This window comes from Vipera ursinii (assembly GCF_947247035.1).
Source record: "Vipera ursinii genome assembly, chromosome: 3".
Lineage (NCBI taxonomy): Eukaryota > Metazoa > Chordata > Lepidosauria > Squamata > Viperidae > Vipera > Vipera ursinii.
This window is the reverse complement of record NC_139516.1, coordinates 212497685-212608592: the sequence shown is the minus strand read 5'-3', so window position 1 is coordinate 212608592 and position 110908 is coordinate 212497685. Positions and strand designations below refer to the sequence as shown.

The following is a 110908-nucleotide window of genomic DNA, read 5'->3' as shown; positions in this document are numbered from 1 at the left end:
GTCTTGTGATTTACATTCAGATACTTGGCAACTGATTCATATTAATGACGGTCACAGTGTCCCAGGGTCATGTGAAGTGACCAAAACCTGCTGCAACCACCCAGCAGAGGGGGAAAAAATAAAAACCAAACACCCCCCACCCCACCCCTGCTGCCAATCCTCAACAGAAATGCTCACAACAATGAAAACCTCGGACAGGAGGAAGAGCACCGCCGAGCGGGCAGGCAGGCAGGCAGGTGTCTTGCTCGGCTGTGGCTTGGGGGGCACTTTTTTCAGTGCCATTGTAACTTCGAACAGTCACTAAGCGAACTGTTGTAAGTTGAGGACTACCTGTACTTCATCACTTTTTTCCTTTTTTTTTTTTGATCATCAAGTTTTTGACACCTTGCTAGGCGACTGGTGGTACTCGGATGTTGCCATATCCTAAAAGTGGTACTGTGCTGCCACCACGTGGCTGTTTTGGAGTAATTACAATGTGGGCAGTCAGACCCTCCTACCCTATGATGTATTTCCTCTTCCCTCCCCTTTCTGGGATGGACTTCCTCCTCATTTGTCTCTGGAGAGAATCCCATCCTCCATTATTATTCAGCTAACATGTGACAACAGCAGATGTGCAGTCGCTGGGAATATTACCATTTTCTGACCTTGGAGATACCTTGGAAATATCTTGGAAATGCTGTACAAACGTCATCTTAATCTACATGCAATAAAGGTATTTCTGTATGATAAAAGGTGTTTTCCATGAGTTCAACTATCTGAAGAGAGATGTTAATGTTAAGGAAATTTGCTTATCTAGACCATAGAGGTCTTATCAAGAGATTAATTAATACACAATGGCTTGGATTCAGAATAGTCAGAAAATGATATTAAATTCCTCTTGTCTGCATATTTCTGCAATCAAGCATACTTGATTGGTCGTAGGCAAAATACATAGGTTTTTTTGAATGACTCTAATGTAGATGATTCCTCAGCAGAAATAATCAAAATTGAGGATCTGAACCAGCAAAGAGATCTCCTAGTGCAAGATGCAAAGAATAAGGCAAAAATCCATATTGCAGACCTGCAAGAGACCAGATCTCATAGGTCCACATCAAGTAGACACACGGTATGTTCCGCCAGATCCCTTCGCTCCAGGACTTCAACAATAAGTAACAAGTTGGCAGAGGCACGTGCACACCTAGAAGCAAAGAAAGTACAAGCTTCCTTTGCCAAACAGGAAGCAGAGATGGAAGCACAGGAGAAAGCCCGTCAAGCAGAGTCAGAAGCCAAAATAAAGATTCTGCGACTTGAAGGGGAAGAAGCAGTTGCCCTAGCAAAGCTGAAGGCCTATGAACAAGTGATGCAGGAAGGGACCAATCCAGATTTTTCCATCTCAATAGATGTGGAAGATCCAATGGAACGCACCAGTAAATACGTGCTAGAGCATAATATTTGCAACGATGCAGAGCCATCTTCCACACTGCCTACAAACATCACAGAGGGCCTACACCTCTTCAACAACACAACACAGGTGCGTCAGCCGTGCTTCCTACGAACAACACACAGACCCCAAGCCTGCAAAAGCCTGCATCTCTTCAACGCCCAGAAGCAGGTGCGCCAACACTTCAAACTGCACCACCTCTTGCCAACGACGACGTAACTTCCAGCAATGATCAACGGTTGAATCGACAACCAGCACAAACCTTACAGAATACACCGCAGCTGAATGCTTTTACAACATCACTCTATTCTGGTGCACCTCATCCTTATTCACCAGAGAACCTCCACACCCAAGGGGCCCAACAAGTTTCTTTGGCATCAAGGAGTGAGGGGTCAGACCGTTCTGACCATGCCAGGTACATGATTCGACAAGAGCTTCTCAACTCTAGCCTCTCAAAGTTTAATGACCGTCCAGAGACCTACAGATCCTGGAAAGCAACCTTCAAAGCTGCTATTGCTGATCTCAACTTCAACATCAGAGAGGAACTCGTTCTACTCTTTTTCTTTCCCCCATTCTCATATTTTTGCAGGTTCATCAGTCACCATGCCTGGACGAACAATGACCCCAGCTTCAACTACCCTGAATCCAGTGTGCCTGCTCCATCACCATCACCAAGGTATGTTAACACAGCAGCTCAACACAAAGACTCACGTGGAGCTGTGTCTACAAGAAAGACGGACATCTCACCTCCTGTACCATCTCCTCCTAAATGGAGTGATTCAGGTGGTGGGGATGAAGATCCCAATCATCAGTGTCCTATTCACAAACTGCCTCACCCTCTTAGAAAATGTTGTCAGCTTAGAGCAATGACTATACAAGAGCAGAAAGTGGTTCCTCAAAACTTGGAATATACTACAGGTGCTATGCTTCATATGGTCATTTTGCTAAAAATTGTAAAGCCTTTTTCAAGTGCACAGAATGCGATAGTGACAAACACGATACAGCTACGCATCCTGATCCACTTCCAGGCAATCCACAGCAATCACCTGTATCCAACCCTGCTTCCAATTATGGCGGGGAGCAGCATGGTGGGGAGCAACAAAGTCACGCTCCAGTCACCAACGTTTCACCTTTACCCTATCTTCAAGTTAGAGACCTTGTTCTGTTTAAGGACTAACGACCTCAAGAATCGAAGGGCACCAAAAACTTTCATCAGACCATCGCAGAACTAGTCCTGCTTTTGCCTCTTGAAGACTGAACTCGTTGATTTCCTTGTTGAATCCTGACTTCAAGAAGAAAAGTGCCTTCAACTTGATTCAGACTATTGAGGCCTGAAAAGGCAATTGTTATTATTGCAATATATATGCATGTTCTTTTATATCTTTCAGGTCTTGAACACAACAAGCAAAACCTCAGCCTGAAATGGCAGTTTTTATTATTGCAATATGTATGCATGTTATTTCTTATATTTCTCAGGTTTTATACCTCATATATCTCATGCTGATTTTTATATCTTTCAGGTTTTATGCCTCATATGTATGCATGTTTATTTTATATTTCTCAAGTTTTATGTCTATCTCAGGTTTATTATCTATATCTTAGGTGTTTTATGGCAACTAGCAAACTACAAACGTGTATTTGTATAACTACCGTTATATGGTTTATATGGTGGTATTATGTAATACCAGACGGGGAGTGTGCTGCCACCACGTGGCTGTTTTGGAGTAATTACAATGTGGGCAGTCAGACCCTCCTACCCTATGATGTATTTCCTCTTCCCTCCCCTTTCTGGGATGGACTTCCTCCTCCTTTGTCTCTGGAGAGAATCCCATCCTCCATTATTATTCAGCTAACATGTGACAACAGCAGATGTGCAGTCGCTGGGAATATTACCATTTTCTGACCTTGGAGATACCTTGGAAATATCTTGGAAATGCTGTACAAACGTCATCTTAATCTACATGCAATAAAGGTATTTCTATATGATAAAAGGTGTTTTCCACGACTTCAACTATCTGAAGAGAGCTGTTAATGTTAAGGAAATCTGCTTATCTAGACCATAGAGGTCTTATCAAGAGATTAATGAATACACAATGGCTTGGATTCAGAACAGGTACAATGGGTGAAAAAGTTGAAAAGCCCTGCTTTAGAGCACGGGTGTCAAACTTGCCGTGTCACGTGACGTGTCGTGAGTTTTCATGACTTTTTTCACATTGCCGGAGCTGCGGTGGGCGCGGCATCTGCATGATGTAACCAGCCCGTGGGTCAGCAGTTTGACACCCCTGCTTTGGAGCTACCTGGCAGAGGTCCCAATGCAGGCCAGCCTCGCTTAATGACCCTAATTGGGCTGGTGACCCCAGTGCCAAGTGGAGCGGTGGTTAGGGGAAACATCACCCCATCAAGCTGACTTAACCAATGGCAGCTCCAGCAGTCCCGGTTGTGCTTATTAGCAAATCACCAGCAGTCCTTAGCCGAGGAATCGCAGGGACACCCCCACTCCCCAGCTTCCCCATTGACTTTGCTGTCAGAAGCTGCCTGGGAAGGTCGCAAATGGTGATCACCTGACTGCGGGGATGCTGCAACAGGTGTAAGTGTCAGGATGCGTGGAAAATCATTTTTTTCAGTGTTATCACTTCACTAAATAAGTGGTTGTTAAGTGAGAACTACCTGTAGCTCCTTGGCCTTCATCCAGGCCTGGGGACTCGAAGCTTAGCCAGAAGGTCCCTTCCCCCTTCCTGGGGTATTCAAATCAGCTTCCTCTGGATCCAAAGAGGGCTGGGTTATTATTTATTTATAACACATTTATTGTTTTCATAAATAAGGCACTTTCCTCCTCCTAATTTCCCCAGAAAACAACCCTGTGAGGTGGGTTGGGTTGAGAGAGTGTGAGTGGCCCACAGTCACCCAGCTGGCTTTCATGCCAAAGGTGGGACTAGAACTCGCCGCCTCCTGGTTTCTAGCCTGGTCGACCCACCGCCTGCTTTCCCTCTCTCTCTCCTGCTGCTGGCCTTTCTGGGAGCCCTCTTGGCCGGATTTTGGCCCTCTTGGGGCTTAGCTCACCTCCCCCTTTGCCCTCCTGACCTCCTTCCGACCCTTCCCAGACGGTCCAGAGCTCCTCCTCCCTGTCCCATAAGCCCCTCCTTCTGTTTCACCTGCTTCCTCCTGGAATTGGCGGGAGGCTGCACCCTCCTAATTCTCCTCCGCAGGGAGGCTGTGCTGCGGCTCCGCCATCCTTGCAGTGCGTGAAGGTTACATCCCCGGCTCTTCCCTGCTGTTCCTTGGGCTTGTTAAAAATGGCCCTGGTGGTTTCTGCTCGACTCTTTCCACTGTGCTTTTGTTCAAATCGAGATCTCCTTAAGAGTTGTGTGGCTGCTTCCACCCATTTTGGAGGGGACCAAATCCAAGTCATCAGATTCCTTTACTGCCCCACCTTCCTTTTTGGAAGCCAAAATGATCGTCATTACAAGAATTCCTCAGATTTCTCTTTAGTTCCGGTTTGGATCTCTCTTTAAGAAGTTTGCTCCGAGTGCTTCTTATCCTGCCCTCGGGTGCTTTGGAGAAGAACGGGTTACAGACAGGTGAATTCATTCCGGATAACCAGCACTTTCCTGCAGCTTCCTCTGGGGGAGGGGGATGCCCGAGAGCATCGTTCTGCCCCACCAGGAGCCTTCCTCTCACCAGGCCTGCCCTCTGCCGTGAGGGTAGCCTGGGCTGTCCCAGGGCCCCTCGGCTCCCTCGCCTGTTGCGCACACGAGATGCTTCATCTGTACTTTGCTTGCCCTTTTACTAGTCGTATTTCTGGTGGGGCAACATCCATTGGCAGCTATAAACGCAAGAGCAGCCCAACTGAATGGTGCGGGGAGGGGAGCAGGAAGTGGGGTGCAATGGGGGGAGGGGGGAGGGAAGCGTCGGACAGGTTGACCTTCCTCCCCCCCTTTCACAGCCATTATATGCCGGTGTTCGCCGATTGCCTGGGCGGCAAATGGGAGGGGACAGAAGCGGGATCCAGCCCCACCTCATCCGGCAGTAGCCTGTATCGGGGAGCGTCAGCATCGTGGCTCAGAAGGCGAGCCGCCCCCGCCGCGAAGCTCCGCATCCAGCGCGGGTGGCGGGACAGACGGGAGCGGTGGGGGCGGCGGCGCGCTGGGTTGCCCTTCCCGAGGGAGGAGAAGGCGCTGCTCCTTCTCGCGCCCCGTTCCAGCTCCGCGCAGCGTCCATTTCCTCCGCAGCCGGGAGATGAGCGGGTGTCCGGGGCGGCGGCTAGCCGGGGGACAGGGAGGACCGGGCGCATAATTGAGCGAAGCTCGCGGTCCGATTTAGTTTCCTTCCTCTCTCTCGGCGCCGCCCTTATTTGTCTCTTGGGTTCAAACAACCGGAGACGCCCGCGCGGAGCTTCCCCGTGGCGGCTCCAGTGCCCGCAGCCGGCGCTCGCTCCTGGCCGGCTCCGTCAAGCCCAAAGCGGCTGCCAGCCGGCCCCCAGCACGCGGCCGCGCGGATCGGACAACGCGGGGCCTCCCTGGGCCTCCGCGCTCGCCCCGGCATTCCCGGCTCGCGCTCTCTGCCAGCGCAGGAGGGAAGCGCTCGGGCATACAGCTGCGCAGGCCGACGCCGCCCGCTCCTCCGCGACTGCAAAGGAGGCAGGACTCGGAGGGGAGGAGCGGGGGCGGCTGAGCTATGCCCCCCACCGCCCGCGCCTTTCGGCGATCCCGCGCGGGGCGAGCTGCCTGCCAGATTGTTATGTATGGGGATTAAGCAGCAGCTCGGCAAATACCACCAGGTGGCGCTGTACCGTTACCATATTGGCTGGTTAGCTTTCGGCGGGAGATTCAGATGAACGGATTGGCCGAGAACGTACCTGGCAAGGTATATAAGGGGTACAGGTAACCCCCTTTGCTCAGTACGGTCCTACCCACAATAAAGAGCTGATGATGTACTCATCTGCCTGCTGTCCCGCGTGGGGCGAGCTGCCTGCCAGACGAAAGTCAGGGAGCCTTTGAGGCCGGCCGGCCAGAAAACCCGCAGGCAGAGCGCTACGGACGCTCGGGGGTCGCTTCTGCTACTCTACGGGAAGCTGGCCTGGGCGCGCTGACCCCGAATCCACCGGCCAGTCTTTTCCCCGATCGCATTATGGTTATTAGCATCCGCATTATTTTAATTTGGACCTGCCGCCACTGGACTCTTTAGGCCAGGGGTCTTCAAACTCGGCCCTTTTATGACTCATGGACTTCAACTCCCAGAATTCCTCAGCCAGGCACGCTGGCTAAGGAATTCTGGGAGTTGAAGTCCATGAGTCACAAAAGGGCAGAGTTTGAAGACCCCTGCTTTAGGCATTCTTCACAAATGATTTAAAACAGGACAATAAAAGCAACCATGAACAAAATCGGGCAGAGATGGCAGGACAAACGCTGGATGGGAAAAAAATGAAAACAACCCGGTTCAAAGCAGTAGCAGGTGGGGGCCTTCCAGATCCCGTGGGGGGGGCAGAGGAACCTCACTCCAGAGAAGAGGCGGTGGGTTCAAGGAGCGAGCGAGCCAGAGAAAAGAAGAGCTGACCTGGGCTGCAAAGAGCAAGCCCCCCAGGGATCAGAGAATCAGGGTGGAAATTAAGACAGTGGAAACCCAGTTCTCTGTCTTTCCTTCTCTGGGGAGGAATGCCTGGGAGGGTCAGCTGACCAGAGGAATCCCAGGAGAGGCTCCTCCTTTGAGGCTGACCAAGCTGGAGGATCGACCAAGAAGTATGAGGAGGCTGTCGGGATGCTGTGTGGTCGAGGGACAGTACGGCAGGTGTCCCATCTGGGCCCAGAGCCTGTGAAGATGACCTTTTTCTTGACCTTTCCATCCATTCTTCTATTCAGGAGCTTAAGAAGGCTGTTCTTTCACACAACAAGCACCCTGCGAGGTGGGCCATGTTTCTGTGGCTGAGGATAAAGTTGAACCCAGGTCTCCCTGAGCCCAGCCCTGCCGTCCAACATCTTTGTGGGTAACGGATTAATCTGTGGTGGCCAAAACCCCAGAGGAGTTTGGTAGCATCTTTTCTGAATCTCCCATTTTATTCAGACTCGGCAGAAGCTTTCGTGGACTTGCTCTCCTCCTGCAGTCATATCTGTGAATTAGAAGAGATTCCCCTAGACTCCTCCTGAGCGGAGGGTGAGGCCTCCTTCACTGCGGCACTGAAGACATTGCAAGGAGACAGGCAGCCCGTACAAATGGGGGCGGGAAGGTGGGGCTGACGGGCTCCCTGACCGTGCTCTCTCCCAAAGGGGCTTTTTTCCTGGAGGCAACTGGACTTCCTTGTGTTTCTTCTGGAGATGTGTGGCTTCTCACGGAAGAAGCGAAATGTCTTGGATGAGAAGCGAGACATCTTCAAAAGGAAGTCCAGTTGCCTCCAGGGAAAAAGCCCCTTTGGGACAGCCATGACCTGGATGACGGGGAATCTCCATAGACATTTGGCCGTGGTCGGGCACGTTGGCGCTGCTGCTGCACGGTGGGCAGGATCCGGGCTGGGGCTGGTGGCAGGCACCTCTCCAACCCCGTGCCAGACTGCTCCCTGGGGGGCTTGGTTGACCTTTAAACATCCTCCCCCCTTTGGATCAGCCCCCAAAGCAGGCTCCCTTCCTATTCTGCCCTTCCACGGACCCCCTCCCTCCTTCCCCCTTTGCTGCCACCCTTCCCTCGCCCACTCGGGCCCCCTCCTTCTGGGGCTGAGCTCACTCTCGTGGCAGGCGAAGAACAAGCCAGGCTGCACCTGCGGAAATGTTGCTCTCTGGGTGTGCTACTTTTCTGGAAATATCACCTCTGCCCTGCATGCTCTGGGGCCTTTGATGTGGGCCAGCCCCACCTGTTTCCTCATTTCCTTGTTTTGCTGCTCTAATTGCAGATGGGTGGGGGACCACCCAGGAATTCCTGGGCTGGGAAGCATCCAGGAAGCCGCAGTGGTCCCCAACCTTCAGTGAGGCCGCCCTCGAGAATCGCACCCCACCTGGGACGTTCCGGTCCTTCCTCTTCCTCGGGACTGGCCTCCTGCCTGGCCTAAGCATCATTTGGGGCCGCTAGTCAGTTTCTTGCAGTGCCCAATTCTTGCTGCTGCTGATATTCCCCCCCATAAAGAAACCACTCACGAACCCTAAGCTAACTTACATTTCTGGGATGGTTTCTCCCCCCCCCCCCGACTCCCAACTCCATCTCTTTCCTGAGGGTTGGGGATTTTCAGCAGAAACAGGCAGGAAGGTGGCTAAGATGCCTGGCTGGTCACCCCCTCCAACATGCCACAGATGAAGCCACCCCCTCAGTGCTGCCAGAGGCCCTGCCAGGAAGCCTCTGCTTGCATCAGAGGTGAGGGGGGGTTATCAGAAGGGAAGATGGGGAGTGGCTGCTGCCAGCCGGGGGTGACCAGCCAGGCAGGGCAAGGTCGGTCAAATTCTTGGAAAGAGGAAGTTGCCATTGGGTTATCCACTTTTTATTGACAGAGAGCAAAACTAAACAGATTGTTTCACAAGACAACAAGCACCTGACACCCCCCGCCCCTCCCAGTCCCTACACTCACACCACAGCACCACTGCAGCACCTGTGCTTCTCCTCCTTCACCGACTGCTGCGCTCTAGTCACAACTGCAGCTTCCGCACCAGCTCTTGGCAAAAGTCCAGAGTGAGCGCCTGGTCCCTGCATGGCTTGGTCCCTGGACAGGGGACCTGACCTGAGCACAGCCCACCCAACACAGGGGCTTGATGGGATGCTGGGGGAGGTGCCCACAGGCCGATTTCATTCTGGTTCCACAAGTGGAAATGCACAAAGCGCTTGCAAGTCCAGCCAATGCCCTAGCCTCGTTCCACCCCACCCAGGTGGCCAAGGGCTGTACTGCGCTTGCCAGGGCAAGTGACCACCAGCCACAGCTGGAAGGTGAGACCAGTGGCCTCCTCACAGAGGGTGCAGCAGACACCCAGACTGGCCCAGGGGGTGGAGGGTCCCAGAACCAGGCAGAGAAGCAGCAGATGATGAGAGAGAGAGAGCACAGGCAGTTCCTGGCCCTGGCAGGACCCTCCCCATGGCCTCAGGACAGCAGTGCCCCTAACAGGAGCAGGCTAGGGTCCCCCTCTCCCCTCACAGGCCCCTGGCCAGTTAGCAGGGGTCAGGCTGATCCTCCACCCGGGGACCTGGGAGTGGCCAGGAGGGATGGGGGTCCCAAGCACAGTGTGGTCTTTGAAAAAATCTTTGGGACCATCCCAGAGAGGGGAATGCTTGACCTGCAGGCACAGGACTGAGCTGAGGGCTGACCGATCCGAGAAACAGGCGTCCCTCCTTGCCAGCTCCAGCCAAGGTGAAGGGAAGGCTGCCAGGCCAGGGATTCCTGCCAAAGGGACTTGGGCAAAGATATAAGTCCCATCACCCCCACCCCCACCCCCCCGCAGCCAAGGTCAGGCTCTTTCATCCAGGGGCAGATACGTACCACATGAAAGCCTCAGCCCAGGTCACCAAAGCACCTACCTCGTTCCCATGTGTGGTGCCCAAACAAACACCACGATGGCTTAACGTGATGTGCAAAGATGATGTCCCGGTTCCCTACAGATGGATGGTCCAGCCCCTTTCAGCCTAGCCGAACCCCTGGCACAAACCAGCCTGTGACTCAGCCTCCCACTGGTTGCCTGGATCAACCGCCCCTCTCTAAGGCCCAAGAAGAACCTCCCTGCTCCTCCCCCCCGTAGACCCTCCCCACCCAAGCACTTTCCCTTCAGGGCTGCTCGTCAGTCTCCTGCCCCCACATCCCCTCCCCAGCATTGGGAGTAAAACTCCACGCTCCAGAATCTGCCCAAGGCCTATTCTGGCTTTTGCTCCGCCCCTTGAACCACGGTGGTAGTCATGGTGACCTCGCTGTAGGTCACCTTTCCATTGTTCTGGGCTTCTTGTTCCTGAGGACACAGGAGGTCTTGCATGGAGGCCCTGGGGGCCCCAAACATCATGTACGAAGCCTCCCGGGGCAGCAGGGGGAAGAGGGGTGGGATGCTGAGCATGTTCCTCTGGCTGTGGGCCTCCGTGATGAGGGCGGTGAGGGCAGCCAGCAGGTCCTGGTTGTTCAGCGCCCCCGTGGCGTACTTGGTCAGGAGCTCCTGCCGCTTGGCCTCCGAGACATAGTTAGAGAAGAGCAGGTCCCACACCGTCACTCTCCGGCCTTGGAACTCCCCAACGGGAAACTCAAAAGTTAGATTTTCCATGGTTCTCTCCCTGGGCCTCTTGACGGAGAGCTCAGCCGCCCCGGCTTCTTTCAGGCAGTGGCAAGGAGGGCCGCTTCCATGCCGGTCTTCTTTAGCCTTTTCTTCACAAAGTTTGGTTACGACTGCTGTGATGATGGTTTCCATTTGGTCAGCTGAGAGAATTCCAATCCTGTACAGCTTCAGGACTTCCTTCCTCTTCTTCTCTGGGAAGTACTTGGAGTGAAGCAAGTCCCAGAGAGAGACCTTCCGCCCAGCGAATTCCCCCACAGGAACCTCCACCATTCTCGATTTCAAGACCTTGTCCTTCTTCTTCTGGTCCTCGTCGCCACTGTCCTCATCATCTTCGTCCTCATCTTCCTCTTCTTCTTCCCCCTCAAACGATACGGTGGGGGGACCAAGCGAGCCCTGGGATGAAGCCTTTGCGCCAGTTCTGGGAGCTGTTTTCTCCAGAGTCGAGAAGAGGTCGTGCAGCGAAACCAGGATGGTGAGCATGGAGGCCATCTCCTGCACGCTGAAGGCCCCTTCCCTGTACTTCCTCAGGAGCTCCTCCCCTTTGTCTCTCGTGATGTACTGAGAGAAGAGAAGGTCCCACACAGACATCTGCTGCCCCCGGAACTCTCCCGCAGGGATGGTGACCACCTTGGCCTTCAGCAAGTCATCGGCCGGCTGGGAGGTGGAGGAGCTTGAAGCTGCCGTGACCTCCTTGCTCCCAGAGGCTTCCTGGCTCCGACCCTTAATCCTTATCATGAACTTCTTCCTACCGGCCTCTACTTTCTCCAGGGTGCTCCTCACAGCTTCCACCATCTGCTTAGGACTCAGTGCCCCTGACCCGTAGAGCTCCAGCAGCTCCTGCCTTTTCTCACGGGAAAAATACTTAGAGAAGAGAAGATCCAGCACAGACATGTTCTGTCCTTTGAATTGGCCAGAGGTTACTGGGATCTGGATCAGCTTTAAGGATTGCTGCGCTTGGGTCTCCTGGGACTCACACCCTCTCTCGTCCTCCTGGCCTGCACTCAACACTTTGGCCTTCTCTTCCTCCACTTTGGCCACTATGGCAGTAACCACCACTTCCATCTGGTCAACTGTGAGAACGCCAGTCGCAAACAGCTTTAGGAGTTCCTTCCTCTTCCCTTTAGGGATGTACTTGGAATGGAGGAGATCCCACACAGAGATCTTGTGTCCAGAGAACTCCCCAGCTGGCATCATGACCACCCTGGACTTCAGGATCTTTTCTACAATCTCCCTCTCGGAGCTGCACCGGCTTCGGTCTCTGTCGCGCAAAAGCATCATCTGGATGGGCTTTGACTTGCTTTTGGCCTCCGCCTCGTCAATGATGGAGGTGAGCACCTGCGTCAACTCTTGAAGGGTTATGGAGCCAGATTTGAACTGCTTTAGTAGCTCCTTCCGCTTATTCTCAAGGATGTATCTGGAGAAGAGGAGGTCCCACAAGGAGACTTCCTGGCCTTGGAAAATCCCAACCTGGACCTTCACGGTGGCAGACTTCAAGGACTTCCGCGCGTTCTCCTCCAGGTGGACGCACCCCTTATCCATCACCTGGAACATCAGCAGCCCAGTCTCCGGGTCCAGGATGCAGCGGGGTAGGAGCTGCAGGTAGGTGAGGTTCTCGCGGGCGTTGGGGTCGAAGCACCTCTTGGTGTGATTGGAGGGGTTGGAGATCAGGTGGAAAATCTCCGCATCCAGGTACCCCCACTTGTAGGCCACCTCCACGGGGAGGCGGTGGCTGTGCATGGGGTGGATGAGTCCCCCCGTGGCCACCTGGGCCTCCAGCAGGCGGATGCCATGGTCCTTGATCAGGAGGCCTTTCCTCATGGCCTGGAAGAGGGAGATTTTGTTTCCTGAGAAGGGATCCGTGTAACCGGTCACGGCTTTCTCGGCAATCAAGAGCGTGTTGAAGTGGTCCCGATCCAGCAGACCCGCGTTCCTGGCATCTCTCACCGAGAGCAGCCGATTCTTGGCACAGTCCACGATGTAGCCAGAGGCGGCCTGGTGCTCCAGCAGGGCCAGGCCCGTTCCATGCGTGAGGAGGCCTCTGTGCAGGGCCTGCCGGATGCTCAGCCTCTCCCGGCCAGGCTCCTTGAGGATGCCCGCGATGACCTGATCCTCCCTGGGATCCAACAGGTTAGGGAAGGGCCAATGAGCTTCTTCACGGACTTGCATAATGGGGGCACCCTCTGGACTCCCCGCGGTAGAGCGCTTGTCTCCTGGCATCACTTGGACCTGGATGGAGATATCACGCTGTCTCTGGCGATGGGCGCGGGCAGGAGGTGGCGGACAGTTCTGTAGGGAGAGAAAAGGCCAACGGGCTTGGTCAAGGGCAGGCCACAGGCAGCTCAGCCCACCCCCCCTGGGCAGCCTCACCAGGCCAACCTGGCCACCAGTCCTTTACCCAGAGGGTCAGCCGAAAGGCCATCACCCACCTGGCAGGGTTTCTGGCCACAGATTTTTCCCCCACCCTTTGTGCCAGGCACAAGGGCCATCCCCGGAGCAGGGCCAGAGCAAGGCCACTTTGGACATGGACAGCCACCTTGAGAAATGTGGACGTAATGCCCCATCTCCAGCCCCAGACCAATGGGACTTTTCCAACTGGCTCCCAGCCCCTCCCACCCCGTTTGGGGGCTCTGTGGGGAGAACCAGCCTGCCCCGCATACCTCAGCCATGTCAGTCGGAGAGTGGCTGCTCAGTGGCTCCTGGCTGTGGCAGGTTCTCCAGCAAAAGGTCAACTGGGCAAAGGGCCCCTTGGCAAGAGGGCTTGGTCCAGGCAGGCAGGAAGCTGAGTGGGAGGCCAGGCATCCACCCCACGCCCCCTTTTGCTCCCGGCTGGGAAGCCAGTCAAGCCCCAGATGCTGCCAGCTCACTTCTTGTCCCTGCTTTAATTGCTGCCTTGTGGGGCATGACTTGCCCCCTTGGGCCCCGGTGGTGCTCAGGCTGGCCAAGGGCTGCCTCTCCTCTGAGCTCCTTGCTCAAGGTGGATAATTGGTGCACCTGAGGAACAGCTGCCCTGAAAGCAGGCTACAGAGCGCGCCACAGAGGCCATTCCAAAACACTGAGGCCTGTGCTTGCCTGTGTACACACACACACACACACACACAGAAGCCAAGGCTGGCAGGAACACCAGCAAGCAGGAACAGCAACCCTGTCCTTTCTCTTTCTGGGGGGGGGGGGCTGAGGTCCATTTCCTCATCCCCCCATCAACTTTTGCAGGGCCACTGAGCCTCCCCATCAAGGAGTGAAGCACCACCGCAGAGGGGCCCCACTCTGTCTCTCTGGGAGGGGCACTGCCCATGGGGGGGGCGGCAGCACAAGAGCCACCCTTGGGCTTCAGCTGCACGGTGCTGATTGGGGGGGGGGGTCCTGGACCAACTCTCTTGGGAGGTGACCCTGGCTTGGCCCATCCGGGGCCCTGTTTTGGACGGTCCTTCATCCACGTTTGGGGGAGGTGCCAGCTCTCCGGCCCCGGGCTGGTTGCTCCACCCAGCAACCGGCCACACGAGGAAGGCTGAACCGCAGCCCTGGAATGACGCGGAGCGCTTCCCTGCTGGCGGCGACGGTTGTTGTGGCTGAACCCCGGACAATTATTTTTGGGAAGCAGGCGGAGGAGCGGGATACCCCAGAGGGCAGTGAGGCACCCGGATTCCAGGCTGCAGCCCTAATTGCCACTCGGGGAGGCCGGCCAGGCAGGCTGCCGAGTCCTGGGGCAGAGGCGGCCCGACCCATCAGAGGAAGTGACACACCGGAGTGCAGCGGGGCAGCTCAGGCGCTTCTTGACTCTGGGACAGCTGCCCTAATTGTGGGGTGGGGGCGGAGCAGGGCCCGGCTCTCCAGAGGCTTCTCCTGGCCGCAGGAGTCCGCTGCCTTCCCAGGAGACCGGGGCAGCCCCTGCAGAGCTGCCAGGAGGGGCCGGCCAGCCTGGCCGTGACCCCCCCTCAGAGTTACCCCCCTCCCATGGGAAGGGTCTGTAGGAACCCGGGGCTCTGCTTGGCGGAGGGACCTTCCCTCGGAGCGCCGCCTCCTCCTCCGCCAATTCGGAAAAACAGCGCGCCTCTCCCGGCGCGCGTTACACTCCGCGCCGAGCGGCTTGTGGTCCCAAGCCTGGCCGGGCGGCGCCCGGGACTGACCTCTGGCGGAAACGCAGCCGGGGACGTCCCCAACCCCTCCATCTCAAGCGGCCCCTCCGCTCTCGCCCCACCCGGCCTCTTCCTCTGTTCCCCGGGGCTGGGACCGGACAAGGGGAAGGCGGGGATCCCCGAGCGAGCGCCCCCCTCCGCGCCTTACTTGGAAGGCTGTTACGAGGCTCCGGACGGCGGTCTCGGCTCTGCTTCTGCTCCGACGGCGGCACGACGGCTCCCTGCTCGGGCGGCCCGGCCTGGCTTTAAAAGCGCGCCCCATCCCAACCCCGGGGCGATGCAGCGCCGGTCAGGCGGTCATGTGCCGAACCCTCTTCCCGCGGCCCTCCCTCCTCGCTGGGGAGAGCGGGGCGTCGGCCCGGCCGAGGTCCGCGGCTGCGGCGAAGATGGAAGCTTCTGGACCCGGGCTGGCAGCCCGCGATGTCCAGGCGACCCGGAGCTCGTCACCGCCGCGGCCTCCCTCCAGCTGGCAGCCCGCCTGCCTCCTTCTGCCGGGCGAGGGGGGAAGGCCGCGCGATCGGCCACCGAAAGGGGGCCGGGGGGCGGGCGGGGGTCAGCCGTCCCTTCGGCCTTTCTCTTCGCCTGGCTGCATCCCGGGGGGAGGCTGGGTGGGGAGGGAAAGTAGTCTGGGTTTTTATTTTTTGACAAATAAGCCAAACCAGACGATTCTTTGGACGCTCAGCCTGGGATATCCGGAGGGACACACAGGGACACAGACCCACCTGCCCGTTTGATTGAGGGGGGAGGTCCCACAGTCCACCCCCCTCCTTCCTCAAGCCACAGGAGACGTGCCCCGGTTTTGCCCTTTTGGGAAGGCAGTGGTCAGCTCCAGATGCCCAAGGCCGGAGAGCAAAGGGAGGGGGGAGCAGCCCGTCCTCCCTGCCAGCACAATCCCAGCCCCCTCCCCTTAGGCAGAGCCTAGAGGAAGGGGCTTTAACCCTCAAGAGGGGGGCCTGCCAGCTGGAAGCCAAAAGCAGAGAAAAGAGAAGCTGAGTTAGAGCAGGGGGGCTGATGTAGGCCTTCTCCCGCCACAAACGCCCGTCCCCTTCCTTGAGTTTTTTTCTTTTTTACTTGGCGTGCAGGATGCCGATTGCAGAATGCCTGGATTTGTTCTAGTTTTCATGTGATGTAAACATCAGGTTTATTGCCACTTTTTATTTCCGCTCTGCGGTTCTTGGCCCTTTTCCTTGTGGTGCCATTTTGTGTACCTGACATTGCCAGGCTCCCCTCCCCTTTCTCCTCTCTTCCTCGGATTGAAAAGGTCCTCCAGCCTGCCCTCCTTGGACCCCTCCTCATGTCCCCCCACCCTCTGGGCACCCTTCTCCCAAGTCTGAGCAGACCCTCGACCTCTCAGCGTCTTGTGGGGATGAGGGTGGAGAACCCCAGGGACCTTTCTGCCTTGTGGCCTTCAGAAATGGTGGCCCAGGGACCCCGTTTCTTTCGAGTAAGGAGAGATCAGGAGAAGGCCGCGGGGTCCCTGGGAGGGCTACCCAAAGCCTCTGACAAAGTCACTCGGATTGACTCCAGCTGTGCTGTCCTGCGGAGGTCCCTGGCTGGGTTTGATCCAGTTCCTCCTGAGGAAGCGAACAGGCTGCTTGAGTGACAGTTTTCTGCCTTTTCCTTATTAGACCTCTGTCCCTCCTGCTGGTCAAGGTCTCCAGGCAAGTGACACGTAGCTAGTCGGGTGTGTGTGCGTGTGTGTGCTTTTTGGTTGGGGAGGATGGTTCCGCCTGCCTTGAAGGAGATGGTGGTTCCTGCCCCCCCCCCGTGGTCATCACTGCTCCTGGCAGCACTGGATAATTTTGTCCAGGGCCCAAACTTCCCTTTCTGGGGAGGGTCCTTGGAAGGCGGGAGTTCTGCAATCTCGTGTGTCTCTGGAGAAAGGGCGTTGTCTTCCCCTGTCAGGGTCCCTCTCTGGGCCCTCAGTCCATTAGGGCCTGATATATCACGGGTCAATGGATGACCTCGCCCAGACACTTCATGTGCACGTTGAGGAGGAGGAGGAGGAGGAGCGAGAGGGCTTAACCTGGAGGCTCAGCCTCTTCCCCATCCGCCTGCCTGGAACCAGCTCCAGACACAGGAGGAGACCCATTATAAGACCAGGCTTTCCCCTCTTGGTCCGTCGGGAAGGATGCCGGTGATCTTTGGTATAAAAAACCATCAAAGACACCATTCCCATTCCAGATCCACCTGCAACCATCCGGAAGTACAATGAACATCCTCTCCGTGCTCTGCCTCAGCCTGACTGGAATCAGGATCAGAATAGAGCTGGAAGGGACCTTGGAGGTCTTCTAGTCCAGCCCCCTGCTCAAGCAGGAGACTCTATACCATTTCAGACAGATGGTTCTCCAGTCTCTTCTTAAAAACCTCCAGTGATGGAGCACCCACAACGTCTGAAGGCAAAGCTGTTCCACTGGTTAATTGTCCTCACTGTCAGGAAGTTTCTCCTTAGTTCCAGGCTGCTTCTCTCCTTGATGAGTTTCCATCCGTTGCTTCTTGTCCTGCCCTCGGGCGCTTTGGAGGACAGCTTGACCCCCATTGTGGCAGGCACTCAAATATTGGAAGGCTACTATCATGTCCCCCTAGTCCTTCTTTTCTCTGTACTGACCATTCCCAAATCCTGCAATTGTTCTTCATATCTTTTAGTCTCCAGGCCTTTAATTATCTTAGTCGCTCTTTTCTGCACTTTGTCCAAAGTCTCAACATCTTTTTTGTAATGTGGTGACCAAAACCGGATGCAGGTATTCCAGGTGTGACTGTACTAAGGCTTTATAAAGAGGTACTAATATTTCACGTGATTTTGATTCTATGCCTCTGTTTATACAATCAAGGATTTTATTAGCTTTTTTGGCTCCCTCATTTATGTCATTTATGGAGACACTGAAGAGTCCTGGGCGTAAGACAGAGATTTGTGGTACCCCATTGCTTCCTTCCCTCCAGGCCAGGCCCCCCACTTCTTTTGGCCCTCAAGGGCTGCAACCCAGCCATCTTCTCAACAACATTGAAAGGAAGGACTGGAGACCCACTGGGGAAATGGTCCAAAGCTGCTGGGCAGCTGGCAATGGACTCCTGAGAAGGGACATAACAGCACCTCCTCCATGGCAAGAAAACCACTATCTCCTTCAGAGAAGACATGATTGCCACACAGGTCCACCATGACTCACCTCCTAAGAAGGTCTGACCAACCAAGAGGGATCTGAGCTTCTGATGGCTGGTTCAATCGATTTAAGGAACCTGGTCAGTTCTGCAAGAGCTTCAAGTTCAAGCTCACCCCAGACAATTCCATGCTCCACTTGTTCCAAGAGGACCCTCCTACTCAACATTCAACTCCAAGCAGAGCCAGCTATTTTGCCTGTCACTTGGCCAAAAGGACCAGCTGGCATAATGGTTACGGTACTGACCTAGAAACCTCTGAAGATGGTGAATTCCTACTTAGGCACGAGAGCTAGCTGGGTGACCTGGGACCTGTCCCTGTCTCTCAGCCCAACCCACCTCAAGAACCTGTTTTGCTCTGGCAGACATTTCATGACCCAACCAGATAACATCATCAGTGGTAGAAGGGGGTGGGGTTTGCTCCCTTTTTACACACGAGTGGCCTGGCCCTGCCTTGGGCTTGTGTCTAGTGTTGCATAGGTATTCCTCGTGTTATGACCAATTGTTTGGTGACTGTTCAAAATTACGACGATGCGGAATGAGAGGGACGTATGACTAGTCCACAAAGGTGCAGCCGTTGCAGCATCCCTGCAGTCACAACTGCAATCCAGGGGCTCAACGGTTCGGCCTGCGATTGCAACATCGCAGCAAGTCACAGTTGTGTTTCCCTCCCCCATCTCAACCTTCCACGCCAGCTTCCCACAAGCAAAGTCATCGGGGTGTCAGCAGGGAAGTGGGCTGTCTGCCACCCCTGTGGCTTCCCTCCAGAGAGTCCCACTGTCCAGTGTGTGGTCCCAGGGCAGCACCCCCTGCCTGCCCACACTCCGGAGCACATGCCAGCCTGGCATACCCCCGCCTAGCCATGCTCCCCAGTACACACCAGAGGCCCTTGCCAGCCTGCCTACAACTCTTGTCAGGTCACGCTCCCTAGGGCCCACAGGGGTGCCTGCCAGCCCACCTGTGCTCCCTAGCATCAGCCCAGGGCACCCGTTCAGGGCACTCATGCACCTCCCTGTGCTCTGTACCACCTGCCTGCAGCAGCCCCCCCTCACATCACCAATGCACCCCCCCCCGTGCTTCTTGCCTGGGGCTCCCACCTCTTCCCCTTAATACCAATAGCACTTAGACCTATATACCACCTCACAGTGCTTTATAGCCCTCTCTAAGCAGTTTACAGAGTCAGCATATATGGCCCCCAACAATCTGGGTCCTCATTTTGCCAACCTCAGAAGGATGGAAGGCTGAGTCAGCCCTGAGTCGGTGGGAATCGAACTGCCTGCAGAATTAGCCTGCAGTACTGTCTTCTAAGGGACGCAGTGGCTCAGTGGGTTAGGATGCTGAGCTTGTCGATCAGAAGGTCGGCAGTTTGGCGGGTCAAATCCCGAGTGCTGCGTAACAGAGCGCCTGTTACCCATCCCAGCTTCTGCCAACCTAGCAGTTCGAAAGCACATAAAAATGCAAGTCGAAAAATAGGGACCACTACGGTGGGAAGGTAACAGCGTTCCGTGCACCTTTGGCGTCTAGTCATGCCGGCCACATGACCACGGAGACGTCCTCGGACAAGCGCTGGCTCTTCGGCTTTGAAACGGAGATGAGCACCGGCCCCTAGAGTCGGAAACGGCTAGCACGCATGTGCGGGGGAACCTTTACCTTTTACCTTTTTTACTGTCTTCTAACCACTGTGCCACCACGGCTTAATGACCCTACAGGCGAGCGCAATCAGCCAGTGGAACAGAAGTTGCCTCCAGAAGCTGTGGCTGCTCCATCACTGGAGGCTTTAAAAAAAGAGACCGGACAGCCGCTTGTCTGGAATGGTACAGGTCCTCCTGCTTGAGCAGAGGGTTGGTCTAGAAGACCTCTGAGGTCCCTTCCAGCTCTGTTATTCTATTACTCCATGTTCTAATTTACAGGACCCAGGTATTCTTGGATTCGGACAGCAACCAAGACTGCTGGAATTGCCATTGCTAAGCGGTGCTGTTGGAGGACATGGCACTTTACAACTGCATCGCTTAGCGAGGGAAATTCCAGGCTGCCTTCGTCACCCAAAGCTACCTGTGCAGTATTCCAGCCCCAGGTGAGCTCCCGGTTACCCATGCCAGGCCAGCCCCCCTCATCCACAATGAGAGCATGTCACAAAAAAAGAGGCCAAGGCCCCTGATCATCACCATTGTCGTGATTTGGAACAGTTGCCAAACAACTGGTCGCAACATGAGGACTACCTAGGTATACAGCAGTAGCCCAAGGCAGGGGCAGAGCCAACCCTTCTAGCACTGAGGGTGCTACCTGCTCAGGAGGAAGGCCAAATCCCTTCCAGAGGTCCACTCTGCTTTCCCCAGGAGGGTCCGACCCAGATTCCCACCCTCTCTCCCCATCGGCCCCTGGATGTTGCTGCTGCCCTCTCTCTCCACCCCCAGCCCCCCAAGCTAAGCCGCTCAGGAACCCCAGGCCTTGAGAAATCCCAGGGCTCTGGAAAGTGGCAGAGGCCGTCCCTGGTGACCTCCGTGGGTGAGGCCCCTGGCCAGGTTGGGCTAACTGCTGGCCACACAGGCTCTCAAGTTCATCCTTGCACACACACCCCTTTCTCCCGCCCTCCTTCGCTCCGGGACCGCCTTTATTGTGGCGCTGGCCGGCGGGGTCCCCGGCGACGGAGGGCGCCGAGCTCCAGGCTGGGAGGGGGGGGGGGGAAGCCGGGCACAGCCGCGGGCGAGCGGAGCGGAGGCGACCAGCCCCAGGCCCTCTCCCTCGGGCCGAGCGTGGCGTTTGGGGCGGCGGCAGGGCTCCCCAGCCGCGCCTCAGCCACAGCGCAACCCTCCTTCCCGACCGGGTCCCGCGGAGGCGGCGCTGAGCTTCGGCTGCCTCCTGCTGGTCGTCCCCGGCGCTCTCCGGCTTCCGTGACTCCCTGCTGGGTGCTGGTTGTGGATGATTGGGTTTAGTGTTCAGTTTCACAGGGAGAGCACGAGGCTTGGGGGGGGGGTTAGGGCTAGCTAACCTTAGGGCCGGACCTTCCCCATGTTGCCCACCGAAGCTCCTCGGATGTTTATCAGGTTCTGCTAGGTAGAGGAGGGCATTCCAGAGCATGTGCAAAGTGCTTGAACCCCAGAACCTCTTCTGAGAATCGGCTGTGGGGACCCTGCTCCTGCATTCTGGTCATCGCCAGAGGTCACCTCCTTCTCCCTGCTTCCAGCGAGGAGTACCCCTCCTCGTTTAAGAAGAGATTGGACAACCGTCTCTGGTTTCCTGCCTGAACAGGAGGTTGGACTAGAAGACCTCCAAGGGCCCTTCCAACTCTGTTATTCTGGTACTCCCCAGAGCAATGCCAAAGGTGGCATTTGGCTCAGAGGGGCTGACCGAGCCCCCACAGGGTCCGGCGGGCACCCCCCCTCCCTGGATGGCTGAGCTGAGCAGAGACCTCTGGGAAGGTTCCCCCAACTGAGCTAGGAGAGCAGCCTGGCGGGAGTTGCCATCTTTGATCCCAGGCCCAGGGGAGGCTTTGCCTCTGTAGCCCAGGGTGGTGAGGGTGGAGGTGGGGGTAGCAACGCCCCCCCCCCGGCCTCTGTTCTGAAATGTGTTTCCCTGGATGCAAGCAGGGCTTTCATTAGTGGCTTCCCTTCTGCTTCCTCCCAGCTTGGTTCAATTATTTTTACATGATTAATAGCCCTGCTGCTATAAGGGACTTTTAAAAGTATTTTTTAACACACTCAGTTGACTGTGTGGCATTTAAAGGGTAAGTATTGTATCTTCTGCAAATAAATTTAATAAACTGATTTACTTGGCCAAATGTATTGAACTTGACAAAATAAGTACAGCACCATCTGCAAATGAATTTAGCAACTGCTACGGAACTCTTAGAGTCTCCTCTGTGAAAGTGACTATTTGTCTATTACAATATAGGTAACGCTTCTATAAGTGAACGAAAGGAGAGCGTCAGACGAATCTCTGTTTAGGGCCTCAAAAAAGCAGGAATTCTGAAGAAACATAATTATATGTTTTTTGTGCTCTTGCAAGTTTATATTATCTGATCTGTTTTTCTGAGAATAATGGACATTTTTTTGCAGAAAACACTAAGTTGCTTATTACAAAAATAATACTATATTCGATTATTTTCTCAGCAAGCTACTTGTTTCTTTTTGGAATGAATCTGGACTTATCTAGAAATATACATTTATTGAGATTTAATTTGATATGGTTAGCTAATTGTTTGGTATTAAGCTGTGGTCCACAATACATGAAGTGATGAAATGGGCCCATTTGAAGCAGATTTTGGAGAATTCTTGTCTGGCTTGAGAATCTCAAGGTTGCCAGGTCTTCTCCCTGCTACAGTCACTACATATTAATAAAACCTCCCGAATAGCGCAATATTGGAAGAAGGAGGAACTGCCGACTATAGAAGAGTGGACTTTGAAAGTTGGTGGAAATGGCAAAGATTTCAGCATATTTGAAAAACCAATCGCAACAGAGATATATTGTGGAATGGAGAAGATGGATTGAATATATTCAGAATAAATATGGGACTAAACAGTTTCATTTAGCATTTGAATAAGTAGTGGATTTTTATGATGTATAATTAGTTATTTGTTATTTCATTAATATTATGACTATGGAGAGTTAAAGTGCGATAGAATTTAATGTTTTATTTTTGTTGTTAGCATATTTTAGCTTATGTTTGTATTTCTATACCCTGTATTCAGCTCTGGAAGTCGGGGAGGGGGGGAGGGGAGGGGAGGGTTGGGGAGAGGGGAGGGGGAGGAGGGAGTTTTTTGTATTTAAAAATGTATTGTAAAACTTTTCAATAAAAAAATAAAAAAATAAAACCTCCCGAAATTAAGATGTCTAAAAATCTTCATAAAAATCTCCAGAGAACACATCTGGACCATGTGATTTTCCATTTTTCAAATTTTCAGAAACGTCAGCTATTTCTGATTTCCTGAAAAGTGCAGCTTAAAACCGGGATCCCTGGGTGAAGCATTCAGACAACGGCACTTCTGCTAAGTAATTATTTACCTCCTACTGAGATGTGCGCTTCTTTGATGTATTTTTCAAATTAGTTTCGTCTTGTGTTGTTACTGACGCTTGCTTCATATAATTATCTTTAAAAAATGATTTAAAAGAGTGAGATAAAAGTAGCTCATTGGTTGAAAATTAATGTAGAGTTCAGCAGCTAGAGTGCTGTGGGCCCTGGAGAACAGGTTTATGGAACTGGCTCCTTGAGAAGTAACCATGAGGCACGGTCTGCTTGGATCAATGGCCGTGGGCTTAATTTGAGTTACTGGAGCGTTTGACCCCCATATGGAGTCTCTTCCCAAGCAGCACCAGTGTCATTTGAATGATGTGGGGGACCATTTGAACAGAGATAACATAATAAGAGTTTATATAACAAATACTTCTATCAATGTCCCTTCCCGATATCAGATTTGGCATGCCACATTTTAATAACCGTTTTATGAATTCATTGATTCTGACCTTGATTCAGAGAATAACCTCCCAGGCCTGCCCGTTGTTTGTTCAATTTTAAAAATATAAGTGAGCTTTAAATGGAATTGTGACCCCTTTCAGTTTATTTGTTCCTGCTGAAAAATGTTTAATTTAATGAACACTTATTCAGTGACCGTTCAAACTTATGACCTCTGAATGAGTAGTAGTTGCAACCGGTCCTTGGAGCTCTCCAGCCTTCCCTGTGGCTGGTCATGCGATGGCCACCTGGGCGCCTGGCACTTGACGCGGGGTTACAACATGACAGCAATTTGCAGCCAGAGGATTGTGATTTCTGACATTCTCAGCTGGCTTCCCACAAGCAAAGTCAGTGGAGCAGCCAGCAGGAAGTCGGAAGTCAGGGTCGTGTGAGGTCCTCACTTGATGACTTACAAGGTCCTAACGTAGGCAACCGGGGCTGCTGGAACTGCTGTTGTTAAGTGTTGCATTCCTGTGACGTTGGGCTTTACGACTATGTTTCATTTGCTGTCATAAACCAAGGTTTATCTATGTTATCAAAATATTTATCTTGTATCTCCTCTGTGTTGTATTTTTCCATAGCATTGCTACTGCCGGTGCAAACAATCTTACAGATCTATGTGGCAAAATATTTCAGCTGCATCACTTGAGCCGCCGGTATTCGGAAAGAGAACCTGGCTTATAAACCTCACCCCTCCGGAATCCCTTTGGTCCTAGATGGAACGGAAGGGAAAACGGCCCCTTGGAGTGCTTCCCCCTTCAGGCCCAGAGTGCCCCAAAGGGCCTTCATGTAATCCACATGCCCTCCACTCCCCCCAATCCATTTTGACAGAAGTGAACTTTGGTGAGTTCCCAGAGAATTCTGGGCGGGTTGTTAGCCAAGTGCTCCCCTGCTCTCCCCCCCCCCCCGCTCATCCAGGTCCTTTGTTAATGCTCAGCCTAGTCAGGCTTCTGTACCTGCCTTCCATTTGACTGTGTCAGCACATTGGCAAATGCCAAACTGTTTGTAACCAAGGAAATCAAAAATAGGAAAAGCAAAACAAATAGCAAAATCCAACCGTTCCCTCCATTTCTTCCTTCTCTTCTTTCTCAACAAACTCCCCAGTCGTTCTTTATTCCCTCTGGACCTTGCAGAATACAGATTAATTAGCACGTGAAAAACCCTCTCCTCATACCTTAATTCTGGTTTGGATAATTGTTTTGAGAGGGATTAAATGCATCCCTTCTTTGCAAAGTTCTTTGTGAGTTCTGATCCTGCCTTAAGCGTGAAAGTCGCCTGGGTGACTTTGGCCCAAACCCTTCCTCTCAGGCCCATCCACCTCACAGGGTTGTTGTTGCAGGGAAAATAGGAGGGGGAAGAAGGATTAGGTATATTCACCAGCTTGAGTTATTTATAAAAATAATAAAGGCAGGATATAAACAGACAAACATAAAATGGCTTGGCTAAAAAACGTGACCAAAACAATTTATCTCTTCCAGCTGACATGGTCTCTGAACAAATTGGCCTCTGGGAATGACATTCAGAAATTCCAGCTTGGCCAAAGCGTCTCCTGGTTTCCGCACTCTTCTGGGCCCAGGATTATTGTCGGAGCTCTGCCGAGGGCTGAAAATTCCTCCCGGAAGGACATCCGGTCGGAAAGGGAGGCCAGCCTCTCAGAGGGGGAACAAGCGTGGAAGAGAGATGCAGAACAGGACCTCTGAGGAGGATTGCTGCTCAGTGGCTGGCAAACCATTTAAGCTGGAGGTTTCAAAGGAGGAGGAGGATGGGGAGATGCCTATGGCTCCCACAAGAGCAAACTTGGCATGTATATCAGAACAATTTACTAAACAATTCAAGGAAGGGGCTGCTGCTGGCATGGGAAGACGTGGTCAAGCTGTTCCGTCCTTATTAAATGGGCTGTGGGTGTAGCTCTCATTTCTTTTAACCACTGGGGGTGGGGTGGGGGCTTCAGTTTTTAAGTAGGGTTTAAACTTTATGTTTTAGGAGACGGGGACTTCATTGGCCTCAGAGGCAACAATCCACTACTGAAATGTGTCAACCAGATAGAAAATACCCTGCATGCCTCTGCTCGCCCCGCTTTAGCCACTCTCAGGCACCAGCCCAGATCTGGACCAAATCCCAATGCAATCAAAGGAACTTTAACACAGCTTCTTTCTTTTTATTGCCAATGGAAACAGACAAGTCCACTAGCTGAGTTTCATGTGGCTAGCAAGTTGCACCAGAATCGGAGTCTTGCCAAGTTAGCCCCCCCACCTCCCCAGTCTGAACCTTCGCATCTCTGGGACTGTCCAAGTGGCCCCCCAGCCCCATAAGCAGTTCTGAGCAGGGACCCATCATTTTCCCTCCTGCAGGAACTGATTTTGTTCTCCTGTGCCTTCAAAGGTATCTCAGTTCTGGAAAACCAAAGTCAGAGTGGAAATAACGGGGGAGGGGAAAGGCAGTGAGAGGGCTGGAAAGCAAGCCTGGGGAAAAATCCCACTGCCCACCCCAGCCAGATGCAGGAGCAGAGGAGGGGGAGGCCAGTGGGGTGGCAAACGGAGAGGCTGCACTTGGTGGGGGTGGCCAGAGGCGCCTGGGCTGATTGGGGAGAAGAGAATCAGGGGGCTCCAGTGAGATGCCCCCATTGCTTATGGGTCACCCCCTTGGTCTTGCCTCTCTTTTCGATGCACATCCCTTTTCTTGGTCTCTCGCTTCTCCCCCTGGCTTTCCGCCTCTTCCAGCAGGACAGTGATTCTGCTTACCATGTCCTCAATGGGTAAAGCACCCTCCCTGTACAGTTCAAGGAGTTCCTGCCTATTATCCTGAGGGACGTATTTAGAGAAGAGGAGATCCAGGACACACACACGTTGCCCCTTGTATTCTCCCACTGTCACGGGGACCAGAGTGGTCCTCAAAGTCTTCTTCAATTGCAGCTGCCGAGCCCGGGACTCACCGTCTTCTGCCACCATGGAGTCAGGACTGCCGCTTGCTGAACAGCCTCCGCTTGGCTTCTCTCTCCCCTCCTTGTTACGGTGAATGATATCGGTCACCAGAGACTCCATCTGATCAAGGGTGAGATTGCCCAATTGATGGAGCCGCAACAGCTGCATCTGTTTCTCCTCGGAAACGTAATGAGAATGCAGTACATCCCACAATGAAGTTTCTTTTCCAGGGAACTCAGCAACAGGGAAATTTAACAATCGAGACTTTAAATCACTCTGTGAGTGAAATGGGCTTTTTGCCAAAGACTCCTCAGAGCTTTTGGGAGAGTAAATATATGGCTGTGTAGTTTCACAAAAGACAGAAGCCCCATCACTTGAGGTGCCCATTTGTGTAATCGCAGCAGACAAACCCTGGGCGGTTACTGGGACGGTACCTGTCGATCCTTGAGATTCAAGAAGACTTATTTCCTGACTGAAGTTAGAGACACACCTGGAAAAGAAAGGATCCCAGACAGAGGTTTTCTGGTCCTGGATATCACGGACAATGGCATTGATATTCTCCAACTCCAAAGTATACTGAAAAAGGTCATACTGTGAAGGATATTGATTTCCTGATTTCATTTCCTCTGTCTTATTGACAATGGCGGAGACCACAGTCTCCATCTGGTCAATGGTGAGGATGCCCGATTGGTACAGTTGTAGAAGCTCCTTCCTTTTCTCCTCAGGGATGTACTTGGAATGAAGCACCTCCCACACCGACACTTTACGCCCGTGAAACGCCGCAGCGGTGACCTCCACCATCCGGGACTTCAGAGCCTCCTCTTTGTCTCCCAGGTCGGCAGCATCATCTTCCCCCTCTTCTTTGGTCTCTTCGGCCTCGCCACTAGAGCTGGGTGTGTGGAAGTCCGTGGAAAGATGACGTTTGCTGCTTGTGGTCCTGGGAAGGCGGTCGATGAGAAGCTTTGTGAGCTCCTTAAGGGGGAGGCTGCCCCTCCTGTATCTGCTCAGAAGCTCTTCCCGTTCGTGCTCTGCGAAGCGCTCGGAGAACAGGATGTCCCAGGCGGAGAGCTTTTGTTCAGCGGAAGGTTCTGGGAGGAGTTCAGAGCGCAGGGCGCTTTCCCAGTTTGCCGGGTCTAAGGAGGAAGCCCTCAGAGCCTGGTGATCTGGCGCCGTCTCTTGAGCTGGACTCCTCACCTTCACATCGAGCTTCCTGCTGGTGGCTTCCTTTTTGACAACCAGTGTGTGGAGGATGGTGGTGAGCCGCTCCGTGGACAGCAGCCCACTTTTGTACAAGTCCAGTAACTCTGCCCTCTTTTCCTCAGAGATGTTGTTTGAGAAAAGCAGGTCCCACAGAGTGACCCTCTGCCCTTGGCAGTCGCCTGCAGGGATATCCACGGTTGTGGACTCAAGGGTCTTCATCCAGGGCTCTCCAAGGCTTGGTTGATCCGTGGCAGCATCTGCTGTTGTGGTTGGTTGGTTGGGAGCGTCTTTGTGACCGATGGGCCTGGCGCTCTTTTCCTCTGCCTCGGTGACGATGGCGATGAGGACTTGGGTGAGGCGCTCAAGTGTCACGGTGCCTGCTTTGTACTGCCGCAGCAAGTCCTGCCTCTTGGACGGAAGGATGTATCTGGAGAAGAGGAGGTCCCACGCAGAAACCTCTTGGTCCTGGAACAGCCCCATGCCGATCTTGGTCTTGGCCTCCTGCAAAGCCTTCCTGGTGTTCTCGTTGAGGAAAGAGGAGAAGCAGCCCTTGTCCATGATGTGGAGCAGCAGCAAACCAGTCTCCGGATCGGGCAGGCACCGCTGCAGAAGCTGCAGGTAAGTGAGGTTTTCGTGTGTGTTTGGGTCAAAGAAGCCCTTGGTGTCGTCTGTGGGATCAGAGAGGATCTGGTTCATTTCTTCATCAAAGTAGCCCCGCTTGTACGCTACTTCCACGGGGAGGCGGTGACTGTGCACAGGATCGATGATGCCACCCGTGGCAATCTGGGCTTCGAGCAGGCGGATCCCGTGCTCTTTGACTATGAGACCTTTCTTCATGGCCTGGAAGAGGGAGAGCTTGTTCCCCGTATAGGGGTCCTTATAGCCGGTCACAGCCCTCTCTGCAGAGAGAAGCTTCTCCCGCAGCTCGGCTCCCACCAGTTCAACGGAGACAGCGTCATCGACGGAGAGTTTTTTGTTCCCCAGGGGGTCGGTGACGAAGCCCGTGGCGGCCTGTGCCTCCAGCAACACCAGGGCTGTGCCTGGCCTCAGAATGCCTTTCCACATGGCCTGGTAGATGGTCATTTTCTCTGACTTGGAAGGGTCTTTCCTGGATGGCACCATCACGCCAGCGATGCAGCTGTTGCCTTCCAGATACCTCTTCACCGAATCCATTTCTGTGACCTCTTCCACCGTTTTGCTGCCTTGTGCGAGCTCAGAGAGCGTGTCTTGGTTGATGATGCGGGAGTCGAACAGTTCTGAGGCTGACACCTGCTTCCTGAGCCCCGAGAATTTCAGCTGGTTGCCCTTCTCTTCCATCTCTTCAATCAGGGTGATGAGTATTTGGACCAGCTCGCCTGGGGACACAGTCCTCTCTTGGTACTTCTGCAGCAGCTCCTGGCGCTTGGCCCCAGTCACGTACTTGGAGAAGAGGAGCTCCCACGTGGATCGCCTGGAGCCTTGAAACTCACCCACAGGCACGTCTATCGTCACCTGTCGCAAGGTGCGTTCCAGTTCGTTGTGCTGGGAGGAAAGAGTGGCTTCCTCTCCTGGGGAAGAATCCCTGTCCTTGGCGTGAAGCGAGGTCAGGATGGTGATCATTTCCTGAATGGTCAAGGATCCCAATCGATATTTCATCAGCAGCTCCTCTCTTTGGCTTTCTGGAATGCTTTGGGAGGAGAGGAGTTCCCAGAGGGAGACTCTCTGTCCTTGGAGCTCGCCAACTTGCAGGGTCACGTTCTGGTTACGCAAGGGATCCTCCCAGGAGCCAGAAGACAAAGGAGCGTGGGACGGTTCTGTCTTTTTCATTTCCTCTGTCTTATTGACAATGGCGGAGACCACAGTCTCCATCTGGTCAATGGTGAGGATGCCCGATTGGTACAGTTGTAGAAGCTCCTTCCTTTTCTCCTCAGGGATGTACTTGGAATGAAGCACCTCCCACACCGACACTTTACGCCCGTGAAACGCCGCAGCGGTGACCTCCACCATCCGGGACTTCAGAGCCTCCTCTTTGTCTCCCAGGTCGGCAGCATCATCTTCCCCCTCTTCTTTGGTCTCTTCGGCCTCGCCACTAGAGCTGGGTGTGTGGAAGTCCGTGGAAAGATGACGTTTGCTGCTTGTGGTCCTGGGAAGGCGGTCGATGAGAAGCTTTGTGAGCTCCTTAAGGGGGAGGCTGCCCCTCCTGTATCTGCTCAGAAGCTCTTCCCGTTCGTGCTCTGCGAAGCGCTCGGAGAACAGGATGTCCCAGGCGGAGAGCTTTTGTTCAGCGGAAGGTTCTGGGAGGAGTTCAGAGCGCAGGGCGTTTTCCCAGTTTGCCGGGTCTAAGGAGGAAGCCCTCAGAGCCTGGTGATCTGGCGCCGTCTCTTGAGCTGGACTCCTCACCTTCACATCGAGCTTCCTGCTGGTGGCTTCCTTTTTGACAACCAGTGTGTGGAGGATGGTGGTGAGCCGCTCCGTGGACAGCAGCCCACTTTTGTACAAGTCCAGTAACTCTGCCCTCTTTTCCTCAGAGATGTTGTTTGAGAAAAGCAGGTCCCACAGAGTGACCCTCTGCCCTTGGCAGTCGCCTGCAGGGATATCCACGGTTGTGGACTCAAGGGTCTTCATCCAGGGCTCTCCAAGGCTTGGTTGATCCGTGGCAGCATCTGCTGTTGTGGTTGGTTGGTTGGGAGCGTCTTTGTGACCGATGGGCCTGGCGCTCTTTTCCTCTGCCTCGGTGACGATGGCGATGAGGACTTGGGTGAGGCGCTCAAGTGTCACGGTGCCTGCTTTGTACTGCCGCAGCAAGTCCTGCCTCTTGGACGGAAGGATGTATCTGGAGAAGAGGAGGTCCCACGCAGAAACCTCTTGGTCCTGGAACAGCCCCATGCCGATCTTGGTCTTGGCCTCCTGCAAAGCCTTCCTGGTGTTCTCGTTGAGGAAAGAGGAGAAGCAGCCCTTGTCCATGATGTGGAGCAGCAGCAAACCAGTCTCCGGATCGGGCAGGCACCGCTGCAGAAGCTGCAGGTAAGTGAGGTTTTCGTGTGTGTTTGGGTCAAAGAAGCCCTTGGTGTCGTCTGTGGGATCAGAGAGGATCTGGTTCATTTCTTCATCAAAGTAGCCCCGCTTGTACGCTACTTCCACGGGGAGGCGGTGACTGTGCACAGGATCGATGATGCCACCCGTGGCAATCTGGGCTTCGAGCAGGCGGATCCCGTGCTCTTTGACTATGAGACCTTTCTTCATGGCCTGGAAGAGGGAGAGCTTGTTCCCCGTATAGGGGTCCTTATAGCCGGTCACAGCCCTCTCTGCAGAGAGAAGCTTCTCCCGCAGCTCGGCTCCCACCAGTTCAACGGAGACAGCGTCATCGACGGAGAGTTTTTTGTTCCCCAGGGGGTCGGTGACGAAGCCCGTGGCGGCCTGTGCCTCCAGCAACACCAGGGCTGTGCCTGGCCTCAGAATGCCTTTCCACATGGCCTGGTAGATGGTCATTTTCTCTGACTTGGAAGGGTCTTTCCTGGATGGCACCATCACGCCAGCGATGCAGCTGTTGCCTTCCAGATACCTCTTCACCGAATCCATTTCTGTGACCTCTTCCACCGTTTTGCTGCCTTGTGCGAGCTCAGAGAGCGTGTCTTGGTTGATGATGCGGGAGTCGAACAGTTCTGAGGCTGACACCTGCTTCCTGAGCCCCGAGAATTTCAGCTGGTTGCCCTTCTCTTCCATCTCTTCAATCAGGGTGATGAGTATTTGGACCAGCTCGCCTGGGGACACAGTCCTCTCTTGGTACTTCTGCAGCAGCTCCTGGCGCTTGGCCCCAGTCACGTACTTGGAGAAGAGGAGCTCCCACGCGGATCGCCTGGAGCCTTGAAACTCACCCACAGGCACGTCTATCGTCACCTGTCGCAAGGTGCGTTCCAGTTCGTTGTGCTGGGAGGAAAGAGTGGCTTCCTCTCCTGGGGAAGAATCCCTGTCCTTGGCGTGAAGCGAGGTCAGGATGGTGATCATTTCCTGAATGGTCAAGGATCCCAATCGATATTTCATCAGCAGCTCCTCTCTTTGGCTTTCTGGAATGCTTTGGGAGAAGAGGAGTTCCCAGAGGGAGACTCTCTGTCCTTGGAGCTCGCCAACTTGCAGGGTCACGTTCTGGTTACGCAAGGGATCCTCCCAGGAGCCAGAAGACAAAGGAGCGTGGGACGGTTCTGTCTTTTTCATTTCCTCTGTCTTATTGACAATGGCGGAGACCACAGTCTCCATCTGGTCAATGGTGAGGATGCCCGATTGGTACAGTTGTAGAAGCTCCTTCCTTTTCTCCTCAGGGATGTACTTGGAATGGAGCACCTCCCACACCGACACTTTACGCCCGTGAAACGCCGCAGCGGTGACCTCCACCATCCGGGACTTCAGAGCCTCCTCTTTGTCTCCCAGGTCGGCAGCATCATCTTCCCCCTCTTCTTTGGTCTCTTCGGCCTCGCCACTAGAGCTGGGTGTGTGGAAGTCCGTGGAAAGATGACGTTTGCTGCTTGTGGTCCTGGGAAGGCGGTCGATGAGAAGCTTTGTGAGCTCCTTAAGGGGGAGGCTGCCCCTCCTGTATCTGCTCAGAAGCTCTTCCCGTTCGTGCTCTGCGAAGCGCTCGGAGAACAGGATGTCCCAGGCGGAGAGCTTTTGTTCAGCGGAAGGTGCTGGGAGGAGTTCAGAGCGCAGGGCGCTTTCCCAGTTTGCCGGGTCTAAGGAGGAAGCCCTCAGAGCCTGGTGATCTGGCGCCGTCTCTTGAGCTGGACTCCTCACCTTCACATCGAGCTTCCTGCTGGTGGCTTCCTTTTTGACAACCAGTGTGTGGAGGATGGTGGTGAGCCGCTCCGTGGACAGCAGCCCACTTTTGTACAAGTCCAGTAACTCTGCCCTCTTTTCCTCAGAGATGTTGTTTGAGAAAAGCAGGTCCCACAGAGTGACCCTCTGCCCTTGGCAGTCGCCTGCAGGGATATCCACGGTTGTGGACTCAAGGGTCTTCATCCAGGGCTCTCCAAGGCTTGGTTGATCCGTGGCAGCATCTGCTGTTGTGGTTGGTTGGTTGGGAGCGTCTTTGTGACCGATGGGCCTGGCGCTCTTTTCCTCTGCCTCGGTGACGATGGCGATGAGGACTTGGGTGAGGCGCTCAAGTGTCACGGTGCCTGCTTTGTACTGCCGCAGCAAGTCCTGCCTCTTGGACGGAAGGATGTATCTGGAGAAGAGGAGGTCCCACGCAGAAACCTCTTGGTCCTGGAACAGCCCCATGCCGATCTTGGTCTTGGCCTCCTGCAAAGCCTTCCTGGTGTTCTCGTTGAGGAAAGAGGAGAAGCAGCCCTTGTCCATGATGTGGAGCAGCAGCAAACCAGTCTCCGGATCGGGCAGGCACCGCTGCAGAAGCTGCAGGTAAGTGAGGTTTTCGTGTGTGTTTGGGTCAAAGAAGCCCTTGGTGTCGTCTGTGGGATCAGAGAGGATCTGGTTCATTTCTTCATCAAAGTAGCCCCGCTTGTACGCTACTTCCACGGGGAGGCGGTGACTGTGCACAGGATCGATGATGCCACCCGTGGCAATCTGGGCTTCGAGCAGGCGGATCCCGTGCTCTTTGACTATGAGACCTTTCTTCATGGCCTGGAAGAGGGAGAGCTTGTTCCCCGTATAGGGGTCCTTATAGCCGGTCACAGCCCTCTCTGCAGAGAGAAGCTTCTCCCGCAGCTCGGCTCCCACCAGTTCAACGGAGACAGCGTCATCGACGGAGAGTTTTTTGTTCCCCAGGGGGTCGGTGACGAAGCCCGTGGCGGCCTGTGCCTCCAGCAACACCAGGGCTGTGCCTGGCCTCAGAATGCCTTTCCACATGGCCTGGTAGATGGTCATTTTCTCTGACTTGGAAGGGTCTTTCCTGGATGGCACCATCACGCCAGCGATGCAGCTGTTGCCTTCCAGATACCTCTTCACCGAATCCATTTCTGTGACCTCTTCCACCGTTTTGCTGCCTTGTGCGAGCTCAGAGAGCGTGTCTTGGTTGATGATGCGGGAGTCGAACAGTTCTGAGGCTGACACCTGCTTCCTGAGCCCCGAGAATTTCAGCTGGTTGCCCTTCTCTTCCATCTCTTCAATCAGGGTGATGAGTATTTGGACCAGCTCGCCTGGGGACACAGTCCTCTCTTGGTACTTCTGCAGCAGCTCCTGGCGCTTGGCCCCAGTCACGTACTTGGAGAAGAGGAGCTCCCACGTGGATCGCCTGGAGCCTTGAAACTCACCCACAGGCACGTCTATCGTCACCTGTCGCAAGGTGCGTTCCAGTTCGTTGTGCTGGGAGGAAAGAGTGGCTTCCTCTCCTGGGGAAGAATCCCTGTCCTTGGCGTGAAGCGAGGTCAGGATGGTGATCATTTCCTGAATGGTCAAGGATCCCAATCGATATTTCATCAGCAGCTCCTCTCTTTGGCTTTCTGGAATGCTTTGGGAGGAGAGGAGTTCCCAGAGGGAGACTCTCTGTCCTTGGAGCTCGCCAACTTGCAGGGTCACGTTCTGGTTACGCAAGGGATCCTCCCAGGAGCCAGAAGACAAAGGAGCGTGGGACGGTTCTGTCTTTTTCATTTCCTCTGTCTTATTGACAATGGCGGAGACCACAGTCTCCATCTGGTCAATGGTGAGGATGCCCGATTGGTACAGTTGTAGAAGCTCCTTCCTTTTCTCCTCAGGGATGTACTTGGAATGAAGCACCTCCCACACCGACACTTTACGCCCGTGAAACGCCGCAGCGGTGACCTCCACCATCCGGGACTTCAGAGCCTCCTCTTTGTCTCCCAGGTCGGCAGCATCATCTTCCCCCTCTTCTTTGGTCTCTTCGGCCTCGCCACTAGAGCTGGGTGTGTGGAAGTCCGTGGAAAGATGACGTTTGCTGCTTGTGGTCCTGGGAAGGCGGTCGATGAGAAGCTTTGTGAGCTCCTTAAGGGGGAGGCTGCCCCTCCTGTATCTGCTCAGAAGCTCTTCCCGTTCGTGCTCTGCGAAGCGCTCGGAGAACAGGATGTCCCAGGCGGAGAGCTTTTGTTCAGCGGAAGGTGCTGGGAGGAGTTCAGAGCGCAGGGCGTTTTCCCAGTTTGCCGGGTCTAAGGAGGAAGCCCTCCGAGCCTGGTGATCTGGCGCCGTCTCTTGAGCTGGACTCCTCACCTTCACATCGAGCTTCCTGCTGGTGGCTTCCTTTTTGACAACCAGTGTGTGGAGGATGGTGGTGAGCCGCTCCGTGGACAGCAGCCCACTTTTGTACAAGTCCAGTAACTCTGCCCTCTTTTCCTCAGAGATGTTGTTTGAGAAAAGCAGGTCCCACAGAGTGACCCTCTGCCCTTGGCAGTCGCCTGCAGGGATATCCACGGTTGTGGACTCAAGGGTCTTCATCCAGGGCTCTCCAAGGCTTGGTTGATCCGTGGCAGCATCTGCTGTTGTGGTTGGTTGGTTGGGAGCGTCTTTGTGACCGATGGGCCTGGCGCTCTTTTCCTCTGCCTCGGTGACGATGGCGATGAGGACTTGGGTGAGGCGCTCAAGTGTCACGGTGCCTGCTTTGTACTGCCGCAGCAAGTCCTGCCTCTTGGACGGAAGGATGTATCTGGAGAAGAGGAGGTCCCACGCAGAAACCTCTTGGTCCTGGAACAGCCCCATGCCGATCTTGGTCTTGGCCTCCTGCAAAGCCTTCCTGGTGTTCTCGTTGAGGAAAGAGGAGAAGCAGCCCTTGTCCATGATGTGGAGCAGCAGCAAACCAGTCTCCGGATCGGGCAGGCACCGCTGCAGAAGCTGCAGGTAAGTGAGGTTTTCGTGTGTGTTTGGGTCAAAGAAGCCCTTGGTGTCGTCTGTGGGATCAGAGAGGATCTGGTTCATTTCTTCATCAAAGTAGCCCCGCTTGTACGCTACTTCCACGGGGAGGCGGTGACTGTGCACAGGATCGATGATGCCACCCGTGGCAATCTGGGCTTCGAGCAGGCGGATCCCGTGCTCTTTGACTATGAGACCTTTCTTCATGGCCTGGAAGAGGGAGAGCTTGTTCCCCGTATAGGGGTCCTTATAGCCGGTCACAGCCCTCTCTGCAGAGAGAAGCTTCTCCCGCAGCTCGGCTCCCACCAGTTCAACGGAGACAGCGTCATCGACGGAGAGTTTTTTGTTCCCCAGGGGGTCGGTGACGAAGCCCGTGGCGGCCTGTGCCTCCAGCAACACCAGGGCTGTGCCTGGCCTCAGAATGCCTTTCCACATGGCCTGGTAGATGGTCATTTTCTCTGACTTGGAAGGGTCTTTCCTGGATGGCACCATCACGCCAGCGATGCAGCTGTTGCCTTCCAGATACCTCTTCACCGAATCCATTTCTGTGACCTCTTCCACCGTTTTGCTGCCTTGTGCGAGCTCAGAGAGCGTGTCTTGGTTGATGATGCGGGAGTCGAACAGTTCTGAGGCTGACACCTGCTTCCTGAGCCCCGAGAATTTCAGCTGGTTGCCCTTCTCTTCCATCTCTTCAATCAGGGTGATGAGTATTTGGACCAGCTCGCCTGGGGACACAGTCCTCTCTTGGTACTTCTGCAGCAGCTCCTGGCGCTTGGCCCCAGTCACGTACTTGGAGAAGAGGAGCTCCCACGCGGATCGCCTGGAGCCTTGAAACTCACCCACAGGCACGTCTATCGTCACCTGTCGCAAGGTGCGTTCCAGTTCGTTGTGCTGGGAGGAAAGAGTGGCTTCCTCTCCTGGGGAAGAATCCCTGTCCTTGGCGTGAAGCGAGGTCAGGATGGTGATCATTTCCTGAATGGTCAAGGATCCCAATCGATATTTCATCAGCAGCTCCTCTCTTTGGCTTTCTGGAATGCTTTGGGAGAAGAGGAGTTCCCAGAGGGAGACTCTCTGTCCTTGGAGCTCGCCAACTTGCAGGGTCACGTTCTGGTTACGCAAGGGATCCTCCCAGGAGCCAGAAGACAAAGGAGCGTGGGACGGTTCTGTCTTTTTCATTTCCTCTGTCTTATTGACAATGGCGGAGACCACAGTCTCCATCTGGTCAATGGTGAGGATGCCCGATTGGTACAGTTGTAGAAGCTCCTTCCTTTTCTCCTCAGGGATGTACTTGGAATGAAGCACCTCCCACACCGACACTTTACGCCCGTGAAACGCCGCAGCGGTGACCTCCACCATCCGGGACTTCAGAGCCTCCTCTTTGTCTCCCAGGTCGGCAGCATCATCTTCCCCCTCTTCTTTGGTCTCTTCGGCCTCGCCACTAGAGCTGGGTGTGTGGAAGTCCGTGGAAAGATGACGTTTGCTGCTTGTGGTCCTGGGAAGGCGGTCGATGAGAAGCTTTGTGAGCTCCTTAAGGGGGAGGCTGCCCCTCCTGTATCTGCTCAGAAGCTCTTCCCGTTCGTGCTCTGCGAAGCGCTCGGAGAACAGGATGTCCCAGGCGGAGAGCTTTTGTTCAGCGGAAGGTGCTGGGAGGAGTTCAGAGCGCAGGGCGCTTTCCCAGTTTGCCGGGTCTAAGGAGGAAGCCCTCAGAGCCTGGTGATCTGGCGCCGTCTCTTGAGCTGGACTCCTCACCTTCACATCGAGCTTCCTGCTGGTGGCTTCCTTTTTGACAACCAGTGTGTGGAGGATGGTGGTGAGCCGCTCCGTGGACAGCAGCCCACTTTTGTACAAGTCCAGTAACTCTGCCCTCTTTTCCTCAGAGATGTTGTTTGAGAAAAGCAGGTCCCACAGAGTGACCCTCTGCCCTTGGCAGTCGCCTGCAGGGATATCCACGGTTGTGGACTCAAGGGTCTTCATCCAGGGCTCTCCAAGGCTTGGTTGATCCGTGGCAGCATCTGCTGTTGTGGTTGGTTGGTTGGGAGCGTCTTTGTGACCGATGGGCCTGGCGCTCTTTTCCTCTGCCTCGGTGACGATGGCGATGAGGACTTGGGTGAGGCGCTCAAGTGTCACGGTGCCTGCTTTGTACTGCCGCAGCAAGTCCTGCCTCTTGGACGGAAGGATGTATCTGGAGAAGAGGAGGTCCCACGCAGAAACCTCTTGGTCCTGGAACAGCCCCATGCCGATCTTGGTCTTGGCCTCCTGCAAAGCCTTCCTGGTGTTCTCGTTGAGGAAAGAGGAGAAGCAGCCCTTGTCCATGATGTGGAGCAGCAGCAAACCAGTCTCCGGATCGGGCAGGCACCGCTGCAGAAGCTGCAGGTAAGTGAGGTTTTCGTGTGTGTTTGGGTCAAAGAAGCCCTTGGTGTCGTCTGTGGGATCAGAGAGGATCTGGTTCATTTCTTCATCAAAGTAGCCCCGCTTGTACGCTACTTCCACGGGGAGGCGGTGACTGTGCACAGGATCGATGATGCCACCCGTGGCAATCTGGGCTTCGAGCAGGCGGATCCCGTGCTCTTTGACTATGAGACCTTTCTTCATGGCCTGGAAGAGGGAGAGCTTGTTCCCCGTATAGGGGTCCTTATAGCCGGTCACAGCCCTCTCTGCAGAGAGAAGCTTCTCCCGCAGCTCGGCTCCCACCAGTTCAACGGAGACAGCGTCATCGACGGAGAGTTTTTTGTTCCCCAGGGGGTCGGTGACGAAGCCCGTGGCGGCCTGTGCCTCCAGCAACACCAGGGCTGTGCCTGGCCTCAGAATGCCTTTCCACATGGCCTGGTAGATGGTCATTTTCTCTGACTTGGAAGGGTCTTTCCTGGATGGCACCATCACGCCAGCGATGCAGCTGTTGCCTTCCAGATACCTCTTCACCGAATCCATTTCTGTGACCTCTTCCACCGTTTTGCTGCCTTGTGCGAGCTCAGAGAGCGTGTCTTGGTTGATGATGCGGGAGTCGAACAGTTCTGAGGCTGACACCTGCTTCCTGAGCCCCGAGAATTTCAGCTGGTTGCCCTTCTCTTCCATCTCTTCAATCAGGGTGATGAGTATTTGGACCAGCTCGCCTGGGGACACAGTCCTCTCTTGGTACTTCTGCAGCAGCTCCTGGCGCTTGGCCCCAGTCACGTACTTGGAGAAGAGGAGCTCCCACGCGGATCGCCTGGAGCCTTGAAACTCACCCACAGGCACGTCTATCGTCACCTGTCGCAAGGTGCGTTCCAGTTCGTTGTGCTGGGAGGAAAGAGTGGCTTCCTCTCCTGGGGAAGAATCCCTGTCCTTGGCGTGAAGCGAGGTCAGGATGGTGATCATTTCCTGAATGGTCAAGGATCCCAATCGATATTTCATCAGCAGCTCCTCTCTTTGGCTTTCTGGAATGCTTTGGGAGAAGAGGAGTTCCCAGAGGGAGACTCTCTGTCCTTGGAGCTCGCCAACTTGCAGGGTCACGTTCTGGTTACGCAAGGGATCCTCCCAGGAGCCAGAAGACAAAGGAGCGTGGGACGGTTCTGTCTTTTTCATTTCCTCTGTCTTATTGACAATGGCGGAGACCACAGTCTCCATCTGGTCAATGGTGAGGATGCCCGATTGGTACAGTTGTAGAAGCTCCTTCCTTTTCTCCTCAGGGATGTACTTGGAATGAAGCACCTCCCACACCGACACTTTACGCCCGTGAAACGCCGCAGCGGTGACCTCCACCATCCGGGACTTCAGAGCCTCCTCTTTGTCTCCCAGGTCGGCAGCATCATCTTCCCCCTCTTCTTTGGTCTCTTCGGCCTCGCCACTAGAGCTGGGTGTGTGGAAGTCCGTGGAAAGATGACGTTTGCTGCTTGTGGTCCTGGGAAGGCGGTCGATGAGAAGCTTTGTGAGCTCCTTAAGGGGGAGGCTGCCCCTCCTGTATCTGCTCAGAAGCTCTTCCCGTTCGTGCTCTGCGAAGCGCTCGGAGAACAGGATGTCCCAGGCGGAGAGCTTTTGTTCAGCGGAAGGTGCTGGGAGGAGTTCAGAGCGCAGGGCGCTTTCCCAGTTTGCCGGGTCTAAGGAGGAAGCCCTCAGAGCCTGGTGATCTGGCGCCGTCTCTTGAGCTGGACTCCTCACCTTCACATCGAGCTTCCTGCTGGTGGCTTCCTTTTTGACAACCAGTGTGTGGAGGATGGTGGTGAGCCGCTCCGTGGACAGCAGCCCACTTTTGTACAAGTCCAGTAACTCTGTCCTCTTTTCCTCAGAGATGTTGTTGGAGAAAAGCAGGTCCCACAGAGTGACCCTCTGCCCTTGGCAGTCGCCTGCAGGGATATCCACGGTTGTGGACTCAAGGGTCTTCATCCAGGGCTCTGCAAGGCTTGGTTGATCCGTGGCAGCATCTGCTGTTGTGGTTGGTTGGTTGGGAGCGTCTTTGTGACCGATGGGCCTGGCGCTCTTTTCCTCTGCCTCGGTGACGATGGCGATGAGGACTTGGGTGAGGCGCTCAAGTGTCACGGTGCCTGCTTTGTACTGCCGCAGCAAGTCCTGCCTCTTGGACGGAAGGATGTATCTGGAGAAGAGGAGGTCCCACGCAGAAACCTCTTGGTCCTGGAACAGCCCCATGCCGATCTTGGTCTTGGCCTCCTGCAAAGCCTTCCTGGTGTTCTCGTTGAGGAAAGAGGAGAAGCAGCCCTTGTCCATGATGTGGAGCAGCAGCAAACCAGTCTCCGGATCGGGCAGGCACCGCTGCAGAAGCTGCAGGTAAGTGAGGTTTTCGTGTGTGTTTGGGTCAAAGAAGCCCTTGGTGTCGTCTGTGGGATCAGAGAGGATCTGGTTCATTTCTTCATCAAAGTAGCCCCGCTTGTACGCTACTTCCACGGGGAGGCGGTGACTGTGCACAGGATCGATGATGCCACCCGTGGCAATCTGGGCTTCGAGCAGGCGGATCCCGTGCTCTTTGACTATGAGACCTTTCTTCATGGCCTGGAAGAGGGAGAGCTTGTTCCCCGTATAGGGGTCCTTATAGCCGGTCACAGCCCTCTCTGCAGAGAGAAGCTTCTCCCGCAGCTCGGCTCCCACCAGTTCAACGGAGACAGCGTCATCGACGGAGAGTTTTTTGTTCCCCAGGGGGTCAGTGACGAAGCCCGTGGCGGCCTGTGCCTCCAGCAACACCAGGGCTGTGCCTGGCCTCAGAATGCCTTTCCACATGGCCTGGTAGATGGTCATTTTCTCTGACTTGGAAGGGTCTTTCCTGGATGGCACCATCACGCCAGCGATGCAGCTGTTGCCTTCCAGATACCTCTTCACCGAATCCATTTCTGTGACCTCTTCCACCGTTTTGCTGCCTTGTGCGAGCTCAGAGAGCGTGTCTTGGTTGATGATGCGGGAGTCGAACAGTTCTGAGGCTGACACCTGCTTCCTGAGCCCCGAGAATTTCAGCTGGTTGCCCTTCTCTTCCATCTCTTCAATCAGGGTGATGAGTATTTGGACCAGCTCGCCTGGGGACACAGTCCTCTCTTGGTACTTCTGCAGCAGCTCCTGGCGCTTGGCCCCAGTCACGTACTTGGAGAAGAGGAGCTCCCACGCGGATCGCCTGGAGCCTTGAAACTCACCCACAGGCACGTCTATCGTCACCTGTCGCAAGGTGCGTTCCAGTTCGTTGTGCTGGGAGGAAAGAGTGGCTTCCTCTCCTGGGGAAGAATCCCTGTCCTTGGCGTGAAGCGAGGTCAGGATGGTGATCATTTCCTGAATGGTCAAGGATCCCAATCGATATTTCATCAGCAGCTCCTCTCTTTGGCTTTCTGGAATGCTTTGGGAGAAGAGGAGTTCCCAGAGGGAGACTCTCTGTCCTTGGAGCTCGCCAACTTGCAGGGTCACGTTCTGGTTACGCAAGGGATCCTCCCAGGAGCCAGAAGACAAAGGAGCGTGGGACGGTTCTGTCTTTTTCATTTCCTCTGTCTTATTGACAATGGCGGAGACCACAGTCTCCATCTGGTCAATGGTGAGGATGCCCGATTGGTACAGTTGTAGAAGCTCCTTCCTTTTCTCCTCAGGGATGTACTTGGAATGAAGCACCTCCCACACCGACACTTTACGCCCGTGAAACGCCGCAGCGGTGACCTCCACCATCCGGGACTTCAGAGCCTCCTCTTTGTCTCCCAGGTCGGCAGCATCATCTTCCCCCTCTTCTTTGGTCTCTTCGGCCTCGCCACTAGAGCTGGGTGTGTGGAAGTCCGTGGAAAGATGACGTTTGCTGCTTGTGGTCCTGGGAAGGCGGTCGATGAGAAGCTTTGTGAGCTCCTTAAGGGGGAGGCTGCCCCTCCTGTATCTGCTCAGAAGCTCTTCCCGTTCGTGCTCTGCGAAGCGCTCGGAGAACAGGATGTCCCAGGCGGACAGCTTTTGTTCAGCGGAAGGTGCTGGGAGGAGTTCAGAGCGCAGGGCGCTTTCCCAGTTTGCCGGGTGTAAGGAGGAAGCCCTCAGAGCCTGGTGATCTGGCGCCGTCTCTTGAGCTGGACTCCTCACCTTCACATCGAGCTTCCTGCTGGTGGCTTCCTTTTTGACAACCAGTGTGTGGAGGATGGTGGTGAGCCGCTCCGTGGACAGCAGCCCACTTTTGTACAAGTCCAGTAACTCTGTCCTCTTTTCCTCAGAGATGTTGTTGGAGAAAAGCAGGTCCCACAGAGTGACCCTCTGCCCTTGGCAGTCGCCTGCAGGGATATCCACGGTTGTGGACTCAAGGGTCTTCATCCAGGGCTCTGCAAGGCTTGGTTGATCCGTGGCAGCATCTGCTGTTGTGGTTGGTTGGTTGGGAGCGTCTTTGTGACCGATGGGCCTGGCGCTCTTTTCCTCTGCCTCGGTGACGATGGCGATGAGGACTTGGGTGAGGCGCTCAAGTGTCACGGTGCCTGCTTTGTACTGCCGCAGCAAGTCCTGCCTCTTGGACGGAAGGATGTATCTGGAGAAGAGGAGGTCCCACGCAGAAACCTCTTGGTCCTGGAACAGCCCCACGCCGATCTTGGTCTTGGCCTCCTGCAAAGCCTTCCTGGTGTTCTCGTTGAGGAAAGAGGAGAAGCAGCCCATGTCCATGATGTGGAGCAGCAGCAAACCAGTCTCCGGATCGGGCAGGCACCGCTGCAGAAGCTGCAGGTAAGTGAGGTTTTCGTGTGTGTTTGGGTCAAAGAAGCCCTTGGTGTCGTCTGTGGGATCGGAGAGGATCTGGTTCATTTCTTCATCAAAGTAGCCCCGCTTGTACGCTACTTCCACGGGGAGGCGGTGACTGTGCACAGGATCGATGATGCCACCCGTGGCAATCTGGGCTTCGAGCAGGCGGATCCCGTGCTCTTTGACTATGAGACCTTTCTTCATGGCCTGGAAGAGGGAGAGCTTGTTCTCCGTATAGGGGTCCTTATAGCCGGTCACAGCCCTCTCTGCAGAGAGAAGCTTCTCCCGCAGCTCGGCTCCCACCAGTTCAACGGAGACAGCGTCATCGACGGAGAGTTTTTTGTTCCCCAGGGGGTCGGTGACGAAGCCCGTGGCGGCCTGTGCCTCCAGCAACACCAGGGCTGTGCCTGGCCTCAGAATGCCTTTCCACATGGCCTGGTAGATGGTCATTTTCTCTGACTTGGAAGGGTCTTTCCTGGATGGCACCATCACGCCAGCGATGCAGCTGTTGCCTTCCAGATACCTCTTCACCGAATCCATTTCTGTGACCTCTTCCACCGTTTTGCTGCCTTGTGCGAGCTCAGAGAGCGTGTCTTGGTTGATGATGCGGGAGTCGAACAGTTCTGAGGCTGACACCTGCTTCCTGAGCCCCGAGAATTTCAGCTGGTTGCCCTTCTCTTCCATCTCTTCAATCAGGGTGATGAGTATTTGGACCAGCTCGCCTGGGGCCACAGTCCTCTCTTGGTACTTCTGCAGCAGCTCCTGGCGCTTGGCCCCAGTCACGTACTTGGAGAAGAGGAGCTCCCACGCGGATCGCCTGGAGCCTTGAAACTCACCCACAGGCACGTCTATCGTCACCTGTCGCAAGGTGCGTTCCAGTTCGTTGTGCTGGGAGGAAAGAGTGGCTTCCTCTCCTGGGGAAGAAGCCCTGTCCTTGGCGTGAAGCGAGGTCAGGGTGGTGATCATTTCCTGAATGGTCAAGGATCCCAATCGATATTTCATCAGCAGCTCCTCTCTTTGGCTTTCTGGAATGCTTTGGGAGAAGAGGAGTTCCCAGAGGGAGACTCTCTGTCCTTGGAGCTCGCCAACTTGCAGGGTCACGTTCTGGTTACGCAAGGGATCCTCCCAGGAGCCAGAAGACAAAGGAGCGTGGGACGGTTCTGTCTTTTTCATTTCCTCTGTCTTATTGACAATGGCGGAGACCACAGTCTCCATCTGGTCAATGGTGAGGATGCCCGATTGGTACAGTTGTAGAAGCTCCTTCCTTTTCTCCTCAGGGATGTACTTGGAATGGAGCACCTCCCACACCGACACTTTACGCCCGTGAAACGCCGCAGCGGTGACCTCCACCATCCGGGACTTCAGAGCCTCCTCTTTGTCTCCCAGGTCGGCAGCATCATCTTCCCCCTCTTCTTTGGTCTCTTCGGCCTCGCCACTAGAGCTGGGTGTGTGGAAGTCCGTGGAAAGATGACGTTTGCTGCTTGTGGTCCTGGGAAGGCGGTCGATGAGAAGCTTTGTGAGCTCCTTAAGGGGGAGGCTGCCCCTCCTGTATCTGCTCAGAAGCTCTTCCCGTTCGTGCTCTGCGAAGCGCTCGGAGAACAGGATGTCCCAGGCGGACAGCTTTTGTTCAGCGGAAGGTGCTGGGAGGAGTTCAGAGCGCAGGGTGCTTTCCCAGTTTGCCGGGTCTAAGGAGGAAGCCCTCAGAGCCTGGTGATCTGGCGCCGTCTCTTGAGCTGGACTCCTCACCTTCACATCGAGCTTCCTGCTGGTGGCTTCCTTTTTGACAACCAGTGTGTGGAGGATGGTGGTGAGCCGCTCCGTGGACAGCAGCCCACTTTTGTACAAGTCCAGTAACTCTGTCCTCTTTTCCTCAGAGATGTTGTTTGAGAAAAGCAGGTCCCACAGAGTGACCCTCTGCCCTTGGCAGTCGCCTGCAGGGATATCCACAGTTGTGGACTCAAGGGTCTTCGTCCAGGGCTCTGCAAGGCTTGGTTGATCCGTGGCAGCATCTGCTGTTGTGGTTGGTTGGTTGGGAGCGTCTTTGTGACCGATGGGCCTGGCGCTCTTTTCCTCTGCTTTGGTGACGATGGCGATGAGGACTTGGGTGAGGCGCTCAAGTGTCACGGTGCCTGCTTTGTACTGCCGCAGCAAGTCCTGCCTCTTGGATGGAAGGATGTATCTGGAGAAGAGGAGGTCCCACGCAGAAACCTCTTGGTCCTGGAACAGCCCCATGCCGATCTTGGTCTTGGCCTCCTGCAAAGCCTTCCTGGTGTTCTCGTTGAGGAAAGAGGAGAAGCAGCCCTTGTCCATGATGTGGAGCAGCAGCAAACCAGTCTCCGGATCGGGCAGGCACCGCTGCAGAAGCTGCAGGTAAGTGAGGTTTTCGTGTGTGTTTGGGTCAAAGAAGCCCTTGGTGTCATCTGTGGGATCGGAGAGGATCTGGTTCATTTCTTCATCAAAGTAGCCCCGCTTGTATGCTACTTCCACGGGGAGGCGGTGACTGTGCACAGGATCGATGATGCCACCCGTGGCAATCTGGGCTTCGAGCAGGCGGATCCCGTGCTCTTTGACTATGAGACCTTTCTTCATGGCCTGGAAGAGGGAGAGCTTGTTCCCCGTATGGGGGTCCTTATAGCCGGTCACAGCCCTCTCTGCAGAGAGAAGCTTCTCCCGCAGCTCGGCTCCCACCAGTTCAACGGAGACAGCGTCATCGACGGAGAGTTTTTTGTTCCCCAGGGGGTCGGTGACGAAGCCCGTGGTGGCCTGTGCCTCCAGCAACACCAGGGCTGTGCCTGGCCTCAGAATGCCTTTCCACATGGCCTGGTAGATGGTCATTTTCTCTGACTTGGAAGGGTCTTTCCTGGATGGCACCATCACGCCAGCGATGCAGCTGTTGCCTTCCAGATACCTCTTCACCGAATCCATTTCTGTGACCTCTTCCACCGTTTTGCTGCCTTGTGCGAGCTCAGAGAGCGTGTCTTGGTTGATGATGCGGGAGTCGAACAGTTCTGAGGCTGACACCTGCTTCCTGAGCCCCGAGAATTTCAGCTGGTTGCCCTTCTCTTCCATCTCTTCAATCAGGGTGATGAGTATTTGGACCAGCTCGCCTGGGGACACAGTCCTCTCTTGGTACTTCTGCAGCAGCTCCTGGCGCTTGGCCCCAGTCACGTACTTGGAGAAGAGGAGCTCCCACGCGGATCGCCTGGAGCCTTGAAACTCACCCACAGGCACGTCTATCGTCACCTGTCGCAAGGTGCGTTCCAGTTCGTTGTGCTGGGAGGAAAGAGTGGCTTCCTCTCCTGGGGAAGAAGCCCTGTCCTTGGCGTGAAGCGAGGTCAGGGTGGTGATCATTTCCTGAATGGTCAAGGATCCCAATCGATATTTCATCAGCAGCTCCTCTCTTTGGCTTTCTGGAATGCTTTGGGAGAAGAGGAGTTCCCAGAGGGAGACTCTCTGTCCTTGGAGCTCGCCAACTTGCAGGGTCACGTTCTGGTTACGCAAGGGATCCTCCCAGGAGCCAGAAGACAAAGGAGCGTGGGACGGTTCTGTCTTTTTCATTTCCTCTGTCTTATTGACAATGGCGGAGACCACAGTCTCCATCTGGTCAATGGTGAGGATGCCCGATTGGTACAGTTGTAGAAGCTCCTTCCTTTTCTCCTCAGGGATGTACTTGGAATGAAGCACCTCCCACACCGACACTTTACGCCCGTGAAACGCCGCAGCGGTGACCTCCACCATCCGGGACTTCAGAGCCTCCTCTTTGTCTCCCAGGTCGGCAGCATCATCTTCCCCCTCTTCTTTGGTCTCTTCGGCCTCACCACTAGAGCTGGGTGTGTGGAAGTCCGTGGAAAGATGACGTTTGCTGCTTGTGGTCCTGGGAAGGCGGTCGATGAGAAGCTTTGTGAGCTCCTTAAGGGGGAGGCTGCCCCTCCTGTATCTGCTCAGAAGCTCTTCCCGTTCGTGCTCTGCGAAGCGCTCGGAGAACAGGATGTCCCAGGCGGAGAGCTTTTGTTCAGCGGAAGGTGCTGGGAGGAGTTCAGAGCGCAGGGCGCTTTCCCAGTTTGCCGGGTCTAAGGAGGAAGCCCTCAGAGCCTGGTGATCTGGCGCCGTCTCTTGAGCTGGACTCCTCACCTTCACATCGAGCTTCCTGCTGGTGGCTTCCTTTTTGACAACCAGTGTGTGGAGGATGGTGGTGAGCCGCTCCGTGGACAGCAGCCCACTTTTGTACAAGTCCAGTAACTCTGCCCTCTTTTCCTCAGAGATGTTGTTTGAGAAAAGCAGGTCCCACAGAGTGACCCTCTGCCCTTGGCAGTCGCCTGCAGGGATATCCACAGTTGTGGACTCAAGGGTCTTCGTCCAGGGCTCTGCAAGGCTTGGTTGATCCGTGGCAGCATCTGCTGTTGTGGTTGGTTGGTTGGGAGCGTCTTTGTGACCGATGGGCCTGGCGCTCTTTTCCTCTGCCTCGGTGACGATGGCGATGAGGACTTGGGTGAGGCGCTCAAGTGTCACGGTGCCTGCTTTGTACTGCCGCAGCAAGTCCTGCCTCTTGGACGGAAGGATGTATCTGGAGAAGAGGAGGTCCCACGCAGAAACCTCTTGGTCCTGGAACAGCCCCACGCCGATCTTGGCCTTGGCCTCTTGCAAAGCCTTCCTGGTGTTCTCGTTGAGGAAAGAGGAGAAGCAGCCCATGTCCATGATGTGGAGCAGCAGCAAACCAGTCTCCGGATCGGGCAGGCACCGCTGCAGAAGCTGCAGGTAAGTGAGGTTTTCGTGTGTGTTTGGGTCAAAGAAGCCCTTGGTGTCGTCTGTGGGATCGGAGAGGATCTGGTTCATTTCTTCATCAAAGTAGCCCCGCTTGTACGCTACTTCCACGGGGAGGCGGTGACTGTGCACAGGATCGATGATGCCACCCGTGGCAATCTGGGCTTCGAGCAGGCGGATCCCGTGCTCTTTTAAGATTATTTCCTTTTTCATTGCTTGGAAGAGGGAAATGCTTTTTCCTGTGTTTGGATCTGTATAACCTGTCACGGCTCTCTCTGCACAAAGCAGCTTTTTCTGTATTTCTTCCCCTACGACAGCAGCTTCAACTGCCTGACTTACAGAGAGTCTCTCATTTTTCGATGGGTCGATGATGAAGCCCGTGGCGGCCTGTGCCTCCAGCAGTACCAGGGCCGTGCCTGGCCTCAGAATGCCTTTCCACATGGCCTGGTAGATGGTCATCTTCTCTGATCTGGAAGGATCTGTCCTGGATGGCACCATCACGCCAGCGATGCAGTTGGTGCCTTCCAGGTACCTCTTCACCGAATCCATTTTGGCTACAACCTGCGCTGTCTCTTTTCCTGCCTGCAAATCTTTCATAGTTTGTTCATTAATGATGTCCGCCTTTAGTAGTTCAGAAGCTGTGACTTGCCTCCGTAGTCCTTGGAACCATATGTCTTTTCTGTGGTCTTCTGTTTCCTCTATTATCTTCAGTATTTCAGCTGTGATGCTCTGCAAAACTGCAAAGCCTCCCTCTTTATATTTTTTAATCATCTCCTTCTGCATTTCTTTTGTAACGTAGTCTGAAGAAAGAAGTTCCCAAAGAGAAATGGGCTGTCCTTTGTATTTCCCTAGGCCTACTTTTATTTTGCAAGATGAGAGGACGCACTTAGTTTTTTCATCCGCAAACATGTACTCCCTCTTCTCCAATAAGGGCAGCAGGAATGCACCTGTCTTTGTATCTTTGATGCACCTGAGCAGGAGCTGAGTGTAGCTGATCCTTTCCTGAGTGTTGGGATCTACAAATCCTTTGGGAACAAGCCCCTCATCAGAAAGCAAGAGGAAAGTTTCTTCATCCAAGTAGCCCCGTCTGCAAGCCACCTCCACAGGCAGGCGGTGACTATGCATGGGGTCAATGATGCCGCCCGTGGCCATCTGTGCCTCCAGCAGCCGGAGGGCGTGGGCTTTCTCTACCAGGTTTCTTTTCATGGCTTGGAAAAGGGAGACTTTGTCTCCTGTGGAGGGGTCGGTGTATCCAATAACGGCTTTCTCAGCAAGGAGGAGCGCCTTGTGAAACTCCTCCCCAACCAGCCCAAGAGAGATGGCCTGGTCAACTGAGAAGGCCTTCTTCTCCACCAGGTCAGTAAGGAGCCCTGTGGCAGCCTGCGCCTCCAATAATAGCAGGGCATGTTCTGGGGAGAGAAAGCCTCTCTTCACGGCCTCATAGGTAAGCAGGCTCAGCCCCTGGCCAGCCACCAAGACACCCGCAATGCAGCCTGTCCCCTCCAGGTAGCGCTTCACGATGTCCCTCTGGGCAAGCTGTGGCAGAGGAAGGGTCTGCAGGTGTAGCCTGTCCAAGGTCACCTTGTCAATGATTTCTGCATTGAAGAGCTCTGCGGCAGACACCTCTTGCCCTCTCAGTCCCTTCAGCTTGAGCTTCTGGGTTGCCTGTTCTGTTTCCTCCACAATGGTGGTGATGGTTTTGCAGAGCTGTGGCAAACTGAGCTTCTCGCTCTTATACTGCCTGACTAGATCTTTCCGCTTCTGTTCCTGGATATATGGGGAGCAGAGGAGGCTCCACACAGAGACCACTTGGTCTTTGTACCGGCCTACTTGCACTTTCATGGTCTGCATTCTCAGAAACTCTTTTGTTGCCTCGTCAATGTAGAAGTAGGTGTCCCCTCTTCTGACAATCTGCAGCATGTACAGCCCACTTTCTGAATCTTGGATGCAGCGTTCCAGAAGCTGCAGGTAAGTGAGGTTCTCATGAGTATTGGGGTCAAAAAAGCCCTTGGTATCATCCGTGGGGTCCAGAAGGATGCAGTTCAGGTCTTCATCAAAGTAGCCTCGCTTATATGCAACCTCCACTGGGATGCGGTGGCTGTGTACGGGGTCGATGATGCCCCCTGTGGCAATCTGCGCCTCCAGCAGGCGGATACCATGGCTCCTCACGATCAGCTCCTGGTTCATGGCCTCGAAGAGGGAGATTTGTCCCTTGGTGTAGGGATCTGTGTATCCTGTGACGGCTTTTTCTGCACTCAGCAGCTTCTCATAGATTTCTCTTCCAATCAGCCCTGCTGACACTGCTTCGTCCACGGAGAGCTTCTTGTTTTTCACTGGGTCAATGAGGTACCCGGTGGCTGCCTGGGCCTCCAGCAAGACCAGAGCTGCCCCTGGCCTCAGCAGACCCTGCCTCATGGCTTGGTAGAGGCTCATTTTTTCACGATCTGGTTCTATGAGGACCCCCGCTATGAAGTTGCACCCCTCCAGAAAGCGCTTGACGGAATCCATCTTGCTGACTTCCTGGACCGTTGTCTTCCCCCGCCTGAGTTCGTCCAGGGTTGTCATGTCTATGAGCTGGGACTGGAAGAGGTCGCTAGCTGACACCTTCTTTCTTAGGCCTTCGAAAGTGAACCTCTTGCCTTGTTGCTCTGTCTCTTCAATGATCTTCTTGATGGATGATGCCATTTCTTGAAGGAGCTCCTCATGTGTTTCTTTGTATCTCAGCACCAGCTCTCTCCGCTTGGCGTCCGGGATGTACTCGGAGTGGAGCAAGTCCCAGAGAGAAACGTCTTGTCCTTTAAACCTCCCAGTGCTGATTGAGACGGAGAAAGATTTCAGCACTTCCATGGCTTGCTGGTCTCCATAAAAAGCTGCCTCTTTGGACAGTGGGAGAAGCCAGAGCCCCATCTCGGGATCCTGGATGCACCTGTCCTTCAGCTGCTGATAGGTGAGGCTCTCCTGGCCATTCGGGTCAAAGAAAACCTGGCTCTCCTTGCTGTCCTGAGACAGGGTCCTCTGCATTTCTTCATCAATCAAGCCATGCTTGAAGGCCACCCTGAGGGGCAGGTGGTGGCAATGAACAGGGTCGATGATTCCTCCAGCGGCCAGCTGAGCCTCAAGCATGGGGATGCCCACCCTGGCAGGGAGGAGCTCCTTCCTAATAGCCTGGCACACTGAGATTGGTTTCCCTGAGTAGGGGTCAGGGAAGCCACTCACCGCTTTCTCAGCTTGCAGCAGCTCTTCCATCAGCTCTTCTCCCACGATGCCACTTTTGATGGCATCCTCAACGCCAAACCTCCGATTAGATGCCGGGTGCATGATGGAGCCAGTGGCTGCCTGGGCACTGAGCAGCTGTGCCGCCACTCCTGGCAGGAGGAGCCTTTCCTGCATAGCTTGGTAAATGCCCATTTTTTCTTTGGAGGACTGAATGAAAACTCCAGCAATGCTCCCTGTGCCCTGCAGGTACGGCTTGACGCTTTCCATCTCAGAGACTTCTCTGGGAGATCTCTTGCCCTGGGCCAGCTCAGCAAACGTCTTCTCCGAAATGATGCCTGCATCCAGGAGCCAGACGGCTGGCACCGCACCTCTCAGGCCTTGGAAAGTGACCTGCGCCTTAGCTTTCATTTCTATGTCGTTAATAACCTCCTGGACAAGGCTGACCAGCTGGTGAAGGGAAACTGCTCCGGAGCTGTACTTCTCCAGAAAGTCTGACTTCTGCTCCTCAGTGAAGTAACTGGAACTCAGAAGGTCCCAGAGAGAGACCCCCTTGTCCTCAACAAAGGTCTCCTTAAAGCGCTGCTGGATCTGTTCTTCAGTGTAGCGAGCAGAAGCTGTTTCCGCCAGAGGCAAGAGGCGAATGTCCGAATGTGCCTCCTTCAGACACCTGTCCATCAACTGGCCATAGCTGACCCTCTCTTTCTTGTCCAGGGTGCTGAAAGCCTTGGAGTCACTGCTCGGGTCGGAAAAGGTTTTCCTGAACTCCTCATCGAGGTAGCCATTTTTCTGGGCAAATTCTATGGGGACATAGTGGCCGCTGTGTGGGTCCATGACCCCCCCAGTAGCCAGCTGGGCATCCATCAGCTGCCTGGCTTTCCTGTCGGCCAAAAGGCCTTTCTTCATTGCTTGGAAGAGGGAGATGATCTTGCCGGTGAAGGGGTCCCTGTAGCCCGTGACAGCTTCTTCAGCCTGCTGCAAGACCTCATAAAGCTCAGGGCCAACCAGGCCTTTCTTCACCGCATCATCCAGGGAGAGTCTCTGGCTGCTCACAGGATCCACAAGGAATCCAGTAGCTGCTTGGGCCTCCAGCAAGGGCAGGGCAACCCCGGGCATCACCATGTCCCTCTTCATGGCCTCATAGAGGCTCAGTCTCTCATTGGAGGGCTGCAGCAGAATTCCCCCGATGCTTCCCGTGCCGTAGAGGTACCTTCGGACCGAATCCAGACGCAGAACATCCTCTGGCCTCACCCCTCCATCTAGGATCTCCTCAAAGAGAGCCCGGTCAATGATGCCTCTCTCCAGCAGGTGGTAAGCGCTGACTTTCCCTCTGAGGGCCGGGAACTGGATGCAAGCCCATTTCTTCATTTCCTCTTCCAAAGCGAGGCAAATCTCCTCCAGGGTGACCTTCCGAAGCCTGTAGTGGTTGAAGACTTCCTTTCTCTTTCCCTCACTGAAATACTCCGAGTTCAGCAGATCCCACAGGGAGACTCTTTGTCCTTGGAAGCGCCCATGTTTGACAAAGAGCCAGGAGCTCCTGAAAGCCTGCTTGGTGGCATCATCCAGGGGTTGGTGCTTTTTGCTGTTGAGTGGCAGGAGGCAGAGGCCCGTGGTGGGCTCCACAATGCACTTCTCCTTTAACTGCAGGTAAGTTAGGTTCTCATGCGTGTTTGGGTCAAAGAAGCCTTTGGTGTCATCACTGGGATCTGACAGGATCAGGCTCATCTTCTTCTCAAAAAAGCCCCGCTTGTAGGCCACTTCCACCGGGAGGCGATGACTGTTGACAGGATCGATGATGCCTCCGGTGGCGATCTGGGCCTCCAGAAGGCGAATGGCATGTTCTTTGACGATGAGGTCTTTTTTCATGGCCTGGAAAAGGGAGATCTTGTTCCCAGTATAAGGGTCCTTATAGCCAGTCACTGCTTTCTCAGCAGCCAGCAACTTGCTATACATATCTGGACCAATGATGTTGCCACGCAAGGCCTCGTCCACGGAATATCTCTGATTGGCCATGGGGTCAATGATGTGCCCTGTGGCCGCCTGAGCTTCCAGAAGGATGAGCGCCGTTCCAGGGCGGAGGAGACCCTTCCTCTTGGCCTCGTAGATGCTCATTCTCTCCTGGGAGTCGGGCAGGAGCAGCCCCCCAATGCTACCAGTCCCTTCCAGGTATTTCTTCACCGTGCCCATGTTAATCACCTCTTTGACCAGGGTCTCTCCCTGCGTTAACTTCTCAAATAAGTCTCTGTTGATGATTTCAGAGCTCAGGAGCTGGGCAGGCGTCACCTTTTCTCTCAAGCCTTCAAAGGTGACTCGGGAGTCGGCAGTGGTCTGCTCCACCACGAGACGGATTTTGTCAGCCAGCTGCTGAGTGGAAAGGGACCCGGAGGAGAATTGCTGGGTAAGGGTTCTCCTCTGCTCTCCCGTCAGGTATTCCGAGAAGAGGAGCTTCCAGAGGGATACGGGCCTTCCTTTGAACCTACCAGAGGCCACAGACACCATAGTGTTTTTCAGGGCCAGCTTTGTATTGTGGTCAATGAAGGTGCAAATCCTCTCCTGATTCCCAGAAAGAGGCAAGAGGCAGAGCCCAGTATGTGGATCGGAGACGCACCGCAAGAGCAGCTCCCCATAGGACAACCTCTCCTTTGAGTTGGGCTCAAAGAACCCACGAACCTTCTCCGTAGGGTTGCAGAGGAGGCTGTATGTCTCTTCATCTAAGTGGCCCCTCTGCAGGGCCACCCTTGCAGGAAGTCGGTGATGGGCCTCTGGGTCAATGACGCCTCCAGTGGCGAGCTGAGCATCCAGCAGGCAAAGGCCCGGGTTCCTGGGCACCAGGTGTTTCTGCATGGCTTGAAACAAAGAGATGGTCTCCCCCGTGTAGGGGTCCTTGTATCCTGTGACGGCCCTCTCAGCTGAAGTCAGTTTCCCAAAGAGCTCCGGCCCAACGACTCCTGCCTGGACGGCCTCAGCCACGGTGAATTTGGCATTCTTGACGGGGTCAATTAAATAGCCCGAGGCCACCTGAGCCTGCAACAGAATTTCAGCTGCGCCAGGCGGGAGGAGATGCTCTACTAAAGCCTGGTAGAGACTCTTGCATTCATTTGTTGACAGGACGGCTACTCCAGCGATGCTGGTGATCTCCGAAGTGGATTGTTGCACGGAATCCATCTCTGCCACTTCCCGCACGGTCATCTCCCCCTTCTGGAGGGCTTCAAACACGGCGGCATCAATGACTCCAGAATCCAGCAGCTCCTGGCTGCACACAGCCCCTCTCAGTCCAGGGAAAGAGATCTTGAGAGGCAGCAAGAGCAGGCCTCTGGCTGGGTCTGCCACGCATCTTCTCATCAGTTCTGTGTAGGTGACCATCTGGTCAGTATTAGGATCGCTGAAGCCCTTGGCCTCCTCGTTCCCTGGATCAGAGAGGGAGTTGCTCAAGCCCTCGTCCAAGTAGCCCTGTGCGTAGGCCTCTTGCAGAGGGACGCGGTGGCCAGAAACAGGCTGAATGACCCCTCCAGTGGCTATCTGGGCTTCCAGGAGACAGAGGCCCAGCTTTCTTCCAATCAGCTCTTTTTGGATGGCTTGGTAGAGGGAGACCTTCTCCTCTGTGTAGGGGTCAGGGAAGCCCGTCACTGCCCGCTCTGCGTGCAGCAGCTTCTCCTTCATTTCGAGCCCTGCCAGTCCCACCGCCAGGGCCTCTGCCACAGGGAGAAGCCGCTCACCCACAGGGTCAACAATGCCACCTGTGGCTGCCTGGGCTTCCAGCAGGGCCAGGGCAACATCCGGCTGGATCAGGTGGTCCTGGAGAGCTTGTGCCAGAGTTGTGGTCTTGCCAGAAGCCTCCACAAAGACTCCCGAGATGCTTCTGATGTCAGGGGCCGGTGAGCTAGTTGGCCGTGGGGCTTCCATGGCTGCTGCTGCTGGTCAGTGGGGTCCTGCAGAGACAAAAAAGGGAAGGTGCCATGAGGAAACCACAAGTTTTTGGACCATTGGATGCAAGTGGAAACCTGGAAGGAAAGTACGATAATTGGGACAGTCTTAGTTTTCAGGGCGCTTTACCAAAATTGATATGTTTCTTCTTATTAAGACAATCTTTCTTGAGGATAGTGATAGTAGTAGACCGGGAAAGTAATTTGAGGTTTGCCAATTATGAATATTCATGCTTACATCAACTATTACCTATGCATATGTAGGACCAGTGCTTTTTTTGTTAGATGTTTTGTGCCAGCCATTGGCAGTTCCCCAAAAAGGTCATCAGATGGGAGCAAAGAGGCTTCTTTGCTTCCACTGATGAGCCAAGGGTCTCAGACCCGACAGCCCCATTGGTGAGAGAGTTTTATGGTCAGGGAGGGACCAAGACCCCCCATAAATACCCCTGCATGAGGGGCTGCTCTTTGTCCTAGTTCTAACTCTGCTTCTACCTCTACTCCTAGCTCCTAGTCCTTCTTCTGTTTTTAGTTATGTAATGCTATCTTGATTTTATTTCTCTCTCACATGCAGGCATGAATGCTTTCATGCCAAGTATTTCTTTCTCTTTGATCTATCATTGAATAAAGCTAATATGATTGCATCTCTGCGTGATGCCTTTACTTGGAAGCACCTTTAACGATTCATCGTGAGATCACATCACAAGTTGGTAGCCAGAGGATGGTTTAAAGGAATGCTTCCAAGCCAGCCAGGATCTATCCAACAAGATGTCTGGAAGACCCGGCTCAAATCCATTTATAACAGATGGCAGGACTTCTCCTATCGTGACCAGAAGTCATCGATCGCAGACGGCATCCCTGCCTACATCCAAGACTTCAGTTCCTGAAGCAACCCCCGCTGCAGATGAAAGCACAAATGGCCTTCATCCCGTCAGAGGATCCAGCAGAGCGTCTAGGACCCCTTCACATGTCTCTTTACAACTGAACACCACAGAGGAGAGCATAGAAGGCTTGCATACTGCCCAAGAGTGCTCAGATGCTGCAGAGACGGACCTGGCTGAAACTAAACGCCGCATGAGTAAGCTGACTGCACAGGAACGTGAAGAGCTGCTTAAAGAGATCTTTGCAATGCAGGGAAGGGGGAAGGCAGCCCAGGAAACCGCGCAGGAAGCCTCCGAACACGTGGTGAGTCTTTCCCTAGCGACCACGAGGCCTCCAAATATGGCGCCCGCCTCCCTTAGTGACCCCGGGACCCCAGGGCTTTTGGCGCGAACCCCCCTGCCCAGCTGTGAGCTACAGCTTCCTGGGGCAAGCGGAAACAAGATGGCTCTGCCCACATGGTCTGGCACAGGAAACAAGATGGCGGCCCCCACTAAGCCCACACGGTCTAACAAAGACAAACCTTTTTTAAGCCTGGAAAGCCAGCAGTCTCTGGCATCCAGCAGAAATGGCATGCAATCCCTGGCATCCGGCCACAGCAGCATGCAAATTCCTGAGTTCTCCCCTCCACAAAGCCTAAAGTCCAATGATGACAATGAGGTCTGTCCAGCCGAGACTCCTACAAATGCTGCAGCCATTCATGCCGCCATCCAGCTCCTAACTGATGCCCTGGGGCCCAAAAAGATGTTGGGGGTAGCCACCCCCCCTCCAAGGCCTCCCATCCTCTCCCCAGGGCCCACCTGCCGGGGGGAATCCAGCCTGAAGCCTCCCAACAATCAACCCCCATGGCCTCCCACCTTCTCTTCAGGTCTTCAGGACCAGCCAGGCAAACCAGGCAATGATGAAAATCCATGTGCCTGCAATTCTCAGGAGGATTCATTGCAGCAACTGCGAGCTGGCAAATCTGGGCTCCGCCCCCCCAATGCCTCATGGGAAGAAGGGAGAAATCCTGAACAATGCCCTCCCCCGGATCACATGGTTTCCGGGCACGCCCATCTAGAGTTACTAAATAATCAAGAAAAAATTCCCTCCTCGACCACTGGAGGGACCCCTTTCACTAGAGGAACCCCTTTCCCTTTTCCTTTTATGTCAATGGACATTTCAGAGATTTTTGAAAGTGGATCTGAGAAGGACTATCTTCCAGCAGCAAATCTTCCAAGCGACTTTAAAAAGCTGCAACTGGGAGGAGAAAATTATAACAGTTGGAGTAAAGATATACAGCTATATCTCTTAAAGAATGGGACTCTACAAATGGTTCAGAAACCACCCCCTCCCCCATGGGGACGTCAAGAAGAGTGGCGACATTTGCAAGCTTACTCTGCTCTGCTCAGTTCGCTGGATAATAACTTGTTCTCCAGCATTCCAGCAGGTCTCAGAGCTGCTCAAGTTTGGCAACTATTATACAATTTATTCAACAGCGATACCATTGGTTCCATCACCAGATATACAACTGAGCTTTATACAACCAAACTGAAGTTTGGTGCCAGCATGCCTGAGCATCTTGCAAAATTAAAGGCACTCAGGGCAGAATTGATATCCAGAGATTTTCCAGTATCTGATGTGGACATGCTCTCGATCATTTTTACTTCCCTAGACAGGAGTTGGAGCAATTTCATTGTTTCACTCGAAGCGGTCAAGAGGGAAGACATAAATCTGTCCTACCTCACAGGGAGACTCATCGAGGAAGATAGAAGGAGACGAGATGCAGGGGAATACGCCAGAGTCACCACTCAGCAAGCCAGAAGGGGGCGCCACAACTCAGAGCAAATTAATGCTCTACTTAAGTGTTTCATCTGTGGCTCTGAGGAGCACCTCAAGAAAGACTGCCCCCATCAACATCAAGCCCCTAAACGTGGTCCCAATCAAGTAAGGGGCAAGGGGCAAGGGAGGGGGCGTGGTAGGGGCAAAGGAAATTCTCTGCATACTTGTTCCCTCACCCCCACAACAAAGGCTGATAGCTCCACTGACTTATGGTTACTGGACTCTGGAGCTTCTTCTCACATTACTAATATGAGTCAAGGTTTTAAAAGGTTAAAGAAAATTAACTCATCTGTCAAAGTTGCAAATGGTGATACTGCTTTAGTTGTTGGGGAGGGTTTTGTTTCTGTACCTGGACTTGGGAATGTTGAAGGTGTTTTACACGCCCCTTCCATAGCCAACAACCTATTAAGCATTACCAAATTGTGTGACGATGACAAAGTGGAAGTCTTATTTCGCAAGGGGGGAGGTCATGTCACCCGGAACCAGAAGATCATTGGAAATATTACCATAATAAATGGCTTACCATATTTTTCTCCCAAGCCACCACAGCCTGCCCCAAGACTTTCCAAGGGCAGTGTGGGCAAGGAGCCTGAATCTCAGCAGGCACCTACAGCACCACTCAAAGCAACTAGAGCCAAGAGGGTGTCAGTGGGGAAGCGGCTTCACGATAAGTGTGCCCATCTCCTCCACAGAAGGCTAGGTCATGCAAGCTTCCCTGTAGTTAAAAAGATGGGAGAGTTTGCTGAGGGAGTCCAGCTCAAGGATTGTGACGTGTTTCTGGACTGTGCCATTTGCAAGAAAACAAAGAGGAAGGCTGATCCTACCCCAAAGGTGTCATCCCGTAAAGCTCAATACCCGTACCAACTAATACATGTTGACCTAGTTGGGCCTTTCACACCATCCTTAGGAAAGAAAAAGTATTTTCTCACTGCCGTTGATGATTTTTCACGATACGGCCACGTGTATACCCTCACAGAAAAATCTGAAGCCTTTGACGCCATAAAGTCACTGTACAACTTTGGTGAGACCCAGTACAAGACCAAGATTGCACAATTGCAGAGCGATCGCGGGGCTGAGTTCATGTCTCAAAAGTTCCAGGACTGGGTAAGGCGTAAGGGCATCCGCCATTTTCTTACTGCACCATTCACCCCTTCGCAAAATGGTGTAGCTGAGAAAAGAAATGGAATTCTGCAAACCATGATGCGTAGTCTGATTGCGGATGCAGGTGTTGCAGAATCATACTGGGGGGAGGCAATTCACTATGCCAATTACACCTTAAACCGCACCTGGAGCAGTGTTGTGAACCAGACCCCATATTTCCTGGTTCACGGTAGGAAACCAAACCTGGGACATTTGCATGTGTTTGGTTCCTATGCATGGGTGCACATCCCCAAGCAGCTGCGGAAGAAGGGGAGATCTGTTTCCCAGAGACTAAGGTTCTTGGGCTATGCTCCTGGCTCCAAGGCCTATCGTTTCCTGGGAGAAGGGGGCAGGCCTGTGACTTCCCAATATGCCTCTTTCGAAGAGGACTCCAATTGGACTCAGATCCACTCAAATGATCTGAGCCCATATGCCAACCGACCCAGCAAGGACACACCGACCGCGACATCACCTGAGACGACCACGTACCCTGCCACCGACGAAAGTGAGGAACAAGACGAAGATGCGTCCAGTCCCATGGAGGAAGACACACCGTCTTCACCCCCAGCGACGCCTCAGAGACCCACGGAAGAAGAGGGCGGTGAGTGGCAGAAGGTAAGGAGGTCAAAGCGGTCCAACAAAGGGGTCCCGCCAAAGAGAATTGACATTGGCCACATCGCGTCTGTCAACAGCGTTGTGGTCACCCCAAAATCCTTCTCTGACATCCAGGAGCTGCCCATCGAAGAGCAGGAGAAATGGCAGCTCACGATGGAGAAGGAGATGCAGAGTTTAAAGAAACTCAAAGTCTTCACCCCCCAGCAACCACCAAAGGAGAGGAAAGTCATTGGCACAAGGTGGGTTTACAAAGCCAAACCACTTGCCAATGGCCTCTACCTATATAAGGCCCGTTTGGTAGCCCAGGGCTTCGCTCAGCGTTACATGGAGGACTACTCGGAGACTTACTCTCCAACCGTCCAGGCAGAGAGCGTCAAGGCCACCCTCGTGACTGCAGCCGCTCTGGGAGAAGAAGTCTTCCAATTCGACATCCAGACGGCTTACCTCCACGCCAACTTGGACCGGCAGATCTACGTGAGGGCTCCTCCTGGCTACCAGCAAGAAGGGGGAAATACATGGTTGCTCCACAAAGGGTTATATGGACTCAAGCAGTCAGGGAAATTATGGTATGACTGTCTTAGAAAGAGTTTAGAACGAGTTGGTTTCTCAGCATCCCGTGCAGATGAATGTGTTTTCACACGCAATTCCAAGGGAACCACAGAACGGGTGTTAGTTTATGTGGACGATCTATTATATGTAGGGCCTAACAAGAAAGGGTGTGATGAATTTGCCAAGGCCCTGGAAGAAAAGTTTACTCTGAAGTCTTTGGGGCGGGTTGACAAGTACTTGGGTGTGCATATTTTGGCCACTAAGGGGGGGTTCGCTCTATCTCAAAAAGAAAAGATAGAGGAATTACTGGCCAAATGCAAAATGACAGAATCTAATCCTACGCATAGTCCAATGCAAAGCGACTTTTACAACCACACCCATAAGGACGGTCCTGAGTTCACAGATAACACGCTTTACAGATCTGTGATTGGCTCCTTGCTATACATCAGCAATTGGAGCAGACCTGACATAGCTTTAGCTGTGAATCTATTGTCCAGGCACGTGGAACACCCAAATGAATTCCACTGGACTGCTGTTAAAAGGGTGCTTAGATACCTTAAGGGCACAGCTGACGCCCTCCTTATGCTAGAACCAGAGAAGGGGAAGACGGCCCAGCTCTCCGCTTACTCAGACGCAGACTGGGCTGGCGACACCACAAGTAGACGGAGCACTTCTGGTTTCCTCATATTGCTAAATGGCTGCCCAATACATTGGCATGTTAGGCAGCAAAAATTTATTTCTTGCTCCACGGCCGAGGCTGAATATGCCAGCATGTCAGACACGGCCAATGATTTGACTTGGTTCAATGAGCTGATAACAAGCATCTGGGCATCTCCCCCTCTGCCCATCCAAATTCTAGAGGACAACACTGCCGCAATTGCAATCTCGGGTGCTTATGCAGTAGGATCTAGATCTCGCCATATAGACATACGCTATAAAAATGTCAGGCAGCTTACCAAAGAGGGTTTTATACATGTTGAGCACTGTAATACAGCTGACCAGATAGCTGATCTGTTTACTAAACCTGTTCCCATTGACCGGCACAACCTTCTGTGTAAGTGTTTGTGTTTGGCCTTCTGAATGTTTTTATGCATGTCTATGACACCTGCTCGCCCCTCACATACATTCACTGGTCCCTGTCATTGGCTGGCAAGAAGGGGAATTGTTAGATGTTTTGTGCCAGCCATTGGCAGTTCCCCAAAAAGGTCATCAGATGGGAGCAAAGAGGCTTCTTTGCTTCCACTGATGAGCCAAGGGTCTCAGACCCGACAGCCCCATTGGTGAGAGAGTTTTATGGTCAGGGAGGGACCAAGACCCCCCATAAATACCTCTGCACAAGGGGCTGCTCTTTGTCCTAGTTCTAACTCTGCTTCTACCTCTACTCCTAGCTCCTAGTCCTTCTTCTGTTTTTAGTTATGTAATGCTATCTTGATTTTATTTCTCTCTCACATGCAGGCATGAATGCTTTCATGACAAGTATTTCTTTCTCTTTGATCTATCATTGAATAAAGCTAATATGATTGCATCTCTGCGTGATGCCTTTACTTGGAAGCACCTTTAACGATTCATTGTGAGATCACATCACATTTTTTGTAAAAGAAAAAGGTGCCAGAACTCACACATGTCATACAACTCGCCTTGCCTACCCTACAAGGTTCCATCCAAAAAAGGTGCCGGAACTCCGTTCTGGGCGTTCTATGAGAAAAAAAGCCCTGTGTATGACTATGATTTTTCTCCTCTTTTCCTGAAATGTATGAATGCAAAAGCAATCCATCTGCCTGCAAGAGCCTCTGTCATTTTTTTCCTGAGGGAATTCCTTCAGTGCGCACTGTTAAATAGATAACATACTGCGGTGAGCCTTGATGATTAGCCTTTGGGGTCCTGTGTTTGATTCCAGAGAAACTGGTTTCAGAGGTGGGATTCAGAGTCTTTTAGCGGTGGCCGGGGACAACAGCTGGGGTGCCCCATAGGGTGAGTGTTGTGAGATTGATCCTGTGTCCCTTCCCAGAGCCACCCAAGGGCACTGCTCAGTTTCTGCAGGGCCACTATCTTCTTTGGCTAGGGAGGCTTGTTGAATGCCCGTGGCCCCTTCCCTGCTTGAGCAATGACCCGAGGTGTCCAGAAAGCAGGGGGGGGTTGGCTGGGGAGGGGCAAGTGTGGGCATTCTGTGCTGAAGAACGGAGCCTCCGTTCAAACTCCCTTTTCCCTATTGTCTCAATGAATGAAGTTGCCTAAACTGATTCTAGGCAGGGAGGGAAGAGGAAAATGGTGCTCAAGCAAACAATGTATGTTTCCCAAATCAATCAATCAATCAATCAATCTGCTGTGGCCCAAGGCTGTGAGTGGCTCTGGTGCCCTGCAAAGAAAGGGAGTGTGTGAGATTGAAGGGGAGTATAAAAAGATGTGAATCTGAGGACCACAATAATCAGTGCTCAGCTCCAGGTGGGAAGCAGGGAGCAGGAGCTTATTCAAGAATGGACAGACTTTCATTCTAACAGTTATTTTGACCACCAGGAGGCCCCACACAGCCAGCTTTGCCCTGTTGGGAGTCTGTGGGGTTCCCACCCTCCTGCTGGAGTCCACCTGATCAGCTGCTGCCCGTCCAGGAAGCGGTCCTCCCGGAAAGGGCAACCCCACCAGAGACCCCCGCCAGAGACGCCCACCAGAGACCGAGAAGGAGCGAGGGCAGCCCAGGTGGACACAGGGCTGTGCATTCGGATGGGGACCAAAGGGGACGGTGGGGGCTGCTTCCAGGAATTTCCCAGCCTGGTTGGGGGCTGAAGGCCAGGCGCCCCCCCCCCGCCCTTTTGCTGCCTCTCCCCACATGGCTCCCCCCCCAAGGGTCTGGTGCTTCTAGAAAGACAGGCGGCAGGCAACATTTTTGGGGCTTGCACAAGAGAAAGCCTAGCCAAGCAAACTGGTGGGGTTCTCTGGCAGCCCCAGGAGACTCAGCAGGGTTGCAATTCAGCCGTTTAGCTGGCAGTCTGCAGAGAGGCCTGAGCCAGCCCGGTTAAGTCCGCTCTGGGGCCCGAGCGCCACTTTTCAGCTCTCCGCACCGTGTCGCGGCTTTGATGAATCGAGCGCTTTCCACCTGACCATCTGTCCCGAAAAAGGGGGGTTTCAGCTCCGCTCGCCCTCCCCTGCCGCCCCCTCCCGTTACCGGGCCCCAGGCCGGCGGAGACCGCCTCCCCTTGGGGGGGGGGTCACCAAAGCGGCCAGCTGGCTGGTGGTGAGCGCCCGCGGGCAAGAGCCGAGCGCTCCGCCAGCCGCTGCGGTGGAGAGCCTGGACGTGGCCCCGCAAGCGGATCGGTCGCCTTCTTCCTACAGCCCGAAGCAGCGCAACCTGTCGGGAGACAAAGCGGCTCCGGGAAGCGCGAGGGCGGATCGGCTTCACCCGTCTGTCTACTTGGTCGTCCGCCCTCGCCCGGCGCGTCCGATGGAGGAGCCGCGAAGGCTCTTCAGGACCGCCTGGGCTCCCCGGCCGCTCACACTCCTCCGCGCCACCCACCGGCCAGCTGGTGCGCACACGAGCCCCGGAAGGCCGGTCCGGTCCTATGAGCCCTTCGCGGCTCCCCCTCCGGATGGAAAGAAGTATTGGCCGAAGTGGGGGGCGGGCTGGGCGCTCGTTCCTCTGTCCCATTTGGAGAAGCCCGCAGCGCCTTTTGGCTCCAGAGAAGAAGCACCGCCATTGGCAAGCAGCTGGGTGGGCCGGCAGGGGGCGCAGCCCGACTTCTGCTGGGGAGTGCTGGTGGGCCCAGGGGCCGGCCGGGCTTGGAGGAGGGTAAGCCCTAACCTTTGCGTGGGGGAGCAAGAGGATTCCACGGAGGCCACAGAGGGCTCTGGTTGGGGCCTGGAGCAAGGCACCAAATTACTCGCTGAAGCCCCCCCACCCCATGCCTGCCATTCCCCTCACCTGCTGCTCTCTGGCTTTCTCAGCCCGGGACAGGAGGCAGCACCCGCACCTCCGGGCGCTGCCCAGGGGACTCAGCAGGAGGCAAGGGGGAAATGCAATTGCAGCCAACAGAACTCCTGAGCTGGAGGCTCCCGAGAGAGCAGAGCTGGGCTCTGAGTCTCAGAGAGAGGGAGAGAAAGCTGGCTAGCTGGGAGGCTGAGGCAATGGGGGGGGGAACCCCTCCGAGGCAAAGACCTGCCTGGCCACCTGCTCAGCATGTTCCCTGATCCCGTAGGATAGCCGCGGAAGGTCCGCCTTTTAACAGGTAATTACTCTGTAATTATGTGATTTTTCCCTAATTCAAGTGCAATTAGAATGAAGATTGCTCATTATAACGAATGCCAAGGTGTCTGGGCAAAGGAAGCCAAATTGGTTTTGGCGGAGCAGAACAATAAGGCTTATGGGGGGGGGTAGTTGAGAGAGATGCAGAAGGCGGAAGTCTGGCCTTCCTGGGACCCTGGACAGGGAAAGTGGTCCTGAGTCGCCTTTGCGTTTCAGGCTGCGGCGGGGGAGAAAGAAGTAAAAGGGGAATGGTGGTGAAAGGCAGCAGGCACCCTCAGCTGGTAAGGATTGGGGTGGTCAGTGTCTCCTCCTTTCTGATCAGCCATGCCCCCTCCTGCGAACCCCAATCCACCAGGGAGCCTGTGATGCTGTTTTATGGCTGAGGTTGCACAAATGCTGCCCTGATAAAGGATTTGGGTGGCTAGTGGGTCATCGTGGCATGTTACATGAAACATTTGTTCTTCCCGGAGTGGCTTTTTTCTTGTAACGGGCGTCACGCATTGGTGTATGGCTAATCAGGTCTGAGTTTAGCTTGTCCTGTGAAATGGCAAATGCATCTGGCAGACTCCACAAAGATTATTTTGGATTCTGGTGATTTAATCAGTAAATCTATGGTGTTTTAACTTTTATAAAAATGAAAATGCTACTTTATCATTTTTAAATATTTATCATCGCCTGATTGGGGGCACCTGACCGAAGTCTAAAGACCTGGCTGCTTACAATCCAGAAAATCGCTTTGTGTCTGTGGATGGAGCGTGGTTGGAGGATGTGCTGAGCACAACACAGGCCCTGGGGGGGAGGGGCTTCCTGGACCCTGGACCGAGCAGGGGTGGGGTCAGTGTCGGAAACAGCAGGACAGAAGCAACACGTTGGGCTTGATTCAGCCTCAACATCGCAAGTACGCAAGGCGGCAACTCTCTGAACAAGACAGCGAGTCTGGCAGGCCTCTCGGCATCCCCGTGTGGCTCCGTCCAGCCAGCCAGACCAAGGCGTGGGCACCGCTGACAGGCCGGGTGACCAGAGGGTATAAAGCGGGGAGAGTGTCCACGGAGGAAACCCTCCTCCCTCTCAAGGGGGTCCGGGAAGATTCTAGCACCGGTCACAAAGCGACGGATACAGCAGCATCTGGAAAGCAAGGCAGGAAGTGCAGGCAGCCCTCGACTTATGGCCACAATTCAGGCCAAAATTTTTGTTGCTAAGTGAGACATTCATTAAGCAAGTTTTGCCCCATTTTGCGACCTTTCATGCCACAGTTGTTAAGTGAATCTCTGCAGTTGTTAACGACACGGTTGTTAAGTGAATCTGGCTTCCCTGTTGACTTTGCTTGTAAGAAAGTTGCCAGATGTGATCACGTGACCTTGAGACTGCGACTCTCATAAATATGGATTGCTTGCCGAGCACCTGAATTTTGATCACATGATCACAGGGATGCTGCAAACGGTCATAAGTCATTTTTTTCAGTGCTGTTGTAACTTTGAATGGTCACTAAATGAACTGTTGTAAGTCAAGGACTAGTAGCATGGTTTTTTTCAGCAACTTTTGCCAGACTAACCTTTTCTCCTTTTTTGACTGACTAACTTCCATAATGGATTGTTGGAAGGCTATAAACATAAGATGTCTTGAGGTTGTAAAAGAAAAAAAATACCCTGAAATAGGCATTCCTGGACAGAATGACCACCTCAGTGGATGGATATAGATGGATAGATAGATAGATAGATAGATAGATAGATAGATAGATAGATAGATAGATAACCTTCATTGTCACTTTTTACTGTGGGCATATATTCAAGCCACCTCAGCTGATTCAAACATCCTACTCAGAGAGCTCTCATTGATGCCCCCTCCTGAAATGGGGCAGCCTCAAGGCTCAGGACCGTGTCCTCTGGTCTTTGGTACTTTATTAGTGGCTGGGGAAACGTGTAAGGAGAACACTTCTCAAATCTGTAGATTACAGAATGAGAAGGAAAAAAATAAAATTTCTTGATAGGAATGGATCTGGCTGGGGAGAATTGGGCTGAACCTAGCAAAAATCAAATTTAATACAGATAAATGCCATGTTTTTCCATTGTAGGGAACAAAACTCAAAGGAAAGCACATTTGGGGGTGGCTGAGACGCCCGTTTTGATTAAGAAGAAAACCTTGGAACGGTGACTGAGTGCAAACTGAAGAGAAGGCGGCAAAGGAGCAGCGTGATGCGGCTGCAAACAAGGCGAATGCAATTTTAGACTACGGAAACAAAATTTGCAGGAAGCGACTGTCCCACTGCTGTGCTTTGGTTAGACTGCACCTCGGGTGCTGCGTCCAATCCTAGGCACAATCCTCAAGACGGACTCGGGGAAATTGGGAAAAGTCACAGGAAGGCAACGCTGATGATCAGGGACAAGATGCTGGAGGAGGAGGAGGAGGAGGAGAGGAACTGAGCTTGATTCAGTTTGAATAGAGATGGCAAATATCCAAAAGTGTGTCATATAGAAGGACCAGGATCCGTCCTTTAGTTCCAGACGGGGCGCGTGGAATAATGAGATTAAGGCCTTCAGCCCCCCTTCCAGGCACCTGCACCGGATTCCGTGGATTCCTGCCCTGGGCTGGGGGTTTCGCTGCCCTTCCAAGGGCCTTATGAGCAGCCTCTCTATCAGCTGGCAGCAGCTGGCAGGGGCCTTCCAGGGCTGGGCTCCGGTGCCCTTTTGCCCCCTGCATGGGCAGCTGCACCAAATCAACCCCCCCTTTCTGGCAGGGGTCCCTGTTGGGCTGTGCCCTCCCCCCCCTCTAGATCATGCCTGCCAAGAAACAGATCCCATCCTGCCCGAAGAGGCGAGGCTCAAGAGGAGGGGAAACCACCGAGGAGGCTTTCCCAGGGACGGACGAGGGCGTGGGACGGTGGCTGGGTGGTGACGGAGACCGGGCACAGAGCTGGGAGCTTGTACCGGGCAGGAGGAAAGTGCGTGAGGTTGGAGGGGAGGGACCGGTGCAGCAGACCGGCCGTGGGGGCTGCTTGAAGCCCAGACCCTCCCCTCCCCCGGAGCTGCTCATTGTCGGGGGGGGTTACCTGCCTGCCCCTAGCATGAGCCAGGTGAGGCCAAGGAGCGGCTGCCTCTGCTGCCCGCCTCTGCCAAGGGTGCCAGTGCCCAGCAGAGCTGAAGAAGCTTCTTGGATGAGAAGCGAAACTTCGTCAAAGAAAGGCAAGAAAGTTCAGTTGCCTCGTGAAAAAATCACCTTTGGGATGCCCAGCACCCCTCTCTCCCCCTCTTCTGTCCCAGCCTTACCTGAAGGCCTTCAGCCAGGCAGGTGTGCCGCTGCGCCGTTGCCACTCCAGCAAAGTGTCCCGAGAGAAGCTGAGCTGTTTTTTCTCCTCCCTCTCCTGTTTCCGCCCCCTCACTTGTTTCCCCCCCCCCCGCCTGGATGACACACCGGCCCATCCCAGGCTGCACGGAGGCCAACAGCCTCCATCGTTCTGGCAGGTACCTGCCCAGGGTGTGCAAACCCTCCTACGCAGGCGCTCGGCACCTTCCCCTGCTCTGCCTGGCAGAAGCGGCTGCTGGGGGGAGGGGGGGCAGGAACATTCAATGACTTCCAGGAGACTGCTCTTGCCCTCCCCCCCATTATGCCAACATTTGTGGTTACTGGCAGTGTGCGTGTGCATGTGTGCTTGCCAAAGGGCCCTGTGCAATTGGTCCAAAGCAGTCCCAGAGGCCCAGCACTGTCCACGCCTTCTTCTGGAGCAGAGGCCAGAGAATTCCCCCACCACTGCCAAACCCGGGATCAGCAGCAGGCCGACCCCCTTGCCTCTGGAGCAGTCCAGCAGCAGGTGGATCCTGCCCCCACCTGCTCCCCCTTGGCCCGCAGGGGTTGTGGCAGGCGCTGGGGGGCAAAGCAGGCTGGACTGCAGCTTGGAGGAACCCCAGCCTGTGGGCCTCCAAACCCTTTCTCTTCTCCAGCTTCTCTGTTCCTCCCAATTTGGGGACTTCCGTGCCATTCTAGTTGCCCCCCCCATTCCACCTGCACTAGCTGGCCAACTGCCTAGGGAGCCCTCCAGAGGTGCCCACTGGCACCCTCTTTGTCAGCATGCCCAGTTTCTGCCACTGGGAGGGAGGTTCACGGGATCCCGGCAGCTGAAGGCTAGATGGGATGTTGAAGAAGATGCTCACCTATCCAAGAAAGCAGCAAGAATCTGCTTCCCCCCACCTAAAAAAGTGACTGTTCTGCAATGTTTTGCTGGGCTTAAGGAGAGGGACTCCCCCCTCCCTCCAGTATGGTCTGATTGCCCCTGCCTAGGGAAGGAGGGAGAGGTCAGTCCTAGAGCCGGCCGAATTGATCCGAGGAGGAGCTTTGGGGGCTACGGAATCAGAATAGAGCTGGAAGGGACCTTGCAGATCTCCTCCAACCCCCTGCTCAAGCAGGAGATCCTATACCATTCCAGACAAATGGCTGCCCAGGCTCTTCTTAAAAACCTCAAATGATGAAGCACCCACAACTGTTCCACTCGCTGTTAGGAAGTCTCTCCTTAATTCCAGGTGGCTTCTCTCCTTGATGAGTTTCCATCCATCGTTTCTTCTCTTGCCTTCTGGTGCTTTGGAAAATAAACTGACCCCCTCTTCTTTGTGGCAACTTCTCAAATGCTGGAATGCTGCTATCCTATCTCCCCTAGCCCTTCTTTTCTCTAGACCAGGGGCGTCAAACTCGCAATGTCATGTGACGTGTCATGACGTATCCCAACTTTTTTGCCACTGCCGGCAATGGGGTGGGTGCGGTTTCGCTATGATGCATCTGGCCCGCGGGCTGGCAGTTGGACACCCCTGCTCTAGACTGACCATTCCCAAATCCTGCAACTGTTCTTCGTATGTTTTAGTCTCCAGGCCTCGGATCGTCTTAGTTGCTCTTCTCTGAACTGTTTCCAAAGTCCCAACATCCTTTTTGTATTATGGTGACCAAAATTGGCTGGAGTATTCCAGATGTGGCCTTACTAAGGCTTTATAAAGCGGTACTAATACTTCATGTGATTTTGATTCTATGCCTCTGTTTATACAACCCAGGATTGCATTAACTTTTTTGGCTGCTGCCACACACGGCTGGCTCGTGTTTAAGGGGTCGTCCATTAGGACTCCAAAGTCCCTCTCACAGTTACTGTTTTTGAGCCAGTTTTTGCCTAATCTGTACTTGTGCATTTGGTTTTTCCTGCCCAGGCGTAAAACTTTGCTTTTTTCCACATTAAATTCACTTTGTTGGATAAGGCCCACTGTCCAAGTCTGTCAAGATCTTTTTGGATTTTGAGCTTGTCTTCTGGGGTGTTGGCTATTCCTGCCAGGTAAGTGTCATCTGCAAATTTGATGAGCTCCCCTTCTATTCCCTCATCTAAGTCATTTGTGAAGATATTGAAGAGTCCTGGGCCTAAGACGGAGCCTTGTGGTACCCCACTGCTTTCTTCCTTCCATGCGGATGTAGCACCTTTCAGGACTAATCATTAAGTGCAGGAATCCAGCGGAGTGGAGAGGGCAGGTCTTGGTCACACCATTTGGGTCATACCTCCTCAAGAAGCCTGCTCTGGACCCAGCCTCGCTGAATAACTATCGTCCTGTCTCCAACCTCCGCTTTGTAGCGAAGGTTGTTGAGAGTGTTGTGGCGCGTCAGCTCCCGCAATTCCTGGATGAAGCGGACTATCTGGACCCGTACCAGTCCGGTTTCAGGCTTGGCTACAGCACGGAAATGGCATTGGTCGCACTGGTAGATGTTCTCTGGCGGGCCCGGGACGGGTTGCTCGCAGTTTGTATTGGCAGGGGGGCAGAGATCTACCCCGAGGCCCCTTTCTTGTGGGGTGCCTCAGGGGTCGGTTCTCTCCCCCCTCCTGTTTAATATCTATATGAAGCCGCTGGATGAGATCATTCGTGGCTTTGGGGTGAGGTATCACCAATATGCCGATGATACCCAGCTTTTCATCTCCGCCCCAAGCCAACCCAGTGATGCCCTTAATGTGATGTCCCGGTGCCTGGAGGCGGTGCGGGTCTGGATGGGAAGGAACAGGCTCAGGCTGAACCCCTCCAAGACCGAGTGGCTGTGGATACCGGCATCTCATATTGTCCAACAAGTTCCATCTCTTTTGATGGGGGGGGAGGTACTGCCCCCCTCTGAAAGGGCCTGCAACTTGGGTGTCCTCCTGGATTCACGGCTTAACTTGGAAGATCATCTAACGGCCGTGACCAGGGGGGCCTTCGCGCAGGTTCGCCTAGTGCGCCAGTTGCGCCCCTTTTTGGACTGAGATGCCCTATGCACGGTTACCCACGCCCTCGTCACTTCTCGCCTGGATTACTGCAATGCTCTCTACATGGGGCTGCCCTTGAAGTGCACCCAGAGGTTTCAACTGGTGCAAAATGCAGCCGCGCGGGTGCTTATAGGAGACCCCCGAGCCACCCTGAGGGTCCCAGCAAAGCAGTTTGCCCCTCCTGGTGGGGGAGGGCTTTGGTGTTCCCAGAGCTGCCGGCTGAGTCCGTGAGTGCCTTGCAGCTATGCAGGACTCCCTTTCAAGTATATGCAGATCGGGAGATGGGGAAGAATTTGTACTTTATTCAGCCCAGCAGAGTCCACCAGCAGGTTTCCGGTTCACCATAAAAGAGGTTTTTCCAAATGTCATTTAAATGTATCCAGCATGTACCTCCTGTTTTATGCAGCAGCCACAGAAAATGCCAAGTAGCAAGTGACAATGCCGCCTGCGGGATGAATATACCTTGAGATAAAACAGGAAGTAATCTGGCCAGGGGACCCATATATGATGCGGTCGCTAATTAGGAGGCATCCATCTGCATCCATTCCTGGACTGTGTGGATGACTGTCCTGACCTGCTAATTTCACTGCTAACCTCCCCCCGCCCCCGTGACTCTTCCTCACAGCCCAGATCTGGGGGTTGCGGCTTTGGGGGAGCTTCATCTCCTGCAGCTGATAGGCAGAGCAGCCTGGAAGGTCCCAGGGCCAGGCAGGGGCCCAGCAGAGAGCCCCCAAGCACTGGAACCTCTCTCTGCAATCCACAAGACGGGTGCCTTATCACCCGATGCCCTGGCACTTGTGGACATCAGCCACAGTCCTCCTTCTTGTCGCTTCTCCCTTCCGGGACACGGGACCTGCAGCACATTTGCGCTCCCGAGAAGGACACCCGAGCTCCAACCTCAGCAAAGGCTCACTTCTGTTTTCATGATGATGCAAAGACAAGAGTCAAGTCAGTGTGGTATGTGCAATTCCATTTATTCAATTCTTAAATGCATATGCCACCCATCTTACTCTGCAATTCAACTCTGGGTGGCTTATAATCAAAGTCATAAATATTAAAACATTGGGTACAGAGATAAGGAAGCAGAGGCCAGGTTGGTACGGGAGGGTGGCATCTTACGTCAAAGTCCACCAGCACCCTCCACCGTAGAGCGCCCCCCTCACGACCCCAAGCCAGCAGCAGAACCAGGCTTTAACGCCCTTCCGGAAAGCCAAAAGGGTGGGGGCAGACCTCACGTCGGGCTGCAAGATAGTTCAAAGAGCGGGGGTGGGGGTGGGGTCATGGCAGAAAAGGGTCTCCTTCTGGATCCTGTCAGCCCAAAAGCTTTGACCAACGGACGCCCAAAGCCCGCCCCTTCTGCCGGGTCGATGCCATTGGGGCGAGATGGTTCCTCGGATCACCTGTTCCCACGCATGGGCATGCAGCCAAAGTCACAGGCTGCCAACTGCCCCAAAGCACATTCGCAAAGAAGCGGAGGCGGGGGGGGGGAACCGTCAGAAGCCGCAGTCCAGTGGTCCTCCAGCTGGCAACGCGGGCCCTTGGCAGGAGCAGCTCACGCCTTCTGGCTGCCCCTCGGAAATGCGTTCAGGCTTTCAGGATGAGTAAAATTCCAGTGCCAGAAAGATGGGTGGAAGGGCAGGGAGGGCAGGGGTGCAACGGACACCCTCCGGACAGGGTCTCATGTGCCCCCAAAGGGAGCCTGGCTATCTGCTAACTGCCAACCTGCTTTGGAGGCATTCAAGAGGAAGAACAGTGAGGAAGGGCCAGCCCGGTGGCTCTGAGACTGGCTGGCCCCCTGTCCACCCCGGTGATCTGCTCTGCTGCTCAGGCCTCTCCTGGGCCCTGGCAAGAAACCCCTCCTTTTGGTACAGGTCAAGCCATGCCCTCTCTCACACACCCGCCCCCCCACCTCCAGGGCTTGGGGTGAAGCTCTCTGTGCTCCAACCGGTTAGAAGCCCCCCCCCCCCCGCGCTGCGGACGCCCTGGCCTGCCGCTGCCCGGGTCCCATCCCAGAGGGGAACCGGCTGCCTGGAGAGCGGGGGCGGGTGGCAGAGCTGCGGGGGCTTTCCCTTCCCCCAGGCCTTGCGTGCCAGCCAAACCGGCTGTGCGCCCGAGCAGGCCCTCCAGAGCCGGCACACGCCGACGAAGGAATGAGGAGTGGTTGCGGAAAGGAATGTTTAGCAGGCACGTCTGAGCTGCGGCGGGCAAGCGGCCCGCTTCTGCCCGTCTTCCTCGGAAATCCTGGGCCAGTCGGGCTTCGTTCCGCCGCCCCCTCGCCGCATCCCGAGGAGCCCTTTCCCCACCTCCGGCCTCCCCTTAGAGCAGAGCTCGGGGGTCGCAGGCGGTGAAGCTCGGGAAGGGGGGGCGCCGGCACCCCCCTCCCAGGCGGCCTTAGCCGAGGGCCACCGGGGAAGCCTCCCGGGAGCCGGCTCAGCGCCGGCCGAATCACACCCGGCCGTGAGAACAGGGCAGGCGCAGCCGGTGCTCCGGGCGAGGGCGCGCCCCGCGCGGAGAGACCTGGCTGGTTCGACAGGCTCCGTCTCTCGGCTGGGTTCCTGGGAGGCGCTCCGGAGGCGGCGGCGACTCCCTTGCAGCGGTCTCCCCTCTGCCCCGGAGCCACCGCCCCCGGGAGCAGACGGGGAGGCCCTGAGCCGCCGGCCGAGCAACCCTGCGCACGGCTGAGATGGAGCTGGGGGAAGCGGGGGCGGGGGGGAGGGCTTCCCGGGGCTCATTCCTGGCTCTGGGCTGCTCCGCCGTTGAAGAAGGACCCGGCAGATCGCAAGACGCAGGGCAGCCCAAACACCGGGGGGGTGGGGGTGGCAGGGACCCTTTCAGGGGGGAGCGAGGCTAAGTGGGTTCCAGGATTCTTGTACTCAGTTCGAGTTTGGGGAGGGGCCAGTTTTTACTGAGGTCGTCCAGCCAGAATCCGAGATTATGACTTGAACAGCCTTATAAATCCTCTAAACAAACAGAGGTTCTGTTTTGGGCAGGAAAAGTCAAAGACAAGATTATAAAGTGGAAACATCTCCAGGTGACTTTCTTGGCAACCAAACCTTGGACCATCAACTCCATCAGTAACTGCTGTGGTCACTAAGTAGAAAATCATGTGACAGGCTTACAACATCTCTGCCCATTTGACCATCAAAAGACTCGTGTTGGCTAAGTCACACATCTTCTCCTGAACTCTGCCTGTCAGAAGCTGGTTGGCAAGCACACAAATAGTGGCCACGTGACTCCAAATGATCCCTGGACAAGGCAGTTGGGAAGTAAGGACTTCTGCACAGAAAGGCAGAACTTGCGAAGCCCAGCAAAGGAAAATAATAGTAATAAAAAGGGCTGTCTTGGTGGGTCACCCGATCCAGCAGGGTGATCAAGGGGAATCCCTGGTGGCATCTACAGAAGTCAAGTCATCTTTGCTCTCTATTCTCCTGAGTCTGAACACACCTCAATTGTTGCACCCGGTTCTGGCCAACACAACTGAGGCGCTAAAGCGTGACCAGATTACAGCCCCCCCCATAAGGATAGTGAGGATGGGCTGGGGAGGATGGGCTGGGGAGCCCAGACATGACCCTTCTCTCCTAGGCCCTCCAGAGCCGCCCAGAGGAGACCGGTGGGATGGTCCCAGCAGGCGAGACAAGAAACAACAGGTTTAAATGGGAAGGAAGCATATTTCCATTGTCACGAAGAATGCTCTAATCCTGACGAGTTTGCTGGAGGTGCTTAAATAGAGGCTGTTCGTCTGTTGGCACTGGGATGGATGACCTCAAAAGTCCTTTGAAACCCTTCCCTTTTCTAATTCCAGGGCTGCCCAGGCAGGAAAGTGGGCCGGGGCTCTGCTGGAGGGCCGAGCTCTTCTGCACCCCAACTTTGAGCCGTGGGCTGCAGATCAAGATTCTACCCAAGACGGCCCCCTTCCCCCCTGCTGCAATGGTGCCAGCAGCAGAATCCGCTGGGGAGGGGAGTAGGTGCTGAAAGAGGCCAGAGGGTCTGTGGAGGAAGAGCCCGGGCTGACAGCCACGGGCCTGTTCCCATTCCTGGCACAGGGGAGGGGCGCTACTGGCCAGCCTCTGCTCCCAATTACTGGAGGGCTGTGCCAGCCTTTGGCACTCTTAGCCTAGGACAGCCCAGCTCCCCAAAGGGGGCCTTACTTGAAGCAGCCAAATTCTGATGCCCAAGGGTCCACAGGCTGAGGTGTGACGCTTGGTGGGGGGCACTGAGAAGTACATCAGGCCACGCAGGGACCCCTCGGGCACCAGGGCGGAGGCCACTCTCTTCTCAGGCCCCAAAGCTGAGAGCTTCCGAAACCCCCCAAATCAGTGGATGTTAGCTGGCATCAACAAAGCCCCATTTAGTGTGGCCAGGAGTAGCAGCTGGAGGCCCCCGATGATGGCAGATGAATGGCACATGGCAAAGCGCTGGCAGAGGTGCCAGGCCAGGCCAGAGTTGGGAACGGGCTCCCTTTGTTCCAGCTGCTGCCTTCTGCGATTCCCAGGAAAGGAAGCACGTTGCAGCACATATTACAAAGTCTGGGCAATGGCGAGCCAGCCCCCTTGAGTTTGGCTCATTTGATCCCAACAAAGTAAACAGGGAAGGTGATGCAACTCAGGTGAACTGAAATGAGAAGCTGGGGCAGAACTGCAAATATTTGCCTTCTCCACCCAAGGGCATTCTGGGATAGGGTGTGTGTGTGGGGGTGTTTTTCCTCTGAGGTGCCCTGGTCAGGGTGTGGCCAAGCCTGGCCTCAACTCTGGAATTTCCTGGTGGTGTCCCATCCAAGGTCCTTACCCTCTGCTTAGCCTTTTGTGAGCAGCTGCAGCCGCCTTCTCCAAGGCAACGCGGAGACTGACAAACTCAGGCAGAACCTCCTGGCTGAGGTTCTGCAGTCAAAGGACGCCTCTCCTGCTGGCTCCTGACCTCCCTTCAGCAAGCAATAAGGATGGGGAACCTGCAGCCCACAAGATCCTTTTCAAGCAAGACCCCCGTCTGCCGCCCCAGAGACCCCCCCCCCCCGTCTCCCCCAAGGTCTGCAGGCTGAAATCCATTCCAATCTCTGCTTTCTGCTGTGCAACTTTTATTTTTAAAGTTTTATTTTTAAAGTTGCCAGCCCAGCCCCCCCCCCCAGTGCACACAAAGGCGGTGGGGATTGTAGGAAGCCTCGTCTTTATTGCTCCTGGTGCTGCATCTGGCCCCAGGATTCAGCCAGGCTGCTGCCTGCCTGCAGTGGGACGGTGCTCAGTCAGGGTAAGACGCCATTCGTTCCAAAATCTGTCCCAGGCCCACTGAGGCTACACCTGAGGCCTCGGCTAGCTGGGCAGCTGGCTGGTGAGAGCACCAAAAAGTGACCCCCCAAGGGTGGTCTTGCTGCAAAAGAACCTCAGCTGCATCGCCAGGGGGGGCTGTGGAGGATAGGTGTGCGGAGCCGGGAGAGGGATGCTTGTGGGGAAAGGTGGGGCAGCCTGCCCAGCCTTCCAGGGACTGGAGTGCCACTGGGTGGGGGCCCAGATCTCTCTGCTGCTGCTCCAGAGAGGAAGGTGGTGCTACAGCTGTCAGGGTGCAGGGAGGTCGCTCCGGGCAGCTGCTCTTCTGGGGTGACCTAAGCAGAAGCACAGAGAACATCCCACAAACAGGCCCAGCCCTTCGCGGGGGCAACCGCAGCCGAGCAGCCCTGCCAAGCGAGGCTGCCAGACCCGAGTACCCTGGATGGTCACAGCAATCCCCAGGCCACGCTCGGGTGCAAGGGCTGGCCTGCCTCTCAGCCGGGATGCAAGAGTTCAGCCCCACCCTCACCTGGGGGCTCAGCGTCAGGCCCAGCTGCTCCAGGGGCAAAGGCCAACCCAGCACCCCCAGCAGGACTGCAGGAGTGGAGGCGCCGATCCGCCGAGTGTGTCCAGCGCAGCAAAGCCTGGAAGGAGAGAGAGGAGAGGCCAGGTTGCAGGATTATTGACAGAGCCGCCTGGGGAGACAGTGGGAGGCACCCCTGGCCACGACTCTGCCCTCCCCCAACCAACTCACCTTCCTCGGGACGGGGCTGCTGGGCGCAGAGGCGCTGCTGTACTGGCTGAGGCTGTAGGTGGAGCAGCTGGGGGAGAGCATCTTGGAGGCGGGGGCAGATTGGCTGCCTGCCCCCTTCCGCCCCAGGAGTCCCGGGGAGAGGTATCTTTCATTGATCTTCAGGTTGGTCCTTCCCTTGACTGCGTGAGAGGAAGCCACGGAGAGGCCAGGTCCAGCCAGATGGGGAGGATGGGGGAGGGGATGGGGAGGCAGCTGGACACCCGTCCTGCTTGGTGGGGTTCTGGCACCCACCCAGCCTCTCACCTCTGCAGGGGTCGTTCTTCACCAGGAACTCGTCCAGAGCCATCCAGCCTCCTCCGACTCGCACCATCAGCGTACTCCGCAGGATTCGAACCATGCGCAGCTGCTGGCACTCCCCAAACTGGACAAGCAGCAGGAAGGGGGTGTTTGCCGGAGGCCATTTCTGGGGTCCCCGTGTGGAGAGATGCCTCCCTCTCAGTCCCACCATCCCCAGGGCAGAGGAATACAGCCCTGCAGCATGGCTGCCCCATTCATGGATGCGGAGGGCAGGGCGGGTGTGAGGAATGAGTGCCAGAAGAGGCCCAGGCAGAGAGTCAGTGGGCCAGGACCTCTTCTGCACCGTGGCCAGCTTAGACACCCTGATTCTGGAAGCTGATGTGGGTCCCTGGCTTAGCAGGGAGGACCAAGAGACTCAAGGTGCAGCGGGACACAGGCTGAGAAATCGGGGGGTGGGGAAACAGGCTTACTCTGTAACGGGTGGCACTGATTTGCTCCACTTGGAAACGCTTCGCGCAGTTGCACTCAGCCACTTGTCGGTTCACCTGCGTCACAAAAGAGAGGCACGGGGGGAGGGGAGGAGAGACCAAATTTCTCTTACATATGCCTGCATTTGTAGACTTAACCTCCACTTGCCAGCTTCAATTTCCACTCAGGGGAAATTCAACTGCCACAAGTCTGCTGGTTCTTGCTTGCTCCCAATCAGCAACCGCTGGAATGTAGCCAGCGCTGAACAGGTGTTGCTCATGACCGGTCCTCAAAATCCTCCCAGCGCAGCATCCTGTGGTCACTTGATCGCCTTTTCTGACCTGAACTGCCGGCTTCCAACGAGAAAATTCAATAGCGAAGTTGGCAGGAAGTGGCAAGTGGCAGCCACATGAAGTTGTACTTGACAGAGGATTCACTGACAGTGGCCACCAGAAGCGTCCTCTCTAAGCGTGAGCTCTTGCTTTGTGGCCAAGTCATGTGGCTGATGGAAATCCCAGGTGCCCTTTTTGCCTGGGAACTCCCCACACCCTCCCGCCATTGGCTCACATTCCCGGGCATCATCTCTTTCCTTTCTCTTCTCTGCCCAGTGCTGCACCCTGGTGCTCAGCTGCCTTTCCAAAGGTGGGGGCAGAGGGGGGGGGTTGGCCCCAGGCTCCCTCAGTGAGGCTAAGTGTCTGTTGAGGCATGTGGGGCAGAGCCTGGCCCTCCCTCCTCAGTTGGGCTGAGGAGCCCCAGTTCCCCCACGGAGGTTCCTGGCGGCAGCAGCCATAGGACTTACTTTCTGCTAACGTTCCACTTTCCAAGGAGGCACCTAAACGCCTCCTTGCAACAGACCTGAGGGGAGACTCTGAAGCTGCCACTCTGATGTCAGACTGCACAAGTGAGGGGGGGACACCCTGGCTGCCATACCTCCTCTTGGATGTGGTCCACGTTGGCCGCCCTGTGCAGGCTCTCCCGGCAGGGGTGCAGAGTGCTGATAAATTCATAATAATCAATGAAACCATCCCTATTCACGTCAAAGATTTTGGCCACTGCTTTCATCTCCAGCAGGCTAGTGGGGAATTCTGGACAGGAAAGAAAGGAGTGGAGGAGGTCGGCTGCAGCCCCCCCAACATCCCCTCAAGCCCAGCCACGTCCGCAAGAGCCACGAGGGGAAGCAGAGCCACTGCAGGGTAGAGGCAGAGGGGGCGGCCCTTGCAAGGGGCTTGGGCAGGAAACCTAGACCTTTTGGCCTGTCCTCATGGAGGACACCCAGGGGAAGGCAACCCAGGACTGGCACTCACTGGAGGCCAGGATATGCTCGACGAACTCCTGCTGGGTGATGCGCCCATTTTGGTCTCGGTCAATGCTGCGAAAGACATCCAGCAACCGGGACTTCCTGTGGCTGATCCACTGCAAGTATCGCTTGCGCCAGACAGCAAAGTTGAAGTTGGCCATTTCTTCCAGCTGCGTGAGAGACAGAGAGAGACTGCCACGCACCCTGTCTGGGGTGGTAGGCGCAAGGGCCCCACAAGGGCTCTGCTTCACTCAGAGCACACGAGGAAAGCACACGAGCAGGGCGAGAGGCCCATGCCCTCCCTTTCTCCTCATCCCCATGGCTGACAAAGAGAGGGGGGAACTGGCCCAGGAGGGGATTGGCGCCTTAGTTCCCCATCCAGCTGCCCATTTCTACCCCGGCATCTGGGAGGCTAGAGCCGTCGTTCTCCGGGCTGCCAGGGGACCCGGGGAGAGCGGCTGACTTGGGTCCCTCCCTGCATTCGCTCCACCACTCCAGAGCAGCTCTTTGCCCCCTGAACTTGCCCATCCTCACCTCCTGAAGGCGCTGCTGGGAACTCTGGAGCCGATGCTGCCGGTCCTGAGCTGCCAGCCAGAGGCGCTGCCAGCGGTGCACCAGTTGGGCTAGGAGTGGGCTCTGGGGCTCCAGGTCTTCCAGGGGTATGAGGGGGGACTCAGGCAAAGCTTTTCTGGCCCCATGCCATCCTGCAATGGGGGAGAGAGGGTCCCAGCTGAAACCTGACACTATTAAACAGCTGGCTGCCACTTGAATGTGTGCCGGAGGACAGTTGTGAGAGCCCTGAGCATTCCCCCCCAGGGGCCTGATTAGGGTGTCCAGGCAGGGGGCAAATATAAAGGGAGCTGTGAGCTGGGTATCAGCACAGGGCCCTTTCCAACCTGCCCTCTTCTGCCCCCCTGTAAGTTGACTGTGGGTCAGATGAGTGAGCGAGTGAGTGAGGGGGCAGGTTGGACACAGGCCAGAGACGGAAGGAAGGCTGAGAAAGAGGCTCAAGAAAACACCCCCTTGATCTTCTTTGGTTCAAGATGGATAGCGAGAAACACAGAGCCAATGACCATAGTGGAAAGAAGAATCACTGAGTAACTTTGCTCTGCGTAATTCCTCTCCGTATAAGGAGAGAGCTTGAGATCACCCACAAGTGCTCCAGACAGCTGCTGCTCATGAGGAGACCACAAGACAGTTCAGAGGGAAGGCCTGGGAGACGAGGGAAAGCCATTTTCACTCAGTTGGAGCCTCTATGGACCCCGGGTCCATATACTCCTTTTCCAGCCATTTTGGAAATTGCTTGGCTCTTTGGAGCCTCAAGTCTGAAAACACAGGGTGAGTTTTCTTCCATCCTTAGCCAAAGAGGTTTTAAATTAGGGTGGCTAGAACATTGATTTTTGGAAACTTCCAAATGGACTAAGGATCCACCTGGATTTGAAATAAAATTTTGAAATTAATTACAAGAATCCTTCCTGTGGGGAAAGACTGTTGTTTTGAATTCTTCAAAAAATCCTATGATGTTAGAATGGGACTTCAAAGGTTGAACCGTGCAGAGAAGCAGAAGGAATTTAAGATTACAATTAAAGGAGAACTTTTAAAGCTGATTTACTTATGCAAAGTGGAGCAAAGTACTTTAACATTATATGTATTGAAGGATACTTGTGAACAATGGACCGAGAAATTAATTTTAAAAGTGTCCGTCATCGTAGATATTCTGTGTTTAAAAGAAGTTACATGAGATCAAATTTTATTGGACAAGCCTGAGGCAGATCTGAAAGTGGATTTAAAAATGACAGGCCAAAAGAATGACATGGGAAAAATGCTATGTAGGATATACAAATGAAACTGGCTGATGCCGCTCTCTTAATAATTAAAAGAGATATACAAATAACAAAAGAATGGCCTGGATAATGTTCCTGTTAGATGTTTTGTGCCAGCCATTGGCAGTTCCCCAAAAGGGTCATCAGATGGGAGCAAAGAGGCTTCTTTGCTTCCACTGATGAGCCAGGGGTCTCGGACCCGAGAGCCCCATTGGCGAGAGAGTTTTATGGTCAGGGAGGGGCCCAGACCCCCCATAAATACCTCTGCACGAGGGGCTGCTCTTTGTCTTCTAGTCTCTCTTCATTTTAGTTCTTCTTCTGTTCCAGTTATGCTACGCTAGCTTGCTTTCTTTTCTTTGTTCTCTCTCACATGCAGGCATGAGTGCCTTCATGCCAAGTATCTCTTTTTCTTTTATCTATCATTGAATAAAGCTAATATGATTGCATCTCTACGTGATGCCTTTTACTTGGAAGCACCTTAACGATCCATCGACCTCATGAGATCATCTCACAGTTCCTACATTGGATTTACAAAAGAGGTATTGGAAGGATTTGTGAGAAGAGACCAATTAAAAAACGAAAAAAAGTTAAATTCTAGGACATCATTTGAAGAGATTAAGAGATCAATATTGTTGAAAATAAAGGAATGCCAGGCCTATTTAATCAAGATTTAAGTGGATGCGCTATTATCTCTGGTCATCTTTAATGGACTTTTGCTGATCAGGATTTAAGTGTTCAGGCTTGCTTTATAGAAAAGAGACGGAACGTGGGAAGAAGAGACCAACTGTTGCATTTAAGAGAAGCTGATAAGGTACTAAAATTGTTTATAATTGTGATGGCCATTATTTTATGTGTTTTTTTTCTTGTATTACTATTTTTCCTTTTCTATTTTTTTCTGTTTCTCTTCTGCATTTTCTTTTTATTCTTTTTTTTAGGTTGTATTAGTTTTATCTTCAATTCTAACATTTGGTAAAATTTCTAAAATCTTCACTCTCCTAGACTGAGCAGGGTTTTGGGGCGTTTTGGTGGCTTAATGGCTCAAATAATTTGGTGTTGACACTAAGCGTAACCATCTAATTGCTTGATTTCCCGGATGTGCCCACCTCTCCTGAACAGTTTTCCCTCCCGGAGCCTCAAGGCAGGGCTTGCAAAATTGCTTAGGGGACGGTTGGGTGTCCAGCAGGGTAATGTTGCCCGCTGCTCTGGAGGCTCTGGCCCAGGGCAAGAGCTGCGGATAAACCAGGAACTGGAAGGACCAACCGGAAGGCCCATTGCAGGAAGGAGCCGCCATCCCCGGCCGTGCGGTCCTTTTCTGCCTCCCACTCTTGGCGGCCTTCTCCACCTCGGGCTGTTTGTGGTCCAACTCCTGCATGAAGACCTGTGGGGAGGCGAGGGGGTCCCCATCAGCCATTCAGAGCTCGGCAACCGGGTGCCATGGCTGTAGGGTCAAGACCCCCTCTCAAAGCTGCCCCGTTCAGGGCCTTGGCAACAAGCCCCCCACATATGCGCCCGCATGCACTGGTACACACCCTCGCAGGGGCTTCTGTGTTGGCTGAAAGCGTCGTCCCGTTGGGAACGAGAGACTCTCCAGGGCTGCAGCAACCTGGTTGCCATGGGCTCCCTCGACTGCAGGGCGGAGGGCGCTGCCCAGCAAAAGACCCTCCCTGGCAGCTCTGCCAGAGCTAAGGGGGCAGCCTCCGAAGAGGATCAAAGAGCCGGGGGTGGGTGGACGTCACTGACAGCAAAGGGCTTTCTCTACCAAGACGCTGAGCCCCTTCTAGCCCCCACTGGTAGCTAGGAGCCACCGGCTGGGCCTGACATGAGGGGAAAGGGGGCAGCGAAGTTACCTTACCGTGTGCTGACATCTGAGCTCCTCCAGCTGCCTGGCATCCTCAGGGAGGGGCTCCTGGTCCCGCAGGCTCAAGGTCTCTTCGGTGGCTGTGATCCAGTCACTGAGTCGCTCCACCGTCTCCTGGTCCGCAGCAAGGGAGGTTGCCTGGGCCTGCAGCCGCTGCTCCTGCTGCTGGACCTGGTTGCAGAGCTGTGGGAGGAGGTGGAAGGAGGAGGAGGGAGGGAGGAGGAAGAGGAGATGGAAGGAGGAGGAGAGGGGAGGAGGAGGAGAGGGGAGGAGGAGGAAGAGGAGATGGAAGGAGGAGGAGATGGGAGGAGGAGAGGGGAAGAGATGGAGGAAGAGGAAGAGGAGGAGGAGGGGGAGGAGGAGGAAGAGGAGATGGGAGGAGGAGGAGATGGGAGGAGGAGCAGGAGGAGGAGGAAGAGGAGATGGAAGGAGGAGATGGGAGGAGGAGCAGGAGGAGGAGAGGGGAGGAGGAGGGGAGGAGGAGGAAGAGGAGATGGAAGGAGGAGGAGATGGGAGGAGGAGCAGGAGGAGGAGGGGGAGGAAGAGGAAGAGGAGGGAAGGAGGAAGAGATGGGAGGAGGAGCAGGAGGAGGAGAGGGGAGGAGGAGGAAGAGGAGATGGAAGGAGGAGAGGGGAGGAAGAGCAGGAGGAGGAGAGGGGAGGAGGAGATGGGAGGAGGAGCAGGAGGAGGAGGGGAGGAGGAGGAAGAGGAGATGGAAGGAGGAGGAGATGGGAGGAGGAGCAGGAGGAGGAGGGGGAGGAGGAGGAAGAGGAGATGGAAGGAGGAGGAGATGGGAGGAGGAGCAGGAGGAGGAGGGGGAGGAAGAGGAAGAGCAGATGGAAGGAGGAGGAGATGGGAGGAGGAGCAGGAGGAGGAGAGGGGAGGAGGAGGAAGAGGAGATGGAAGGAGGAGGAGATGGGAGGAGGAGCAGGAGGAGGAGAGGGGAGGAGGAGATGGGAGGAGGAGCAGGAGGAGGAGGGGAGGAGGAGGAAGAGGAGATGGAAGGAGGAGGAGATGGGAGGAGGAGCAGGAGGAGGAGGGGGAGGAGGAGGAAGAGGAGGGAAGGAGGAGGAGATGGGAGGAGGAGGAGATGGGAGGAGGAGCAGGAGGAGGAGGAAGAGGAGATGGAAGGAGGAGATGGGAGGAGGAGCAGGAGGAGGAGAGGGGAGGAGGAGATGGGAGGAGGAGCAAGAGGAGGAGGGGGAGGAAGAGGAAGAGGAGGGAAGGAGGAAGAGATGGGAGGAGGAGCAGGAGGAGGAGAAGGGAGGAGGAGGAAGAGGAGATGGAAGGAGGAGAGGGGAGGAAGAGCAGGAGGAGGAGGGGGAGGAAGAGGAAGAGGAGGGAAGGAGGAGGAGGGGAGGAGGAGGAAGAGGAGATGGAAGGAGGAGGAGATGGGAGGAGGAGCAGGAGGAGGAGATAGAAGGAGGCAGAGGAATAAGAGAACAATGTGGGGGAGGAGAAAAGCGTGTATGGTGAGGGAAGAAAGACCTGCTCCCCCACCCCATTGACTGAATGACCCCCCCCCCCCCGTAGGCCCCACTTACCAGGCCCAGAGTGTCCACAAGCCCCCTTCCATTGTGCTCACCTGCTGGAAGCGGCTCTTGGCAAGGATGACCCAGGACTGGACGGTGCCCACAGCACCAGGGTGGCAGGCGCTCAGGATCTCCTCGCCCAGAGAGGTGATGCAGTCCAGCTGCAGCTGCTGGCACTGCACACTCCGCTGCAGCTCCTGCCAGCAGAGGGCAAAGCCATCAGCATCACCCTGCCTCCCCACTCCAGAGGGGAGGGTGAAGACCCTGGCATTAGACCCTTCAAGAGAAGAGCGGTGGGGTCTCCCCGCCCCCCCCTCAGACCTTGAGCTGGCTCTGGGCCTCAGCCATGGCCTCCTCCTCCTCCTCCTCTAGAGGGGTCCCGACCGTGACTGACTTCTCCAGCTCAGATAGGCGGCTCAGGAAGGCACACAGCAGGCGGTGGAACTCCTCTGCCTGTAGGAGAGAGGAGGTCTGCACCACACGGGGTCTCCCTGCCATTCTGGGGTGCAGAATGTGGGTCCTCTGAAATCTGCCCGGCTTCAAGAAGGGGGTTTCTGGTGGTGGCGGCGGGTGGGGAAAGGGGAAAGCCTCCTGCCTGTCCCACCCCTTCTGCCTTCCACACCATGTCCTTCTCCCACCACTGCCCTGTGGCTTGTCCACATGCCTGCCTCAGGGTGACCTCCAGCCGGTTCTGCCGCGAGACAGAGAGCCTGCCGACGAGTTCCCAGCGATCTTCCAGCTCCTCCATCTGGATCTGCAGCCACCGGGCATCCATGGTGCTCCCACCTTGCACCAGCTCATGCTCTGCAGAGCACCTCAGCGTCCTGACAGCCACTTCCCGTCGGCTCAGCTCCATCTGGAAGGCCTGCTGGGCCGGAGAGAGGAGGCCTCACTGCTAGGCCTCCAGGCAGCACAGCCATTCAGCCCCTTTCTCTCCACAAGGCTGGCAGCAGCGGGGCTTCTGCGGGCACACCAAGGCCACCTCACCCCGGGCCCTCTAGCCATCCTCTCAGCAGTGGGATTGCAAATGGCTCCTCCTCACCTGCCCACATCGGGCAATGGCGCTCTCACCCACCTTGTGCTGCTCCATCAGCAGGCCCACCAGGTCTCTGTCCCCAGCCACGGGGGTCTCCTCAGCCAGCTGGGGCTCAGCCCGACAGAACCAGTCCAGGAGGCTCTGAAGGTCATCGCTGAAGCAGCCGGAGAACATCAGCTGCTCCTCCAGCTTCTGCTGCCTGCAAAGGGTTTGAGCAGTGAGGGGTCCACAAGGCCTCCATGCCCCCTTCTCTGGGGTGAAGGCCAGGCCTGCCCCAAGCAGAACTCCTTGGAGCCATCGGCAGCCCCCACTCTGGGCGAGCTCCTGCTGTCCTGCACCCGGTTCAGCAGCAGCCGAATACGGGGGAGGGAAATTTGAGCCTCTCTAAGCAACTGTTACAAAGGGCTTTAATCCCAGGGGCCTGGAGGTGGGGCCAAAGGCACTTGAGCCCCAGATTGTCCCATGAGTGACCACTTTAATTGCTCTACCTGGACCTTGTCTGCAAGTTTTGGTGAGGGTGGGAGGCACTGGGGCTGGCCTCACTGGCCCCAGAGAGCAGGTCAGTATCCAAGCACTACTCCGCAGGGCTCCAGGCCCGCACCAGATCCTCAGCCAACTCTCTTGCTTGAACCCTCTTCCCTGCCCCCCCCAAGAGACTGGGCCAATGGTGGACACACCTCCCCGCCGCACAAAGTGTTCTCTTCTGGACAGTCATGTGTCTGAGATGGTATACTGTAGGTTCTGCTTGAGCGGAGGGCTGGACTAGAAGACCTCCAAGGCCCCTTCCAGCTCTATTCTATTCTACTCTTGGTAGCCCTTCAATGAGCTACAAAGAAGTGAGCACCTCCTTGAAGGACACACACACACACACACACACACACACACACACACACACACACGACCAGTGAGTTTGTAGAACAAGTTGCCCCAGCAAGGCCAGATCTGGCTTCTCTGGAGGACTGTGGAAACTCAGCGTGGCCAAAAGCGTGCAGAGGACTGGTGAGCAACCCGCCCCCCAGCCCTCCGTCCCTTACCTCTGAGCTGCCCAGCTCCACAGAGCCCCCCAGCGCTCCTTCAGCTGCCTCTGCATGGCGTCCAGCTCCTGTCCATCGGCAGGGAGCAGGGCCTTGCCGCGTAAGAGACTCCCCTGCTGCAAAGTGGCCTCGAAGACCGGGCGCTTGACCCGCAGGCGCCTCTGGAATTCCTGCGGGAACATTTGGAGAAATGTCTTTTCCTGGAGGGCAGCCCAGGCGGTCAAGGCATCTGCCTGCCCCTCCCCTCTGCCCTGGGAGGGGGAGCCGGGTCCCCCAAATCCAGCTGCTGACATCATGGGACAGAGAACCCCCCCTGGACTCAAGATGGTGCAGGAGAAGGGACAGGCATGAGCCGGTGGGCACCCCCGCCTCACCTTGTGTTGTCTCAGAAGGGCCCCGAGGTCCTCTTGCTTCGCTGGGGGGGCATCTGCAGGGGCTGGACAGGCTGCCTCAGCCCCGTCCAACCACTTGAGGAGCAGCTGCCAGGACTCTCTGAACTGGAAGGCCAGAGAAGCACTGCACTAAACCTCCCTGGACACGTCTGCCCCCCCCGCCCCTATCCTCCACTGCCCGGGGGGGGGGTGTCTCTGTGTGAGATACCTGCTTGGCCTCCTGGTGGGCCTCTTCCAGAACCTCCCTCCTCTTGCTCACTTGCTGCAGGACACTGGCCAGGCGCTCCTTGGCACTGCCCACCAGGCTGGGAGGACCCCCGTTGTCCTGGGTCAGGCAGGCAGCCCCCGCCTCCATCCCTGCCAGCTTCTTGCTCTGGGCTTCCGTCTCCTGCACCAAGGCCTGCAGGGACAAACCAGGCAGGGGAGCCCAGGAGATTCCCTCCCCAGACCAGCCCCCCTCCCCAGTGTCCATGCCACCCAGCCTCTCCTTGGAAGACTGGAGAGGGACACTGGAGAGCAAGCTTGGCACTGCCCCACATAACAGGGCTCAGCCACAAGTTGCAACATGCCCAGTCCACCCTGGGCCAAGTGGGCCAGCACCCAGGGAATGCGGGGAGCAGACCTCTCTTGCCCATTGACACCAAGAACGCCCGGGCTACCCAGGGGAGAGTCCCCCTCCTTTCCCAGCAGGCTGTGGCTGACCTGCTGCTGCCGTCTCTGTTTGCTGACCGTGTCCAGGATGTAGCTGGGAGGAGGCAGGGCTGCCAAGACCTCCTCCATCTGCCTGGCCCACTTCAGGAGCTCCTGGAGGGTGGCGTGGAACTCAGTGGCCATATTCGGGCTTTGGAGGAGCTGCTCCTGGGAGGAGGAGGAGCACCGTGGGCAGACCCCATGCGGGATGAGAGCCCCGGCCTCTGCAGCCCCTCTCCTGCCCACCCACCTTCTGCTCTTGCAGGCGGCTAGTAAGGCTACCCCACTTCTGCTCCAAGACCCTCAGGCTGTGCTCGGCTGTAGAAGCCCCGTTTGAGTGGCAGGTGGCTAACAGGTGCTGGAGCTTCTCCTGGACGTGCTGGTATGTTTGCTGCTTGGACTTCATGTCTTCGCACAGTTCCTGCCCAACCACAAGATCCAGCCAGGTGAGGCTCCCCAGCCACAGCCTCCATCATTGCCTGGAGGAGGAGGCTGAACCCAAAGGCAGCCCAGGTGGAAGAGGAGCACTTGGGAAGCGGCAGGAAATCAGGCCCTGCAGATTACGTGGCTTTCCACAGCTAGCAAAAGGTCCACGCACAGAGATGGTCCGGTAACACTAAAGCTTTGCTTATTCAGAGGGCCCTGAAGCCAAGGGAGAAGCTTCCTTCCCCAGGCCTGAAGCCAGGCAGCTGCACCTGAGAATTCAGGGGCTCTTGAGGGTCCCACCCCACAAAGGAAAAGAAGTGGGCAAAGGGGCAGCCCCACAGCCTTGAGACACCCGGAGCCCCCAGGCGCTAACACTGTGCTTTCCAACCCATTTGGGTGATGAAGAGGCCCTGGACGGCTTCTGTCCTTGATTTTGGTGCTTCTGCCAATGTGGATGGATTGTTTCACTGTTGTTCCCTCACCTGAAGCAGGGCAGGAGAGGATTTCCATGGTGCCCTGCCCACACCTTCCCTGCTACTGTGCCGTGGAAAGCGACCCTAGTAGGGCTTTTCCCAAAGCGGCCCTTTCCTGATCCAGTTGGCGAGGCCCAGGAGGTTCCAGAGGCCAAAGGAGGGACCTTTGGCTTGGACCATCTGCAGGTTCCCCATTCCCACTCAGCACAATGACAAAGGCCATTGGAAATGGTCCCAATGGCCCAACGTCTTCAGGTGGACCATCAGGGGAAGCTTCTGGGCTTCAGAGCCTCCTAAAGTCCAACCTCCTCAACTGCTACAACAAAGGGAGGCAAGAAGCTTCTCAACCGAAGGGCCCCAAGAGGGCTGAAAGTGGGCCATCAAGCAGCCACCTTTCATCCCTAGCCAGAATCAGCCATCCAAGAAGGCGGCCGTGTCCCTGGCGTGCAGCAGGCACCTGGGAAGGAACTCACCAAGAGTGTGGCCAGCTTGTCCTTGGTGACTTCAGGGGGCCCCCAGATGGTCTTGGAAGAGAAGAGCTGCAACTCCACACGGTCCAACCACTGCATCAGCCCAGCTGCCTCCAGAGAAACCTCCCGCACCTTCGGGAACACCAGGCAGAGAGCGGGCAGAGTGACCAGGGCGTGGGGAACAAAAGCTGCTCCCTGACTTCAGAAGACCATCCCTCAGGCCTCGAGCAAAGGCCATCGAGCTGTCTCCAGCCCAAGAGGCGCCTCCAGTCCTGGAAACGCTTGGCCAGGAGGTCCCCCGCCCAGCTTCACCTGGCTCAGGTTGTGCTCCAGGGCTAGCTGGCGGCGCTCGGTTTCGGCCAGGACCTGGCTCCACTGATGGCTCAGCTGCTGGAGCTTGCCCTGCAGGCCCTCTGCACGGGCCCCGTTGCCATCACCAGGCAGCTGCAGACGCCAGCCAGCCTCCCGCACCACCTGCACCTTCATTGTGTTAGACACGACGTCCTTCTGCAGCACCTGCCGAGAGCCAGTGTCAGCCCCACCAACTGCCCACCGGAGAGCAATCCCCTGCCTGGGGACGGGGCGCCAGACCACCTGGTGCTTGGCCATCTCGACCTCGCAGCTCTGCAGGTCCAGCGTGAGGGGGAGGGGGTCCTGGAGCTGCGCTGCGGTGCTCAGCAGCCACTCCATCAGCCAGTCCAATTGGCTCTGGAATTGTCCCAGGTGCAGGAGGGCAGCCTCCAGCCGGTGCTGCAAGAGAGGTCCAGAGGCTGTGGGGGCTCTCGAGCCAGGCAGCCAGGCGGGGAAGGCAAGTGGCAAGCCCCCCTGAAGACCCTTCCACTCCCACCCACCCCGGCCCAAGTGCCCCCACCTGCCGGGTCAGCAGCTCTTCCTCCAGCTGGATCCAACGGTCCTGGGAGCCCCCCAAAGCAAGGAGGGGATCCGCCTGGGCAGCCTCCCGGCAGCTGCTCTGATGCCAAAGTCTCTCGGCCTCCACTTGGTGCCGGTACAGCTCTCGCTTGAAGGCCTGCCCGGGGGACATGGGAGGCACTGAGGGGATGCTGCCTGGCACAGCCCCTCCCCGTGCTTCCTTAGGACTACGCTGGAGTGGCAGCCGCACTGCACCGAGGGGCTGATCCTGCTCAACTGCGCTGGTGCCTGTGGGGGCTGGAACAAGCTTGTCTGGAGAAGGACTGCTCTGCCATTGCTCCGCGTTCCACAGGTACTCTGCCGCCGACTCAGAGCGGAGCCAGTTTGGGACCACGTTGGACCCATTTGGACCCAGGTGGCAGCCCCCCGCCGATCTCAGCCAGGCTCCTGGGCACAGGCATCCCCCTCCCCTCCCTCTCTAGGAAGCCAAGCCTGCCGGCCCCCGGCCAGTCCCCACCTTCAACTCTGAGAGCTGCTGCTCCACCTGCACCGGGTCCCCCCCACCTGGGAACTCCTGGGCCACCCGCTGCTCAGCCTCTGCCAGCCAGGCCAGGAGCCTCTGGAGAGAAAGGAGAAGAAACCAGCAGGGAAGCGGGAGGGTTGTGCGTGGGGCAGGACTGAGTCTGGGGAGGCTTCCTAGGGCTGACTCGAGAGTCCTGGGGCTATGGCGTTAGGTCTGAAAGGTCAAGAGTGGCAGATGCTCTGGGGACAACCAAAAGGCAGCTGGGAAAGTGGGGCTCACAGGGGCTGCTCTGGCAGGAAAAGCAACCTGAGTGGGGCACCTGAAGGACTCCGGACTTCCTGGCAAGCTCGCTGGTTGGTCACCTGATCCCCCTGCCCATAGCAGGAAACAGCTGAAGCCCCTCCCCATGTGCCCAGGGCACACTCCTTCCTGGCCGGCAGCTTCTTGTCCCCAGGTAGGAAGCTCTCCTCACCTCCATCGTGGCTTGGTCGGTGACCGATGCCTGCAGCTGGTCCTCCAGGTGCTTCTGTCGCTCCCCCCACATCCTCTTCAGGCTGTTCCAAGATGAGTAGAGCTGGGGGGTAGACAGAGGGATCAGCGGGAGCTCATGGGGTGGGCACGGTGAGGCTTCTGGGACTCCAGGCGTGGTCAGCAGGAGCCACATTGGGCAGCTTTACCTTGTGAAGCTGAACTAAGGGGACGGGGCAGCCAGGGCAGCAGGGGCCACTGAGTCAATGGGCCGTCCATGCAGTCTGCTCCCCAAGGGTACCTGCGGACTACACTCGCTACAACTGCAGATCCATCACATCCCCAGGGTATCCGGTCCAGGGGCCCCCAATCTTTGCACCCTGGTTGCTCCAGCACCAGGGGAGGGGGAAAGAGCAGATGTCCTGGAGGACTCTGTGGGCGCCATGCTGCTGTCTCCCTCCACTCCACCGCTTGCCAGCCCAGTTGGTGCTCACGTCGTCCAGGCTCTTGGTGACAGTGGGCTTCTCCAGGTCTCCGCACAATGACATCAGCTCCATCCCCCAAGCCCCCAAGGAATCCAGCTCACTCTGCAGAGCGTCCACCTCCTCGCGCAGGGCCTGCAGGGCGAGAGGCCATGGACGCCGCCAGCACAGTCCTCCACCCGACCAAGCAGCCATCTCCAGGGACCCTGAGCCCCGCAAGCCAGAGGAGGGTTCAAGGGGGCAACCCAAAATGAGGAAGGTCTAGGCCTGTCAGAATGAACAACTCACCGCAGCCACCTCACCGTGGCCAACGCCACAATAGCTCGCTGTGGGTCAACTCACCATGGGACAATTGCATGAAGAGGTGGACGTGATAAATGTTATCTACCACTGTTTCTTCGACATTATTTCCATTGACAAAAATGGAAGATGGCTGTGGCAAGTTGTCCTAGACTGCGGCAGGTGGGGCCAAGGTGGGTGGTGAGGCTGCACTGGTGGAGACGGCCCAAAGGCATTGTGCTGTCCCACCCCATCAGACCCCCAGAATCCCCAAGTCCACCAGCCCCGGCCTCCTGGGTCTTCTCCACCTCCATGGCTTATTGACCGAAAAGAGGGGCCTATCCCCCCTTCTATAGGAATCCTGAAGAGACCTGTCCGCTGTGAGGAGAGCAGTGTCTCCTCAGAAGGCTTGGGTGTGGTAGCTGCAGGACCTTCAGCCCATCCCCCAGGCATTGCTCCTGCCCTGCAGGGTGGGGAGCTTCCCCAGAATAGCAGCTGCTTGGGGCACTACAAGGAGGGCACAGCTTCCTGGGGGGGGGGAAACGCCATGATGGGTCTCCTGGTCCAGCCCATACCTGCATGGCCACCAGCTTGGTCTGGATATCCTTTGGACCAGAGGCCGTGGAGTCTTCCAGGTCCAACACCATCTGCTGATTGTTGCCGAGAGCACCAGCCAGCTCAGCCAGGCCAGGCCAAAACCGCCCAGCCAGGGCCAGGAGTTTCTGCAGGGAGGCCTCGCGGTCTTCCTCCAGTTGCCACAGCAGCTGCCACTGACTCCGCAGCTCCTGCATGCGCTCCTGCATGGCTGCAGCAGCAGGAAGAGGGGCTGAAGCCAGGGGGTGCAGGGATCCCACTTCTGTTGCCCGGGTCAACCAAGCCAGCCACTGGACTCCTCAGACAAGCTGTGACCAACCACACGTCAGAGAGCTGCGTTTCCACGCCTCTCCGAGTCACAAGTGGCCCAGCTCCATCTCAGCCTAGCATGGGGTGTTGTGAGAATCCAGCCCAAGTGTGAACTGTGGGGTCCCCAAGGAGATGTTGGCCCAGGAATGCAGCCCCTTCCTTCCCCCAGGCTGTGCGCGGAGCATTCCTGGCGGCTCTCCGGCCAGAGGAAAGTGCTCTCAGGCCACAGACTGGCCAGCTGGGTAGCCACGAGTCCTCTGGGAGTGGGAGCCTCCCTGAAAAAGTCTGGCTAGGAGCATACCTGGGTGTGTGGTGGTCTGCAGGGTGGCTTGAAACTCTGCCCCCTGCCCACGGAGGGTCTCGAGGGCCATGCCCAGCTTTCCTAACTCCGCCAGCCGTAAGCTGTTCTCCCAGAGCTCCTCCTGGAGCCAGATGGGGTCTCCCCGCAGCTCAGGTGGGTGCCGTGTGTGGTCCCGCACCCGCTGCAAATTCCTGGCCACCAGTTCCAGCCGCTCAGACAGCTGCCAGGGAGCACAGGAGGGGCAGGGTCAGCCCAGAGGGGCTTTTCAGCCTGGGCATCTGGTAGGGAGAGGCAAGCAGGCAGGCAGGGAAGGAATGGGGCCCTGAAGGCAGCGGGCAGAAGCCAGCTCCTCTCAACCAAGGAAGGAGCCCCCATCGCTCCCCCAACTGTGCACAGGCGGGCTGGTGGGGCATCCTTCACCTCTGCAGCACAGCCACTGGAGGGTGGTGAGCCTGGCTTACTTGGCTGTATCGTGGGAGGGCCTTCCCTAGCACAGCTGTGGCCTGTTGGGCCCGCTCTCGGAGGCTGCCATACTGCTCCTCGGTTGCCTGCAACTTCTGCCAGAGCGGCGCTGCCTCCTGTGGACACTGCTCAGCCAGCCACGTGGTGATGCGGCGCAGCTTCCCCACCAGGGGCTTGTGCTCAACAATGGCCTCCCGCAGACCCTGCGCAGGACAGAGGCGGGAGCAGGTGTGGGTCACACAGGGGTCCTTGACCCCATCCGAAGACCCCCGTCCCTGCCCTCACCTCCAGCACTTCCTGTTGCTCCCGGAAGACGTCACAGTGGGTGGTGATGCTGGCGGGAGAGAAGGCTGCGACTGCCTGCCGGGCCTCCTCCAGCCACTGGCTGAGCTCTGCCTGGACCTCGGTGTGCTGAGCCAGGAGCAGCTGCCCTTGTGCCAACTGCAGGACACAGGCCGGGCTCTGGCAGCCGAGGGACTCCGTGCCCTGCTGTGGAGCCCCCAGCAAGGGTTGGGAGGACACAAGGGGCAAAGCAGGAGGGTGAGCCACGTGCCATGAGGAGAAATGGGCTACGTGCTCCCCTCCCCCAAGGCTGACCCCATAGCACCCGAGAGGCATAACAGAGAAGCTGGGCAGGTCAAAGGACATGGCGCCCGTGCCCGGCCGGTCTTTGGCAAGAGCTGTGAAATGGAGCGTTTAGTCTCGAGAAAGATGCCAGGGAGGGGGGCACCAGGAGGGGCACAGAAGAAGGCCACTCCCTCTCTGCTTTCCTCCAAAGTGCTGGGCCTGGAGCAAGCGAGGCAGCTGCCGGGTTCAAGGCAGGGAAAGCTTCCTAACGACAACAGTTTGAAGGCAGAAACAAGGACCCAGAGTAGCATTGGGTGGCCTCAAGTGGGGACTGGACTCGCATGGGTTCCTGTCCTGAGTGGGGGGGGCTGGGGGCCCTTCAGTCAGCCTAACCAAGTCAGCAGTCACCCTGGCCAGGTGCTGGTGAACTTACACCTGTCTCCTCCCAGGTGTACCCAGAGACCCCAATTTGCTCCTAAGACCCCCAAAATGGCTGCGTTTCCTGGAAGCTTCAATGGCTGCCACAGGCAGAGAGTGAGGAATGCAGCAGCCACGCGTCAAGCAGAAAGCTTCTCTTGGACAGGATGCTTTGCCAGTTGGGCAAGGCTGTCACTCTGGGCACGCTCCTCCCATGTCCACCATCCCGACTTTGTCCCCCTCACCTGCAGCTGCTCCTGCACATCTGTGGGGCAGAGCAGTGGGTTGGCTGGCTCCACCGGCCTTTCTACCTGGCTCTGATGGTGAAGGGTCTCTGCAGAAAGGCCCTGGGGACACAGGGAAGGCGGATCAGGAGAGGGGGCCAGGTAGCCCCCATCCTCTTTTGCGACAGGCTGCAAGGGTGTGCTGGTTCTCAGGGCGGGGCATGCGAAGACCAGCCGCCGCCTGGGAAGCCTTTTCTGTCCTGCCAGGATGCTGCCTGGCCTTGCAGTTCTTGCCTGTTGTGCCTGACTGGCCAGCTCCTAGACTGTGCCCACTGGGCAGAGGCTTTGCCTTCTGCTCTACAGCCCTCCCCGCCCTTAAAGCCCAGCCAGCGGAGGCCCCACGCTGGACACACAAGCCGAGGTAGCGAAGACGCAGCTACTCTCCCTCCCACCAAACACCTCCATCCTCGGGGGGGTGCATCTTCTGCCACGCTGGACCGACTAGAGGGCACCTGCTCCCCACTCTTGGGAGGTCACACTCCCTCACCAACCTTCTGCTCTGCAAGCGCCAGGTGGATGGCCTTGAGATTCAGGTACACCTGGCTCAGCTCCTCCACACTTGTGCTCGGCTTGGGCAAAGTGGCCGGCTCAGACCTCAGGAGGCAGAGCCCAAATCATCGGCCTCACCCGTGCACAGGACAGAAGACCCCGGAAGATGCCAGGGGCCCCACAGGCACCCACAGGGAGGCTGGGAAGCCCCTGGTCCGAGGCTGGCACACCAGAAAGGGGGCGGCTGGCAGTGGCAGCCGCAGCGGTAGCAGCCGGTTTCAGCACTCTTGCCCTTGCCAGTCTTCGCTCCAGGAACCGATCCTTCCTCTCCAGCAGACGGGTAGACCCTTTGCCCTTCCCTGCCCAAAGCCTCCACTGGGCAAGGGGGGCTGGAAGAGGTTGGCTTCCCCCCCCCGCCCTACCCTCCACCTACCTTCCCTCTGTCTGCAGGGGCCGGGGGGCAGGACCCTTCCCCTGCCTGGCTGCCTGGCAAGCGCTGCTCCTTCTCCGGGGGCCGCAGCACGAGGCCCAGGTCCTCTTGGGCAGGGCCCAGATGGGAAGAGGCCTCCAAGGCCTGCTCCACTCGCTGCAGGGCGTCGCTGCTCCTCTGGTCCACCAGCAGCAGCCTCAGCCGCAGGGAGTCCATCTTGCCCTGGACAAGCTGGCCTTCTTCTCCTGCAAAGCAGAGCCCCACCTCAGCCCAGCAAGGGCGGAACCAAGAGACGGCAGCTGCCCAGAACAGTCCAGCGCCCATGCTGGGAGCCTCCCAGCTCCATAGGCTGCTAAGCTGTGCAGCAACTCACGGTAGGCCAACCTGTCCAGACCTGGACTCTTGGGGTCAGAGATCCTCTTAGCCCGCCAGATTCTTATCCCACCTAGCATCAATCCTGGAAGCTCAGGGCAGAAGAAGAAGAAGGGATGGAGAAATGCTTTTTTGAAAGTGGGACAGGGACAAGGTGCACTCAATGCACGCGCTATTTGAGTCGACTTTTTGGTTTAATGTGAACACAGGTTATTGCTACCATCTTGCTACCGACAGGTGTTGTGCTGGAACCTGAGGGGTGTGGTTGTTTGGGCAAAGCTATGGAATCATTTAAGGTCCCCGAGTCAATTTAACAAAGACTTGGAAGTCAGCATAAACCCTAAGGACCTTGTCTCACAAACACCCAATCCTGCCCCGTCTTCTCTCCAGCTTCCGACTTCAAAGCCTTGGCAGCTAAAGTCAGAGGCTGCTAACTCGGTGGGAGGGGAGAGGCTGACACGGTTAAGACTTTCCCAAATCTTCATTGCCTTCCTCAACTCAGCAAATGTGATCAGCAGCTAGGCGCTAGAGGGCAGAGCCATATAAAGTTAAAAGGTTAAGAAAAGTTTTATTTTCTTTACCTTTTATGAGATTGCTTTAACCCTCGGCCCAAACAATGCCCAGGCTAAAGAAGTGTTAATTCTCCATAAAACCCAGTGAGAGAGGAGCTCTAACTTTCTGTCTCCACCCACAATGCCTGTGACGTTGAGCCTCCAGGAGAACCGGAGCCCCAAAGAGGGATTTCCCCACATGCTCCACTCCCAGCTGACCCTAATGCAAGGAGCCCAGGAGGGCAAGTGGGGCAGGAAGAGGCCCCTTCAGGGCAACCTCTTCCGTGGCTCTGCCCTGGACGGATCCCAGCTGCTGATTGTAAGCAGCAGCCCTGAAGCCTCACAAGCACTTTGCCTGCAGTGCCAAGAACCAATGGATCGCGGGAAAGCGAGACACCTTGGGAGCCGGACCAGGTCTGGCACCTCCGAGCGTGTGTGGCCAGTGCCTTCTGGGTCTGGAGCTGCTTTGGACTCCTGGGGAGTGGCTCTGCTGCAAAGAGGAAACTGCAACTTCCCGTCCCTCCCTTATCCCACCACGTCGCTCAAGGTCCCTGGCGAGGGGGCTGAACTCGACCTCCTACAGGTGCCTGGTGCTGCCACTTGCCTGGCACCATCTGCAAGAGCCGCTGCCCACGTTGCAGAGCCTCTTCCAGTTCTGCTGGCTTGGACTGAACTTCCTTGCGCAGAGCCTGGAGGAAAGCAAGTGCCCAGGTGACTCCAGAGGGCCTCGTGGCTCTTTCTGCTCCCTTATCAGAGAGCAGAGCCTCCCACTGCCCAGGGCTCTGCGCCCCCTCCTCCCGGGGATTTGGGCCTCCTTGAAGCTTTCCCTGCACCGTGCCTGAATCTGCTGGTGGGCCTCTTGGCTTTGGGCCAGGCTCCCATGGGCTCCCCAGAGTTGGGCCAGTTTCTGCTCCGTCAAGCTCAGCCAGTCTTGGAAAGCATCAACCGACTCCTGGAAGACGTTGGCAGCGGGGATGATCTGCTGCAGGGAGCTGTGCCTGTGGAAGAGGACGAGGAGATGGAAAAAGCAGGGAGGCCCAGCAGGAGCCCAGCAAGGAGGGCCTCCCTCCTGCCCTCCAGGACACTCGGAACCACCGGGAGGGACGTGTGGGTAAGAGGAACCGGAAGGGGCCTCACAGAAAGGCCAGGTGGGGCCCCACCCCTAGGCGTCCTCCGTCTCCCTTCTCTTCCTTTGCCTTCCCTCACCAGGAAGGCCCTGAAGAGGCCCAGGGAACGGCCCCTTGGCAGCGAGGGGCGCAAATTCCCCGGCAGCCTCTTGAACCAGGCTGGGAGAAGAGCAAAGAGGCAGATTTCTGGGCTCTGAAGGCTTTCGCTCCTTGGGTGGAAGACGCACAACCCGGGCGATGTCAGGCAACCTCCCCCACCCCCCTTTGCCCCTAAGGCTTGCACAAGTCTCGCACAAGCACTCGTAGCAGAGACTGCCACAAATCTTGGGCTGCTCCGGAAAGTTCGGGGTTTTTTTTTCAGATGGAGCAAAACATGGCCTCCTGCCCTTTGGCTGTTCTATGGCCGGGGAATTATCAGCCTCCTGGATTCTGATGCCCTGTGTGGAATGGGACAGTGTATGAACTGAGGGTGGGCAAAAAAAAACAAAACCCGCCCTTGCAGGCCCTGTGCCTGTGCGCACGACTCACTGGGTTACAGGCCCAAAGTTGTGTTTGCTGGTGCTTGCTGCGTGAAGCAGAAAAAGGCTCACCGAGTTAAGGTGCTTTGCAAGGCTGGACACTAAGACCAGCAAGTGAATAGTGGGGGGAGGGGGGCATAGGAGCACCTCCTTTTCCTCCCTCTCCCCCAGACAGGGTTGGCTTCCTCTACCTGGCTTCGGCCTCCTGGACCAGGATCGCCCACTTCTCCTGAAGGCTGGCCGGGCCCCCGGGCTGCTCCTCTCCCTCGGCAACACTGGCAGGCTGGCAAAGGTGGCCTAGGTGGGGGGTGCGCTCCCCCAGCAGACGCAGCAAAAGCTGTTGGGAGCAGAGCAGCCGGTGAGCCTCTCAACCCGCAGCCATGCGCCCCTTCCCCTTCTTAAGAACCAGCCGGGACCGGTGGGCGCCACTCGGTCTTGCGTTCAATGGGAGCTTCTCTGACTTCATGCAGCTTCCCAGCCTTGCCCCTTTATCCCACACATCCGCCCCCCCTCAGCGACCTGGACCTTTGCCAGGCCCTTCCCTCGCAGGCAGATGACGGGCGCAGGGGCTGCAACCCAACCGGGCTGTTCCCCGGCCGTTGCTGAGGTGGTGAAGTTGGGCCCTCCTGGGCAGTCCTGAGGCCTGTGCTTAGAGCACCTGACCGCCCAGCAGTCAAGGGAGGGCAGACTGAGCCTCTTCCCAGCCCCACCTCCTTTCCTGGAGCTGCAGGAAAGCTCCCGTCCTGGAACGGCTTCTCAGTATTCCCCTCCCCGTGGCTCTTTACAACACAGATACAAATCATACCGAGTGCAGTATTTTTATAATAAAAGTACGGTACGTATCATTTCAAAATGGTAAAAGGCTTCCAAGCTCTGCCATGTCCCACTTCTGGGATCGTAGCTTGCAAGACCTGGGTCATCTGGGGAGAACAACGATGATGGTGATCCTACCCCTAACCTACCCCAAGGTGCAGCTCTTTCCAAAGCTCCAGGTGTGTAAGCTACCTCTCCCTGCTCACCTTTTGTTCCTGCAGCTGTGCCTTCACGACCTTGGCTTCCCCCGAAGGGGGTTTCTGGTGGGCCATGAGGTCCTCCACTTCCCTGACCCAGGCACCCAGCTTCTCTGCGCTCTCCGGGGTCAGCCCAGCGCTCTGCATGCCTCCTGCGAGGGCAGCTGCCTGCAGGGAGGAGAGGCCTCACTCAGCAGAGCTCCCCCAAAGGAGGCTTCCAGCATCTCCTCTTGGGATGCCGGGGTGTGTGTGTGTGTGTGTGTGTGTGTTGCACTGGTGCTGGCCGGCCTCTTACAATCCTTTCGATTCCCAGCAGCGTCCCCTAAGGGAAGGTGGCTTCTACTCCTCAGCCCCAGCTGCTCCAACCACTATCGGGTATTCTCCCCTCTCCGGGTTTGCCAGTGTGGGGACTGGGGCAAAGGTGGCCAACGAGGCCTTACCTGGGCAGGTTAAACTTGTCGTGTGAATGTGATCCCTGGCTCTTTGCAGAACACTTCAAAGTGGTTGGGGATGGTGTCTGGTTCTCCCATCAGAGCTGAGGGGCTGGTTGGAGCCCAAAAGCCACGCCGGGGTTATTTAGGGCTACCCTATCCTCTTCTGACCAGCCTGTGGTCCAAACATGGCCACGGACACGATTCCCACAAGTGCCACTGATGGTGAATGAGGGACCACTCCAGGGTCCTAACTCCGAAGCATGTGGCAGAAGGGGGGGAGGCACAGAGGCAGTAGTGGGTGGACCCCCACCATGCACCCAAGGGCTGACTACACACACACACACACACACTTCAGAAGGCAGGACCAGCACCAAGGTGGACAGCAACCTCCTTCTGGCACCACCTTAGCTGTCCCCCAGGCCAGCCCCCCACCTGGCAGCAGTTGGCACAGCCAACCCTGTGGGAGGAAGAAGAGGCATCCTTCCACACAGGTTAGCAAGAGGCCCCTACTCAGCCCGGAAGGCTCCAGCCCCCTCCATGAAGCCTGACCCAGGGACATCCTGGCCCGCTTCTCTGCTCCCAGTTCAAACTCTCCCTCTGCTTTGGGGAGGGGGGGCTTTTGTGGCCCTCTTGCTGGAACGAGAGGGGGCAGGGCAGAAACTTGGCCAGGGGAGGGGGTCACCGTCAGCAGCCTGCCGGCCCCCATCTTCCCGGAAGGGAGAGCAGATCCCTGGGTCTTGGGGGTCCCTTGCCGGGGGCTTCTTGCCCTGCTTCAGAGGCCTCTCGGAGCGAATGAGCCCCTTAGCAGCCATGCCCACCCCAGCTGTGCAAGAGCCATCTTATCTCGGCCGCAAATGGGGAGGGGCGGGCACAGGACGTAGGCAAAGCACTGCCCCACAGCTTCCTGCCCAGTGCCAGGGCTCTGCACAGAAGGGGTGAAGTTGGGGGCACGGTGCCTATTGACCTGGGCCAGGGCTGCTCTGACGTCAGCCAGCACCTTCACTGTCCTGGTCACGGAGGCCTCTCGGCTCTCGTCTCCACCGGGGTACTCTGTCACCTCCACGATCTCGGTCACCACCGTCTCCGTCACCTCCGTCACCTCCGTCACCTCTCTGCTGGCGCTTGGCTTCCAGCCCCAGGCAGCCCCCGAGCTCTTGGGCGAGGTCCAGGGGGCCACGGCTCCCTCCCGCTGAGGTGGGATGGGGGAGCAATTCTGCAGCTTAACGTCGGGATTGTTTTGCTTGGGGAGGGGGCTGTTCTTTCCAGCCCCCTCCAGGGCCACGTTCCAGCCATTCTCCAACACCCGTGGGCTGAGGCGAGCCTTCTCGGAAGGCCCGGCGCCGTCCTCCTCCTCCTCGTTGTTCCGGGTGGCCGAACAGGGCTCCTTCAGGACGTCTTCCTCTCTGGGGCTTTTCTCCCCCAGGCAGCTGGGCCTGCTGACGGAGTTGCCCATGGCCGGCCGGCCGGCCGGCAGGGGTCCGGCTGCCTCTCAAAGCCCCCTCTGAACCAGAGTAGCAGCAGCGGCGGCCGCTGCCGCCCCCAGCCTCTTAGCGGCGAAACCGGGCAGGCTGGAGGCCGGCCGAAGCTTCCCTCGCCCCAGCCCACGGGGGCTCATGGCTGCTGCACCAGGGCAGCGCCCCGCGCGGCTTTCGCCTTCTGCTTTTCTCCGGAGGCTTCGACCCTGCAGGCTGGGCGAAAGGAGTTCTAGCTGAGCGCCTGGCTGGGCCGGCACCCGCTTAGGAAAAGCCGACTTGGTTAACGGGAAGCCCGGAGCCGGCTCGGGCAGGGATGCCGCCGGCTCGCAGCGCGGTCCAGCGACCACGCGGCCCGTCCGCACAATAGGCTGAGCCCCCCGCCCCCCACCCGGCCGCCAGAAGCTGCGCCGCCCGACCCCGCTCCGCCGCGCCTCCTTGCCGAGCGGCCGCGGCTTCCAGACCCTCCGCCCCACGAGCGGAGCGGGCGGCGTGAACGAGACAATCGGCCGCGCCTCCCCGCCCGGCCTCCCTCGCAGCACCGGCGGCCCCGCCCCGCCCCGCTCCGCCTGCCGCCACTTGCCGCGAACCGCGAACTTCCCGGGCGGCGGGCGGCGCGAGGGCCCGGCCGGCGCTCGGCTTACCTTCCGGGCGATTTGCGGAGATCGCCCGGCGCCCCCACCGCCCGGCTCGGGGTTCGCGGCTCAGCTGCCCCGCCCGCTCCGCGGTCTCAGCGGCACTTCAGGGCATCCCGCGGCGAGCCGGGCGGTCCGAGAGAGCCCAGTCCGGAGGGGCAGCGGCGCAGACCCGACTTGCAGCGGCAGCCCCGCACCTTGGGCGAGACTCCGGGCCGGGGCCGCGCAGGCTCGGCAGCAGCAGGTGGCGCGAAGGAGGGGCGCCGGGGGCGGGGGACTCCCTGATTTCCCCTCCCCGCGACCGACCTCCGCGCACGAAGACCAACCGCCGCCTGCCCTGGGCGCCTGGCCGCTCCCGCGCTAACGCCCCAGGCCGTCGCTGGGGAAACACGACGGGGCGTCCAAGCACGCCGGTGGAGGCCGAGGGGGGCGCCGGGCGCCTGGGCCACCGAGGCCGCGGCCACGACGGCTCCCCCGGCCCCGCCGAGGCCCCCGCCAGCCCCGGAGCCCGAGGCCGGCGGAGCTCCGCAGGTGCGCGCCCCACCCTCCCCAGCCCGTGAAGGTCGCGGAGCCGAAGCCAGGGAGGCGAGCCGCGGGTCGTCCCTTTCCCCTCGCCCGGCGGCGGCGACCGCGACGGCTCAGCAGCTCCTCTCGGGGACCTGCGGCAACCCGGAGCTCAGCCGCCGACGGCTGCTATCCTTTGCTCCCCGGGACGGAGCGCCCCGAAGCCTCACTGGACGGAGTCGAGGCTTGTGGCGAGCGGGGCAGGCTCGTCTGAGTCCAGCTTTGCCACTCAGCACTGAGCGGGCTGGGCAGAAAGAGCCGGCTGGGCCGTCTGCTGTCACTGGCAGGGAGGGAGGGGGCATCGCCCACTCCCCACCCCCAAGAGAGGCCCTCAGAAGGCAACAGGTGGTTTGCAATCTGAAGACCCCTCTCTGGAAGATGCTCCCTGGAAAGCCCCCAGAAATCAGCAGACTCCCCCAAACATTGGGAGCCTCTCCTGCCACACCCAGCCAAGCCTGCCCTTTTCCTTTTGCTGAACCCCCACAAAATACACAACTGTCTGGGGATCTGGAAACATGTTTCCACTCCTTCAGAATTTAAGACAAGGGCCAGGAACCAGACACCCAGCCACGGACTCCCTGACGTGTCCCAGGACAATGCCCAAGTAGAGGTCCCCCAACCCCCAAACCCATTAAAAACATTGTACAGACACCCACAAGTGTCTGTACAGTAACACTGAACTGGATCTCTCTGGGGCCTGGAGGCGAAAGCGCTGGATAGAGGGTGGTGAGAACTGGGTATCTACTTTAATGAAGAGAAGGGTGAGGGATGACATGATAGCAGTGTTCCAATATCTCAGGGGCTGCCCCAAAGAAGAGGGGGTCAAGCTATTCTCCAAAGCGCCCAAAGGCAGGACAAGAAGCGGATGGAAGCCAATCAAGGAGGGAAGCAACCTGGAACTAAGGAGAAACTTCCTGACAGCAAGGACAATTAACCAGTGGAACAGAAGTTGCCACCAGAAGTTGTGGGTGCTTCATTGATGGAGTTTTTCGAGAAGAGACTGGACAACTATTTGTCAGAAATGGTTTAGGGCAGGGGTAGGCAACCTTGGCTCTTTTATGACTCATGGACTTCAACTCCCAGAATTCCTCAGTCAGCATAGCTTATTCAGGAATTCTGGGAGTTGAAGTCCATGAGTCATAAAAGAGCCAAGGTTGCCTACCCCTGGTCTAGGGTTTCCTGCTTGGGCAGGGGGTTAGACTAGATGATCTCCAAGTTCCCTTATTCTGTAATTCTAGGGTGCTTTTGCCCACAAGCTAAAGCTGCCATGATCAGCAAAACCTCCCCTACGGCAAAGGCCTGAGCAGGGCAGAAGGAGAGGCTGGGCAAGGCCGTGGGCATAGCAGAGGCCTCCCGCAGCAGACAGAAAGTTGCCCTTGTGAAGATGGTGGTGGGTGACATGGAGGGAGCAGAGAAGCTGCTCTTGGCCCCACATTCCTCCACAGTTTCTCCCCAGATTCCCCAGCAACCTATAGGACGCCATGCTCAGAAAGAATGGCCTCAGGCACCGAATCTTCCCCAGGAGCCCCAAGAGTATTGCCCACCCTCTTTCTAAGATGCACGAACTGGGGGAGGGGGGGAAGAGTCCCCAAGCAAGGCAAGGAGAAGGTCAGGTTTCATGGCCTCTCTGCAGGCCGGGCTGCAGGAAAGGGCCACCCTAAAAGCAGCGCCATCTGCCTCTCAGGAAAACACCTGGCCCATCGCCTTGCCTGCGGTGCCCGTCTCCTTCTGGAGCTTTTGTGCTCTTGAGGATTCTTGTGCGTGATCTTCCTAGGGACCACTGCCCGCTCGCGTGCCCACCTTCTTGGGAGGATGGCATGAGTGACCCAGTCTGTGCAGTCTTGTCCTTCTCAGCTCCACACTTGCAGACGGACCCCCACCCACTCCAAAGCAGATTCTTACAACCAACCAGAACAGGAGGACAATTAGCCCAGCATGGGAACTGGACCCTGCAATAAGCATGGATGTCTAATTTGCCCCCTCAGCTCCAGCCACAGCTCCACCATGGGCCCCAGCCAGCCCACGCGCATGATTGGAGGGGACCTCACATGCCCTTCCTCTCACATCCTGTGTGCCTTCCTCTGCCAGCAAAGCCTCCCTGGATTCTGCACAGGACAAACAGCAAACTTTGAGCGCACAAAACAGTGTGGCCATTTCTGTCTGATGTCACGTGACCCTCTCGCACGGCTCTCCTGTTTGGTGTATCCGAGCTGGAATCTTGAGCTGCAGAACCACAACTTTTGGATCTCCAGAGATATCCCAGTTGTGATTAGTGTATGGAATGTGCATCGACAATAGTTCCAGGTTTTGTACAGGTGAAACTCGAAAAATTAGAATATCGTGCAAAAGTTCATTTATGTCAGTAATGCAATTTAAGAGGGGAAACTAATATATGAGATAGACTCATTACATGCAAAGCAAGATAGTTCAAGCCGTGGTTTGTCATAATTGTGATGATTATGGCGTACAGCTCATGAAAACCCCAAATCCACAATCTCAGAAAATTAGAATATTACATGCAATCAATAAAACAAGGAGTGTACATAGAACAATATCGGACCTCTGAAAAGTATAAGCATGCATATGTACTCAGTACTTGGTTTTGGCCCCTTTTGCAGCAATTACTGCCTCAATGCAGCGTGGCATGGAAGCTATCAGCCTGTGGAAGTGCTGAGGTGTTATGGAAGACCAGGATGCTTCAATTGCGGCCTTCAGCTCTTCTGCATTGTTCGGTCTCATGTCTCTCATCTTTCTCTTGGCAATGCCCCAAAGATTCTCTATGGGGTTCAGGTCAGGCGAGTTTGCTGGCCAATCAAGCACAGTAATCCCACGGTCATTGAACCAGGTTTTGGTGCTTTTGGCAGTGTGGGCAGGTGCCAAGTCCTGCTGGAAAATGAAGTCAGCATCCCCATAAAGCTCGTCTGCGGAAGGAAGCATGAAGTGCTCCAAAATCTCCTGGTAGACGGCTGCGTTGACCCTGGAGTTAATGAAGCACAGTGGACCAAGACCAGCAGATGACATGGCTCCCCAAATCAACACAGACTGTGGAAACTTCACACTGGACTTCAAGCATCTTGCAGTGGTGTGCCTCTCCATTCTTCCTCCAGACTCTGGGTCCTTGGTTTCCAAATGAGATGCAAAAGTTGCTCTCATCAGAAAAGAGGACTTTGGACCACTGAGCAACAGACCGGGTCTGTTTTTCTTTAGCCCAGGTAAGACGCTTCTGACGCTGTTTGTTGTTCAGGAGCGGCTTGACAAGAGGAATATGACATTTGAAGCCCATGTCCAGGATCCGTCTGTGTGTGGTGGCTCTTGATGCACTGACTCCAGCCTCAGTCCACTCCTTGTGAAAGTCCCCAACACTTTTGAATGGCCTTTTCCTGACAATCCTCTCCAGGCTGCGGTCATCCCTGCTGCTTGTGAACCTTTTTCTTCCACGCTTTTCCCTTCCACATAACTTTCTATTAATGTGCTTTGATACAGCACTTTGGGAACATCCAACTTCTTTTGCAATTACCTTTTGAGGCTTTCCCTCCTTATGGAGGGTGTCAATGATGGTTCTCTGCACAACTGTCAGGTCAGCAGTCTTCCCCATGATTATGATTCCTACTGAACCAGACTGAGAGACCATTTAAAGGCTCAGGAACCCTTTGCAGGTGTTATGGCTTAATTAGCTGATTAGAGTGGGACACTTTGAGCCTAGAATATTGCACCTTTTCACAATATTCTAATTTTCTGAGATTGTGGATTTGGGGTTTTCATGAGCTGTACGCCATAATCATCACAATTATGACAAACCACGGCTTGAACTATCTTGCTTTGCATGTCATGAGTCTATCTCATATATTAGTTTCCCCTTTTAAGTTGCATTACTGAAATAAATGAACTTTTGCACGATATTCTAATTTTTCGAGTTTCACCTGTATGTTTCTCTCCTGTGGGCAGAGAGCAGGCACTGAAGGGTATACATTGCAGTTGTGTAAAAAGAGAAAAAATCTATAAAACCATAGGTGATAACTTACAAGTTATTTTTGTGATTAGCAGCCCCAAATCTATAAGATACACCCAAATGTGTTCAGGAAGCAAAATCTTTGTTTTCACAACAAAACCTGTTGAGGGAAGGCAGGGAGCTGGGTGACATATTAGGGTGAGAGCAGTTAAATTCTAAGCATCACCGCAAATGCAGCCCCAGGGCAGGTGTGACCACACAGGCTGAGTGAGCGAGGGAGGGACCGTGTTCCATCGAGTCATCCTTTACTCCCAGCAACCATATAGACAGATTATTTCCCCCATAATTCTTTGAGGTCTTCCAACGCAGCGCCATCTCCAGTGCAACTGCACCCTTCTCCCTGGCTGCCCACCATCCTGTCCTTCCACCTTTCCAGAGGTTGGAGCCAGAGAGAGAGGGAGAGAGGGAGGGAGGGAGGGAGGGAGGGAGGGGGAGGGAGGGAGGGGGAGGGAGGGAGGGAGGGAGGGGGAGGGAGGGAGGGAGGGAGGGAGGGAGGGAGAGAGAGAGAGAGAGAGAGAGAGAGAAAGAGAGAGAGAGAGGCCTTCACACAGCGTATCCAGAATGAAGCCTGGTCCTTGGTTCCTCCAGCGGGGCTTGGTCTGAAGATCCATCCGTTTGTTTTCCTGGCTGTTCGCCCTCTTCTCAAGAGTCTTCTCCAGTGCCTTCAAATTATATTATGAAGCTGCTGCTTTGTCAGCGATAAGCGACTGGTTTAATTTAACACAAGCGAGATTATTAAATCTTGAGGGCCATGATTTGTTATTTGGATGGCATGCATATTTATTGTATGATAAGAAGGTGGACAATGTGTTCAGGATACATATTTTAAGGTATGCTCTGTTGCGAGTCTGGAAAAAGTATAGACATAAGTTAAATTATAAGATACCTATTTGGGCAATACCTAAACACGCAATAGAAAATATAAATGTGGGGTTTAAACATGATGTGATTACATATAAGGAAATTTTGTGTTTTGAGAGGAATGTATGGCAATTAAAGCCATATAATATTTTAAAAGAAGAAAAGATTGTACAAACCTGGTTTCAGTATGGGCAATTACAGGCTGGGTGGAAGGAAGACCAGAAAATTGGTTTCTCAATGATTGATGAAAATTTGGTAAAGCAAATTAGAGATCAAGGTCACGCACATATCAAAAGGATATATCTTGCATTGATAGAAATTGATTCAGAGACGGAACTTGTTAAAAATTGTATGATAAAGTGGGCTCAGAATTTTCAAGAAATTATTACAATGGATACCTGGGAAAAGATCTGGGTTAGAAATGTAAAATTTACACAGGCCCAAAATTTAAGAGAGAATTTTTATAAAATGTTTTATAGGTGGCATTTAGATCCAAAAATATTAGCAAGTATGTATCCGAACTGCCAGCCCAAATGTTGGAGGTGTGGTTGTGAGGATGCAACGTATTTTCATATATGGTGGACTTGTAAAAAGGTTAAAGCTTTTTGGATTAAAATTTGGTGGAATATGCAAAAAATATTTAAGAAAAGGATAAAGTTCTCTCCGCAACTGTTTTTATTGGGTATTATCACAGATACCACCGTTGTAGATACTAAGTTGATGTTGAATTTAATTACGGCAGCGAGACTTTTAGTAGCGCAATATTGGAAGAAGGAAGAACTGCCGACTATAGAAGAATGGACTTTAAAAGTTTCTAACTTGGCGGAGATGTCAAAGATTTCAGTGTATTTGAAAGATCAATCGCAACAGAGATATACTGTGGAGTGGAAGAGATGGATTGATTATATTCAGAATAAATATGGGACTAAAAAGTTTCACTTAGCATTTGAATAAGTAGCGGATTTATATAATGTATAATTAGCTTGTAGTTATTTTATTAAGAGTTAAAGTGCGATAGAATTTAATATTTTATTGTTGTTTGCATATTTTAGATTATGTTTGTTTGTATTTCTATACCCTGTATTTAGCTCTGGGAAGTCGGGGAGGGGGGAGGGGAGGGGAGGGTTGGGGAGAGGGGAGGGGGAGGGGGGGTTTGTATTCAAAAATGTATTGTAAAACTTTTCAATAAAAAAAGAGTCTTCTCCAGTGCCAAAGTACAAGAGCTCCAGCATCTTCTGGTCCAGTTTCTGCTTCCATGCAGGGTCACAGGGAAGGCCAGGGTTGTGTGGCTCTGATCTTTGTAGGAGCAGGCCTGCCATTTAGCAAGAGAGCAGTCCCATAAAGCAGGTTGGGTTGCTGTAATTGGGCCTGCGCAGCACCTGGAGACTTCTGGGGGAAAGGGCCAAAGAGAAGGCGAAGTTCCTGGCCAGAGCAGGGGACCGAGGTCCTTGGGGCATCTCACATGCTCGGGAGCCGGGCAGACTCTCTCCTGCGATACCCACCCGGCAACGTAGCGTTGACACAACCTTCCTTCCGCTCCCCACTTGGCCCACCCCTGAGAGAAAATTTATGAACTGGCTCCCAGATGGGACCATCCTGGGTTGCAGGACTTGAGCCAGGCCAGCTGGAAGTCTCTTCCTAACACCGGCCCTGACTGAACTACAAGAGTGCTGTGTGGAGCAGGGGCACCCCGGTTTTGCCCTGGGGGAGGAAGGAGGCCGGCCACCCTGCCGTGGGTTTCCTCTGGCCCCCTCCCGCTCCTCTTTCAGGAACCAGTGACCCCCCCTTTGAGGAGCTGAGACCACGGTGGACAACGGGGAGGTGCCCCAAGTATCGGCAGGGCAGGAGCTTCCGTGAGTAAAAGCAGCCCAAATCTTCTGTGCCAGATCAGAGTCCAGCAGGTGGGGGGCAGGTGGGCAGACAGCCACAGCCTCTTTTCCTCCAGGGTGGGATTTTGGCTCCGCACCTGCTCTTTTGCCCACCTTTACCTGCTCTGGCTGGGTCCCTCTGCAGGGCTGGCCACAGCGCCCAGCCTCCGCTTTGCCAACAGGCATGGCTGGCTGGACCCAGCCCAGGATCACAGTCCCCATGTTCTGACAACGGCCTGCCTCTCTCCACTGCTCTTCCTGGTGCTCCCATTCAAAAAAACAAGATTCCTCTTGGATCAGGAGCCCGGCTCTTTTCCCGGCCTGAGCAAGGGAAGCCAGGCATATTCCGGCTGCGGGTCCTCTGGTCCAGTGATGGGCCTGTCCTCCAAAGCCTCTCCACAAAGCCTGGCCCGCTGGGCTTGCAAGGGCCGTGCCTGTTGACCGGTGATTTCAGGGATGTGGGGGGAGGGTCTCTGCCTCCACTGCCCAGTGCAGACTTCAGATACGGAGGTGGACCACATGCACCAACATTGCAGCCAGCACGTGGCCAGCGTCAGATGGAGGAAGGGGGTGCGACTGGATTGCTGGAGGCAGGCCCGCTAGGCCCAGAACATGGGCCAGGGAGAAGGCCTCTCTCCTGGAGGAGGTGGCATTTCAGAATGCGAGCCCTAGACTGTCAAGGTAGCCCCATGTTGGCTGGGGAATTCTGGGAGTGGAAGTCCATATTGCCACAGTAGTTGAGAAGCATTGCTCTAATCCAGCCCTCTGGCCAAGCAGGAAACACCCCCCACACACACACAAATGCAGAATGCCAGGTCAGAAGGGAGTAGATTGTCTCAGCCATCCTGGTTTGATGCTGCCTGACCAATTGCTTCATCAGAGATACTCCAGCCTCCCCATAGCACAACTGGGAACCACATCACTCCCTTTCCAATAAAACAACCTCACTGCATGCTCAGTCAGCTCCGTTTAAAACCACGCGCGTTGGAAAGAGAGCTCCAGTCCGTTTGTAGGAACCTGAAGAATCTCAGCTGGTGGGAATAATAGACACTCGCTGGACTTTGCTCGGCTGGCAAATGTTTCTCTTCAGAGCCAGCAGGACTGAAGCCAAATCCTGAAGGAAAACTTTTCAGCACTTGGACTGCTGTTGCTGTGTTTGTAAGAGGTTTTTTGCAGATCAGGAGTTGCACTCGTGTAATGGAATCCAATGGAGAAGGCGGCTGCCCCTAGTTTGCATCGCTTGTTCTGGTTGCGTTCACACCTGGCCGCCTCTCTCATCACTGCACATGAGAATGAGCGAGCCAGCAAGAGGAAAACCTGCAGGGCGAGGCTGCAAACCCAGCACTGCTCTGGCTACCTCAGCCCTAGGAAACCTCCTCCTTTATGCGTCCTCCTTTGCAGCGCCCTCCATCGACCTCATTCCTTGGCAGCACTCAGTACCACATGGCCCATGTGCTCCAGCCACCTCCCTTGCTGAATAAACAGGTGTCATTTGGCCAGGCTTCCCTTAGACCGAGGAGGAGAGCGTCTCCCCCTCCAGACAGATGGGTGGAAGAGTCCATCCCCTTGTCCCCCAAAGGTGTCTGTCCCTATTCCTCACCCCACTTTGCCACTTCTTGCTTCTGCCTCCTCCCCAGGCAAGAGGCCCGTCGAGAGCAGGCCCTCCCTGGGTAAGGAGGCACCGGGGAGACCTTGCAGGCTGCTGAGATGAACGGTCTTGGCATCTCTTGGATAAAATTGCTCAACTTCTCTTGGACCTGGACTCTTGGAGGTGATGGGGGACCTGGTGGCTCTTGAGGAGGCGGGCAGGGTCCTTGTGACGGCGAGCTCGGTCCCTCCTGGTTGCTTTAGGGCTCCTGGGAGGTGGCCTTGATCAGGTCTGAGTGAGGATTAAGAGCCCATCCTTGGACCCCGCAGTATTGGACAACGTTCGTCCAGCCTCCCACCCCGATCCCTTTTTAGGGAAGAGAGGGTGGCCGGCGCACGGCTCCAGAGGGCCCCGCATGAAGCCAGGTGGCCGGACCCTTCTCGATCAGGGTTCAGGCCAGGGCACAGCACTGACAGGGTGCTGACCGCTGGAGGGTTGGGGATGGAGAGAGGCCGAGCCTTCTGGCCCTCTCGGTGGCTTTCCATACCATCCACCCTGGCGTCCTTCTGGGCCAGTGTCGTGGTTAGCAGGGGGAGGCCCGGAGGTTCTCCTCCTTCCTCCATGATCAGCTCTGGTTAGGGGCTAGTAGGAGGGCAGGGCCGGGGCCTGGGGCCCTGCACCTCTCCTTTCCAACGCGAGACCCCTGGGGAAGCAGCTGTCCGGCGGGGCCTGGTATCATCATAGGCCATGAATCCCACTTGTGCGTCTCCTCACTGGCTGGACAGGGGATGCCCTGGCGGTGATGGCCGAGGGCCTGGCGGTTGTGAGGCTCTGGCTGGGGAGGAACTGACTCCCACTCAGTCCTGGCAAGACAGAGTGGCTGTGGGATTTTATCCCCTCCCCGTCCAGGCCCTGGTGATGCTTCATCTTTGGCTCTGGGCGGGTGGCGCTTCCCTGGGCTGGGCTGATGCGCAATTTGGGGGGGGGGGTCCTCCTGGACTCAGGGCTCCTGCTGAAAGGGCAGCCCTGGCTGGAGAGGCCTTTGCATCGATCTGTCTGGGGGGGCACTTGTAACCCCTTCCTGGACCAGGCGGCCTTGCTCATGGTCACTCATGCCTTGGTCTCACACACACACATACACACACGTCTGGATTACTGTGATGATTTCCACATGGGGCTGCCCTTGAAGACCACCTGGCCGAGATTATGGCAGCTCATGCGTGGATGAATGCCTCTCATTTTGTCTTTTCAAAATCACCTTTGGGACCACCACGACCTGGGCGATGGAGAATCTCCCTAGATGCTCTCTGCAGACCGTTTCTCGCTCATCGCCCCTCTTCCTTGATGAGGGATGCCCCACAAGGTGGTTTCTGAGCCCCTCCCTGTACCCTCCTTTTTGACAGCCCGCAGGAGTTGCTTGGCAAATGGGGTGAGGGCCCTTTGTTTAACACCCCCCACCCGGGCTCCCCTTGGCCAGGCACAGGGTGGTAGCGTGTGCAGATGAGATGTTTCAGCCTCAAAGCCCCTAGGAACTACAGTGGTGCTTCTAGGTTTCTGACCCCTTTTGGACTTTCAGCATTTCTACACAGGTACGAGGTAAAATAGGATAAACAGAAGCAAGTTAAACAAATAAGTCAAAAAAATTATACTGGTTCATTTAGTGAGAAAAATTATCCAAAGCTACATAATTGTGTGTGGCAAAAATATCTGAACCTCCAGGATGATCAGTTCATTGGAAGGGCAAATTTGACTCAGATTTCCCATCAATGGGAAGCTAATCAGGTGTGAGTGTGG

General features: G+C 55.6%; 3 protein-coding genes across 3 annotated transcripts; all 3 read right to left on the bottom strand.

Annotated features, from left to right (window-relative positions):
- Positions 1-25539: 25539 nt before the first annotated feature.
- EPPK1 (epiplakin 1) lies at positions 25540-54314 on the bottom strand (the record flags this gene model as incomplete). The annotated part of the gene is made up of 8 exons (XM_083360360.1): positions 25540-34325; positions 34605-36710; positions 36990-37461; positions 38455-39095; positions 39375-41480; positions 41760-43865; positions 44145-46250; positions 46530-54314. The coding sequence occupies 8 exons, from the start codon at positions 54312-54314 to the stop codon at positions 26001-26003; spliced, it is 25647 nt and encodes an 8548-aa protein (XP_083216486.1). The 3' UTR covers positions 25540-26000.
- A 20656-nt stretch (positions 54315-74970) lies between these two features.
- Positions 74971-85293, bottom strand: LOC310637553 (microtubule-actin cross-linking factor 1, isoforms 6/7-like). Its single transcript, XM_083358008.1, has 15 exons — positions 85180-85293; positions 84185-84344; positions 83770-83974; positions 83431-83558; positions 83163-83306; positions 81572-81760; positions 80980-81097; positions 78431-78600; positions 77904-78066; positions 77530-77684; positions 76602-76676; positions 76138-76255; positions 75835-76013; positions 75610-75724; positions 74971-75415 (listed from the first exon to the last, which is right to left on the bottom strand). Exons 4-15 carry the CDS (start codon positions 83455-83457, stop codon positions 75369-75371), a joined length of 1500 nt encoding a protein of 499 aa, XP_083214134.1. The 5' UTR covers positions 83458-83558; positions 83770-83974; positions 84185-84344; positions 85180-85293; the 3' UTR covers positions 74971-75368.
- An 825-nt stretch (positions 85294-86118) lies between these two features.
- On the bottom strand, positions 86119-86734 carry LOC310638999 (microtubule-actin cross-linking factor 1, isoforms 6/7-like; the record flags this gene model as incomplete). Its single annotated transcript, XM_083360359.1, has 3 exons — positions 86512-86734; positions 86231-86429; positions 86119-86150 (listed from the first exon to the last, which is right to left on the bottom strand). The coding sequence occupies exons 1-3, from the start codon at positions 86665-86667 to the stop codon at positions 86119-86121; spliced, it is 387 nt and encodes a 128-aa protein (XP_083216485.1). The 5' UTR covers positions 86668-86734.
- Positions 86735-110908: the final 24174 nt, after the last annotated feature.

Coding starts and splice junctions, on each gene's coding strand:
- LOC310637553 (XM_083358008.1), bottom strand. CDS start 83,457: ATGGCTGAGGCCCAGAGCCAGCTCAAG. Junction 81,761..83,162: donor CCAAGAGCCGCTTCCAGCAG/GTGAGCACAATG, acceptor CTCCTCCCACAG/CTCTGCAACCAGGTCCAGCA. Junction 81,098..81,571: donor AGCTCAGATGTCAGCACACG/GTAAGGTAACTT, acceptor GCCTCCCCACAG/GTCTTCATGCAGGAGTTGGA.